Consider the following 119,652-nt stretch of genomic DNA (forward strand, 5'->3'; position numbering starts at 1 on the left):
TATATATATATATATATATATATATATATATATATATATATATATATATATATATATATATATATATATATATATATATATATATATAGGGTCGCGTTCAGGTGCAAACCACAATTCTATGCGAACCGTGAGAACCAAAAAATGTGTTACCTTTTTTAAGAAAAGGTGCTACTTTTACACAAAAACTGTTACTTTTGTTTTTAAAAAAATCTGGTACTTTTTACCAAAAAACAGTAACTGCCAGAAAAAAAATATAAATCCAAAGTAACACGTTTTTTAGAAAAAGTAACACTTTTTTATATAAAAAGTAACACCTTTTTATGGTTCTCACAGTTCTTATTTAAGGATGGTTTTCACTTGAACTTCTCCCTATATATATATATATATATATATATATATATATATATATATATATTTAGGAGGGATCCAATGAGAAGGGGTTGAAAATGAGAAGGGTAAGAAGGACTCTACACCCTTGATTTCACTAAAATAAAAAAAATCTATGGTCAAGATTGAGTTAAAAACACATAATTGTAAAAGTATGTTACATAAAAAAGTAACTGAACTAATTTTTTTAATTTTCCTAATTTATAACATAGAATCCTTTTTGGTTTATATAATAACAAAACAAAATCAAACAAAATCTTTCTCATCCTTCTCATTTTAAAATCCTTCTTATTTAATCATATATATATATATATATATATATATATATATATATATATATATATATATATATATATATATATATAGGATCATAAACCAAGCTTTAACCATTATCTTAAATTTTTGGTCTAATATGAAGTACCATTATAATATATACTCCATTCATCCCAAAGTTTTACTATATTCCTCATTTTGGTTCGTCTTATGAGATTTGCTACATTTTTATTTTTACCTATAATTCACATTTTTTCTTTAATTGTCATCTAGTACCATGTATCATGTAGCTAGCTAGATATCTCCTACTTTAATGTCTCACAAAACATTATTTTTTTTCCATTGTTTCTTGGCTATCTCATATTTTGTACTTATGGATGTTATGGAAAAAAGGAGTATAAAAAACAAGTCATACTTCTATATCAAATGTTGTAAATTCATCACATAACAAACAATAATTTTTATTGTTAATCGATGGTATATTATTCAATTTATTTAGTGAAACCTAACACTCATGGCTCATTTGCTTTTTTTTTGTTACATAAGGGGTAGAAATGAGTTTTAGCATAATTGAAATGAAATGTATAGTATGATAAGAAAATTACTTTACAATTTGTCAATACTATGTAATATCACCGGAAATAAAAATGAATTTTGTGAAGAAAATAATATAATTTAAACTTATATTTTATTATTTTATATTTTCTTTAGTATTTTAACCATTTAACAGAAGGAATATGAATTTGTTAGCTACAAATTTCTAAGTTAAATTTGTTTTGATTTATGGATATTAGATTAGGTGTTTTATATTGTTTTGTTGCTAATATGAGTATGAAATTATTTTGAATAGGTAGGACCAATAGAGTGTATAATTTTGTTGACATAAGTTATTTTTATGGATGATAAATATACACGTGGATTGCCAATTTAAATCAAACAAGATTAGACCGATTATGATGTCCATTGTCCAACCAGCATGAAGTCTTGCATCGAACTTTTTTCTATAAATTTCTCCTTATGACTTTTTTCAGTTTTATTTTTTTTAACTACAATCATCAACTTATAATCAAACTCAATAATATTTACGGCCATTTTGTTGAATTATAGTGAGATGACTTGTTAATAATTGTTGAATTAACTAATGACCTTTGATTTAACAAATTTTTATTAATTTAATCTAAAAACAAAGTGGCAAAGTTAAAGGCAAAGTGGATCTAATCGAATTGCTAAGTCGGTGCCTGTAATTTTCAAAAAAAATAAAATTTAAGGCAACTTTATTAAAACGAGAAAACTTAAAGGCTAACGTTCATAGTTTTTTCCATAGAAAATGAAAATAGTGAATCGAATTCTACATCATAGATTTTTACCATGTAATTAGTTGTTATACTTGAGTAGTAACTATTATAATTCTTTGTGTATAACAAAAAAAAAGCATACTCAAGTAGAATTTCTTTTTAGTTCATCATGCTGTATATTTTATTAATATTAATTTTTATATTTTTAATTACATGCCTCGAAATTATTAAGGAATAGAATAAAATATTAAATAATATAAAAAAGTTATCAAACTAATTTGACTAGAGAAAGTGTATCTCATCTCCTCAATAATTTAGCAAAGATCAACAAAGAAAGAAGAATCCTAGGTGAACATGAAATAACAACCAATCATCAAATATAATAATTTAATAATTTACCAAGAAATAGTGATATGCTCCTAGCTTCATTAATTCCTTACTAAACTTGGTTATAAACAGTTTGCAATTATTACCTAATTAGAAAAAAATCTAGTTAATATTAATTAAATTTACATGTTGATTTGATGATTAATTTTTAAAAAATTATAAGTTAGCAAGTTAACTCGAATTCCTCTTTCAATGAAATATACAACTTTTTGACTAACCACTAATTATAAATGAAAAGTGAAAGCAATAATAAGTAAAAAGGTCAAAGTGAAGCATTTTTGCAGAAATGGAGAAAAATGCTTACTAGTTATTACCGACTTACATAGTATTTTATTTATGGACATTTTTGTTCCGACAAACACAATTGCACTATTCAGAAACTTTTATTTCACTTGTTTTTATTATTTTATTATAAAATAACATTAAATCGATCAAAGAATGAAAAATTATCTTATCTCATACAACAAAAAAAAAAACTCCCATAAAATCATTTAGATAAATCAATTCAATTAAAAGCTCAAGCTAATAGTTAGAGTTTTAATTATTAATCGATAAATCAATTTTCCATCCTTAAGATTAAAAAACTACAAAAAGTATTAATATTAGTATTAGTTTTCCTATTACTCTTTAATTAACATTTGATAAATGTTATCTTATAGAAGTGTATGATATAATTTTAATATTTTGTGGCCAAGGTTAATCATAAATTTCACTATTGAATAATAGGAGTACTATATCAAGAAACACTAAACACGCAATCACAAAAGTATATAAATTCCCCTAATCACTCATTGTTTTAGCATTATTAGCTAGGTTAGATTTCAAATCAATTGAAATGCTATCAATCATTAAAATACTAGCTCATATTTCTTTTAATCAATTTAATCAATGTATTACTAATATGTTAAATTTTTATAATGAGTCTTATTTCAACCCTATTTTTATGTATTTATTTTTTTGAATTAAATTTACAATCAACCAAAATTTGAAAAAAAAAATACTAGTTGAAGATACAAATTAAATATTGTCACTTTTTTTATAAAACAAAAATATAAAATAAATCGTCAATTATCACAATGAGCTAACCCTAATTTGGAACTAACCTAATTCATCATCCATATCCCTAACTCATAAGTCGTAAACTCTGAACAAAAACCAAGACTGTTTATAATAAGGGAAAATCTCTTAAATAGTAATGCATGATAATGGAATCTTATCTCAATGATACTATTCTGAAAAAGTTTCAAATTTGATTTTCAGCTAATTAATTAAAACTAAATAGTGATACATAATTAATTAACCATCAAATAAAAGAAGAGTACAAAATTAAATTAAACACAGTTAAATATTATACTAATTAATAAGTTTACCACATGAATTATCATCATCATCATTTTCTAGAACCTTCTTAGATAGTAGCAGGATCATTACCAGTATTGGTATCAACCAGTTGTGCAACAACGGGCCTCTTACGCTTCTTCTTCTCATAGCTAATTCCTCTAGCCCTAGACTGAGAATCTCTAACTTCCCTAAGATAAAGCCTTACAGCCCGAGCCCCAAACGGGTTCATCTCGGGTTTACCCCCATTTTCTTCATAAGCAGCTCTTAGCCGTCCGATCAACGCATCAAGAGATCCCCACGCTTGTCGAAGCGGGCATGGGCATGGCGCGGGCGGGTTTGGGTGCCCGTAAAAGGGACAAAGATGGGTATGGACCTTAGTTTTTCCGAACTGATCTAAGTACCGGAGAAACTCCAGGACATGGGCCCCACTACAACGGTTAAGAGAAAGTGGAGGACGGTGGTTTTTAAGGTATTGTCCGAAGGTATTCCAGTCGCGGCGTTTCTGATTTTCGTACCGAGAAAAGGTTGATGATGGAGATGAAGATGATGATGGAAGTTGGTGTTGGTTATGGTGGTTGAGAGTTGTGATATTTGATGAACAGTCCATTTTTTAGAGGGGATGATGAAAATATTAAAGATTAGCGGTGTTTGGTGACTTTTGTTTGTGAGGTTTTGTGTTTTGTTGAGAGGGTTTTGTGGGGTTGGTTTTGTATTTATATTTGTAGTTAAAAAGATGTGGATTTGAAGGTTTTAATTTAGGAGGTACTCTTAGATTATCTTATTTATTTTGGATTATAATAAATTTATGTAATATTTCTATATTTGATGGTGATTATTGATTCTAGTGGTGTTTTTTAATATATTAAGTAGTTTTAGGTTTAATACGACAATAACACCACTTTCATAAATTATCATTGCTCGATAAAATTAGTAGTTTAAGTAACTTTTAAGATTTAATTTATATTTTCTAAACAAAAATTAATCATATAGTTAAATAATTGTCACTTTTACTAAATATTACTCCCGTCGTTCTCTAATGTAAGAGAAATTTAATTATAGTATTTGAGACATATATATAAGATAAAATCCGTGTGAGTTTTCATTAGTTTCGTTTTAATGTATATTTTTTTGTTATGGATTTTTTACAATTTTTTTATTATGCTCCCTCCTATTCACCACAAGTGTCACATTTGCTTTTTGAACACTATTCATTTCTTACTCTTAATTTGTATTTTATTATTAATCTATAAGTTAAAACATAGTCAAGTGAGATCTTGTTTGATTCGTCTCAATGCAAAGATTATTCATATTAATTTTTCATAATTTTTAATTATGTACAATTAAAGATATTGAGAATTGAATAAGCAAATGAGACACTTGTGGTGAATAAGAAGAAACACATATTTAAAAATATTAAGACTTGGTTTAAAATTGTGCAAAAAGTAAACGAGAACAATAAAAAAAACGGATGAGTAATAAATTAACTAATGAGATATCTACATATTTCACAAATAATTGTACGGATATATACAAGTACAAGTCTACAACTACTTAAATAATTCACAATAATTACAGCTAATTCACAAGTAACAATTATTTGTATAACTACCTTCCATCAAATAGACCTTTAATCTTATCCAAAAATTCATTCTCTAGTTAATCTTTTGCAAAAATTAGGTTTAGAATAAACTTAAAATTGATTTAATGAATTTATTCTCTAGCTAACCTTTAATCTGAATATCTGATAGATTTAGGATTTTAAATGGATTTTAATATAAATATTCATACTTTAACTTTTTTACATCCTTAAGGTTTCACTAATATTAAAATAGGTTTATGGGTTATATATATATATATATATATATATATATATATATATATATATATATATATATATATATATATATATATAATTAATATGAGTCCAAATAAAAATAATAATAAGTCTAGACGTAATTAAATTTAATTTATATAGCGGATTTGGATCTTAAATAGGTACACAAAGGAGGTTTAGGTTTAGTCTGAGTCCGAAGACCCCAAACCTAGACCCAAACACATTTATTTTTTAGACTCAAAAACAAACTAATTCTATTGGCTCTCAAAAAATTAAACCAAAATCCTAAAAATAAAGACTAGTCTATAACGGGTTCAGTAAGATCTTTGACAAACCAAACCTCTTATCTTATCCACAAGTTTATTCTCATTCTAACCCTTTCCAAAAATTAAGTAATTCAATAAAGCTTTTACCTCATAAAAGAATGTCATTGTAGAATAGAAATCTAGGTAAATAGTATATACTTGGTAAAGATGTGCCAAAAACTTTTTTTCTAAAATATCCGTTGTTTCATTTTTAATTCTCTAAGAAAACTAGGTAGAATAGTTGGAAATAAAGATCTCACAATTACAAATGAAAAAACATGTAGATTTTCGTTAAATTTGTTGGTAACAATATGTTAGCAAATCCCTAAACATTGTGATGTAATAGAGGACATATTTATGGATTCAAAAACTTATAGTAACCAAAGCAAATTACAAATGAAAAAAATATGTAGATTTTTGTTAAATTTGTTAGTTCTAAAAATCCATTGTTTGAAAAAATGTTTTTTAAAGTGCACTCGTTTGAGTAGTCTTGAGCAGGGTTTTTGTTCGCAATACAACGCTCTGATCTAGTTCATAGGTTCGTGTAATTTCATATATATTTAACAGTTATTTTGCACAATTAATGGGTGCGTAAGCAAGAGTCAACTGATTAATTTTTAATTTCATTTATTTGTATATCTCTTTGTAAGTTGCGCATTTTCCCTAATATACCATGCACAAGCTAGTCCATGTTTTGAGTATAGGTGTTTATATGGTATATGATTGATTTCAGTTAAAGTATTTTAGGTCGAGTTATAACTCAAATTTTATGTTTATATTAATTTTTATATTTTTTTCGTTTCAAATTACTTGCAATATTTGTGTTTTTCATGTAATTTTATGTGCTAATTCAATCTTTAATATCTCTAATTATGCATTATAAAAAATTAATATAATAATCTTTAGATTAAGACGAATCAAATAAAATTTTACTTAACTATGTTTTTACTTATTAATTAAAAATTAATAACAAATTAAAAGTGATGGATAAATAGTGTATAATTTTCAATGTTGCAAGTAATTTTAAACAAAGAAAATATAATTATAAATTTATTGTAAAATCAAATTAATAAAATCAAATTTGATGATACAAGATTAGATAAAAATGGAATGGGGTCTTTAAAAAAACAAGGATGAGGGAATTGAATGAGGAGCACGCAACGCATAGGAGCAGAAAATGTAGAAGTCTCATAAATGCAAGATGAGTGCTCTATCCCAATAATAAAACCAGTGAGTGGACTGTGGAGGGCACTGGATCTTACCTCCCGGATTTGACATGACATGTCTTGCTGACCATTTTCGTACCCTTTGACGATTTTACTTTTTCCCTTTCATTATTCTTACTGTATTTGATTTTTTTTTTTGACATTTATTATTTTTATTATATTTAATATTTTACGTAATTTAATATTTTATTTTAATTATTTATATATTAGACTATACATATTTAAAAATTATAAAATTAATATTATAAAAGTAACGATAATATATGATTCTACTTAATTATATTCTTTTTAAATATTAGCCGTAATATATAAAATAAACACAAACAATAAATAGTGTCAGTAATTATAATAGAATGGTATTTCAAGAGGGATGAAATATCATTTTACACCTTCCCTCGCACCTTTTTCTATTCTTCACTTATATGCCGTTTCATTTTCTTTCATTCTATATTATTGCGTCATTTATTTCTTTTTACTCCATCTAAATCGGTCTTCATTCAATACCATGGTTTCAATTAAACATGTTGATTAATTCAGTGATCTAATTTATTTTGTTATTGTTATTTTTTAATTAGTTGATACATAATATATTTGTAGTCAATTTTTTTAGTTTGAGTTAATATTTTCTTGTCAAAGCCTTGAAATTGAAATTTTCTTTAGTTTTTAAATGAAAAATTGTTTAAAATAAAAAAATATTTTTGAAAAAAAAGTCTAATGATATGATCTTATATGATTGAACTTGTTTTAATTTCATTGAAATGAATATATTTTTATTGAATTAAACTTATTTCTTTTACATGTAGACTTATTGTTGTTGATTTATAATTATATGGAGTATTATCTTTATTGATTTATTGATTATTATTGCATTATTGCTTTATGAGAATTATGTTGCCTAAATTGCACACAATACATAATTTTCAATATTGTATGTAATTCTAATTAATTTCCTTTTAATTGCAACAAGATGTCTTTATGTGAAGTAGATTTCAAAAATCGAACGAAAAAACTGACAAATGTAAGTATGAGTTATCACATAGAACAATTGGACACTTTAAGAAGTGCTTTTCATTTTCCATGCATTATAATTTTTAATGTCTACATATATAAAAAATTCAAATGGACTTTAGTTTATAAAGATTATACTTTCTCCATTTAAAACTTATTATTTTTAATTTTTACGATTCTATGCATGATTTAGATTATTTATATATTGCATAATGTATCACTAAAAATTATAAAAGTTAATATTATTAATTTTATGTGATGGTATACCACTTGACTATATTTTTTTCTTATACAATAACCTAAATATATGAAATTATGAAATCCTGTTTACTCTCTGTTTTCATTTTTTCACATTCACTTTTTGTGCAAATTCTTATGCAAACTCAAAAGTCAAATAATATTAGTTATGAGTTTTTAACATTTTAAAAAAATTGATATTTTGAAAATATATATTAAAACGAATCTATCAAGATCTCACATTAAATGTTTTTTCATATAAATCAAAAAGAAATCATAGTCAAAATTTGATACTAAGATCATAAATTTTATTTGAGAAGAGTGAGTATCAAGTATTTCAAACACAGATGAATTATTAGAAAATTTTCAACAAATGAAGTAAAACCCTACGCTTAAAACTTTACAATTAGAAACATTAACATAAAGTCGACAGTAGCACTCCAATGTGAGAGTATAACAGTATAATTTTCTAGGTCTTGGGAGAATTTTTTTTAATTGGGTAGATAATTTATGGTAATTAGTAATTACTCCGGATAATTGTGCTTTCCGTACCAAAAAAGTCCAAGTGGACTACCTAAACAGGACAAACTGACTGTCAAAAGCAAGAGTTTGACATATTTGACTGCTTATTATATTGCCCAATCCTTAAATATGTCATCGCCACCCCAATGAAATTACGAATTTGTCTCTGGACTTTAAAAAATTACGAATTTGCCACTGAACATAAAATTTCTTATATATACACTCTAACCTCACTAAATAACTCCTTTATCATACTTAAAAAACAAAATTACAATATAAAATTTTTGGAGCAAAAACTAAGAAATTCATTCCGCAAACAAATAATCGAGATAATTTTTATTCGAATCGTATTATTTTAAATAAAAAAAAAATATATATATAAGATAGTCCCAATGTGCGACTGAGCCGCGATCGAGTCGCGTGTTTCGTGCGACAGAACCGCGGTGGGCTCGAGGTTTTCCTGCGAGTGCCTCATTTTTTTAATTTTTTTTCCTTTTTTTTAAACAATTATTATTAATTTTATTTATATTATTATAGTTATTATTATTATTATTATTATTATTATTATTATTATAATAATAATTATTATTATTATTGTGATTGTTATTATTATTATTATTAAATATTTATTTTTGTTTTAATTATTATATTTAATTTATTTTTAAATATTATTATTATTATTATTATTATTATTATTAACTTTTATATATTCTTTTAAATATTATTTTTATTATTTTTGTTGGTGATGTTGATGTTGTTGTTGTTGTTATTGTTATTGTTAGTAAATTTTTCTTTAATTTTATATATAAATATTGTTTTTGTTATTAGTGTTATGATTATTATTATTGTTTGTGTTATTATTGTTATTATTATTATTAATGTTATTATTTTTGTTAATATTATTATTATTATTATTATTATTGTTAATTTAGAAAATTAATTACAATAATAATAATAATAATAATAATAATAATAATAATAATAATAATAATAATAATAAATATGTTCTTACATTATATTTGTTGATAATGATTAGTTAAATATTGTTGTTGCTAATTAATTATTGTCTTTTGTTCATGTGGTCAATTTAACGTAACATTTGATTATGTTTATTTATTAATAATAGTTAATTAAATTATCAAAAATTGTAGTAAATAGCTGGTACTCACAGAAAAAGAAAGGGTCTTTTTTAGAAACTTGCTGAGGGGAATAGTTCTAAGCCTACCCTGCTCAGAGGGGACCCTCATGAGAGGGGGGTGACGGATTCTATTAGGAGGACTAGGCAGGAAGAGGTTGTCAGACACAGTGAAGCCCAACGGTCGAGTACGTTGAACCAAGTGCGTACTCATTTTGATGACCAGGCTAGCAGCCTCCAGAGTAGTTGGGGGGTTTCTAGTGGTGATGGTAATGATGCTGATGAATGAGGCTGTTAGATTATTTTTATATGTTAACTTGGCTTGTATGCAGGTGGAATGGACTCCGTACATGACTTCTCCAAGGGCATTGTTGAATGAGCACCCACGCACCACCTTCATCGGGGGTATCACTTGCTTTGATATCGTCGAGGTGTATCTGCCGGAGAGGACAGTGCGACAGGTCGGCTTTGTGCAGGCTATTCCCCCCCTCCTCTGAGAACAGCCCAAGCTGTACGACCGGCACACGGTACCTACTCCGTGACCTTTGCTTCTCCGCCTGTGTACTTGGAGGCATGGAGTAGGTTCCCCTATAGTGCCCGCCTTGGTTATCAGGCACTTCGTCGGGCATCTGTTCGATCATAGGCTGATCCTAGTTATGTTGACTAGTTCAGAGTGTGCTCCCACCCATACGTCGTCCCCGGCGAAGGACCGAGTGCCGAGTTTGGTCCAGCTTAAAGCAGATTGGAATACGTTAGTTTTTTGAATTTATTTGTTTTCTTTTATGTCGTTGTGTTATTTAGATGCTGTTTAATATCTTATTCACACCCTTTTTCCTTTTTTTTTTGAGTTTCTGAATGAATGGCCGAGTTGAGTCGCTCCGTTGGCGAGACTGCCTCCTGTTGCGGAAATGACCCCCTGGGAAAGACATGCTTTAGATGTATACCTTAATGATGTTAAAGATTTATTTGCCGAATGACAAGCTTTTAAGGGGCTTGGCCCTTCATAGTTTGTATTTAAACTAATTTACATTAATGCGTTTATTTATTTACATCAACGCTTTTTACATTATATTTAATTCATGTTTACATCAATGCATTTATTAGTTTACAACATTACTATACACTTGAATTTCATCTACAATTTATATCGTAATGACGTACACAATAGTATAATTATGGACTATCTACAAATTGAATCCCATCTACAATTTTTATAGTAAAACTGAATAATGATTTACACATCACGTTACACTATGGACTATCTAAATTTACAGCATCTTCAGCGGTGTTATTACGTTATGGTGGTCGTGGCCCACATAGTTTATTCCAAAGCATAATCCTACTAGTAAAATGTGTTTGTATATGTTTGGAAAAATTGTCAACTGCTTCTCTCCAACGTTGATGGACTGGCGGCAGTGGAGATGAATCGTCGTTCATTAATAGTTGAACAAAATGATTTCCATTCACCCAACATATATGTATAACTTTATTTACACTATGCACGCCCGATGCTTTCCTTAACGGAAGAACCAAACAGTTGTACAGCGGATTGCCCTCAGCAGAACCATAATAAGCAATGCCAATGTTAAGAAACGTTGCTGCAGAGTACAATGCCATCAGTGCATCCAACCAGTGAATATAAGGAGCAGGTCCATTGCCGTGTGAACCAATTCTGAATATAGCATCATCTAACAACTTCTGCGATAGATACAAACTTAGGTATTGGTCTTTGTTCATTTGCATTTCCATACACATAGCACGTCTTAAAAGAGGTGATGCCTCCTCGCCTCCTAAATCTATGGCGGCAATAGCTCTAAATCCACAGTTACTATCACCTAAGACATTAATCCAATCAAACAAGTAAGGAGGAAGAATGTGCGGGATGTGATTACCCCATGAAAACAGTGAAAAATCAAGATCTCCTGGATCATCTGCAGTTATTGAAAATAAGGTTAGTGAGATTAAGCTGTAACAAACTAATTTAAATAACGGAAAGGAAAGTTATGTACCGGTTAAGTTGAAACTAAACTTAATTCCAACTAAACATTGCGTTTCTCGACCACTAGATCTCCCGCGGGATGAAGATCTAGACCCTAGACCACGAAAAGATGATCTGCTATATTCAAATGCGCTTTTATTTCTTCTAAGGGTTTTGCTTGTGGTTGGTCTTCCCTTTCTAGGTGGACTTGCGTAAGGCTCGGGTATATCGGCTCCATCAGGGTGTACCTGAGACAAGCGTCATACAACTGCGGGATCAGATTTTAGGACTTCATCGACCAAAGAATGAAAGTACTCTTTGTCATCAGCGTTCGCGTATCGTACTCCTTCGTTGGTGTCATCTCCTACCTCTGTGTACGTCAAAGTACTCCAGAATGGATGAATGTCATCCAAATACAAATCACCTTGTGAACCGATGGACATATATAAATAACAAGCACAAGACAATCCATGGGTGCGATGAAGTACACAACCGCATTTGTTAAGTACATAATCACCCAAATCTAACATATGGTTATGCTCAAGCCGCAGCTGCTCCAAGGCATAGATAGATACATGGCGATATAAAGGTCTAAAGAAATATTGTCGCAACGACCTTGCTACAGAATTCATGGATTTCTGTAGTGCTTGTCGGATCCTGGCTTGCTGGTTTGTAATCTGTGCGTGTGCCCCTTTTGAACAGGGTATCAAATGAGCTATTACTGCTACCAAGATAATACTTGAAAGATGAGTGTTGGCTTTCAACTCTGCTGGTAGTCTGGTTACCCATGTGTAAACATTCATTCGTCCACACACGTACAAATTTCTCTCTAAGTAGAATCCATGTTCTAGCCAAATACCGAACGAACTTTTTGTTCCTAACCGACCTGGTAGTGACGATGGATTGCAATCTCTGTTCAAATTCGTCGATTGTAGAACTTTCAACCAAGGGGTTTCATCTACTTTTCATGAATACCTGCCCTTGTTGATTTCTTTTCCCGCCACACAACATGTCCACCATGTTCTCAACGTCGTTTGCAATATGCCAAATGCATAACAAATGCCGCACATCTACATTAAACACAACATTAAACGTAACATATTCAATAAATAAAACGACAATAATTAATCAACAAAACCTTTTTACCTGGGAAGACGTCACGAATAGCTGCAGATAAACCTTTGTCTCGATCAGTTACAATTACGCTAGGAGTATGAGCTGTGCCAAAAATATCTCTCAATCCCTGCAACACCCACGAATATGACACAGCCGCCTCATCTCGCATCAAACAGAACGCAACCAAGAAGTTGTGATTGGTTGGCGTTATTCCTATTACTTCATACAGTGGCCACTTTTGTTTGTCTTTTTTTGTACGTTGTATCTATCAACACAACATACGGCCACGTACGTATCATTTGGATAGAGGTAGGATTTGCAACTGATAATATGCTCAATCCCCCTTCATTATCCAAGTCTGTTCAGACCATGTAATTAAGTTCTGTGGCCATATAAAGACAGTGTTGAAGGGGAGTCCTACCCTTTATCTCTTCCCTCCTTATTGATTGCCTAGCATTATAAATCTGATTCATACTAGTAAAGAAACCAGGAAAATTTTTTCTAATAGAAGTCATGATAAAGGCCGGTTGCATGCCGGTTGTACTAACCTGTCGTATGTGATCTCGAATATCTACATTGATCCTATTTGCTCTTACATGACCATCTCTGTACACTAAGAACGGGTGGTTATGTCTTCCTTTTTCACCATGATACACCCTTACCGTCCAAGGTCTTTCTCCTAGTTTACGACTACTTGCTACAATCAAAAATTTACACCTAAACTTCTACTTTTAGAACCAGGTCGGGCAGCATTATCTAGATTATGTAAATCACTCCTAATATTAGCATAGCGGTGACATCTTAAATACACACTAACTCTAGAACGTCCTTATTTTTGTTTATAAGAAGCACGTGTAAATTGAAAACCTATTGTTATTGCTATCGCATCGGCCCAACTATGTAATTCGTCTAGGGAATCAAATTCCCTATCTGTAACGAATCTACCGGAGTAATCTACGTTGTCTCTTAAGTTTTTAAAGTCCTGCAAATTTGAAATATGAAACAAACCATACATTAGGTCACTAAAAAATTATACATACAAACATTAATAATATAAACATTCAATAATAAATAAAAATTATAAGTTACTTTAATAATTAATATTAAAATATTAGTAATACAAATTAATATTAATTAAAATTTATAATTACTTGAATAATTAATATTAGAATAAAAAAAATAAAAAAAATATGATAAAATAATTGTAATAATAATAAAACAAATTAATATTAAATAATAAGAAAATAATAATAATAATACAAATTATAAATTGTTTAAATAAATAATAACAAAATAATAGTAATGTTAATAATATAAATTACGTAAATTAATAATAATAATAATAATAATAATAATAATAATAATAATAATAATAATAATAATAATAATTAATAATAATAATAATAATAATAATAATAATAATAATAATTATTATTATTATTATTATTATTATAATACTACAAATAATAATAATAATAATAATAATAATAATAATAATAATAATAATAACAATAATAAAAGAATACAAATAATATTATTAATAATAATAATATTATAATAATATTAATAATAATAATTTACTAAGACTTATAATAATTTAATAATTTAAATAATAAAAAAAACAAAAAAAAAGTCGCACAAAAACCGCGAGCAGACCACGGTGGAGTCGCACAAATCGTGCGAGTGAACTGTGGTTTAGTCGCACAAAACGTGCGACTGAACCGTAGTCTACTCGTACGTTTTGTGCGATTCAAGCACGGTTCAATCGCCCAGTTTTTGCGACTTCCTTTTTTTAAAAAAAATACATCGATTCAAATCGATTAAAGTACGTACCGGATTCGATTTATAGTCGCTTTCGTTAGCCTTAGTAGATCGATTACAATTAACAGCTTGTTTGAAGTCGAAGAACGTTTTTAGAGAGTTTTTAGAGAGATAGTACCGTGTTTGAATTCGTATATCATACAAGGGCGCGTCTGAAAATTCAATATATATAGGGTCGCGATAAAAATGTTTGAGATTACGTTTAACTTTAAATTTAATGTTTTTAAACTGATAATAGTGTTATTAAGTGTGATTTACATTTGTTAAACAAGTTTTAAGTCCAGGGTCAAATTCGTAATTACATTAAAGGGTGGCGATAAAATGAAAAGGGTGGCGATATATAACAATGCCCTATAGTTGAGACTACAAAATTCCACATTATACAAAACCATCATAGGAGTAGCTGATTTTACCACACAAATCTTGCTTTCATCTCCTCCGTTGAATTTACTTACAACATTGGCTTTTTTACATAATTCAATACACTAATCAAATTCTTAATATCTTTAATTATATAATAAAAAATTATAAAATTTAATATTAATAATCATTGCAATAAGACAAATCAAACAAGATCTCTCTCGACTATGTTTTAACTTATAGCTTAAACACTAATCACAAATTAAGGGTGATGAATGAATAATATCAAGCTTTGTAATATTGCAACTAATATGGAATGGAGGAAGTATTATTTTGGAAAAATTATCTAGAATAATCCAACATATTCATAATTTTCCTATAATCCCACCAATTGATTAACTATGAATAATCCTAACTTTGAGGGATATTTTCCTAGAGTAAATCCGGTAACCTGATGACTTGCTATAGCAAGTTTTATTTTTTAAAAAAGATAAATTAAAATAAAATATCAAAAAAATGTTAAAAAAAGATTCAAAAAAATTTATGATTTTTTTAAAATATTTAGAATTTTTTATGTACATTTTCATAATTTTTCTTTAATTTAAAAATAATTTTCAGTTTACTTTTTTGGTGAATTAGCTACTATAACAAGTCATCAAGTTACCAAATTTTAATCTAGGCAAATACCCCCTAAAGTTAGGATTATTCATGGTTAATTAATAAGTGAGATTATTATAGGAAAATCATAAAAAAAAATGGATTATTTTAGGTAATTTTTCTTATTAATTTTTTTAAAAATTTATAAGTATTGATGTTAGCTTTGTTCTTATCATGTAAATAAGTATATAAATGTAGCAACTAAAACAGATAAGAGAATTTATATAATTCTTCTACTATGAACTACCTGTTACCTTACGATTATTGGCATTATTCATTGTTTAAACTTAATTATTGTTACTAATGTATAAGAAAAAAATATAATCAAAAACGATTTTTTTGAATCGTCAAATCAAATATTTTCATGATATTAATTTTTTTTATAATTTTTGTCTTATATGCATTATTTAATGTATAAATAATTAAAATATATCATTAGCTTGCGTAAAAAGTTAAAAATAATCGATATAAATCATCAGCTTGCGTATAAATATAATAAGTATAATTGACCCGAAAATGTATTATGAATAAATTAGTAGAGTAAATTAGAAGTTCATAGCTACTCCTACTCTTACTTTTTCCACAACGATATTTCATGTTCCCATAAATGTGACAAAATCAATTAAAAGTTGTTAAAATTCAACGATTAGACAAATTAATCTTCTTATTTGTTTTCTTCGTCATCGTATGTATTTTGAATAAAAAAAATTATTTAATAATCTAAAATTTAATTATACTCCCTCCAATTACTAAAATGAAATATTTACTTAAAAAAAAGTATTCACTTATTACTCTTAATTTATATTTCATTATTAATCTATAAATTAAAACATAATCAAGTGAGATCTTGTTAATTTATCTCAATACAAAGATTATTAATATTCACTTTTTATAATATTTCTATTTCGTTATGTATAATAAGAAATATTAAACAATAAATACAGTGCATTGGATAACGTGAAAAAGTAAATATCCCATTTTCACTGAATTGAAGGGAGTACTTCTTTCGTTTAACTATACTTGTTACATTTGACTTTTTACGCAATTTGATGTGTTATTTTGATAATTTATATATTAAACTATACACAAATCTAAAAATTATAAAAATTTAATATTATGAATGTATGAGATTAGATGCTTCAAACAAGATCTCACATGATTATATTTTTTCTTACCCATTAGCCACAATAAATAAAAAAAGCTTAAACGATGAATAGTATCAATAACTGTTATGTGGCGAGTATTTCAGAACAGAGGAAGTATAATAATAATATAAAAACAAAATAAAATAAAAGAAAACGCATGTTATGGCCATTGGCCAGGACACCTGTAATCCATCAATCTCATTACACCAATTGCTCATCAAGTCATCATCCTATACTATGCGGTTAACCATCTTATTAATTCATCAATATTAATTTGTTATCATCTTCAATTGTTTCGGCGTCGTTTATGTTATTTTATAGGTTTTAAGTAAAATAATAAATATAGGTGCTTTTTGTAGAAGATTGATAATGATCATTGATAAGTACTTAAAAAATAATGGAGATGAATCACTTTATATTATAATTATCATTATAAATATAGACGTGTCAAATGTTGATTCAAGCTTATAATATATGGTCACCCTAGAACAACTACTCGTCTCATTCTCTTCTTATTCTTACTTTTAATGATGTTTTACTTTGTGAGTATCTGCATATTTCTTGGTTTAACAAATATTGTTTTGCGTAAAGTGTATATAGCATATGTCACCTTTAAATAATATTTTTACTCTACCCAACAAAATAAATAAAATTTAAAAGGTTTATTTGAAAACTTTTATAGTTAAACTTATAGTTAACCTTTATTTCATTTATAACCTTATTTTTTAAGCCTAATCATCAATAACTTATACTTTTGTCAATTTACACTTATAGTTATTTTTTAAAATAAATTGTTTCCTTTAAAATTCATCTTTTTCCTCATCTCTCAAACATGGCTTTTTTCTAAAGATGTCTGGTGTAGACTCATAGATCTATTAAATTGGAATTAGGCATGCTATGTTTCTTGTGCCATGGGCGGCGACGTTCTTTGTCTATCCCCAAGAACGACTCTGACTATGTATACGAAAAATATATAAATGTTAAGAAAACTTATTCCATTCCATTTCTTACAAAAAAACAGAAACATTTGCTTGATAAATTAAAATTTTGATAATGCGGTATAATTGAAAATATTTTCTCTGTCCTTCTCATTTGATATAATTGTCATTTTGGAGTGTTCCTCTCATTTTGCATGATTTTTAGTTTTGAATGATAACACCTATTTTTTTAATCTCATCTGAATATTCTATCACTCTTTTCATTTCATTAACATAATATTCTTTATCTTTATTTATTACAAATATTTACTTTTATTTTAAAAGTCCTGCTTTACTTCGCTACTCTTCTAGAGGAGCAAAAGAGTATTATTCTGTTCTTTTGAGTTAGCATTATAAGAAGAAAAAACTAGTTATAAGAAAAATATGAATATTTGGTAATAAATGAAGAAAGTAAATAAATTGTGTGGATGAAAATAAAAAATTTAAAATATATAAATGAGATCAAACAAAATAGGTCACTATTATCAAAAAAATAGAAATGATATAGGAAAAAGGTGTGATGGAATAGAATAGAAAATGATGCTAAACTAGTGGAGGGAAAAATATATTTATATTTTTATTCTCATTAATTATTTTGGATTCTTTCATTTGCTATTCTCTTAAAGAATATTTCTCTTTATATTACAAATTATGGACATAATTAATCTTGTTCATCTTCACTTTTAATATTTTAGTAATTCTTATAGTCATAATATATTTTTTTTGGAATAAGAAAAAAATTTCGTTAAACCTAAACAAAACAGTACATAGTACTCTAATCATGAGAACAATCTCCCTTTTTTTGAATCAGCATGAAAGAGGGGCACCCCTTCTAGGAAGGGTTTTCCAACTTCCACTGTTCATGTACATAAGGGGACTAGAGCTCCAAGAAAACAAAAGCAGGCAGAGTAGTTAGCTCTACAGTATATTCTATTTACTTATAGTCCAAAAGATTCATAATCCAAGAGCGTTGTATATTAACGCTTTTGATTGGAATATGCAAAACTCTGCTCTTTACTGCAAGTTTCACCTGCCTAGTAACCCTACTTACATCATTTTTACTAACATCATTTTTAACATTTTCATAGGAGTATTACTTACGGATTTATGGTTCTCATATATTTTCCACTAACTTTATTCAAACAATTTTTTAATAATTGTGTTCTCATATTTGTTTCCAATAGATTTAGTTTAATATTTTATAATGTTTAGGGTTCTGATTTTCATCTATTAAATTTAACTTTTAATAAAATAATATATTCACCATTTAAAAGATTTTTTTTAATGATCGAGAACATTTCTAATAGAAATGGAGCTAGTATTTAATAAATACTCTCTCTGTCCCTCTCATTTTATATCAATTGCAATTTTAAATCGTCCCATTCATTTTGCATAATCTAGACAATTCATCTATTTTCTACATTTATTACGAATTTCTTAAAATCGTACTTCCTTTGTCTCATTGAATTTTAAAAAGTTTCCATTTTGATCCGTCCCGCTGAATTTGCATTATTTTTATTTTTGAACAAAGATTCACCACTTTTTTTTAATTTCATCCGCGCAATTTATTCTATTTTCTTTATTTAATATCAATTTCTTAAAAGTCCTCCTCTTTTTGTTTGATTTAATTCTATATAATTTTTCATCTATTTTCTCTATTCTGTTTTTGTTGTTACATTTGAAAGGGCACAAGAAATAAAAAAAGGTAGACACAACATATAAAAGAAAATTATACTCTTTATTTTTAATTCTAAATTGAACATGAAAAAAAGAGAAAAATAACTTTTGTAAAAATAGTGATAAAAATAGTAAGATAAAAAAAAAGAAAAATTATAATCTTAATAGAGTAAGATAAAAATAGTGATAAAAAAATATTAATATTATTATTTTATTACTAATAAAAATGTATATTACCAAAAAAAAATGTAACAAGTTTTACGAAACAGTTGAAGTAGTATTCGGGGATCAATAGCCGACATGTATGACAGTAATGCACGTGGGTATAGGGAGGGCTCCGCACGGATGGAGGGACCCACAAGGTCAGGGGCACAGAGGTCAAATCAAACCCAAGTCCAATCCAATTGACCGTAGATTGCGGGATTCTCTTGCCAAACACTTCCACTTGCTCCATCTTGGACCCCATTATGGCCCGATTATTAGCCCGATTTAATCTAGAGAGGTTATTTTTACCCCTATCCCCCTTTATTCCCATCACAGATTAATCTAAATTTGGTATTTTGGTTTACAAACAAAAATATTAAAAAAAAGTTGTACCATGGGGTCATTTGGATTTGATCGATTGAGATTGCTCCTTTTGATTGTTTGCTTTCCCTTTTATATATATATATATATATATATATATATATATATATATATATATATATATATATATATATATGTATATGTATATATATATATATACATATATATATATATATATATATATATATATATATATATATATATATATATATATATATTCATATATATATATATATATATATATCTATATATATTCATATATATATATATATATATATATATATATATATATATATATATATATATATATATATATATATATATATATATAACTTATCTCGTAGCTATTAATAAAGTAGTATATTATTTCTCATAACTTATCTCTCTTAGATCTTTAATTGTGTCCTTTTATATTTTATTTATTGTTTTTAATTCCTTGCAAGTATATTATTATTATAATCTTTTATCATGCATAGTTTCTGTAACACCTCTGAATTTCCTCCCGTCCTTCACGATTTTGGTTTTGTTTACGGGGTTCGAAAAATCGGGTGTTACAGTCTTATCCTAGGATTTTCATTTATTGTTTTCACCATGAGTATTGAGTGGATCTCTTTGCTAGGGTTAGGGTTTGAACCTTTCTATAATCAAATTGTTTTTTTATCTTATTTTTCAATTAAATTTCTCTTTCTACTAAATTTCACCAAAAAATTTTAGGTACATTATCATAAGAATGGAAAGGATATTTGTCTGCAGTCATCACACATAGATCAAAACTGAAATCTCCGTAGAAAAAAAAATTCTTTTCAATTAGCATGTTACCGAATGGTCTTAACTAGACCCGTCGATGGCTCAACTCCCTAATTGCTCATGCCATTTCTATTTGGTCATGTGAGGCAATTAGAGAACAATTAAAAGGATATGAGATTAATGAAATGGTTGTATGATTAACCAATTTTAGTAATAATTCGTTCCCTACATAGAAAAGCTATGCCTTATGGTATGATTTGATTAGACTTTTACATAGTCATTGTGTATTTATATGAGATATGGGATATGGGCTTGTTCACTCATTCACTCACTCTCCTGTCATTCAATAAGCATAGCATTGATTGAACAAAGCTAAGATACTCCTACTAATAAGAAATCTGAGTATATAAATTAAAGCTGCTGATTGAAGAGACAACTCCGTCAAAGAATCTCTTCACCATCATCATCATTTACATGAAAAACCATCCAACAATCATATGACTCTTTTACTATTTTTTTTTTTTTTTTTAATGTTAACCACCCTTTCTTCAATTATTATTGATTTACTCTTACCTCTTTCTTTGCCATTTTTGCTATTTTTTCTTCCTTTCAAACTTGCACCTATATATTCCTATTGAATCAATAATATACTCACACCTATGTGTTTGGCTAGATATTTTTTTGCCCCTTTGAGATTGTTTTTTTGAGAATGACACAAAGAAAAAAAAAATGTAAGAGTGGGTATTTTGATGGATCATTACAGGTTAGATCATGTCTTTTTGTGGGGTAATTAATTATAGGTTGATATTTAAAGAGAAAAAAAATATGTAAATGAGAATAAAAGAAAAATGTGGAGACATTTTCATAAAAGAAAATGTAATAAACTAAAATAAACGAATTAAAATGAAATAAAATATAGGTAAAAAATAAAATTATGTAAATAATATCAAAATATATCTATAAATTTAAAAGGACAAAATGCAAAGCGAATAAATCAAATGGTTTGATCACGTACGTCAAGTTGACAAGTGACTATAATATTCCCGCCTATTTAATGAAGATGGGACATTTATTTTTTTACGCTATTCTGTAGACAGTGTTAGAGATGGGAACGACAACAAGAGGGGGGTTAATTGTTGTTTTAATAAGTTCAAGTATTTTAACCTTGTTTTTGCGGAATTAAATTGAAGAATTAAAACTTAAACTTAATAAGAAATAGTAAAAGAGACAACAAAATTCTACGTGGAAACCTTCTAGGCCTAAATAGAAGGAAAAACCACGACCCCTCGGGATTTCAAAAATCTCAAATATGTTTTAGGCAATTCGTTACAATTACATAAAACAATTTGCTTCACTCAAAGCTTCTCTTACTGGGCCAACTTCTCTTTCTCTTTCTCTTTCTCTTTCTCTTGCTTCACTCGAAGCTTCTCTCTTAGCTTTACTTTAAAGCTATTCTCTTCTCTAGCTTCACTAGAAGCTTTCTGATTCTCCCCTATACTTACTCAAGTCTAGTTGCAACAATTCTCTCAAAAACCCTTGACAAGGATAAATTCTCTAAAGATAAAATTAAAGAGTTGTATAAGAAAATATTATAAATTAATTGGCAATTTTTGAACAAAATATTTCTTGTTAATTTTTCTCAATCTCTCTCGTATGATTTCTTTGGCTCATACGAATGCAATTTTTGAGGAACAGACAAATCCTCTATTTATAGAGTTTATTTAGCTAATAAAAAGAAAGTATCTACCCATTATTCCCTTATTCATAAAATTAAGGAGAATAATATGGATCTTGAATTACAAGGTCAAAACCCACTGTTAACACTTGTACCTTTTCTCATAAATAAGGGAGAAATAAGTGGAAGCTTGGTGCTTAAGCAAAAGCTACGGTTTCCCTTTTTCTAATAGTAGGTAGATTAGTTACTTACTAAAATTAGATGCAAAATGAAAGCCTTTTTAAAAGGAGAAAAATAAGGTGAGAAATATTCCATACTTAGAAAATCACACGGTTATATTTTAGGTGGTTATAAAATATTTTGCCAATTAACTTAATTATTAAATAATGCAACAAATTAATTTTAACTAATACATCAACTAAAAATCAGAAAATAACTTAATCAGAATTTTTCCAGCAGACGTAACTTCTCCAGACTCTAGTCTGGGAACAATGCACTGTTTTCATTTTCCAGTAACTTTAGATCATCAAACTTGGGAACAATAGACCTCCTGTCTACATTTGACATCCTAAGCGATATACCTTATCTAACTTCATTGGATTCCTTTGACAAGTACATATTCATAGACTAAGTTATAGGCACTATCAACGATCTTAATTACGACCGGATATCGACCTGCATACAATCTCCAAAAATACATTTGTCAATATAAAGTGTAGTCATCATCAAAACCTAAGAGTGCCAACATATTCAATTCACTTATTCAATGCTTAATATCACTTATTATACATAAGTCATTGTCATCATCATTCTACCCAGTGTGTCCCACTCATAGAAGAACTATGGACAGGGTCTGGGGAGGGAAGGACGGCGACAACTCATACCCATAAGGGAGAGCACGGCTAAAGGAGTCCCCCGGCTCGAGAAAGATAAGGAGAAAACAAAAACTATAATAAAAGAAACGAGAGAAGCAAGATGGCAAGAACATCAAAAGGTAATCTAAGAGGACATCAGTAATCTAAAACATGGATATGGCGCCTTCAACTACCCGTATCCCTAGTCAGGTCTTCAAAGAGGTTTAACTCATGTAAGTCAACTTTTATTTGCTCATTTCAAGTTCTCTTGGGTCTTCCTCCACTCCTCTTACCCTCTACTATAATGCTTTCTACCCTTCTCACAGGTGCGGCGAAAGTCTTACACCTCAATCTATTTTCGCGCATTTTTCTAGAAATAGGGGCTAACCGTAGTATGTCTCTAGCTAACATCTTGGTTTCTAATTCGATCCATCAATGTGTGTCCACACATCAACCTTAGCATGCGCATTTCTGTAACTTCCATCTTATGTTCAAAAATTTTCTTTACAGGCCAACATTCGCTCCCATAAAGCAGAGCAGATCTGATTGTCGTTTGGTAGAATTTTCCTTTTAACTTGCTTGGGAATTTCCTATCACATAGCACTGCGGTGGCTGCTCGCCACTTAAGTCAACCCGCTTATATACCATGATTTACATCTCCGTCAATCTCCCCATCCCTTTGAATGATCGATACCAAATACTTGTACTTGGTCGTACTTTTAACAACTGCATCATCAATGGACACCTCTGGTTCTCCTATCGGTGATGTCACATTAAAGTCACAGCGCAAATACTCGGTCTTCGTACGACTAATGCGCAACACTTTACCTTCTAAAACTTCCCTCCACTCATCCAATTTATTACTAACCTCCTCTTTAGTTTCTGCTACCAGCACTATATCGTCAGCGAATAGCATGCACCATGGTACCGTCTCCCAAATAGATTTAGAAATCTCTTCCATAATGACAGTAAAAATGAAATGGCTTAGAGCCGATCCCTGTTGTAGTCCAACTTTAACCGAAAAAGCCTATGTTATCATCCCCACCGATGTTTGAATGTTAGTTGAAACTCTGTCATACATATCCCATATAGCCTCAATGTACACTGAAGAAATACCTCTCGCCTTAAGGCTTTCCTAGATGACACGTCGTGCTATGCTATTATATGCTTTCTCCAAGGCAATGAACACCATATGCAGATCCTTCTTTCGCTCCCTACATTTCTCCATCAGTCTGCTCAAAACATGAATTGTCTCAGTGGTTGACCTTCCTGGCATAAAACCGAATTGGTTCTCTTTAATCACTGTTTCTTGTCTAATTCTCCTCTTTATCACTTTTTACCACAATTTCATTGTGTGGCTTAGAAGTTTGATACCTCTATAATTCCCGCATACTTGCACATTGCTTTTGGTTTTAAACAGAGGTATTAGTGTGTTATTCCTCCCTTCTTCTGGCATCTTATGTGTTCTCAAAATAATATTAAAGAGGTTTGTCAGCCAACGAATGCCCTCTTCTCCTCATCTTTTTGAGAGCTTCTCTTACTTCTTCTATGTTGATATCACTCGTTGACCTGTATTCCAGTGGTCTTTGGACGTCAGAAATTTGATTATCTGCCTCATTTGGCCCCCTAGATTCATTGAGTAGCTGTGTAACAGGCTCAAATTTCTTAATCTTAATCTTCCGATTAATTATTCCGAAATTTGTTTTCGAATTCCTAATCCTTTGGTTATCTAATTCAAATCACCTTTAATTCCTAAACCTTATTCCGATTTTTGTAATTTCTTCCAAATATTAAAATTAAAAATATATATATATTCTTAAATTTCTTTATAAGCACTAAATATTATTTTATTATTTTATACTACGAAAAGTAAAATTTTAATGTTATATTTACGGTTTTATTAAAACGTTACGTTTCAATTTCGTTTTCTTAAACTAACTTTACTACTTATCATTTTAACTTTACAACTTTGATTTAATTATTTTATACCTAAAAATTAACTATATTTTTCTTATTAACTTTAAGTATAGTTTTAACTAAAATTTTCTAAGTAAACTATCATATTTTCATAATAAAACCTTAATCATACTTTCCCATTAATCTAAAACATTTCACTAGCATAAACTAGAACAAAAATTTGATGAATCAAAATCCTTTCTACATCAATCCATAATGTTCATCACTTACACAAGCTATCACAATTTCCTTACACAAGTTAACCTTCTTCTACACTCCAAACTCTTACACATCCACTTACACACTCCAACTCTTACACATTCACTTACACACTCTAAATCACTTACACAAGTTAACCTTCTTTTTCATACAATCTTATGAACTAAAAAGTTGCCCAAAACCCATTATAAATACCCCTCCTTAGCCATGAGATCACTTGCACCCCCATCATCAAATCTTTCTACCATTCTTTCTTATATCTTCACTTCATTAACATCTTAATAACTTTATACCCTTTTTATTTGTTGAAGAATCAAATGAAGATGGAGCTTGATCTTATCACTTCTTAAGCCAATAATCATCAACTTTTGAATAGTCAAGTATTATCTTTTGGAGTTTGGATATCATTTTCTTTTGGGTAATTGAAGATCTACTTCTTTGAAGCTTGGAGCCTTGAAGACTTTCTCTGTTGGAGCTTATTTCTTTAAGTTCTTATTTTCCTATTATTATTCTCTTACTTGGTTTAGCACCACCTTCGGAGGAAAATGGTACACATTTTCTTAACTCTCTCGTTATGTGATATTTATTTATGGTTACTCGATAATATAAAAGCATGATCAACATGATTTTATTTTAGTCATTTAAACTTTATATAGTAATATTAAAGTCATATCCAGTTTAGTGATATTTTCGTCAAAACAATAATACTTTTAGGACACTTGAAAAAAAAGTCATATATATGGAAATTTTTGATTAATATGATAATATAAATATATATGAATTTTACTAGTTAAATAAACTTATGTGTTTAAAATGATTCCATATCATCTTCGTGTTTTGATAAATTTTAATCGGTTTATTGGTAAAATAGTCAAACAAATTTGTTAAAATGCTTAGCATTGTTTTTATTGAAAACTCATTTCATATAGATTTTGGACCCTTAATAAATTTTCGGATTATGTTATTTTTATAGTGATGATAGATCCGTTTTACTATTTTACTGGTTATTTGATAAAATATGTTATTAAGTACTTAGAAATATTACCCTTGACTGTTATGATTATTTATGACACGATAATGACTTAGTTTAGCCTCATGAATCTTAGTATAGCTACGAAAATTTGTTATTTAATTAATATTAATTTATTAGATACTAGTAATTTGTTTCTATTAAAAGGGTAGAATTGTCAAAAATTTGACTAGTGGAAGTTTGACTTATAAGAATGTAAACTATTTCGGTTTAGAGTCTTGTTTGATATTGCATGATATTGATTGTATGACTCTGATAGTAAGGTAACGTCGAACCATGGACCGGCATGTAAAATCCCGGCGTCCGTGTTAGCCGGCACGTAAAATGCGGTGTCAGACAGGGGGTCCGAGAAAAACCCATCCTGTGAAGTCTCGAGCATAACAGTATTGAGAGGAGTGACGACTCCCACCACAGTTAGGGTTTAGGACTACGGTCCTCACTTAACCAGACCCTTACATATATCAGTTGTCATTATTGTTGTGATCTTGTGATGTGCTATGATGGTAAAGTTATGAGGCTTAATTGAACTTGATTAAATAAGCATTAAGGTTACCAAGTATTTAGTAGCAGTAATGAACTTTTGCAAGTATTGAGAATGTAACTTAATGGCTTAGTAAAGGTCAATAATGAGTAATAACCTTCTATATTGTGCTTGATGATTATTTTGTAAGCATGATTTAACTATCGCATCATAAGCTTGTTGAGAAAATTGTACTCGGCTTTATCGCTGACCGATTTAATCGGCTGTCATCCATATTATGGATGACAGTATTTTGCAGGAAAATTTAGCTCATTTCGATCCAGGCCGCAACTTTAATTATTCTATCGAGGACTTAGCTTCAATGATTTTACTTGATGACTATATTGTACTTATTTTTTTTTATCGTATTTAAGTAAACCTTATTTTATATTTTCTCAGTTGTAAGATATATTTTTTTTACTTATGTTTTGAACAATTTTAGTTTAAATGGTTTTTAGCAGTTCGGCGTTTTACACTTCCGCATTATTTATCTTAAGTATAATTATTAATGTTAATTATGTATCGAGAGTGCCGCTCCTGCTACAAGCTGAGACAAATCCCAGAGTCATTTGGTTTTGATGTCCTCTTGTCTCAGGAGAACTTGTCCTCCCTCATCCTTGATGTATTTCACTGCCTCTAAGTCTTGCCGTTGCCTGCACCTAGTCCTTGTCAACTTGAAAATCTGCTTCTCCTCCTCTTTGGTGTCAAGCTTCCGATGTAAGTCCTCATAACCAAGGTTTTTTTCCTCCGTTATCGCTTTCTTTGCCGCCCTTGCTTCTTTATAGATCACTCTCTTTTCTATCCTATCCTCCTCTTCTGTGCACGCCATAAGTTCCTTAAATCTCTTGTTTTTATCCTTTATCTTCTTTTCCACCTCATCGTTCCACCATCACGACTCTTTGAACACTTTTGGTTTACCCGACGACACCCCCAAGGTCTCTTTTGCCACTTTACTAATAGTTGTTACCATGTTCTCCCACATTTCATTCGCATCCTCTAACTGACTTGGGAAGCCAATAAACTTATCTTACTTGACAGGATTGTGACCATATCGCCTTTGAGTCTCCTCCACATGATCTTTCCCCTGGACTCGACATTCTTCTCTACGATTTTCTTCCTCATCCTAAAAATCAGGACTAAAAGCCTATGTTGGGTAGACATCTGTATACCCAAAATCACCTTACAATCCAAGCTTGAGGCCCGATCTCCCTTGCGCACTAACAAATAGTCAACTTGGGTTGCATGCCCGCCGCTTATATGTGATCAAATGCTCATCTTTCTTTCTAAAGATTGAGTTTGCTATAACCAATTCTTTTGCAAGCACAAACTCCAGCAAATTCTCCCCATTCTCATTCCTTGCCCCTAAACCAAACCCTCCATGTACCAAGTTATGGTTGCCTGCATCTTTGCCTATATGTCCGTTAAAGTCTCCTCCTATGAAAACTTTCTCATCTTCCGGGATAGTTCTCATGAGGTCTCCTTGGTTATCCCAGAACTTGCACTTCACCTGCTCATCGAGCCCAGCTTGGGGCCCGTACGCACTGACAATGGATATGATCTCTTCCCTCACTACTATCCTAACTAGCATAATTTTTTCATTACACCTCCTTACTTCAACCAATTGCTTTAGGATATCATTAGACACTAGGATGCCAACCCCGTTACGTCTGCCTTCCAAACCTGCATACCATAACTTATATCCCTTTAAACCTTTTGCTTTTTGCCCCTTCCACCTAGTCTCTTGAACACATGCTACATGAATCCTGTATTTAGAAAGTTCATTGGCCAACTCCAACGACTTGGCTTTTAGGGTACCTATGTTTCAAGTCTTAACTCTTAGTTCTAGATTCTGCTTACGTTGCCCCCCCTGACCCCCTCTCCTTGGACCTGACCTTAAGTGACCATAAATGTTTCCTAACTCTATATTCAGCTACTACGAACTAAGATAAAAGGTTACAATCAGATCGCTAACAGAGATCAACACAAAATAAACAAATAGATAAAATAAAAAAAGTAAATAAATAATAAATTAAATGAAAGAAAGATAGAACACTACTAAGTATGAAAACAATTCTTTCAAAAGGTTTGAGAACACTCCAAGATATGGTAACAACAAGTGCATATATAAAATACAACCAAAAAAAGATCTTCCAAACCCAAAACACTAAACAATATTAAAAAGTAAGCATCTAAATAAAACAAACACTAAATAGAAAAAGTTAAGCAAAAGATGCACAAAAATTACTTAGAGAACTAGTATACGAATAAGAAGATGAAGGTTAGCCAATCACACAAGGGATTAAGGGTAGTAACTGAGAAAAAACTAATAAACACTTACAAGGACAATCGGTAAAACAAAAAGTACAGAAGCAAGAAACGCGTGGTTGAAACCACCTGCTATGGTTGTCGTCCGGTATCTTGTTGCTGGTCGTGCATTGATAGTCGACTACCCTCACCGTAAACAAAAATTCTTTTGAACGAGACTCCACTGCCAAGATAGTTCAAAACTAGAAGGAAAAGGAAAAAGGTAGAGAAAGAAAATGAGGGAGGTAGTCGACTTTACCTGTTGCTTACCTGGTTCTCAACCCCATAGTTGGTATATGTCCCCGTTGTCGATGGTGCTGTTGCTTGTGACAGTGGCTGAAGGAAAGAGCCGTTACAAATAAACATGAAAGAGCCGTTACAAATTACATGTTGCTTACCTTTTGCGTAAAATTAATATTGTGAATTAACTTCAAATTCAGGGTTCAAAGAAGCCTTGCTATCTCCACAAAGAATAAAATTATACGTAAGTGGATATTTATAATCTTTGCATTGATATGAAACATTTAATAATCTTTCCATTGAGATGAATCAAACACGATCTCAATTGAAAATGTTTTAATTTATAAATTAAGAATAAATTACAAATTAAGAGTAATAAACAAATAGTGTTATAAAGTAAAAGTTCAATCTTGAGGGAGGTAGTATTAATCATATTGATAGTATTAGGGTTCAATTAAAAATTATGGGCTTGCAAGTGCATGGAGGGCATTAATGTCAATTCAACATCATCAATTAAAATATGAAATGCAATGTACAAACTACAATGAAGGGACTATACCATCTAACAATAGAAGTAGAGAAGTATGATTGTGAACTTAATATTATGGTAGCACGTAAAAGAATTAAAGGAAGGTGAAATGTTTGCCAAAATCATTACGATGTTAAGAACTTAGATGACGATACAAACAACAATGAACAAAACAATGTTTGATAATGTAAACTAAGCAAAGAGAGACAAAGATTTAAAGAGGTTCACCCAATGATGGCTACGTCCTCCATCGTGTGTAGTTTCTGTTTATGTTATATCAATGAAGTATAAAATACTCTTACAAATGAAGTATTACAATTGTGTAAGAGATAAAAACAAAAGGCTATGTGTTTAGCTCAGGGGTTGTGTTTGATGTGTTTTTGAGTGAGTATGAGAGCTTTATATATAGTACTAGGTATATTAATGTCAATTGCTCAATGAATACAAGATTAATATTGAATAATGAATGATATGAAACAGTTCCAAAAACTTGAAAGGTCGAAAAACAGCATCCTAGGCACATCAGTGGATCCGCTCGACCGGAACAGAGAGCTCGCTCGATCGAGTGACCATCAGGCTTCCTCTGTTAGAATTCTGTTCGAGCAAGCATCTACCAAAGCCTTTTGTACTTCTTCATTAATCATCATTAACGCCAATAATTCCCATGAATATTTTTCCACAATAAATCACACGTAAACACTACAATCATTAAGTTAACTACTTAATCTTCCACATTATCACACCCATTGGATTCCAAACCCAAGAGTCATACATGAATGCACTCATCAAATGTGCACTCAAGTCACATAATTTATAGCAGAAGGAAACATTACCGTAAATATCAACTTAGAGGGTTATTTTCCTAAAATAATATCAACTTTAGTTTATTAATTAACATACTAATTTTTTTTTGTCTTATAACACCTATAGTTTGATTTTTAACATGTTATGGATTTTCTAGAATAACAGCCTTTTAAGTTGGTATTATTTATGGTTAATCAATAGTTGGTATTATTGTAAGAAAATTAACAAAAGGTTGTATTATTCATGGTAATTTTTCCAAGGCAAAATAGGTAGTTGAATATAATTAAAGATAATGAGAAAATATTTATATCATTTCAAAAAAAAAAAAGTTGAAAATATATATAAATATCCAAAACAAGGTCAATTTTTATGAGAGATTTACGGGAAACAAAACATGGCATAAGAAAGATTTACGAAAAGTTAAAGTAATAGTGTTTCTATTAAGAGTTATAAAGTATAATAGAAGTAGTATTATAGGGTAGAGTACTAAAACTATTTGATATTTTGTGAGATTGATTATCTTGTACTCCTATAATATATTTTAAAAACTTAAGGACTAAAAAATTAATAATTAAAGAAGATTAAATTAATATAAAAGTAATAGAATTACAGATAAATCTATAAAATTTTTATTTGTGAGCCATTGTACGATTAGACAATTGTTACTACATATATATTTAGTTTTGTTACTTAAATTAAATCTATTATTATCATTAATTATTTAAGAGTAAAAATTATAAAAATGAGTCAAAGTAATAAAATCTTATTTTTGTTTTTCTTGTACATGATTAGCCATTTGAAATTAGTTTTTTTATGAATAACAAAAAGAAATATATAGTGCAAAATTTATTAGAGAGACAATATTTGATGAAATGGCAACATACGATATTTCAATGGAAAGTTATGGTTCTTATAATAAGAGGGACAGTGCTAAAAAGAATCTCCTCCAATAGTCCATAAATCTCAAATTAAAATTATGAAAAGTGCTTCTAGTTGGACACTCCATGTTGCTTATATATATACTCTTATATCCCTTCTTGTACGTATACTTACATGAACATTTACTTTTTTCTCTATTCAAAATAAATTTGAAGTTGTTTGTACATCATTTCTTAGTTTGTACATTTGAGATTTGTAAATGGGAACTTTTTATTTTAAAAATTGTTTATACTATATAATTATAAGTCTTTAAACGTTTGGTTTAATTTGTTGTTTTCTCTACACAATATCAGAAGTCAACGTGATAGAAAAATCAAGATTTGATCATATAATATATGTTCATAAACTTGCAGCCGAAAAGGCTATTATGTCAGGTGGCGTGATAGCGTATTTGAGTAATTTAAATTTTTGATTGGATTGGTTCTTAAGAGATTTATTATCTTTTCCAAGATAATTGTTCATACTTGTGATTTTATTTTAAAGTTTATGATTAATCAAGTTAATAACATATAATATAATTGTAAATCATTTACCCAAAACTGGGAATAATATAAATCTTAAATTTGATGATTAATTAAATATGAGTTGTTAATATCCCAAGATTACCATTGAAGTAATTTTTTAAGGAATAGGATTACTTTTAAAATCATCTATAAAGTGATGATTGTCTTGGAATCTTTAAAAGGAAGAGAAAAAAAGTTCTTGATTAAGCATTTTCTTCAGCTCCACCAATGCCAGTTAAAGACCATTCCCGTTATTATTATACCTTTTAAAGCATATAATTATTAGTTGGTAAATAAATAATTAACCTAACAGTAATTACAAAATCCAATGAAGATTAGTGGACATAATTATCCAATCATAAAGAAATTGTCGGCTAGATTATCATACAAATAATTATTACTCCCTTTATTTCATATTGTTACTTACCTATGGAATATTTTATACATAAAGGAAGAAATTTTAAATGTAATTTTTCATGGATATAAATAAAATAGTTAAATATATATATTTGGATCTTGTTAGACTCATATTGATATAAAATTTTAATATATATATATATATATATATATATATATATATATATATATATATTTGTTTTTATAAAGTATATTTATTGATATTAAAACTCAATTTATACTAGAAAAATATATAAAAATAGTCAAATGTAATCAATAGAGTAAAATAAACCGACTAATTAAGTTAAATTATTAAATGTTAAACAACTGATCATCACTTTTAATGACAGGTCTGTAAACCACGATTTTGGGGGTGGAAATTTATGTAGCCCATGCTTGGTTATAAGTAGATACTTGTACGTAAGGTAACTTAAAATCTCAAGTATTAATACAATTTACAGACACAGATCTCACAGAGTCACCAAAGTTTATCTACAAATCTACTAGCAATAGGAGTATATGTTACTCCAGATTTACTCTGCCTACAGTCTACGCATTCATTTATTATGTTAAAAATAATGTTGCTACTTTTTGATTAACAATTTATTTATATTGTTACACTTATTTTATATTTGCGGCTAATATGGTAAGTAAAAATATAGTTAAATAAGATTTTGTTTGAATCGTTTAACTGTATACTTTCATAATATTAACTTTTTATAATGTTTATATGTGTATAATTCAACATATAAATTAATAACCAAAATAATACATTAAATTGCGTAAAAAAATCAAATATAGTAAGTATCATGAAATGGAAAAACTAATACTTCCTCCGTTCTGAAATACTTGCTACATTTCGGATTTGAGCATTATTCATCGTTCAAGCTTATTTTATATATTGTGGCTAATATGTAAGTAAAAATATAGTCAAGTGGGATCTTGTTTGAATCGTCTAATTGTACACTTTCATAATATTAACTTTTTATATTTTTATATGTGTATAATTCGACATATAAATGAACAAAATAACACATTAAATTGCATACAAAGTCCAATATAATAAGTATAATGGAATCGAACAAATAAGAAAAACAAGTTTGGTCTTTGAAAATAAGGATCATACAATTAGTTTACGAGCACCCAGTGGACAAATACCAGAATGTGAGTGGACATACTATTACTATATACACTGAAAAATATTATGCATTCCTGACATTATTACTATTCAATATTCATACCACATACACCAACTTAACTCATTTTTAGTTACTCCATTACTTTTATCAATACTCTTTTTACCGGACTTTGCTTTTTTTTTTTTTTTTTTTTTTTTGCAGCTGATCATCGAGTGGACTACTCCTACAGTAGTTTAAAAGTATTTATTTGATCAAACCTTGTATGTTAATAATTTGAAAGAAAACCTCAAGCAAAATGTAAATCATTGATCTCTTTTATCTTCCTACATTTTGTCGGTATGAAAAAGCATTATACGATTCTAATATATAAGAGTCTTTGAATTACATGGTATATAAACTCTAACTTATGAAATGTATGAAACTCATCTTAAAATGTAAGTGTTAAAATAACATATTGAATTAAATGTAAAAAATAGAAGTCTAAATGTTAAAAATTAAATAAAGGGTTTATTTGGCTATTGGGTATTTATTACATAGTGTTTAGCACTCAACAATTATGATTAAAGAGAACCAGTTTGGATTCATGCCGGGAAGATCAACCACCAAGGCGATTCATCTTTTGAGGAGACTGATGGAAAAGTATAGGGACCGAAAGAAGAATTTGCATCTAGTATTCATTGACCTGGAGAAAGCGTATGATAGTAAACCACGAAGTATTGTTGGGATAGCCTCAAGAATAGAGATATTTTACTAAGGTACATTGAGGTAATACAGGACATATATGACAGAGTTTCGACTAACATTCAAACACCGGTGAATATTATAGAGACTTTCACAATTAGAGTGGGCCTACATCAGGGACCAGCATTTATTCCTTTCATTTTTACGGTCATTATAGATCAAATCTATAAATCCATCAGGGACACAGTACCATGGTGCATGTTTTTCGCTGACGACATTGTTTTGGCCGCAGAAACTGAGGAGGAGGCTAACAGTAAATTGGAAGAGTGGAGAGAAGCCTTGGAGGGTAAGAGGTTGCACATAAGCCGTATGAAGATAGAATACTTGCAATGCGACTTCAGTGGGACAGAATCGATAGGGAAGCCAGAGGTGACCATAAGGAGAGAAGTTGTTGCATGTACGTCAAAGTTCAAATATTTGGAATCAGTGATTCAGAGTAATGGGGAGATTAATGGAGACGTTTCTAATCGTATACAGGCGGGATTGCTTAAGTGACGAGCAGCGACCGGGATGCTTTGTGATAAAAAATTCCCTGGTAAACTAAAGGGTAAATTTTATTGCGTTGCAACTAGGCCGGCTCTATTGTACTAAACAGAATGTTGGCCCGTAAAGAAGGTTTTCGAACAGAGGATCAAAGTAACAGAAATGCGTATGTTGAGGTAGATGTGTGGTAAAACTATGATGTATAGGATAAGAAACCACGAGTTCAGGGAGAAGTTAGGGTTGCACCTCTCTCTGCAAAGATGCAGAAGAACAGGTTGAGATGGTTTGGCCATGTGGAGAGAAAGACCCATGGCATCCCCGTAAGAAGGATCGAATACACCATAGTGGAGGGCAAGAGAAGCCGGGAAAGACTTAGGAGAACGTGGGAGGAGCAGATTAAAAGTAACCTGCACGAACTTCACCTCTCTAAGGACCTGACTATGGATAGGGCCAGTTGGCGGCGCCTTATTTATGTCTTAGATTACTTGACATGTCCCTCTTAACCATCGTTTGTTACTGTTCTTTACCTCTACTTATCGCCCTTTACCACCTCTCTTACCATTATCGTTTTTTAGTTATTTGTACGTATTCTATTTATTTTATATATCTAGTTAGTTGATTACTATTCATGGCTAACGTGGGTGTAAGTTGCAGGCTTTCGGATAGTTGCAGGTTCCTCTCTCTTTGAAGACCCTTATTGAGCCGAGGGACTCTTTGAACGCATTCTTCTATATGGGTATGAGATGCCATCTATCTTCCCTCCCCAGATTCTGACCATAATTATTTATAAGCAGGATACACTGGGTATGATGACGACGACGACTCAACAAATATGATCGCTTATTTGACTAGGACAATTAAGTATAGTTTTACACGCACTTAAAAATAAGTAAATTAATAGTTTTTTTTATAGGAAGTCCTTAATAGGACTAATCATGCATGTCTTTTTCACTCACATTCATCTAATAAAATTGCACAATGTTTTTACTATTTATTTCATAGTACATGTACAAAATATGGTTGATGGTTGAATATATACTTATAAGTTATAATGTAGATAAGGAATAGGGTTTTGTTGTTTTGATACTGTTTTAAAATAAATATAAACATATTATTTTTGACAAGGTGGTAAAAGATAAGCCATCTATTATACAGCATATAGAAGTGTCCTAATAATCTTGCTGAAGATTTTTTTTTCTCAAAATGAGAGCTTTAGAGAGTGTATATGTTATTATACTATGTTTGAGAATGATAATTTTACTTAAAAAAAATTGACATTAATAATCCATCATTTTGCTTGTCTGCCCTAAATAATCCCATCTTTAAATTATTTTCTAATAATTTATTAACGTTTGTCTTAGTTCGTTATGAATAATCTAACTGTTGTTTTAATTTGCTGACATTATATGCTATTCGTATCTATCAGTAGTAATTGGGTATGTTGGGGGCTAATGTATGAAAAAGGTTAGATTATAAGAAAATAATACAAAGGTGAGATTATTCATAGCAGATGAGTAAAAGGTTGGATTATTAATGTCAATTTTTCCATTTAAAAATCAATAAAATTGGTTTAAATTTAGTGTTAGTTTAGCAAATAAAAATATTTAAATTTGAACTTCAGCCAATTTCTGCCTTGTTTTAAAAATATTTAAAGTTGTAAATTTGATAATGACTTTATAAACTTTTTTATTATAAAATTTTAGTTTATTTATAATTTCATAATTAAAATTTATAATTTAAAAATAAATTGCTTTTCTCCAAACACAAACTCAGTGAATTTTAGTTTATACATGAAACATAATTATAATCAAATATAAAGCTTTAATTTTAAAATTATATAAAACATCTTATTTGATTTTTCAAAAATGTGAAAACTCTCTAAATTATTTTTTTGATAGGTAAGCTCTCTAAAATTTTGGAAATGCTTAAAAGAACAAAATGTCACTTTCGCAATTCCTCATTAGTTGACCTAAGCTAGGTAGATTAAGCTTAAATTAAATTTACCAATTAATAATACCTCTTCACAATATTGAAATAATAAGCTTATAATACCTCATAGAAAAACTATCCAAATTAAAAAAAAAAAAAAAAAACCCTAATAATAATAGTAGTATATGTGAAAGTAATAAGCTTGCAGTGTTGGAGTCATCATCCTGTCTTTCATATTATTATTTTCTCCCTTTATCAAAGAATTCAAAGCTTAGATTTTGAACTTTATTTTTGAAATTACAGTCAAAAGACAATTATATATTTGATTTAAAAGATTTTCTCAAGTTTATCATTCTTTGTACTAACTAATAATACTACAATTACTTAATAGTGTTTTTAGTACTTTAGATTCTCTAGATTAATTCCTACTTTAAAAAGTTAATTAATATATTTAATCACAAAAATAGTTGAAAATACATTCAAAAAAAAAATTAATCTTAAAGATTCTTATTAAAGACAATCACCTAATCAACATTATTTTTCATCTATATAGAATTATACTTCCATTAGCAACAAAGAATATATCAAACTCAAATTAATTAATTTTTTTAATATTCCACCATTTTTTACATTTATTTCTTCTACATAATCAAAGTTCATCAAAATCATCATCATACTCAATATATCCTGCTCATAGATTTATGAGCGATTGCATATAGACCATACATACCCTTATACCATATAAAATGAAAGTTGCGAACAATAAGACCCTCGGCCACAAGCTCATGAAATGTTAAAAAATTTCATTTCATTTTTTTTAACATTTTAAAAAGTGACAATAGCATAAATAGCACCATAACATAAATAATACTTCTACTGCTAATAAACTTAACCCTAGAAAATAAACCTAGGAAAACCATCACATGATCATCATAATAAAAGAAACATGATCTATTCACACACATAGCTTAAATATCTTACTGATCATCATCATCATCATCAACTAGCACCTGATGGTGGTAGCATCGAGATCGACCCGATCTGATTATTCGTACCCGGATTTGAACCCGGATTATTATTATTTGGTGGGATCCGTTTACGTTTCTTCTTCTCATAGCTAATCCCTCTAGCTTTAGACTGAGAATCTCTAACTTCTCTAAGGTAAAGCCTTACAGCACGGGCTCCAAAGGGGTTCATTTCGGGTTTACCACCATTTTCCTCGAAAGCAGCTCTTAACCGTCCGATTAAAGCATCAAGAGATCCCCACGCTTGACGAAGCGGGCATGGGCATGGAGCAGGCGGGTTCGGGTGCCCGTAAAAGGGACAAAGATGGGTATGGACCTTAGTTTTTCCAAACTGGTCTAAATAACGGAGGAATTCAAGGACATGGGCCCCACTACAACGGTTAAGAGCAAGTGGTGGGCGGTGATTTTTTAGATATTGTCCGAAGGTGTTCCAGTCCCTTCTTTTTTGATTCTCGTACCTACTAGATGTTGTAGGAGTAGTTGGACCCGACCCAGAACCCGAACCCGAAGGGGAAGAAGGTGAAGGAGAAGAAGAAGATGATGAAGTTGTTATATTAGTATTAGTATTATTACTAGTAGTTGATGAAGAAAAGAGGATCATTGATGAAGGAATTTGATGATGATGATGATGATTATCCATGTTTTTATATAATTTTTTTTGGGGTTTGTTTAATATTAAAATTAGGGTTGTGTTTGGAAGGAAGAGATCACTATCTAGAGAGGGAGAGAAAAGTTAAGGATAGTGTGTTATGGGAGGTGGTAGAGAATTTTTGGGTTGGAAAGTGGGGGAGTTTAAATAATTGAAGAGGGAAGGAGATTAGATATGTGTTGTGTGGTTGATTTAAGGATGAAATGCTAATTGCTTATTACAAGTACACAAGAAGTATGATAAAAAGAAGAGGATGGATTAGTGAATGGAAATGGTGTAGTCATTAGTGTGAGTTTTATTTGTCATTTTGTAGTATTTGTGTGTTTGTCAAGAGTTCTATACTTCTAAATAGCCTACATTGAAAGACATTGAAATTTTCCCCCTTGTCAAGGATTTCCTTATAAACTTCGTTTTATTACTCTATTATACTCTATCATACTCTCTCATATTTACTGTACGTTATTGTCCTATTCGGTATTTTATACTTCTTCCAATTTGTTGTTATTGTTCAATTTGATTTTTTGATGCTATTTATCGATCACTTTTAATTTGTCTTTTATTCTTAAGCTATGAGCTAAAACAGAGTCAAGTGAATTTTATTTGATTTTTTGCAATGTAAATTTCATTAAAATCAACATTTATAATTTTTAATTAAACACACTTTAAGATATTTACGATTGAATATGTGCATTGGCAAATATACAAAATCAAATGGACTTATAGTAAAATAGGAGGGGGTACTATTTATCGATTAGTTGTATATTAACTTGTATTTTATCCTCAATCTATATGTTAAAACATAGTCAAATTATATCTTGTTTTATCTGTCTTAATACAAATTTTATTAACATTAATATTTTATAAATTTTTATTAAATAAAATTTGAAATATATACATATATATATATATATATATATATATATATATATATATATATATATATATATATATATATATATATATATATATATATATATATATATATATATATATATATATATATATATATACATATATATATATATATATACATATATATATATATACATATATATATATACATATATATATATATATATATATATACACATATATATATATACACATATATATATATACATATATATATATATATATATATATATATATATATATATATACATATATATATATATATATATATATATATATATATATATATATATATATATATATATATATATATATATACACATATATATATATATACATACATATATATATATATATATATATATATATATATATATATATATATATATATATATATATACATATATATATATATATATACATATATATATATATACATATATATATATATATACATATATATATATATATATACATATATATATATATATATACATATATATATATATATATATATATATATATATATATATATATATTTATTTATTTATTTATTTATTTATTGACAAAACGTGTAAACACCAAATGAGAAGTCCCCAGTGAACAAGAGGGAGTATTAGATATTTGTGACATTCATGTATTAAGTGTAGAACACTTTAAAATTATCTATATCATTTATGCATATATTGGATGTGTAAAATAACATTGACTAGATAATTTCATCGATTTGTAACACTTGTTATTTTCATATGTGTATTTTTTTGTAGTATTTATAAATTACGATATAAGTATGAATGAAGAGTTAATATTTCCATAATTTCAAATGTATTATAAAACAGTGTCATCTTTGAGAATATTGGGGCCCAGAGCGAAAATAAAAAAAGGGTCTCTGAACAATAGTAATATATATTGTGAATAACCCATTGACAAAATTTTTCATGGTTTTTTTTAAGCCAAATGTCAAAAATGATTCGAATACTTATATAAAGTCACCAAAATTACATAACAAACACTTGAAAAATTTAGTCCTTCGAGCATTCCTTGAAGCAAATTCATTGATCAAATTCTCATAAGAAATTTTATCCAACAAATCATTCTCAATCAACACCATAGCAAGCCTATTAAGCCGATCTTGAGACATAGAATTACGTAAGTAAGTTTTGATCAATTTCAACTTTAAAAAACTTCTTTCGGCACTTGATACTGTCACAAGGATGGTCAATAATATCTTGTAAACAATCATGCATTAGGAAAACAATCAACATGTTTCATGAGTTTTAAGATTTCAAGTGGTCCTAACTTAACTTTTCGTTAGGCAAAAAATGTTGAAATATATAAATATATACTAACGTTTTGTTTTTTGAAGGTAGGTTTTACAAGGTCAATGAATGGAATTAATTAAAAGTATGCAAAAATTTTGTAATTTACAAAATTTTTGCATACTTATAATTAATTCCATTCATTGACCTTGTAAAACCTACCTTAAAAAAAACTTAGTATATATTTATATATTAAGATAAAATTCAAAGTGCTTCACAAACTGAAGTAATTGGATAATAAAATTTTTGCATTCAAAAATAATTAAAAATATTGTTTAAAACTGAATGAAGATTATTAATGGCAGATCATAATAGTATATTAATTATTTATATTAGGCGGAAATCTTACATTAAATTTATGGTGCAATCTGTTTTAGTAAGATTAGGATAAAATTTTAGTAATACATCAAGTTTATCCACCTATAATCAATCATCATGAATCTAGTATTCTATCTTGAACAAGACCTGGATAAGAGAAGCTAACGGACAATATAAAGACTTAACAAATTAGAAAAAATTATCGTGAACTAAAATGAGAAGATGACTTTATTCAAAAAAAAAATGACTAATATAAGCGATTACTAACTTAGAAGCAAGATTAGGGAGCTAGAAAGCAACAAAAAACATATCAACTTGTATCGGCTTTTTTTTTTTTTTTATGAATTGCTTATTTTAATTAATTCTAAGCATTTTTTAGTCTTCCTTTAACTAAAAATAAGTTTCGAGTGAAAGTAAATTGGAATTTAAACTTTTAGAAAAATTATTGTTACAGATTGGCCGATTTGAACCCGAATGGGCTGGAGACGTGGGTTTCTAAATCAATAGGTCAAAGTTATTCTGTTGTTCACAATAAGGAGTTTGACCCTTTGACCCCAAAAACCCACCCTCCCAACCCATTCGAATTTATTTTTTACAATAATATTTTTCAAATTATTTTCACTGTATTTAAAAATAAAAATGCTAAAAAAGTTTTTGTCAAGTCTTTCCTATATACATGTTGACAACATATCTATGCTCTTATACAAATATATTCAAGTACTCCATTATCTTTCTACTGGATAGTGGATTCACATTGATATTGTAAACTTTTATAAAATGAAAGAAGTTAAAATTAGTACCGAAATACTACAAAATCTTAAATATTTTTAGTTTTATAAATATATAAATTTTTATTGAATATCAGACCACCTACTAAAATGGTTGTTACGTGTGCTTTCAAGTGTATAATCACGTTAGACTAGGGTGGTATGTGTGTACAACTACCTCAAAAAAGCAGATCAAGTGTACAAACATATCGATCAGCAAGTGGCCTGATGTTTAGATCACTAACAGATAAAAACTGATTGAATGAAAACTAAGCTGAAAGTTTTTCAATTTACTACAATACTTAAATTCTACCTGAAAAACTACTTTTGTCTAAAATACAATCTGTTATGTACAATTTTTCCAATTTATATCAAAAAAGTAAGGATAAAATTTCCTAAAAGTCCAAGAGACAAATAATAATAGCATGCGAGTTGATTGCATGACAAGATCACATGCCTAACCCCCTTAAAACAATGAGAAATGAGAGGGCCATTAAATTGTTGAATTGAAATAACAGCCTTAAAGTAGCGAATTTTTATGTATTGCCCTTCTCAATCACCACAAATAAATAACATTTCCTCTTTATTAAACTTAGTCTTAATCGATTAGGACATGAGAGATCTACCAAATACCATGCACTTTCTAATTCTTTTTTTTTTTCCATTCTTTTATTCAATATGACAGATAATACTTCATCTTGAAAAAAAAAAACATCAGATTATCTTTGTTCAAAAGCCCGGATAAGAACTAAGCCATTGTAACAGTTTTTAAAATTTGCGATTTATCAAAATTGACGAAGCAGTTGAGATTTGTGAATTATATAACAATGGACCATGAAATGAAGATGCGGGCAGTAGAGGTGTTCAACAAGGCGGGTTGATCTAACGGGTCAATGATAGAGTCACATTTTAACGGGTCATTAGTGGGCCGGATCACTGACAGGTTGGCCATTAACGGGCCTTGGTATAAAGGGTCAGGCCGGTCAAATTATTATAGGAATTGGTTGCAAAAAAAAAAAAATCACTTTTTTTTTTAAATATTTTAATATGATATTATTATATATACATAGATTGGTTGACACAACGGGCCAAAAAGTAGAATAAAAAACTATTATATAAACCTTAAAAAAGGGTCATAGTGGGTCAAATTTAAATGGGCTTTGACCTGCTGCAGCCCATTCAAATTTGACATGAGCTGTCCCACCCTGGCCCATTTAAATTTTAACACGAACAGGCCTGTTGCAAGTAGGTTCAGCCGAATACAAACAACAAATCAAAAAAAATCTTCTAGACAAAAGGCTTATACATTACATGATATTCCACAACATGTATTGGTTGATCTTTGGCTATTCATTGCAAACAAAAATTCTACAGAAAAAAATCGTCACAAATAACTAATTCTAAGTTTCAACACCAATTGGTGTAAAGAATTGATTGATCTTCGATATTTATTGCAAATTAAAACTCTCCAAGGTACCACACTAAACTACTAAGGGTATAAACTCATCTAGTCCTGTGGCCGTAAGGCGGGTAACATTAAGCTATCTTACAGAATGAGTACTCCATTATGCTTCTATCGAGATTACTGCTGCTATGATTTCCTTAAACAACTTGTAAAGGTAAATTCTTCTGAGCTATGAGATACTAAAGGCTTATATGGCTATCGAAATAAAAAGGTAAGTATAAAACAAACTACCTTAATCTACAGTTATTAGTGTGTGAAGCAGAAATCTTGAACGACCAACGATGAACATGAATTAGATCACTAACATGGATGTAGCTCCAACAGGAAGATATCGTGAAGCTACGAGATCTTCACAGTTGTAGGATCAGCATGGACTCTATTGTAGAGTTTGTAAATTATAGAAGACTTTGCCATTTGAGGTTCTCTTTCCAGGACAGTAATGACATCCTTCACAGTTATACAAGGAGCTACTCTGGGTACTTGAATTCTTCCACTTTGTCTTGCTCCTCCAGAAACTATGGATAGAGATGACAACCGTGAGCAAAACAACGAAGAGAGAAGAATTCCAGGTGCAAGATTGGAGAATTTTTATAACACTCATGTAGTGTCGGCAACTTGAAATTCATTTTTTATATTCAAATTCTTGAATTGTAAATAACACATGTTTACTTACAAATTTCAAAATTTAAAGTTGGCTCATTTTACGTTGTCATTGGAATCCTATGAAATTGACCCAATTTCCCATTTTTCCAAATTCTGAATTTGGGTCAATTGAGCATTTGGAAATGAATGCTACGTTTGGGAACACTAATTTCATTTGAAATTGTAGAATTGACTCAAAATTAGTGATTGACAAATCAAAAAATTATTAAATTTGGATTTAAGTAAATTTCAACATTGTTTTAAAATTAGCTAAAGTTGAGAAATTGAGAATAAATTCTCAAATTCTTCATTTATAAATCTATAATCTGAAATGAAATATTTATTCCCAAACACAACCCAAAAAAAATTTACTTCTAGAAATCCCCTTTAGGTGATCAACTTTCAACATTCGCATCTTTCTTATATCCTATAAAGATCCAACCTCTACATTATATTTTCTTTTAAAAGACTTTGGCATCAATTTGTCGTTAAAAAACCTGACCTTTACAAGTCACAAAGTCATTTAAAGGAAAAAATGATGCAAATGTTTCTAGGATAAATGAAAAGGTGTGATTATTAAAGGCCAGCCATCTAAAAGTGGGATTTTTAGAATTAAATTTTCGTACTAATGTTGTAAGCTTTTTAAGAAATAAGCAACAATGGAGTTACCATATGCAGGACGACCTGCTGACGGATTTTTTCCAGTTCCTTGTGTTCCCTTTGCACTCCCAGCAGAGTTTGCAACTTGTCTATTACTTGCATCTTTACTGGCCTGAGAACTAGATGCGATTTCAGGTCCCTCTTCACGCTTTTGACGAGCTTGTGCCATAAGCTGCCATTTCGATAGCATGTCATCCCCTCCAAAAGCAGCTCGTGCAGCTAAATTTGTTGCTGTAAAGCGCATTTTCTCATCCTCCTCTTTGTTCACCTGCATCTAATCAGAAGAGAATTATGCATGACTCAAAAAAACTCTTCAGCGGTAAGCATATATTTATAATCAGTTTTACCTTCTGCGACTTTGCACGCCGTTCATCTTTCTCCTTGTCGACATCAACTACAGCACTGCTTTCAGGCTGCTATAACCACATCAAAACAGAAAACACAAAGTAAAATAAATAAACAATATACTTCATGGGGTAAAAGTAAATCTTTACTCAGCAAAGAAGATGCACACTTCATTTTGTTTCTGAACTTTCTCAGCTTCAGTTTGTTTCTTTTCCAGTTCTCTGAATTTTTGGTTAATAGCCAAAATTTGTTCTCGAACATCAGAAGTAACAACGATATTGTGTCTGGACTTTTCAGAATCAACGCGCTGTAGTAACCCGGAGTTTATAAATCAGCAAGGAAACACACAGTAAATACTCCCAACGAAAAGGAGATGAGATGAGAGAAACAATACCTGTTTGGAAACTTCGATCAAACTGCTTATCAAGCCACGCATTCTTTCCTCTACACACTAAAGAAAAAATGTTTTAAGGAAACTAAAAGCAATCAAAAAGAGAGATAAAACTGACAACTTAAAATCTTACTAATGAGAGGCACCGCTCGACATCATTGCTCAAGTTCTTCAACCCATAGTTTGCCACTGCAGCACAAAGTTAAAAAGATGAAAAACAGAACAAAATTTAATCTATAATTTTAACAAAGTTACAGAAGACTTGTAAGGATATTTGATATTAACTTATTTTCACCAACTTTTTCTGAAGAGGAACCTTCTGCAGAATCAATCTGTCTTCTTCTTCTTTAACAGCTTTACGTGATGCTTCTGATACCCTATTTTCATCCTTAGGACCAGAAAATAGCTGCTCCTCCTCTTCCTATTACAAACGGCCAATGGATTTATTTATTTATTTAAAGACTAGAAAGTTCCCGGTTCAACTACGGTAGCTGGAATAAGAAATAGCACAGGAAATAAGCAGCAAACCCTTAGATCAACCCCGCTAACAGCAGTAACATCATTAAGATGTTCAATGCTTTGATCAGAAAAGATACCGGAAACCTTCTGCTTCTTACTGCAAGGTCACGAGGTCAACATAAATTTTAAATTAATAGACATGCCATAACTGAAAAACTGCTCTTGGGACAAAAGGTCACCTGGGAAGAGGTGGTGAAGATGCAATTGCATCAAGAGGCTTCTTCTGACCAGTAGATGTCTTTTTAGAAGATGCCTTGGAGTTGTTCCCGATCCCACCAAAAGCAGTTGTAGAAATACTCTGAGAGACAAAATTACAGAAAGCAAGAGCTTTACTTAATTAATCACCAAGAGGATGAGCATCTGACATATTAAAGGCAAGCATAAGCCAAAAGAGAGAGAGAATATTAAGTCAGGAAGGCAATACTGTTCCACAGGAGAACAGAGTCAATATAATAAGATTAGAAATCAGATGCAGATGTAGTGAAATCAGACATATACGCAAAAATAAGCTCATTGAGTCAATTAACGGCTCTGTTTTGTAGCTAGTTCATTGCTATCATTAAAAGAAAGCTCAAAATAAAAGAGGGTTCTGAGCAAGGAAAAAAACCCACTGGAGTAAGGAAGATTACTAGCAATTAGGCGAGAAAACCACTAGGAGTTTGTTCCGATAAGTTTTTCCCTTTACCTAATTTGGAAGGCTGCCACATCAATTCCCTCTTTATCTCTCTCTTCCACTCGCTTTTACACCAACCACAAGCTTTTGTCCGTAAAATTCAACTCCAACCTTGAGAGAGCCACGTCATGGGTGCAGATGCATACTCATTTTTTCATGTTAACCACTCTCAATTCTTGACCTCTATACAACAACATTAAATTAACCCAACACCATTAAGTAGATCCCACCTAGGGGCTAGGGTGGGGTTTGGAGGGAGTACGCAACCTTACCCTTGTTAATGATAAACTAACAAAGATTGTTTTTGATTGATTCTTGATAGCAAACGTCATGTGCAACTTCACATAAAAAGTACACATGATTTAATGAGCCACTTTACTTAAGTCCATTATAATCCGAAACCAAGGAACTATAAATCTTTGGCTCCATCAAAATAATGGACATAATTGTTAACCTCTACGTAGATCCAAAAAAATGTCTACCTCTGTGCATTACAAGAGGTATATGCATAAACTTTTTATAAACAGAAGCATATGACACTAATTTAGGCCTGATACTAACAAATCTATTTTGAAACACAGATGACAAAAAGATACCTGAATATCGGTATCCATATGAGATGAAACAGAAGTGGAGGTTGCCACAGTTGCAGTTCTCTTAGATGGAAGGGAATTTCCAAAGTTATGTGTCTCTAAAACTTCATCGTTGGAGGAAGGTATTGGAAGTGATTCTACAGCAACAGGAAAAGAAGGCCCCTGAGCTGAAGAGATTTGAGGCTTTGATTTCTTGTCAAGAGCCTGCTCAAAAGGCTCTTGCTTCACATAACTCATGTTCGATGAAGCACCATTTTCCTGCTCTTTACTTACTTGCCAAGGCACGGAACCGTGCTGAATTGGAGTGGGCATGTTGGCAATGGCTACGCCAGGAATTCTTTTGGTATCATTAAAGACATTCTGCTTCTCAACTTTGGGAGTATTCATCACATTCATAGCCTCGCTTGTACTATCTCCATGAGCAGAACCAAATCCTTGATGACCTTGCCTAGCTTGGGTGTCATACCTATGCATTTTTGAAGCAGGAGGTCGTGTCATGGTAGAAGTACTAAGATTCTTCTGATGAAGCTGTCCAAATGAATAAGGATCAGAGACTTGGGGTGCAGTGCCAGTAGGAGGTCTTAGGCGTCGTTGCTGATTAAAGTTATGCGACTGCACCAGAAATTAATTAGGTCCTCAAACACAATAAAGAAGCTTATCTATAAAAAAAGTCAAAAGTCTAAAATCTAAATACCTTTGCTTGCAACTTGAGCACAGCCCAATTCAGCAGTTGTCCCCCTACAATGCCTTTCATAAGCCTGACGAATCCATCTCTGGGTATCTCATTTTTCTAGTAATCAAGCAAACAATCCTAAAATCAGGAAACTAATAAATCTTCACCGCATTGACTAGCACAGGAAATCAACAAACTTTTATAGGCAGAACATAGAAGCAAACCTTTAGTTTTTCATACAGCTTTCGAAGTTGCATAGCTTTATCATTGTCTAATTGGCATTCAATAATTTTAAGCAAAGTGGCAAAAGATACATGGTTCCCCTGATTAGCAGGTGCAACACTTTGCTCTGGCACTGAAACAGGTCGATTACCAGATCTCTGCATGTTTGAGAGCTGAGATTCATTGCTTGGGTTATGTACTCTGTTTCGTTCATGAACCTGCACATGATTTAATCCAGAAATCTGTGGTTGCATCAGCATTGAAGGTTGGGGAAATTCCCCAGAGTAAGGTTCTGCTGGTTGTCCTTGACCATCGATTTGCACAGACCTTTGTAATTGCGGAAGAGAACCACGAGGTGCCTGAGAGACATTTACTTTTTGTGGATTCTCCTTGCTGGATTCGTGTTCCTTCATCTCCCCTTCAGAGGATTGCTGCTGCTCTTGACTACTTAAACATTGCTGATGCGGCTGGTTGCCATTGTTTTGCTCTTCGCTAGAAGGCTGCCACTGTGAATACGTCTGACTAGATGTTTGATTGTTGTCTTGAGAGGATGCTGCAATCATCACAACAGTATACATAAAAATGTGATAATTGATACAGTCACAGATAAACAGAAGAGACATTGAATCAGGAATATTTCTGATGTCACTCATACACAGATGCTTGGTTTAGGATTATTATGGACTACAATAAGATGGCTTATCAAATCATATGCGATTCTTATTTATGATAAGTAGCAATTTGTGTTTGGCTGTTGGAATCAAGGGACAACACTAAACAACCTCTTTGTTATAAGGGTAAGGATGCATACATTAGATTCTCCCTCATCTTGCCTACATGAGAGCCACTTTAGTGATATTGAGGTGATGTAATGTTGGTGTATTCAACCGCAAATAATTTTAAGAAAATATGAAGATATGTCACAAGAGCAAACAGGTGACAAAACAAGGATCTGTAATTTACCACAAGAAGGCAAAGTAAAACCTATTGTTCAGTCTGGAAATCATGATTAAGATGTAGCATTTAATGAAACAACAAATATCAAACTTAACTAGGTATATTGCATCCACAAACAGTACTATTCATCTTTTTTTAACTCAAATTCCCCATCTGAATCCTAATTCATGAGCAAGAATGCCGTTATTGGTTACTTTGATCAAACTAGAAAGTTTCCATAGGCAAGTCAAAAACTAGAATTAGTATCAATGACAGGATTAAACAACAACGCAATGCCAAAGCCATAGTCTAACAAAAACATATCATTTTCCGACAATATTCCCACATATCATAGTTCAAATTGATAGCAAAAAATATAGGGTAAAAAACTTGGTAAAACCTGAATGAGCAGGCTGAGAAGTGGCGACACCACCTTTTATATCCCTGTTTAAAACAGCAGTAAGTGCCTCGACATCTGCTCCAGAATGCATGGTTTCATCCTAAAATTCATTCATCCCACAATAGATGAGATTCGAAATTATCAACATTTTACCCAAGAAAGTGAAAAACTTTGGCACATTTAGCGCCAAAAGTGAGAAATAATACCTCATCCTCTTCAAGAAGCTTTATTATAGAAGAATCCATTTCAAAACCGATATTCAATCCAAAATTTCTATCAAAATAGAAAAATGTAAATGCAATGCACCATTTAAGTACATTAAAAAAAGCTATTAATTCTCATCGGGTTAAACCTAAATTACGAAGACATCACAAATTTCTATTTACAAATTAATTTCCAGACATGTACACGGTAAATTGCTAACAGAAAACTCAAACCTGAAAATTGCAACTTAATCGGAGGGCCAAAAGCAGGAAAAATAACTTTTTATAGAAAGAACGTAAATTCATACCTCTCAAAGAATTGATTCTTTGAGTAGTTTGAATTGAAATTCGCCCAAAAAATAATCATGAAAATAAATCAAAGAGCGAAAAGGGATGTGATGCAATGAGCGCGAATAATTAACCTGATGTTTTGATGTTTTCTATCTAAATTGTTCATAAATAGACAAAAGCAAAAGGAGAGAAAAGGAAAACAAACCTACTACCAATACACCATGGGAAGAATATAGCTGAATAAAATACAAGAGATAATGGAGCTCAACCTTAATGGCGATTTGGAGTTTTCAACCTTCTCTGCAGTTTGATCTTTTGTTTACGGGACTCTCGATTTTGTATTTGTGAGAGAAGGCACTGTATATATACTTAATTAAAAATTTAAAAATTTTCAATTTTACCCTGACGTTTTTGAATTTTAATTTTTCTTTATTTTTTTATTACCGGTAAATTGGAAGAGGAGTTAGTGAAATTTTATATAAAAGACGGTACTTACTTCAATTGTAATATACTCAATTCTCAAATTTTATTATAAAATTAGTTAATTCATAATTCATTATATTCTACATTTTTCAATTTAGGTTCACCCTTAAAATTGTGAAAATTGTTACTCTTATTGTTTTCATTTGATGAATCAATAAAGGATTATTCTATTTAAGGGAAAAGAAATATTTACTTATTTTTCAGAAGTTTCTATAAGTTAAAAAAAAATTCATATGATATTTTATTTGATTTATCTCTGACATATAGAATTCTATTGTAATATTTTTTATAACTTTTTATGAAATGCATTAACAAATATTAAGCTTCATACTGTCGTATCTATACTTTGAAAATCATGCAAAAATCAACTTGGATCATCAAACAACTTCGAAGTGAGTATTTTGCTTTTAAAATGTGCCACTTTCTTATTTTAGATAGTGGTCTTTACCCGAGTCTCTACTACTTCCCAATTCGATATACTATTGTCTTTTTTTTTAAACCATCCAATCAACTCACATAGTTTATCAAGTTTTTCCTTAATCTATAAATTAAAATTTTGTCAAGTAAAAATCTTGTTTAATACGTCTCAATATAAATTTATTAATATCAACTTTCATAAAAAAACAATTATCAGACGGTAGGCTGGGAAAAGGTGTTAGGTAAAGTAAGACAAGACTCGATTCACAATTTTTTGTAACTTTTAATTTAATGTGCACAATTAGATACTCCTATATCATGAAGTATAGTGCACATGTATAATAGATATCCAAAAAGAGAACATTTAATCCTTCAGTTGTTCTAACAATCTCTCCGAATAGAGTGTACAAGGGAGCAAAGGATGGGCAACTTGAAATTCAACATAAAAACATACTGATCTACAGATTGAAGCATTTTGACAGGAAGATCGGAACACAGCGTAAAAGCACCTAGCCTAAAGAACAAAAACAGCTCGATTCATCTACATAAACCTCAAAGTTCAATGCCGAAAAGGAGATATCTCGGTTGCTCTCTAGTACAGGTAGTAATTTGAACAGGGATTATATGGGATCATCACTGAGCAGCCCAACAAGCTCCGATTTCTTCAATTTCGAGAACCCTTTCATGCCTCTAGCTTTTGCAAGCGCTCTCAACTCCGATAGCTTCATAGTATTCAAGTCCTTGAGTTCAGCATGTACCTTTGCTTCTTTCTCATCAGAATCGTCTTCTTCAGCATCCAAAAACTTGGTCTCGGACAGCTTACCAATTGTGGGTTCGTCTATGTAATCAGCTTCCATAACCAACTCTGGCTCAGCCTCTTCGTCTTTCTCTTCTTCTTGTTCAAACTCTAGTCCTGACACCAGATCCATATCCGGCTCCAGATCAGATTCTGATTCAGGATCATGGTCGGTTTCAGAAAGGGTCTCATCAGTCTTGATATTTAGATGCGAAGTAGACACAATTGGCTCAAATCTAACCCTTGGAACAGGAGACCTGCGCCTGAAAGCGGATGGTGGACGGCTAAATGAAGGCTTATTGGTTTCCTGCGGATCTTCCCTAATATTATCGGAATTGAAGCTTTTGCTCCTATCTTCATTGGATTGCCCACTCTGTCTCGGATAATCTAAACTGAATTCGTTGGCACTGCCACCATTAACTTTCCCTTTAACCTGCTCAACTGAATGCTTTCTCAAAAGCTTAAGTAGAGAATCAACTGTTTCACTCTCTTTATTCTTTCCTTTGACGAATTCAAACTTCTTCTCTTCCTTGACCGCTGTTCTTTGGCGAAGTTGAGCCTGAACCTTCCTAAAAAGTTCGACAATTTCCCTTTCCCTATGTCCAGGAGCAGCAGTCGCATGGGACTTTGTGCTATTGGAAAGAGAAAGTAATGGCCCGTTTTTGGTTGATAAGAACTCGGAATCGTCAGGATTCTCAGAATTGTCCCGCTCTTCATTTGATCGATTCCTATTTCGAAAGTAACCAGACCTGTTCTGCCTAGAGAAGTCAGGATTTCTTCTATGACCACTGCTACTTGCCTTGCAGATAAAAGACATGTGCTTCAACGAACGCTTTGGCAATGTAATTTTCACCTGAGTACTTTTACATTCGCTTCGAGGACAAGTTGGTACACTGACTGCCCTTCCAGAAACTCCCAAACACGGAAGAAAGGTGCTTTCAGATGCTCCATAGCCTACAACATGAATAAAGAAATCATGAAACATGTACACAAGTCATTTGCACTAGAATTTAACAAATCCCAAGTCTAGAATCGGAAAGTAAGATCCCAAGTCTCATCTCCATCACTTATTCACCACCATAGTGTACATGATATACTTTACATGTTGGTTCCCGTAAAATTTCTAGCCCTAGGGTAATTCAATACAAACTGAGTAAGCCTCAGTCTTCTTTCAAGCCTCAAAAGGGTTTACAATCCTTGCTATCATTTCCTCAGTTCCTGACTAACACTACCCCAAACAGCTTCCAACACCCATTAACTTACTCTCCACTATCACAAACCCCCCAACATAACACAAAGTATTAGAAAGTAAAGTCAGTACCCTCAGAGAAATTGGTTCTCTTGCAAAAATGTTCACTGTCACATAGGATAGGATAAATGAATACAACAAACTAAAAATCTAATCTCTACTGATCTACATCGACCACCAAATCGCCCAATCTCTCCCTTAACCAATTCACAATCTTGAGCCTGCATATCGTTAGCACCACTGCAAGGGTAATCATAGAGAAAAGGAAAGAAAGTGATACAGTGGGGTCTGGGGTGGTAACTCAGTGATGTTTCCAAGAGGTGCTACGCTAAAAAAATCATGGAGATAACATGTGTGGCTCAATAAAAACACTAGATGCATATTTTCGAACCACTAGATCAAAATTTAAATATAAGTAGTGATTTTTCCAAGGTGAAATTTTTGATCTTGCAAAGGCAATTATACTTGATATGAAAGGAAAAAATTCCACATCTAGCACAAATACCTTTGAAGCATTAAAAACTGCCTTGGCATTATCATTAACCTTAAATATATGTTCCATTAACTTTCAAAGTCATACATGATAAACACCCCATATCATTACGATTAATGCTTTGACATCGTTGTATTGTTGCTAGACAAAACCCATTGTTTAATAGTCGCTACTATCACAAAACAAACATTAGTGCAATTCATGTCTGGTTTTCATCAACATGATTACATAGGAGAGCATAGAAAACATCCTAAATGAAGTTTTATTTTAGCATGTCATAGCCATCCCTGTGAATTTGTTAAAAGACAATGACACTTTGGAAAACATCATCAATTTGCCAAATTAACAGGAACTGAACTAATTATGGGCATGCTGCCTTGAAAGTACCTAACATTTGAGTAATTCTCTAGAACATAACACAATACCAAAAAATATTATGTCATGATAAATCATTGTCATTTAAACAAACACTTGGTGGGCATTACCTTTATTAGCTCCCAGCACAACAAATTCCATTAAAGATAAACACTTAAATACCACAAACAAGATAATCAGATAAATGAAAACCCAGTTTTCAATTTGCATAACTGAATATTAAAGGGAAAGACCCAAAAACAAAAACCCAAAAGGAAAATAATTAAAAGCAATAAAGAACTACAATCATGGAAATTTATTTGTTGATAAAGTATCTGACATTTCTACTGGTATAAATGCAAGTGAAATTAAGAATTTGAGAGCAATAAGAGAGGGCATTATAGGCGAGATTAAGAATTTTTACTGGTATAATTTGCAAGTGAAATTAAGAATTTATTTATAAATTAATTTGAAAAGGGGTAAATTGAAGAAGGTTAAGAAATTACCTTGACCGTTATTGGGGAGAATATTTAGGGTTCGAGACATGACCTTGAAATGAATATCATCAATGGCCGTACTTGAGTATATTGTGAGGAATGAGGAGGTTTGCTTCAGTGAAAGCAATTGACTGCGGAACAATTTATCTGTGGTTTTCTTGTAGACTCATCTCATATTTCTTTTCTACTCCTGGCATTTTAGGAAAAAAAAAATTATGAATGGCACCTCTAACTTTATGCACCTTATCCACTGTAGTTTTAAGTTTTAATATTCTTGTGTTATTGAGCGTTTTATAATTATAATTTAGTTTGTCTAAAATTATTAATTTTTTTTATTTTCTTTTATTTTTCAGTTTAAAGCATTAAAAATAAAAGAATAAGAAAAATAATTAATGGTTTTTGACGATTTTGAACGGAAAAAATTAGAAAAGATTATGGTTGTAACACTCTTAATAACACAAGGTTACAATTGATAATCAAAAAAACATAGTTGTACCATTGATAAAGTGCAAACATTTAGAGATAACATTAAAAATTTCCAAAAAAAAAAAAAATTGTTCCATTTCCTATCTAAATAGCATTGTTTGAATTTTATTAATAAACACAAAAAATATACTCTCACTTTTCTTTTCTCATTTACTGTTTACACTGTTTTTAAAATAATTTTTAGCACAATATCTTTAAGTATATATATTAAAACATTATAGTAATAATTATACATTGAAAACTATACATTAAAACTAATTTAATGAAATCTAACAATATATTGTATCTTGTATATATTTCTTAAAAACTTTATTAATATTTCTCTTTATTTTAGGTGAAATATTATAAATAGTAAAATTAATAGAGAACGGAGACAATAATTGGTATTAGAGAATATATATGACTAAATATCTGATGAAAAGCTTTTATTTGAAGTTATTAGACCTATCAAAATGGCAAGGTAATTTTTCTTTCATGTCATATTCGATCTGATTAATTTCAAATTAGGTTAATTTTGTATTGGATTGCTTCAGGTTTAGGTTGGGTTCGAATAATTTAAACTTATGAGGTAAATATTTTTTTGATTTTATAGAAAATATTTTCTTATTAAGATGGACCAAAATACCAATTTAAGTCTAAAATAAAGTACCTCATGAAAGAGTCTAAAAGAAAAAAATGTGGATTCAAAATATAAAAAATGACTGAATTGAGTCGCAACTAAAATGATGAAGAAACGTATAAATTAACATAATCAAAAAACCCAATCTTTAAGTTCGCCACCCTTTCCATTTTATCGCCACCTCTTTTTTAATGAAATTACTAAAATGACCTTAATTCTATTTTTAATAATAAAATCAACCATCATTATTACTAAACTAAATTTATTAATAATAATTAAATTAAATTTAAAAATATTAATTCTATTAAAGAAAATAATTTTTTTAAATCAGAAAATAAACATAATCACACGTTTTGTGTTGAAATTTGATACATGATCACTCTTTTAGCCAAAACTTTTGATGGGAAAATCACATTACAACAATGTTTACAGCATTACAACCTAGACTTCAAGATCTTTCCAATGATATATCATATGCCCGATTCCGATAACCGAGCGAGAAATGACAATCGTTTAAAGTTTGTTTGTGCTGAAATTTGACACATGTTCAATATTTTGGTCATAACTTTTTATATAAAAATTGTATTAATGCAATGTTTGTGGAATTAGAAACTAGACTTCAATAGCTTTATTTCCAACGACATATTGTATGCCCAATTCTGAAAATCGAGCGAAAAATGACGACCTTTTAGAATTTGCGGTGATTTCTAACATCCAGTCGCGCGCGACCGAACCGCGGTATAGTTGTAATGCCGCAAACATTGCAACTATATGATTTTTCTATTAAAAGATATAACTAAAAGAGTGAATATGTATCAAATTTCAACACAAACATTTTGTTTTTTGTAAATTAACAGTTTTTAGTTTTAGCTTGTTTAAGTTCAATGAGTGTTTGGAGAGAGTTTTTAAAGAGATATTAGAGATTGAAGGCTTAAAAAAAGTAACCAGGGGCAATATTGAAAATTTATTATATAAGGAGTGGCGATAAAATGAAAAGGGCTGCGAAGTTCAATACTTTATGGTAGAGTTTGACCCAACTTTCAATATTCTGAATCAGATCAAGTTAGAGTCAATCTAATCTACTTATCCAATATTAATTAAAAGTTTAATTTTTTTTATTATCAGATAAGTTCAAAGAATTTCTACAAGAAATGAGAAATTAATCTATCTAAATTAGGTAATAAGAATCGAATCATTGTTATAAGGCGAGGAAAAATGTCAATTATTACAATAACCCATCATTCTTCACTACAAAAAAATGTTGAAATACGAACTTATAGTTAGATAGTCGGAAATTCTAACTAATTTATCGACTAACCACTATTAGTCAGAAATACTCACTAAATTCCTACCAGACAAAAAATACTAAGAAATGCCGAATAATTCCTACCATTGTGGATAGTCGGAATTCCGACCAACTACAAACCAGATCTAACCTTGAATTAGTCGGAATTCTGATTAAAATGCTGACTAATATTTTTTACCCACCAAGTCTATTCCGATTGACCGAAATAGTTGGAGATTATCCGATAAAGAGAAATACTGACTAGTAAATAATAATAATCATAATAATAGCAAAGGTCGATATAGTGGTCATTTTTAGCCTTTTTAATCCATTTTTGTGAATAAAAGGCTTATTTAAAGTCCAACTCATTTAAAATCCGATTAGTTTTAAATTCCGCATATTTAAAGGTCAAATTTGAGCTCTCATTGAACCCATTCCATTGCACAACTCTATTCTAAACTCACATCATAATTCCAATAAGTTTCTATCAGAAGTAAAGTATGAAAAGAGAAGATTAAGACAGATCAATACCTCATCACAAGGAGGTCGCGATAAAAAATCCTCCAACTCTGTTCCAAACTCAATAGAAGTCTAAATTGAACTTGAAAGGTATTTAATTGGAGCCCCCACATAACATGGGGCTTTTCACCTCTATCTAAAATAAGAAAGTGGCCAACTAAAGATTGAGTTATAAACTTGTACTAATACTTCTACAACATAGAAGTAAGATTCCATCTCTAATATAAAAAGCCAAAATGAAAAAGAAACTGAAAGTTTTTTAAACAATTTTCAGAAATCTGAATAATAAATATATAAATCAAATAACAAATAGTAAGCTGTACTCCTATGCGTAAATCATAAAGTATATAAAACATCAACAATGACAAAATCAAAGGTTGTCTCATTCTCTGATTTCCATCAGAGATCCTCAAATGATCCTGCTAGCTTTAGACTCATCAAACTACAAACTCTTCACAATAATACATCAAATGTACCATGCTCTTCTTAGTAAGATACCATTACACTAAGATGCTATTATTTTCTAATTATTAATAATATATTTTTAGATTTAAAGTAGATTAGAGAATATTTTTATATTTAAAGGATGAAAAGGAATAATAATCTCTATGCTTCATAGAATTGACTACTCTATAGGGATTAATTTTAAATATAAAAGATAGATAATATTATGCATAATTTCATGATAAATTAATAATCAAATATTTATAATAATAACTATAATCAATGCGTATACATATAACTTATATGACAAATAAATTAATTATTAAAGATTGTCCAGACGTTTTTTCTTAAGGTATGTACAAGCTCCTGTAGGTTAGGGAGAGCCAAGAAATTTATTTTCTTGTAGGTTCTTATTAGTCATTTTTTATGCATAGCACTTATATTTTACCTGTGGTTCAAAATACTGGCTACACTTAAAAGTGTTTTTTTATTCTTATATATATATATATATATATATATATATATATATATATATATATATATATATATATATATATATATATGAAAAAATATGGTTATATCTTATATGAGATCTTATTTAATTCGTCTCAATTTATAATTGGGAAATTTCACATGGTAGCATTGAATTTTCATGAAACGCCAGTGGTGGTACTTTTGTAAGATTTTTCCACATGGTAGCATCTAGTTTATGCCTGATATAACTGTCGTAGCATTTTCTATTAAATTCCTGTCAATTTCTAATTTATTCACCATTTTGACTTTTCACCATTTTATTAAGTTTTGGTTGTTGTGCCCTAAACCATTTTTATGCCATCAACTATTTAATTCATCATTTTGACGTTATAATATTTAAGTGTTTTTTTTTTCATTCAAATTGGTGAATTAAACGGTAAGCTACACATTTGAGAGCATAAAAATGGTTTAAGATAAATTATAAAGACAACAATCAACACTTAATAAGGGTAAAAATGTTAAAATGGTAAATTAAACGGAAATTGACAAGTCTTTAACGGAAAATGCTACGAAAGTTAGATAAGGTATAAACTGGATGCTACCATGTGGAAAAATCTAACAAAAGTGCTACCACTAGCGTTTTACAAAAGCTCGATGTTACCATGTGGAATTTCTCTTTATAATTTATAATTATACACAACTAATACTCCTTCCTATTCAAGCTAATAGTCCCATTTATTTATGGGCACAATTCACTTATTACTCTTAATTTGTATTTTATTCTTAATCTATAAATATGTGAGATCTTGTTTAATTTGTCTCAAACAATTATAGATATTAAAAGTTCGATAAGTGTAAAAAACTAAATAAAACTACTAAATTGAATATAAGGGAGTATATAAAAAATCAAAATAGTACATCAAATGACTTGAAATAGGAAATAAAAGAAAATAAGAAAAACCGCATTTTATATCATTATTCTTTAAAATAATATATATAAAATAAATAATGTACAAAACTTGCATTATTATTCTACTCTCATATAAACCTTCCTCCCACAACCAAAACGTCTACTCTCCACGTCTTTCATAACATATCAACCATTTTATTTTTATTCCTCCTTCCGAGTTGAAACAGATTTTAGAATCGGAGAAAATGGGCGAGTTGGCAGCGAGTTACCGGTTTGAGAATCGAAGGGATATCACCATGGTGACGAGCGGACGAGTTCACTCAGCACGAGATGGGTTTTCGACTTCACCTGAGTTTTTGCCATACCCAGTAGAGGTGATTCGGGCGAGTCACGAGTCGAAGAAGGGAAAGAAATGGGGTCGACTCAGTGATCCAGAGATGAAACGGAAGAAACGAGTTATAAAGTATAAAGTTTATGCAATGGAAGGTAAAGTTAAAGCTTCATTTAGAAAAGGGTTGCATTGGATCAAAAATAAAGTTTCTGCATTTGTTCATGGTTATTGAAATTATTATCACAATATTAAAAAAATAGAGAAATTATTGTATGATCGATCAATACTCAATGATGGTCAAAGGAGAGAGAAATTATGAATGTAGATGAAAAAATGAGATGGAAAAAGCTTACTTATTGATGTTAAAATGTAATTTGTTTTCTGATTTTAATTTCTGTAATCTAATTAATTTATAATTTTTGGGTTTATTTTGAATATTATAGAGTTTTTTTTTTCTCATTTTTTATCCTCTTGCAAAAAGCTAATGCCTAATAACATATTTAAAGAAGTAAATTTTGAAATAAAAAAATTGGAAATAATATATATTTTGAAGCCTGATTTGATGATGATTGCTTAATTTTATGCTATATTAATTAATATTTTCTCATTAATAAATTTCGAGGCGTTTATTAGTAAGATTCGATTTATAATTGTTTTATTTTGTATTAATGTTCTTGACGACATTGTTTTGTCTATTGAAAAAAGTAGTTTGTATGAATGTAAGTGGTATTCATCCCATTTTATTTTGTTTATTACTTCTTTTAAATCAAATGTCAACAATATATATGTAGTTTTTATTTTTTATCAAGATCAAAATAGGGTTATTGTGGTTGAGACCACCACCATTGACGGATCAAAGCTTAATGAGAAATCGCTAGTGGAAAAAAGCTTATTTGTTGCGGTTTTATCCTCGTTATATGCTGTGATTTTGACCCGCAGCATTTGTGATAGCAGCATATGACACAATATTATATGCTGCGGTTCAAAACCTAGCATATAGTTCATATATTAGTTTTTGTTTTTTTCATTTTATATTAATTCGCCACTAAAAATTAATAACTATATACATAATAATTATTACACTAATAATCATTCAATATTTCCCCAATCATCATCCAAATTAAATATCATTTATATATATATATATATATATATATATATATATATATATATATATATATATATATATATATATATATATATATATATATATATATATATATATATATATATATATACACTTAAAATTCAAAGTTAAACACAACATTCAAAGTTATAAACTTATATGTTAAAATTCATACTTAAATTACACAAAAATAAACTTTTACACAATATTTTAAGTTATACCCAACATTCAAGTTTAAACTTATACTTTAAAATTCATACTTATACACCAAAAAAAAACTCATACATAACTCTGTTCAAAAGTTAAAGCTTGATTAAACCTTAAAATACCATGAAGCTTGAAAAACTAAAAGGTTGAAGAAATTATACCTTAAATTGTTTGAACAGTCCTCACATATTGTATGCTTCTAAGAATAGCTTCACATACCAATCTCCAAACACCAATTTGTCAAAACCTAAGTAAAATTCACATAACCTGCAACAAAAAACGAAGACAACAATATGTACCTTAAAAAACAAAGACAATAATAAATATCATTACCATAAAAAAACCTAAGTGAGATTCACATAACTAGCATACAAACACTAAGCCCTAAAACACCATGAAGTTTAAAAAACTAAGAAGAACAACAACAATTTTCGTGGGTTTTGAAGAAGTTAAAGGTTGAAGAAGAAAAGAGGAAGAAAAACAAATTTTTCATGGATTGAAGAAGGTTGAAGAAGATGAAGAGAAATGAGCAAATTACATCGAAGTAAGGCGGGTTTTGAAAACAAATAATACATTTTCTTGGGTTTGAATCTGTTGTATGAATGAAGGCGGGATTTTTTTTAAAAAAAACAGGGTATATGTTGTGGTTCAATGAGAACCGCAGCATATACTGTATTTTTTTTTTGCTTAATTTTTCTACTACTTTTATGCTGCGTTTTTTTAAACCGCAGCATATGTTGCGCAGCATATGAGGTTCTTTTCCACTAGTGAATATGAAAAACGTTTAATTTTTTATTGATCAAGAATAAAAATACAAATTTTTATTGATTTCGAAATAATATACTCCGTAGGTGATGGGAATCGAACTTTTCACAAAAGTGAAAAGGAAAATCGTCAATCATGATATCATCCACATATAAGAAAAGACAAGCAATGTGACGGCCACGTTTATAAATGAACAAAGAGTTATCACAAGTGTTATTTATGAAACCAATAGTAAACATGTAAGAAGCAAACGATTATACCATACATGGGATGCTTGTTAGAGATCATACAAAAACTTATTTAATTTGCATACACAAGAAGGATGAAGGAGATCACGAAAACCCATATGTTGATGCATGTAGACAGTCCATTAAGATGCCCATCAAAAAGACATTTTTAACATCAAGTTGAAGTATAAGTCAAGCTTTAGAAATAGCTAAGCTTAGAATGGTACCGAATGATAGTGGCTTGACCACTAGACTAAAAGACAGTTTTTGTGGTGTTAATAGTGTCACCTTGGTTATTACATCTCATGAGATCCATCTCCGTCTAAATATCCTTCACAGAAAAACTAAAATGACCAAAAGAATGAAGACATTGTTATCGGTGGTAAATTTTCTAACAGAGATTAAATTTTTGATAAGTTGAGGGGCATGTAGGATATTTTTGAGGATGAAAAGGGGGGTTGGGAGAAGATAATGTATCAGTACCAAAATCATAAATAGAAATAGAATAGCCATTACCAACGATTATACAATTTTCTTATTAAAATTAAAAATAAGACGAGCGATTACCTTGAGAGGAAGTCATATGAGATGTGGCTCCCATGTCCATATATCAAGATGCTTCCAGTTAATTGAGAGTAAGAGTATGAAGAGCTTCATTGATATCGGTGGGACTAGAACTGTAAAATGCTTGTTGACGATATAGACCAAGAGTACCATTGTTATTGCAAGAATTGGCATGAGAACTATTGATACCCCATGTTTATTGGAAAATTTGAATAAAATAAGATTATTTAACAACTTAATTCTAAAAATAAGCTCCGTGAAAACTTATTTCCCAAAATAAGCGTCCGTACATCCAAGCCTAGCCTCGGTTTAAATCGCTGTTACTAACAGCGAAAGTAAAAAAAAATAAAAAATTAAAGGCCAAAGTCACTGTTACTAACAGCGACTTTGAGGTTAACTGGTAACTCCTTCACCTCGTCAGCTGGAATAAGGAAGTAACTGAGAACTGAAAACTTAAAACGACTTTGGGCTTTGGGCTTTTTATTTATTTTTTTAAGTCGCTGTTAGTAACAGCGGCTTTGGGCTTTTAATTTTTTTTTCTCTTTCGCTGTTACTAACAGCGACTCTTGCCAAACCTAAGCTTGGATGTACGGACGCTTATTTTGGGAAATAAGTTTTCACGGAGCTTATTTTTGGAATTAAGTTGTTAAATAATCTTATTTATTTCAAATTTTCTGTTTATTGTTGATTGGGCTTGGCCCAGGTTTGGTTGGATTGACAATGAAAGGGGCTAGGAGGATAAGCCCAAGGAAGAAAGTTGTCCCAAGGGAGCTAAACATTGAAAATTTGAAATGATTAAGACAAATTATAAATAAAATGAACCAAATAAAATAAGTTTCAACTTATTTTTAAAAGTAAGCGTGAAATTCTCAAACCTGTGGTTTGGGGCTGTTCGCAGTTAGTATCTGCGAACAGGTCAAAAAAAAACACAATAGTTGTTTGCAGTTACTAACTGCGAACAACTTTGACTTTTTTTTTGATCTGTTCGCAGTTTGATCTGTTCACGGTGGAAGTTGCTGTGCGTATTTGTGAAGCTAGCTGTTCGCAGTTACTAACTTATGTTATTTCACGTTTAGAAATTTCACGCTTACTTTTGGAAATAAGTTGAAACGTATCTTATTTGATTCATTTTGTTGATAATTTGTCTTAATCTTTCCAAATTTTCCTAAACATTGCCATATGACTGTCTACCATCACGGTTTTTGCAATCACCACAATCGCTATGGTCGCCACCCTGCTAGTAGCCACCACCACGTCTACCACCACTGTAGCTGATGGCCACCTTGTCCATCATGTGCCCATTGTTGTTTTGTGGAGAATTGGAGAAATTGGAAGAATTTTTATTTTGAGAAAAGCAGAGAGTGTTGATGTTATTTTTTCGATTTTAACGGTGTTTGAGGGTGGTTTGTTCAAGAGAAAGTTTTGAACGGACTGTGCCAAACTGAGACTATAGTTAAAGAGTTGATATTATGAGGGTATATCAGTATACATAACGACAAACTAAGCAATCACGAAGCAACCTTCTAATCGTTGGGGGTTCCATTCTAACAATAATATTCATCACTACCTATGAGTTTGCTACTAAATTAGTGAATAAAAATATTATTTTCCTCAGCAAACTGAAGAGACAGAAAGAGTAATAAATTAGTGAAATTGGATAGTGTTTGCTATTAAATCAATATTTCTTTATTCTAGCCATTTTTCTTCATTTACATTTGACACAAAAAATAAAGAGTTGGATATAATAAGTTAAAGTGGTGGATTATTTAAATATATGAAAACAAAATAAAAAAAATAATTGAGTCATATTCAATAATAAAAATAAGATAAATTTATTAGAACACACTAAAATAAAAAATAAAAAAAAAACAAATTAAATGGAACTAAATAATATACTTCTACAACTCTAGATGCAAAAAAGTCAAAAATTATTATGTATACTATGTGTGTTGGGGTGCATTACAATTTCTAATCAAATATCTTAGGCATTAAGTCAAAATTTTGGTTTACCAAACTCAAAACAAGTACATAACGTGTTATGTTTCTTATACTTTGAGCTTGAATGAACATGTGTGCTCAAATAATTGAATCAAAGAACACAATTCATGTGATTACTCAAATGCACAAGTTAAAGACTTCTCCTTAAGGGCTCGTAAAGTTTGAATCGAGCTTATGGGAGTGAATATTGTTTAATTAATTTTGGAAAAAGAGAATTAATTCTTTATATGGATAATGAGAATTAAACTTCGTCATAAAGATAAAAGAGAAAACTTTTAACTATTAGACTAACATGAGATTTGCTAGTGAACAATGTTGATTGTGACCTGTTGCACACTTGGCTAACTTAAACTGAAACAATTTGCTCCTAATAAAAGGATAATTAAAGTCGATAGAAGATCAATATGTAGATGAATACAAATGCAAATTTAATTTGAGATCGAATTCGACCTTACACATAGTGATTAGTGACCCATAATCTGATTTGATACGACTTGTAGTAGACTTAGCCTATAAAATATGATATAATTCACCCAATATCAATTCTGTCGTTGGCCCATCTTATTTCAATTTATTGATGTTATTATTACTTTAATTATTTTGTTAACTTAGCTTATTTTTTAAAAAAATATTATTTTCTAAATTATACTTATTTTTTATTAATTAGATAAAGGTAGAGGCCTTTATTGTTGAAAAAGACAAAAAATGTTTGATTATGAAGAAACACAATGGGAAACACCTCAAGCAGCTGTCAAACAAAAACACAGCCAAGATGTGGATTTCAGTTTCAGGTGACTCCTTTTTTTTTTTTTTTTTTTTGAGGTCCTATTATGAAATATCCAACTCATTTTCTGTGTATTTTCCCTTTTCTATTTGGCTTCACTAGGATTTTGCATCTGGTTTCTCATTGTTTAAATATCCAACACAAACGGGAAATATCCAAATTATTTACAACTTAAATAAATAAATAAAAAATTGCACAAAACATAACAAAGTCATTTTATTATATTCTATCAAAATTTAAAGCGAAAAAACGACTCCATTAAAAATGACCACTATTTAACTTGATGGATAATATTTAAATTTAATCTCCCTTCTCAACATAGCGATTTCACGGTCACAATTTGCTGATAATTGATAAATCTACAATTTGCCCCACATAATCCGTGACTTCCAACATAATCCAAACATTCCAATTTGCATCATCATGGGTGATGATGGGACATGGTACATAGTGGGTGGATTTAATGGGTAGTTCAGATAGATAAGTAATAACACTTAAAAGATGCTAAAAATTTAATAGTAATGCAATAAAAAATAAAAAAAAATTTTGATTGAGTTTTTTGTATCGTCTTCCACCCATGATGCATTCCACTTGTAATTTTTTCGGTAATTAGTGACTATTTGTGACATCGCTTTTTTTCTTCGGCCAGTTTTCTGAGAGATTGTTTTTTTTAGAGACGTCTCTCTAACCCAGTCCATTAAATCTTAATGTCCACTTACTATATACCTAATGCCTACTTACAATATACTTAATGCTCACCGAAAAAGTACTTGACATTGCCTACTAACAATTTCTTAATAGATACCGAGAAACTTAGCACACTTACCATATTCTTAATGTCTACTTAATATCTTTATGCCTAATTACAATATACTAAATGCCTACTTATAATATTTTTAATGCCTACTGAGAAATTTACTCTATATTTTTCTTTTTCGGACATCCCAATTAGAGATTATCTTGCAAAAACTTTGTGTGTTTTTCTCGGATATGCTCTAGCCTCTAGTACATAGACATACAAACTTACGCAAAACATTATGAGTGAAACGCTGGAAATTGATTCATGCTTGGTTTTCACTTTTCAGGGGACCTTTCCAAGCAAGTTAGTGTTTTACCCACCTCATTTATTTTAATAAAAATTTAATGCTGTATGGCCCCACTTTACAGCCGTGTCCTGGAGTCTTTTTCCCAATCTAGACCTTTTCTCCCTCCAATCAATACCGCGTAACAGTCTTATTAGTACTATATATACAATAAACGGTTTATTCTTTTTCATCATCAAAACCTTCCATAGTTGTTCTTTGCATAATAGAGTACATACTTTTTGAACACCAAAAGAAAAAAAAAACATGGGTAGGAAGATATCTTCATGTGAAGCGGCTGCTCGTCGAGCATGGCGACTCCTCCGATTAACCTTAATATGGGCTCAAAAAGGCGGTTTGTTAAAATGTAGGCTCATGGACGAGTTACGCCTTATGCCTAAATACCTTGTAGGTCATCACAAGAAGTCTTTGGATATGATCCGATATGGTGAACGTGAGCTCTCGTTTGACGAGACTCCTGTCCTACACCTTAGGATGAGCCGACCTGCATCGTTAAGGTTCAAGATTCCGTGCATTAAGCCAGAAGTGGCTGATTTCGATTACGATTTTGGTAATGATGGTAATGATTATGATGATGTAAGGTACGGGAATTATGGTGCAAGGAGAAGCTTTCTACGGAACAATGTAGATGATTATGAAGATCGGAATGAAATTTGTGAAGAAGAAATGGTGTATGAAGATGACGCAGGGATCGACGTCAAGGCGGAGGAGTTCATTGCCAACTTCTATCAACAAATGAAGATGCAAAGACAAATTTCATTTCAACAAAGGCAAAATGGGATGCAGACAGCTTAAAATTCATGCTTTTATATTATACTATGTATAAATTTTTGGATTTTTGTACGCTTTCCGGCATTTTGTAAATACCCGAGGCTTCATATTATGAGATTTTACCGTAATACAATTATTAGCATATGGGTTTTGAGGTCATCTCACCGAGAAAGTTTCTCCTCAGCAAAATCCGTTTTTTCCGCACCTCCTCCCAATCTCCTTACCGACTCGAAAATAGCATGAAACACAACAGATATTCATAAATGGGTTATGCAAAGATTAGGAAGAAACACTTTATTAAGCAATGGGATTAAATGGAAATAATATGTCAGAAAACAGCATTTCTTCAAAACATTTGATAGTAGAACAATGTGGAAACCTTCTGGAATCCAAATAGAATGGTTATTCCAGAACTACCATTAAAAACACCCAACATTTGCTAACAAAAATTTCCTACTGAGCACGAAAAGAAATCAGCGAGATTTGAGCCGAGAATCACAAGCGTTGGCGATGAATTCTTGAATTGGATCAGCACAAAAATCACGCAGCAACCGCTATGTCTATTCGTTCTGTAAAGCAAATGAAATACCGAAAAGTGCCCTTAAGAAAAGAGCATCCTTTTAGGTAGTTTTGAGAAAAAGATGCTTACCACTATTGGAATTAGATGTATAAGAGATACCAACTTAGCTTTGCATGCTATTGCTAACTACCATTTTGATATGTCTTTAGATAACCCTCCAATTTCTTGGTTGCTGCTAATATAAGACCTATAATTGCAAAAAATCAAGGTTAAAACCTAAATCATTCCATAGAAAAGAAGTTAACTACTATTAGAAACAATTAGAAATAATTTGGGAGTGTTTGGTAAACTAGCTTATTGGGCAATTTCAACTTATTTTGACACAATTAGAAATTGGATGGTCAAACCATCTAGTTTTGGTGTTTGGTATATTAGCTGGTTGAAACATCTAATTGTTATGAATAAGTTGCTCCTAACAGAGGGTTCAAAATCAATTGGTTAGTTGCTGGTCAAATCAGCCACTCCAATCAGCTATATGTTAAACACTCTCATAGTCTTTTAGCCCAATTGATGGAGGAATGAAGGAGGGTGGAATATCCTAAATGCCCAACAAAAGCATTAGGGAAGCATTAGGAATATGGGTTGGTCAAGTGATCGAAGGTTTTCCCTTTCACTCTTGTCACATACAGGAATGACTAGTTCTTCCCACTTGTATGAACGGATTCTCTAGCCTTAATCCCGATCGAAAAAAAGATAGGGCAGCATTGACACTTGACAAATCAATGAAAAAAAAAACTCGAACATATCTACACGTTAATGCTGAAAGGTTTCTCCACCATCATGGTTGTAGTCTATCTCTTCTACTTCCCAAGGCATGAAAGTTGTTTATGCTAACACAAAATATGTTTCCAACACAAAAGGGTACCATGGTAGGTTTCTCTTTCTCTTCTCTTGATCTTTTTTAGTGGAATACAACAATTTTATCATGCAAAGAGGAGAATTTACCAAGGAATGGAGCAGAAGGTCTCCCGGGTCTTGACTTGAATTCGGGATGAAATTGGACCCCAACGTAATACGGGTGATCAGGCAGTTCTAAGATCTGCACAAAAGAAGATTTTACATATGCTTTGTTATGCTACGGGTATACATCATTTTAATAATTATATACCGGGACAAAATTTACCTCCATTCTTTCTCCACATTCATCCCTCCCCACAAATTTTAAGCCACCTTCCTCTAATTTGGCAACTAAATTTGGATTCACCTGCAATATAAATTTCAAAAGTTGCAGGACTATAAATTTTATACACCAAAAAAATGGGGCAAACAAGTATCAAGCATCAAACCTCGTATCTGTGGCGATGGCGTTCATCCACAAACCTTGAATTATGATACCTAAAAAGTAGAACACGTAAAAAAAATAGAACAAATAAAACTATTTCCATTGCTTGTAGCTAGAAATGCAAACTTTATTTTTATTTAAGTTCAGATGAGTTAGCGGAAGAATAAGACAAAAAATGTGTGAATCAGATGAGGAGAGAGATTGAGTTTGTGGATGAAAATTAGAGTGTGAAACCATTTTCCAAAAGCAAATGTAACAAATTCAACGAGACAAATGAAAATCAAAAATGTAACAAATTCAAATGGACAGAGCCACAGAGGGATTAGATTTTGGAGTTTGAAAGAAAAAATAAGTCAACTTACAACTTAGAGGTCACACAATGCGGGGTTTGAAACATTGTTCTTCGAGATCCTAATCTCATTGTATTTCCCATATGAGTTCTAGATCCCTGAGAACACAAGAAATACGTAACTAGTAAAATCAAACCCGTCTTCACTAAGACATAAAACTTAGATCCTAAAAACAGCTTTACCTCGGGCATAAATATAATTACTGGATTTGGATCCTCCTTATTAAACTCTTCGCTATTAGCATTTTCCCAACCCAGAATCTACAATACGCAGTCAAAAAATCAATATATAGAACTTAAAAGAAGTAGAAAAACAAGTTTTTTGGTTGATAAAGATGATATTACTTACAGATCTAGCAAATTCTATGACAGAAATCTGCATGCCCAAGCAGATTCCTAAATACGGAACATTATTTTCCCGGGCATACTTTGCAGCTAATATCATTCCACCAACTCCACGATCACCAAATCCACCCGGGACTAGCACACATGAAGCATTCTGTAGAGAAAAATCAATTATATTACTGATTCTAATTCTGTGTTGTCATTTGATGAAAAATGGATAAATACGAGCAAATGTGCAGTTATAATTACATAACTACACAGGACTACTGGAATTACATTCGCCAATATCATTAATCATTAGCAGTGTAACATAATTCGCTAGTTGATTCACTTTTTGAATTCGTGATTCGCTCAAATTTGCCCAAGAATAGCCCAAAACAGACCATGATTCACTTTGTGGATTCGCGATTTTGCGAGGAGATTAGCGAATCATGTGACAATGGTCATTACTCTTTCTGTTTAGTTTTTCCAACATCTCTAGTACAACAGGCATTGGAAGTGCCCAATACTAATACCGCCACATGCAGAGTACTCACCAAACTTCAACTCTTAAAAACAACCAAATCGAACAATACTTTGGATTGAAGTTAAAGCAATGCTTTTAATGAGAAAACAGCATTTATTCAACATTTCAAGTTATAACATGTCACAGGGAAGAATACAAGCAAAACAAACCTTTAGAGTGTTCCACGCTTCTGCATGAGCTTCGGGTGTCTGCACAAGAAAACGGATACTGTCAAACACTTCATTAGAAATGAGGTCAAAATCGCATCAACTTTCCCGGAAATTCTGTACAACGAGAAGGAAACAAAAGAGACCAAGGTATAGAGGGTAGATACCGATTTGGCACTTTCATCTTCAAGGTCTGAAGCCGCAATCCAGTCAATTGCTGGCTTCATGGAACAAGCAATGCAGGCATGAAGAAGAGCCTACAAAAGAGATCCCCGCCATATCAATAAAACTGTAATAAAGCCTTTTTACAGGTAAATACACATTGGCTCTACTCATATATGCATTCGTTATGACATACCCATGAGTGACAAATCATTGAGAAATCTATCAGGTTAATCAAATGTCGCTCTAAGCTAACATTTGTTCTACTAGCTTGCCAAAACTCAATACATTCCACATTCTCATTAACGCGTGAAGGTGGGGCTTCACGATATCATCCAATATGATGACATTATTTTAATCTCAAATGGGTGTATCATCCTTGGTTTTGGATCAATTTGGTTTTGAGTTGTGTTGGAAAATTGGTGACAAGTCATTTGCTAGCGTTTTGAATTGGGTTGATATTTAGGTTGTCAGCCCCTTGTATGAGACTGTCTCATCGTGAGACGAGTTCATACAAAAGGTCCATTATGCTAAAAGTTTTTACTATTGAGCTATTCAAACAATGTATGGGGCACGTCTCACGGTGAGACCGTTTCGTATAAAAATTTGTGTTAGGTTGTCCAGTACTATGTACCAATTGGTTCGGGTCACTCGATCAGAATACAAGAAACCTTTCAAATGAGAAAATAGTTGTCGTCACATATGACATAATATTTCAGTCATTTTCCTATAGAATGGTATTGCACATTGTGAGACCCATCAATGAGAAAGTTACATCGACGAAGCATAAATGTGATCACAGAAAGGCTAAAGCCATGTAAATTAACTCACCTTTATTACAGACAGATAAGAATCGGTTAAACCAACATATTTTCCAACCATAGCAATCCTAACCTGCCACCCAAAAACTTCGGTAAGTACACGTATAGGGAAAGCCACAAATAAGAGGTTGGTGTACTTGAGTCCTTACAGAGTCGGTAAGATTATCAAAAGTCTCTGCCCGATTTGTCCACTCTTCCAAGTTGGGAGGTGCAGCAACACTGTTACAAATTCAACAAGGTTAGCATTACTATTTTGGAAAGGTGACATCTTTTTCATAATGTCCAATAATGGAGTAGTATTATGTGACTTTTAATATTAGAAATAGAAAGAACCCTGAAATATAAGAGTTAAATTCCTATATTTATAGCAGGATTATAAGATAATCTTACTCGAGTAATTTTAGCTGTCTCATTATAGCATAGTGAGCCTTTTGATTCTGTAATACAGAACAAACATCAAAAACTCAATAAGACAGCGTTGTCCACAAAAAGACAAGGATATCTTCGGTGAGCCATAAAAGAGGAATTTATGAAATCTACTGAGTTTGAGACATCGCTGATGCGAATAATAAACCTACCCGCAACAAAAGCGGAACGTGCCAAATATTTGGAACATCGTGGATATTAAGAATATTTTCGGCCTGCAGAAAAGTCACAGAAGAAATCACCAAAGTTATCAGAATAAAACCTTCCAGAGTCCTGACGACAGTCAACATTCAAATTTCAAGCAGCCACTTACGGGTACATGGCAAAATTGAGAAAGCTTCTCCTTTGTATTATCAAGCAAAGGCTGCAAAAAGTCGAGAACAAATAAAAAAATTTAAAATCAGCAGCTGCACATGAGTTTAATACTTTAGTTATTAAATATATCTATTCAGTGAAGCCCGTGTAAAAAGCACAGGGCCGAAGAGCTTATCTATTGATAAAAAGCTACAATATAAGCAATACAATTAGAGGAAAAGTTCAAGAGATTGTTCTGACATGGATTGGCGGGTCTATTAAGAAAAGACTAACCTGTGCGGACCGACATGCAAGAAGATGAGGAGTCAAGCCTAATGCTCTCAGTTCTCGCACACTATGTTGAGTAGGCTTTGTTTTCTGCATAAAACCACAGAAGAGGTCACAACGGACAGAGAACTATATTTTTTTATTCGAGGGTAGGCTAGAGAATCCCTGGCAAGGGAGAGGGAATCAATCCTTCCTATAAGTGGTGAGAATCGAACCCAATCACAAGAGTGAAAGAAAAAGTCGTCAACCACGAGGCTAACCCGTGATTCTCACATCTGATCGTTCAAAAACAAGTCCAAAAATCATTTTAGTAGTTAGAAATACCTGCTCACCCACAACACCAAGAACAGGAATTAGGCTCACATGAATGAGGCAGAAATTTTCTTTTCCTGTACAGAGATTTCATAAGAATAATGAATCATAAAACGGAAGATGGAGCATCAAAGATTACTAAATCAAATTATGAAGATTAGAAAGTTCATAAATTTACTGATCAAGGGTAAAATAATTCATAAACTTTTACAAGTTAAGTAAAAATAGGTTTTTATTACTTAATATTTCATGGGAAATTTGAGAAAAAAATAATGGTTAACATAGTTCACTAACTTCTAGTAGTACTTCTATAAGTTCATAGGAAACTACAGATGTAAAATATATACTCTATCTATAAAAAGAATCACAATATTCATTTTGTATTTGCAAATTAATTCGAAAATTCAGTCATACCAACTGTGAAATACAATTGACGTAGCGCCTCAATAAATGGCATTGACTCGATGTCACCTACAAAAGTAATAGACAGAGCCATCATACATCCTATTTTTAGAATCTAATAAGTAATATCAGACAGAAACCCAAAAATGAATGAACCTTACCGACAGTCCCTCCTAACTCAATGACACAAACATCAGCAGGATCAGTTTTTCCATCAACGGGGATGTTTGCAACTCTCTGAATCCATTCTTTGATTGCATCAGTAATGTGTGGAACAACCTGTTGGAGAAATACCGGTGTTTATACGCAAAACACCTTGCTATTAAATGGGATCGACTTGTAAACAAATTGATGTTACCTGTACGGTTTTTCCAAGATAATCGCCTTTCCGCTCCCTTTTGAGAACAGACTGTAAATAAGTAGAACAATTGATGATTAGAGCAAGTTCTTGAACTAAGTATTGACCGAAATATAATGCTCCTTAAAATGTTGATGTTCACCTGATATATCTTCCCGGTTGTGATGTTGTTGTCTCTGGTTAGCGTCACATCAAGGAAGCGCTCATAGTTACCCAGGTCTAAATCAACCTTTAATAAATAGAACACACAAAGAATGAATTAAAACTTTAGACCCAAAGGTTAAATCAGAATGCATGTATATTCAAGATTAAGCTAAATAACAAATTGAGAGCTTAAGTTAATTAAATTTGTATTAAAATATTTAATCCGTGTATCTAGCTGTAGTTAATGCATTTGGGTATGAATTATGGAAAGCCTTCCAAGTAAGAAAAGAAACTGGCGCACTAAGATGTCAGTAAAAGATGAAAATGTGACTTCCTGAAGCGTTGAATCGACATAATTTGACTCCCGGTAATTTCACACAAGCAGACAATTTGCACCTTGCAGGGCAGTGTTTTTTTCTTTAGCAAAACATTTTAAATCATAAATTAAGCAAACTTTATGTTAATATTTCAGTTAAAAGTTTAAGCAAGGATGTAGATTGCAAGATAAAAAAATTAAGCCAAAAAGATGCAGGTATTAAGCACAAGTGGAACGAATAAGCAAAAATTAGCATGCCAAACATGCAGGTGAAGATAGAAACAGAAGCAAACCTCTCCCCCATCATCAAGTACAAATACTTCTCCGTGTTCAAAAGGTGACATAGTACCAGCATCAGTATTCAAGTAAGGATCTGTAATATTCAAAAAAAAAAAAAAAAAAAAAGATTTTGTAAACAGTCTTAATATACATTAAAATTGGAAAATGATACGGATAATAGATCGGCCAAGACAGTTCAAGAACTAGCATCCACAACATTAAGTACACTTCAATATAACAAGCAGTCAAGCAACACTAAACAAAAATGAGTTCAAATCAAAAACTTAGAATTGTTGATTTAAAAGACAAAAAATTAGTATGATGATCCAGTTCTATAGCTAATCTGAATTATTCAAGATGGAAAATAATATGAGATGGTAAAATCCATAAATATTGTTAAAAGAGAGTTTTTATGTCTTATATAGTTTGTAGTATAACCCGTATGCAGAATGAAATTTGGGAATGATAATTTCATTTAAAAATCTAGAATTGACTCAAAATTAGTGTTTGGCAAATTAAAAAAGTTCAAATTCAGATTTGAGCCAATTACACCAGTGTTTTAAAGGTAGTTAAAGTTGAGAACTTGAGAATGACTTCCCAAACTTGTCATTCTCAAATTCTTCATAATTGATTTAATGATTGAAATCTACAATTGAAATGAAATATATGTTCCCAAACACAACCTTAGGGCAATTTGATGATTAGCAAAACCTATTATAGATAGTGGTTGCATCACCTCATAGTCGTTCGTCTTTACGAGTAATGTCCAGAACTATAAACGGTCACTTTTTCAAAAGCATGCATCTTCAATAAGAAGAAAATAAAGCTTGCTACAGGTCTTTAATAGGAATATTCTTAATGATCACGACGCAGAAACAGCCATACATATTGGAATTACCAATAAAACATTTTTAAAGCATAGGATGAATCAAATTTTATTTTGAAGCTATATACAACTTATGGCTGCATAAAATAAAAAGAGTTCCCAAGCAAAACAAGCCAGCGGAACTACTTGTCAGAGAAAGAGAGTTTTTAAGTACCCTTTAAGTGTCACATGATTCGCTAAATCGCCTTGCGAATCGCGAATCGAAAAGGTTGAATTATGGTTGATTTTAGGCTATTTTTGAACCATTTTGAGCGCATCACGAATCCAAAACGCGAACTAACTAGCGAATTATGTTTTACTGCCCTATATAGAAAACAATAAAAACAACATTCCAATACCCCAATGCATCTTAGACTCTTAACAAACTGAGGAAATACTCATATACTTCAAGCAAAATATGATGTATGCGGGTATACTAGCTGGGAACAGTTCTAAAATCTAAATCTACCAACAGTCCCTCTTGCAAGATAGCATTTAGGAAGCACTCAGACATTGTACTATATTATGAGAGTTCAGTATGTTCTGTCCTGTAGTCAGTTTAGTGGCAGTTGATTCTAACTGTCAACCCAATCACATAAAGTGCTTCCCTCCTAACAGTTCCTAGAAACTAGAATGATGATAGTCCTTGGAGTGAGGAACAAAGACTCCATAAACATAAAGTTCATATTACAAAGAATCAAAAAGATAAATGTCAATACAGGATAAAATGTAATAGGGTTGAAAGATTTTGTAAATTCCTCACAGGCTGATCATCACAGAGGAGCAATGAGGGGGGAAACCTAAACCTACAATATAAAAATTCAAATGGCTTCTCATTACAACAAGTCAACAACCAAACATGCAAAATGATCAAAGCATGCTTGATAAAAAGAAACATCACAAAAGATTATTCATCCTCAAATTTACAAAAAAAAATAGAAGTTGGACTGAATCCAATTGCAATAGAATCTAAAATAAAAAATATAAAATTACAACAATATCCAATCAGTAATGAGAACAAAATTGATCAGTAATTAACAAGCAATATGTTTCAACAAAACCCATAAAACCAAAAAATGTTAATCAAAAATGAAATTTACCAATCAACAATAAACACAAATTTAAAGAGAAAGATAACATCTTTAGCCATACCCATAACTTATTTAATGGAATGCAATCAACCCATCAAAGATTGAAGAAAAAAGGTAGCATCTTCAAATATACCCACAATTTATCTAACAAGAAAATTATACATTATGAAGATCATAAAATCTTCAGCAACACCAAAAAAAATTAATCAAAAAGCAATTAACCCATTACAAATTAAACAAAAAAGATGGCAACTTATTCAACTTTCCCAACAAATTGGAGTATGAAACACAAACAAAGGCAAAAGAATTGACATCTTTAGCAATTCCCAAAGATAATTAATCAAAAAATGCAATAAACCCAAGACAAATTAAACAAAAAAAAAAAAAAAAAAAGATGACAACTTGAATTAATTTCCCCACAAATAATGAAACACAAACAAAATAAACATTGACATCTTTAACAATACCCATAGAAAATTAATCAATGAATGCAATAAACCCAATACAAAATTAACAAAAAATCGCAACTTTGTCAATTATTCCAACAACTTGGATGATAATTAATCAAAAATGCAATTAACCCATTACAAATTAAACAAAAAAAATCAATTCAAAAAAAAAAAGACAACTTTATCAAAATCATCTACAAATTAATTCAACACAACTAATAAAAAAATAGAAATCATACCAATCTTAATAGAAGTGACGCGAAGACCACAAGATTTAAGAACAACACCAATACTACTAGCAGTAACACCTTTACCTAAACCACTAACAACACCACCGGTAACCAAAACATACTTCATTTTTCTTTCTTTTTTTGGGTTTTTATTTGATTCCAAATTTATCCCTCTAATTGAAGTTTTGCACAAAGGGAAGGAAAAGCGGCTGACAATGTAGGGCAATTGTTTGAGGAAATAGGTAGAGCGGGAAATAGTTGTTCGATATGAGGATATAGAGAGAGAAGTTGTTTTTATAAGAGAAAAGGAGTAAAACATTTATAGGACAATTAATTATAAATAAAAAAGGGTCAATATTCTGTTCATTAATTTAAGGAAGGGGAAGTTTCTGCTATATACCGAGTAAAATTTTTAAGGGTTTTATAATTGGGTTTTTGCAGCAGAATCTATAAAAGGAGGGTCGTGAAGACGAAGAGGATATAAAAAATTGATTAATAAAAAAAATAATTTCCGTTGCCGGGAATCGAACCCGGGTCTCCTGGGTGAAAGCCAGACATCCTAGCCGCTGGACGACAACGGAATTATGATGATAAGTTTTTACTAGACGTTTATATTTTAATCTGTTTTACTTTTAATAGGATTCTTACTTCTTGATAATTGAATAGTGTATTTTTTGTGACACTCTTAATTCCGTTTTAATTCTAATTGCAACAAAGAAACATTGCATAGAGAGAACATTTTCAAAAAAAAAACATTGTAGCAAAAAAATGGAGACACTAAAAAGAAAAAATTGTGGCAAAGTCATATTAATATAGAGTATATTAAAAAAATAGGCCCTTAAAATTTTAGGCAGTGAACAGGTTGATTTGTATGTCAGTTGTCTAATTTGAGTGTACAAAGTTTTATGTATATAAAATAAAGATTGATGTCATAATCATTAACACTAAATTCTTAAGTCTTCTGTCAACAACGAAACAATTTTAATGAAAAATTTCGACATCCAAATAAAAAATAAATTTTTCAAAAATAGCTAATGAAATGAATTGAAAATAGAAGCTAAGTATTTAATTTTCAATTTTTAAGATTTTTTTTCTACTTCAATAAGATAGGTTAGCAATCCTAGCCTATAATTGAGCCAAACCAAGGATAAGTAGTTGTTATTTATTGTTGATATGATAAAAGTGGACAACTTGGTAGTTCATAAGTGTGTCCCACTTAATAAAAACCTGGCTACAACTACAAGTGGTTAAATTGATTTGTTGGTCATGTTGCTTCATTTAGAAAGTAGTCATCAAAGATTATCCTTAAACTTTACCTTACAATTATTTCTGTCTTTGTCTACTTTTATTTGAGATAATTGTTTTTGTGTACCTTTACCAATCAATAAAAACTAATTACTCATATGTATTACATTTGTGATGTTTACTAGGAGTATGAGCGTAAGAATTTATTTGCTATAATTTTACACAACTAAAAATTATCAAATTTTTGTATTATGAAAATATGTCGAGAAACGAATAAAATAAGATCTCAAATGACTATAGGTAGATGTAACCCAATAAATAAATTGAAACACTCTAAAATATAAAGAATAAATTTTATTTGTAACTAAAAACGAAAAAAAAATAAAAATATTGAGGGCTTACCATCAACCATAAGGTTAATAGTAACCACAAAGTTAACAATAGAGGCTAGATTTTTATATGATAAAGAACAAGGAGAGATAGAAGAGAGCGAGTTTAAAGACACGACTAATTTGTTATTGTATGATTGAATGTTGATTAGAAATAAACTTTTATTCCCTCCGTTCTTTTTTATATTTCCATTTAGAATTTGAGAAGAAACCAAAATAAATAATGGAGTAATTAAATATTGAATATTATTGGAGATGATTTAAATAATATAAAAAAATAAAGGTCCATAAATTAATGTTTAAGTGTAATAATTTATTATGTTTCATTTGATGCATATAAAGTTCATTACATAAAACAAAAAAGTAAAATACAATAAAAATTAAAATGTAAGTTCATTTTTATTAGATTAGAGTATGTGGAATAATATTGTTGAATTTTATTGGTTATTTAAATAGAATGATTTAAAATAAGAAACATATTGTGTATTTTCAAATGAAAAATATGATAATAAATATTGTTCCCGTAATTGAAAGGGATCCAATTAATAAATGACTAAATCAAAATTAGTTTAAAGTAGTGTTTTTAAGCAAGGGTTATTGCTGGGATTATCAGGATTTATTTCTACTATTCAATCAATCTTGCAATAAGACCACTCTTCATAATGCCATAAAAATTGCACAATCAACAAGAGTTAAGAGGGCTTGATATATTTGTAAAATACTAAGACTGAGGAAGCCTACTTTAAAACGTGTGATAAAGATAAGATCCTTTGATGAATGTGCAGTTTAGAAATATTGCAACCACTAATTTAAGAAATGGCATAAAGTTTAACTTTGTCATATTCGATTCGTGGATGAATAATAAATTTAACCCTTTGACCTTTTGTTACTAATCAATGTACTATTTTCTTTTTTTTTATTAATTTTGTGCTCTTTGATAAGAAGATGCCAAAAGTATCTTTTTTATGTACTTCATGTTTTTTTAAATTTAGACAGGTGCATATTTAAGGTTAGTGTGTGAATGAATAATAAATCCATCAACAGTATTCAAAATTAGATTTCAAAAATAAATAATTAATATTCTCTCTTAAAAAATTTATCATCATTTGTCACTTTTTATTTATATAATAACATTTGGATAAAGGTCACCTTATTCATTCTTATTTTAATATTTTAATAGTACTTATGGTCTTCACATATTTTCCATTAACTTTATTTTAATAATTTTATATTTTTTATAGTCCCCACATATTTTTCACAATTTTCATAAAATTATTTTTTTTATTAGTTTTTTAAAGTTTATAATCCCCACTTTTCCTCCATCAAATCTATTATTAAATAAAATAATATATTTACTATTTAAAAAATTTTATTTTTCTTAATTTCCGTAAATATTCCTTGTGGGAATTTCATTGAGAAACTAAGAGAGTATTTCTTTGAAGAATTCATATTAGATATCTAGTTTTAAAATCAGATGTCAATCCCGATCGAGATTTTAGGCTTTTAAACATTCAACCATATTGCAAAAATTATTTATTTTTCAAACAATGAAAAATAATTTTGATTAAAGGAAGAAAGAGAGTTAGACTTAAATGCTTGTGTGTATAAAAGTACAAAATTGTAAAAAGTAATTTTATAAAAATATAAGACAATATTGGGATATCCAATTTAATCCGAATCAAAATCGAATTATGATTTTTACTATTTAAATTTCCAATTTCAATCATAATTTCTATAAACAAAATACACTAGGTATTATGATGATGACTTGTTGAGAATGGTCAACTGGAGAGGTTAGTAAATTTACTACTCCTTTAAGGAAGTTACATTGGTTATGGAAGTACGTTACTAGTTTAATGACAAACTTTCACTCTGAGGTGGTTCAAAAGTAAAGTTTGAGACTTTTATATTGAGTTGAACTTAAGGACCAAGTTTATTCCAAGTTAGATAATGACTAATACTTCAAAAGTAATATTTATATTGGGTTTTAGATAGAGTCATTAAATTAAAAATTGTGTATAGTTTGGTAAAAACTTAATGTGTGGGTCAGATTTTGAGAGAACTAAATCATTGGACTTAATTTACCCTCATTTTAAGAATTGTTCTATATTATTATATCAATTAGTATAATTTAATAGCGCTTTGTCCTAATAACGTAGAAATTCAGGTGTCACATGTGCTGGCCGCTGGGTCGGGCCTGTGCCATGCACAGAACAAGCCGTATTGCGCTATACCCAGGAAGAGCCGACCCTTTGCCTGTGCCCATATCTACAACTAGCAGAGCACATTCAAAAAAATAATTTCACTGCTGAAAGTAAAACCAAAACAAGGAACTTATACTACATTGAGCTATATTAGCCACATCAGAGTGCAAATCACACTTCCATTTGCTTCGATGAGTTGAACGATGTTAGTTACAGCCTTACAAGGTATTATCAAAGTACACACACATCGTTTAATGGATAAATTCATAATAGACATAACCTGAAAATTATAGTGTGATTTACCAATATAACAAATTCATTGGTGAAGTTATCAGTTGCAACAAAGTGCTAGACATCTTGGTGCAAGCAGATCAATCCCCGCTGGCACAACCTCCACATCCACAATGAACACATTCCACAACTTTCTCCTCCCGAAGATGCTTTGGCACTCGGCAAACGCATGTCGTGCCAAAGTTATGGTCTCGTGGTTGTATGCAGCGCAAGCAACACAAACGCTCATATCCTGGCTGCAATTCAGAGGCACAACAAAAATCTCAGCAACACATTTTGACAATTTCTTCCAGAAATTGAACACCATACTACATAACCTTACATTATAATTGTTCCTCCATAAAATGTGAGATCAGATTGAACGACAATGATTCAGGTTACAGATGAAAACTATTAAACCAGTTATAGATAAATATACTTCCTATAGTCAAATAGATGAATTGGCACCATTTTTTCTTGTATTACACCCGGTTATTAGTTTTACTAACATGCTACTACTCACACAATGGGAAGAGTATTGATTGGGTTCAGCTACTATAATAGGCATCACTTGTTCACGTGCATTTCTTATTTATGTGAAACTGCGATGATGTTTGTTACTAAGGGTCAATCGGAAAAACCATCTTTGTCAACGAGGGTAAGGTTGCATACATTCGTCTCCTCCAAACCCCGCCTAGGTGGGAGCTATTTAATGACATTAGGGTTGTGCTTGCTGATGTAAAATCATATACTAACCATAATTAAGAAAGTTTGAGGCCAGGATTTCATGGCAATAGGGAACAATTTATTTTTAGCATATAATGGTGATAAGTTCTACATATCTCAGCAAGTTACTGGTCAAGACAAATACTAATTACTTATAGATCTTCATGCAGACAGGGGACAAGAACGGGAATGAGGAACACAAGTACACAACCCATATTTACTCGGGAACGATAGAGTACGAGATACATCATGTATAACAAAAAATTAAAACAAAAGAAAATGAAATTGTTTTTTTGTGCTTTTAAAATCGCTTTTATGTGTTTTTTAAGTTTTCTGTAAATAGAGGTCAAAAGGGAATGCTACATCAGGAAGAAACGGTTTGGAACGAATGTATCGAGGTTGCAGAACATGGCTACGTCCAACGTTCCATGTTTCAATGCCTTCACAACATAGCATTCACATAAACCCCAATTGAAAAGTGCAATCTAGTACATGTAAGATTTCAAATGATGATGACAAAAGCCAGATTGAGAATAAGATAAACTGCATACCTTCTTCCACTTAGCAATTAAATTTCTGTCCGCATACCCTTGGTCCAAGCAGAACTCATACAAATCCTTGGAAATCTCATTTCTTCTATAGTAAAGGTCATATATATATCGACTCTTCTGGTGGGCAATTTTGAAAATAGGCCACAAAGTTTCACACTTTCTCTTCCCATCATGAGAATCCAATTGAGCTGCCAAATTAAAAAGAAACAAGTGTTAATTGATCATAACAATTGCAAGAGCCTTAATACCCGAAAGACAGTGGTCGGCTACAAACGTTAATCAATCATGCCACCATGCACCAAGAAATGTTTTATAACTTAAACCAACATAAAGAGGTTGAATTCAACCAAACCTTCTCTCATCTTAGATTCTAGCTCTTGGAGAGTGGGTTCAATCAACTCCCATCCTTCAGGATATTTCACTCGATTTGTTTTCACTTTTGGCATCTTTCCGCTCTGCAAACTCAACCACACAACAAATAATGTCACAAAAACTGGTATAGTGACGAAAATGTCGGAAACAAAGTGTATAGTTCTTCAATTAGTGATGCAAGTCACAAACATTTTCAAATTTCTTCATCTTCTAGGTTTCTAGCATTCAAACCTCAGTAAATAACACTTAAAAATTTACCGATTATAATTCTGATTGTTTAGAAAATTAATTCATTAAGGCTGATCCAGAAAAAAAAAAATCAAGAGCTGGCGGCATTTAAAATAAAAATAAAATTACATTTAACTGTGATTGTCCAATCTGAGTTTTCATGTTTTGAAAACCACGCAAATTTTAAAACAAATCAAATTTAAAGTATTGATTCCAACACAAACACATATTCAATTAAAAATTGATTCCAATTAGGCAATTACTATTATAATGAAATTAGCCAATTAAACAATTTCCCAATACAAATACTGATGCACTCAATGGAAGGGCAATCCGCTTAGCTTATGCCTATTTCTTCCTTACCATACTCAGAAGTCAGATGACTATTTAGAAGTACTTTTCTCCATGTCGTCAATTAATTCTTAACTCAATTGTAAAATTCATTCAATGGAAGGGCACAACCAATACCTAAAGGAATAAACCAAATACCTACTGCAATCCTAGCAACATAGAAGAAACATAAAAAATTGCTAACGGCTCAAACCATAGTTCAAGAAAATGCCTGAAGTGTTTTATTATCCCTTTCTCCATTTCAATCTCCTGTAGCAATAATCGTGGGGGCTAACAGATTTTTTTAGTTTTAGAATTTAGGATTCAGACATTACTAGATAGGGTTTAGATCTGGATGGGGTTTTTATACTTGAAATGTCGAATGAGAAGGGTACAAATGTCGAATGAGTTAGGGTTTATGCTACATATGACAGATGCCCTACATATGAAGTAAATCGGCCAAAAGCAAATTGCTTGTTGTCAAAAAAAACTATAATGGGGAAAGAAAAGACCTACATGAACATGCTGTTCTCAAATATACTCGAAGAAGTTTAGAAATGATAAGGTATCAACTTTCTATTTTCACAGAAACAATGAAGATAACTAGTTAACAACTAATCTTTCATATCTTCTAGAACTAGATTACTAACCAATTGAAACTCTAAGATATTCCAAGAAATTAAATATGAAACCCTAAATTTATAAATTTACCACCAAAAACCAAAAACCCTAAATTGATTGACAAATATAGTTTGGGGTATTGTATAATCATCAAATTATAAATGTACAACACTGTTAAACAATTAGCATTCAAATAAATGAAAAATCAATAACAACTGCACAAATTTAAAAATTTTATGGAAAGAAAGAAAAAGAAAAAAAGTTTATACTTTGGTGGTTAGATGCGGCTGTGCGGCAGGTTCTGTGGGGGCTGGGCCGTGGGCTTCCGGACGTCGGTAACGGAGCTCAGTGGCTGAAGGTCAGAAAAATAGACACAGATCGTCATCCAAAATTAAACATCAGAACCTTTAAAACCATCTAAAATTGGTGTTGAGAAGAAGAATAGAAGCAGATTAAGAAAGTAGATCCCTAACAAAAGATGATGAAGAAAACTTACCGTTGTCAATGGTAGTTCGAGTTAAGAGATTCGCGTAGGGTTTTTACAAATTCGCCTCTCTTTATTTTTTTTTAACTGCTAATAATGGGATTTTGTTTGGCAAGTATAGCAACCAGCTATATCATTTTTTTTAATTTTTATTTTTTTGGTTTTCGGCTTTTTATTGGTCAAATATCGAATAAAGTACTTTCTTTGTTTCATGTTACTCACATCAAATTAACTTTTACACTATTTATTATTTTATGGTAATTTACATATTTCGGCTATTATACGAGAAAAAAATAGTCATGTGAAATCTTGTTTTATTCGTATTGTCGTATATTTTCATAGTGTCAAAATTTTATAATTTTAAGTTATGTATAACTCTAGATATAAACGATCCAACAAACACATTAGATTGTGCAAAAATGTTTTTGGTGCAAATATTTTGAAACGGAGGAAGTATATTTCATAGACGACTATTAACTGTTTCTAAGCAAAATCAAAAATCTATTTAGAGTAGTTTTTTTCAGTGATTTTTTTGCTTTTACACACTTTTTCTAGAATGAAATGCTAAAAATTGAATATTAAGTTTATCTCAGTTAGGGCAGATACTGTTTTTTTTCAACAAAGTCCTGAGATTGAATCTTATCTAATCTGCTCTTTCTCTCGGTCTACCATTTGATGTGATAAAAAGTATTTCCAACTGGTCGAAATTCAAACTAGCCAACATCTCCAATAAAGTACAATTTTCTAAAGTCTGTTTGGAACATGTATTGTTTTTTTCAACAATGTCTTGAGATCAAATCTTATCTATTCTTCCCTTTCCATCAACTTACTATGTGATAAAAAAATAGTTTCAACTGGTCAAAACTCAAACCAGCCAATATCTCAAACGAAGAACGACTTGCCAAAAGACCCTAAGTCTTATTTTACCAAAAACGATTTTTGAATTGTTTTTAAAAAGAACTTGATAATCATTTATATAACTAAGTTATTATGCAACTTTAAAATCAAAATACTTCATATGATAAATTTTTTTCATTTGTTAAGATACAAAGTACTATTAGATTCTAAAAATGTATTACTGGTTTACTACCATACCATATATGATTCTTTTTTTCTTTTATATTTGTAAACTATAAAATCCTCACACTAAATGCATTTGAGCAAACATTAGTCGACGTCAAGAGTACATGCATGATGCGTCGTGTTACCAAAGAAAGACTGAACTTATCAATTCAACCAATGAGGACCACCTGTTTGGAATCCTGAAGAAATAACAAATAACATCTCATTTTCAACTGCCATTTCTGAAAATTGACAGGAATTTGTGTGAATCATACAGTCTTCTTAATCAAGTATATCTAATAATCTTACATACAATTTCAAAACATTCATCGAACCCAAAATTCAACCTAGAATATAATAACCAAAGGTCCAGCCACTAGTTTCTCCGTTTTCGCCTTAGACTGAATCCAGATATATGAGTTCTTGACAGGAGCAACTCTGTTTGAAGAATTCAGACTTCCGATCAACTCAGGTTATCAACAAATCTCGAAATTTGCTGTATTGTAATGGAAGTAAAGATTATAGCATGTCTAGAAAGTCCTTGAAAACTTCCTGATCTCGTGAATAATTAACTGAATCGAAACAAGATCCTTGTTCAGTGTGGACCCTCCCTGCACTTTCTTTACACACTCAGACAGACGTGTGTAGTAGAGCAGCAATTGGGTTAATGAAGTTCTCAAGATCTCCATGCCACACAAGAAGTTGCTGAAGGACGTAATGACGTCTTTGTGCATCAGCTCGATCGCATCTTTCCATCTGCTAGCAAAGTCCTTCACGAGCGGTTCAACATCACGGATAGATATAGCCTTCTCGGAATTCGAAGTTGGATCCTCGGCTAAATAGAAAATTAGCAAACAGCATTTGAACTGTCAGTATTGTTAAATTATAGCAGAATACGCACAAAAAGGTCGTTCAAACAAAATCAGTGTTTTTATTTTGCCAACCTCCTAATTTAGCCTTTCAGATAACTGAAGGTATTCGATAAGCTGAAAACCATATACATAATGCAAATATATGGAAGTTACCTAAATTTTATTATCATTACAGGGAAAGGAGGGGGAAAATCACTCTTTTTAATGGAAGTTATCTCCCAAAACATGTCTTTTCAAAATAAGTATGTTAAATTCTAGTTAACATTAGATTGACCTTGAGCACAAGATGACAATACAGCATTTCCTAAACCTACAATTGCAGAGAGGGTGGTGAGAATGCTCAAGTGAAACACCATAACTTGTAGTTAGAAGCTATGTTACTTGGACAATTCATTTTGCTTCACGTATCCATGTCCGATTCCTTGATGTTCGGACATTGGTATGACACTTAGACACTTCATTTTAGGCGTGAAATTGAATGTTTAGACGTTCAACACTTGAACACGTACCAATATCCGACATCAGTACCCGAGTGCAAGTAACATAGGTTAGAAGTTAGAACTATTCAATTGAAGAAAGACACGCATATGCATCTCAAAGTACTCACATGCACTGGTTTTCACAAATTTGATCAGATCACTAAAGTGCTCCAACAGTAGCTCTTCCTGTATAAACAAAATAAAATACAACTAAGTAGTTATATTAATATAATCATATTCGGCAATGAAAGAGCAAATATGACAGTTCTTAAGTTCAGGGAAAATTTTGTACGCATTTATGCTGGTCACTCACCACATATATAGTTGTTTGGCTCTTCAAGACCTCCTCAAAGTGCATCTGAATTTTTCCACCATCAGGACCAGCTTCCTGAAAATAGATAAGAAACATCAATTACAATGGAAATACCAGTCGAGGCACAGTGAGAAAGAAGACTAATACATTCACTCACCTTCAAGACAGCAATTGTCATATCATAATTGTTTATAAGAAACACACTCTGCAGCTTTGATTTAAGAAACATTGTGGAAAGCTTCATGATTAAATCATCTACTGCCATTCTAAGTCTTTCCAAGTTCATTTCCAGCTGAAAAGAAACAAAAATCAATGAGGTAAGTTTTACCAGGAATGATAGCTGATAGGTATATATATAGGGTTAAAATCTAGTGAGAACCAAATTTATATGAAAACCGTGAAAACCAATCTACCTGAAAAAAAAAATGTTACTTTTTTTTTTACTAAAAGTTGTTACTTTTAGGCGAAAAAGTGTTGCTTTTTTTTCAAAAAAAAAATAGGTGTTTGGCAAATGGTTTTTAGTTTTTATGTAAAAAGTAACACCTTTTTGTCGGTTTTATATTGTATTTTTTTTTGAAAAATATAGATTTTTTTTCCGAAAATAACACTTTACCGAAAGGTACCACTTTTTTTTTAAAAAAAAGCAACACTTTTTACCTAAGAGTAACATCTTTTTATTAAAAAGTAACACTTTTGTCAGGCAGATTGGTTCTCACGGTTCTCATATTAGGATGGTTCTCACTTGAACTTCTTCCTATATTTATATATATATATTAGACTTTCGGAAGGTTTTTTAAGAGTATTCTGGGTACATTATGGAAATACAAAAGGGTATTTTGAGATAACATTGGCTATCAATATCCTATGTACACTTGAATTTCTACTGAGTTATAATGCAGAAGTTAAAGAGATGAACAGTGCTGCAGTACAAAAATCAGTAGCCAACCTGACCATCTCCATATTCGACATTGAGATGAATGAGAGAAGCAGTAAACTCAGCATAACGTCTCATAACATAGTGAGGACGGACATCATCTTCCCACAACATTTTCACATTTGCATTACGTAAACTGCTGATGTGCATGTCAAAGACCATTTTAAAACGGGGCCATAGTGCAATGTTAACCTGCGCACATAAAATGTAAAGATAAACCCTAAAGTACATTTTTCAATACTCTAGATAATCTAGACCTGAAACAGAACAGTTTCAAAGAATCAAGTTGCACAAACCTCAAGTAATTTTGCAACAGGGCTGACTTCAACAGATATATTGAGGCGAAAGAATTTAGAGAAGAGACATCAATTATCAAACTAAAGGTGGTAATTGTCACGACATTTAATTATTCCAAGCATAAATCACTGTTACATGTATCAAAAGAATAGAAGTTACAAAGAGTTTAGAATTAAGATGCACACCTTGTCCAAGTATGAATCCAAGCAGGGAATCCGCCTTCTTGACATGATAAGCTGAAATTAAACATTGTCAATTGATATGACAGTGATCACAGATAGTAAGGTGTTGGCAGATAGGTGCAAGTACCTGGTGCTGATGGGTAATGCGAATCATGAGCATTAGGCCAACCGCATCATAAGAATTTGACAAGATCGTGTTGAAGTGCTCATCAATAACTCCAAATGGGCCTACCAAATAGGACAGTTAAATTCTATAATGTTGAGCATAAAACTTGACCCAATCTGATACTCTGATAAAGTGATAGTGATCTTTAAAAAAAACGAAGAATAATAAATAAAACCATCATGGAAAATTGTTAAATTGGTAAAGTGGCTCTAATTTAGATTATTTCCTCACCTTAGAGCATAAAATTAAACATTAAAGCATATCTTAGTAAGTTCTCAAAGTTTAGGTTAACAAATCGACTTTAAACTCCATCTCATTTTCAAATCTCGCTCATCATTTAAGAGAAATTCCAATCAGAGAAGAAAGTTTAGAATGTACCCCTCCCAGTAACAGGCAATGATTGAAGGATGATTATTTATATTAATGAAAAATCTAAAATGCCTTGGTGCAATTAGTAAGGATAGATGTAGTGCAATTTGCCCTTCGCTTTCTGTGCATCAAACCACCCTGTTTCCTATTCTTATTATAGATTGCCAAGCCCTCAACGACGATAATCTCTTACGTATTTGCTTGTTGGTTCTTACAAACTAGACTCTTATTATAGAGGTCGTTTCTAGTTGACCCATGCGGTGAAATATCATTTGTAACTTCACAAATATAAGCACCACAAATGGTTAGTGAGCCAGTTTACCATAGTCCGAAATCAACGAACTAAAAATCATTGGATTAATCTTGAATGGACAAAAATTTTCTTAGATATCCTAAAACCTTTAGCAATTCTAAACAACTCTGTTTTCAATGCCATTATGTGAAACTTTGCCTAGTCTTTCACTACTTCACACTCCAATCAAAAATTAGAAACGGTAGCATGCATTGACATGTGGTAATTAGATTCAAATCGTTTTAAATACTCATTCAATTAGCAAACTAGATAACTCGAATTTAAATCTTGGAAAAGATATACACAAGCTAAATAATTACCTGCAAATATGTCATAATACAACGACTCTTCCCCAAAAAATTCATCGCAGAAAATATACCTGGAAGTAACAGATTGAATTAAGATAAGCATATTTCATGTACAACTAGCTATAAAACCTAATAATCAATTAATTCAAAGATACAAAATGGTATCTTGAGCATACTCAGAACTGGCAGTATCCATCAGCAGTTTGTGCAAGCTCCGAAAAAGAACTTCATAAGGATACTTCTGAGAGCTTGCTTCTGCTATATGAGGAATCAATGCAGGTTGATCAATTTCCTGAAAGCAACAGACCAAAAAGAAATTAATCAAGGTCCATGGTAAGAAAATAATGTGTGATAGATCAGATTTTTAGAAGGGAAAAACAAAGAAAACAAGGAAAAGAGTAATACAGGTTTTGAGCAACTGTAGGCTCCCAGGGGTATTTTCTATTTCAATTCATTCATAATCCTCCTCATCATTTACATGTATTAGTAGAGCAAACCTAACAACCTGCGGACACTATATTCCATAATATTTTCCTTCTAGATATATATCAAGATATTTTCTGTAATCACTAACAGAAATATAACAAACTATATTCTTCCCCCCTTTGCCCTCGTTCTTCATGCTGCTGCCTCAACATTTTGTTACACCTTTTTGAGATGACGCCCTCTTGGTCACATGCAGGCATTACATAACGTTTCCAATCAAAGGAGAAAGAAAAATGACAAGTGCAACAAAAAGTAAAGAGAGGAAGATGGGTATACATGAAATGTCATTTGTTCTCTAAACGATGTACGAGAAGCTAATCTATTAACCAGCTCTCTTCTGGAGAGATGCATTGTATGATGTTGACACTATTAAGTAATCCAAGAATTCATTGAAAGAAATTCAGAAAAACAAGAGCAATAATGATGATAACAATTCGTACATAAATCGAAATCATATTATATGAAACATGCTAAGAAAAAAATTTATGATGTTCCATTCTGACACCAAAGAAGTGCAATAGCCGACAGGTAAACAGTTTCGCTGCATATTGCATTATATTTAGAAAAATGTGGAAGTTAACTTTTAACTAGACAATTGCAATCTTTTCCCCAAAAGATCTCTCAGTAAGGTTTAATATGTAACACCCACCACATTTAACAGATCTTATAAATAAAAATTCTTAGCAAAATAAAGGGAACTTAACCGGTCCGGAATCATCTTCATTATGGAAAAACATTATACTTTTCTAGAAGGTGAACAGCAGAGGAGTAGTTGGCGTCATCCCTCAAGCGCACGTGTCCAAAATATCAAAACATCAGCTTTTGCCATGAGGTGTTCATATGGATAAATTGTCCAGGCATCTCAATTTAACCCTAGATCAGGCGAGGCTTTATGAAAATCACGATGAGTATTCTGATTTGTAAGTAGTTATTGGTTGCAAATGAGAGTTATCCCACCAACTAATGTTGACCTATATGTCAAGAGACCTGCATAATCCATACTAAAGTGGGCCATAAACATCAAATAAAGTCCATTTTCTACCCTTTTCATAATCATAACCAATAATGGAACTTGTGAGATTCCATTTAGCATTTAGTTCATTGTCGCCAGAAACCACCAAATGCTAGAGCATACACGATCAACATTGTGCTACACCACAGATTTCATGTAACCAAATTCTTGTAAAAACAGTAGAAATGAAGAAAATAGGAAGAGTTTAGGGGAAAGCTTTTGCTTCTCTTGGTAATTCGGGAAATCAGGTTTCTCCAGTCTCCACCACAAAAGAAAAACATAACAAATTGAATCCTCACATGCCTCTCCGCATACTGCCACCGCTCTTTATATTAATTCTTTATAAATGGATCCCTGTGATTTTTTTTCAACTACAATTTCCACATTTCTACACTAATCCCTAACTGACTACCTAAGTCAGCGTGCGATTTATCACCCTTGGCTTTCCTTCTAGAGTATGTGAAATGAATTGTTGGATACTCTACTTCAGGTGTAGCACACTACATTACAGCAAACTTACAGGGTTTCCACAAATGAAAAATAATGGTAAAAGAGACCATGTCAAACTCTTTCCAAGGCATGGGTATCATAAAAACTGTAGCTAGAGTCATAGTCCCCGTCAAATCTTCAAAAGAGCTTCTGATTCCGGCAGGATTTAGAATGGAAATTGGTGAAAGGAAAGCTTCACCAGCTTAAGTAAAAAGCAATAGTATCCTTCTCTAATTTGATGTATCTTACTTTGAAACATCTAATAGTTATTACTCAACTATAAAAATTCAAGCACACAATACTTTGACAGCTCAAGTAATAGAGACCAAAACTCACATCACAGGTGATGCAAAGTTAAATGAAGTTGAAATAAACATGCATCAGACAGCAAAAGCAAGGGAGACAAAAAACAAACATTAACAAATGATCATAAAAAAATAGACCAAGAAAAAATACCTTTAAGATGTTTATTCGGTCCCCAAGAGCAAACACCGATGAACGATTCTTCAAAGGTTCTCTTCTGGTTAAGAAAAGACTAGTTCCTCGAGCTTCGATACCAATCAAATCGCTGGATGTTGCTATGTCAAGTTGCAATTTCTCCAAGGCTTGTATATAAGCACGAAAATGTGCACTCAGAACCTTTAACATCGGCAGAAAGCATTACTTGAAATGAGCTAACAAACAGTACCATAATACAGCAGACCATTGCTTTGCATCAGAACTAGCCACTTAGCCACAAAAGATATCAAAAAATAACAGTCTACCCAGCAATGACTCTAAGGATAGAAACGAGAATCAAGACGACGCCAGAAAGGTGTAAAATTAATTGCTTTCCCTGCTCCTGTGCACCCCTATCCTCCCATCACCCAAAAACATCTTATCTTTGTTTTCCAAACACATATTGGCAATTCATCAGAGGATAGCTAACTCAAAACATTTGCCTAGTATAATTCATAAACAAGCCTCAAAAAATTTTTTGAAGTTAAACTTCCTGTCTGAAGAAGAAGCAACTACAATGCTAGATTCTTTATTTACTTATAAAAAAACCTCCGATATTTTAATACCTTTAAAAGTAAAACAAATCCATTTTCGTGGACTAAATTAGTTAAATAATTTGTCACTATTCACCTTGTTCATTGTGTCAAGGTAAGCTGCTCGGGCTTCTGCATACACCTCCTTGCCATGCTCCTTTAGAAATGAAATAACGTACCTGCATATTGACATACAAATATCATTTATTTTACATGCACTTTATATAAAAAAAAATTGAGCTGTCAATTGAAAGCCTAACAATCAATGAAACTGTTGACATTATATTACATGTCCATAAGTCTAGCATATTCATTAAAAAGTCAAAAAAACAAAATAATTAACCACATTAAAATCACAATTCCCAACTTGTGACTTCTGTCACAAGTGTACCAAAATCATAAGTTGAGTCAACCCCACCTCTTGGGAATAAATCTTTGGAATTGTAGTATATCTCAAATATACCAAAATGCAAAGCATAAAGAGATGTTATATGGTTTAAACAAAAAATGCTATAAAAAACTTTAATAAATACAACACTAAAGTATGAACTTTGGATTATTAGGTGGAATTTAAACAGGGACAACTCACTTGTATTTCAAAAGAACACTTTGCTGAAGAATCTGTATGTTTGTTTTAGGTTTTCTCAAGGCATAAAGCTTTTGAACAATGAAATCAAAAACCTACATAGCCACAAATGCATCCAATTAGTTAAAGATCAAATGACAAGCTTCAGGAAACATAATATTCAGATAGTTCTATGGCTATATAGGAGGAATAAGAACAATAATGCTTAACAATTTCTTTGTTAACGAGATGTTAAGCCCATAAAATATTTTGAAATACAGCAGAAAATATCTAGCCGAATAAAGCATAATCTTAGTGACAATTTCCATCGCTTATTTGTTGGTTCAAGTAGCCAACCCTATTATTGCAATCAACTAGTGTGTACAGTAGAAATGATCACCACTACGAATTCAACAGAGAATTGGCAGAGTGATGTGTCGACCAATAGGTCAGCACACTTTCTAAATACTAAACATCGACACATGGACTCCCAAGACATGAAAAAAAATTATTCACTGCAAGCTTATGTTAAATAAGAGACATGCATATTTTCTTAAATTAAGTGATCAAATAGGCAACCTTGGACACTGCCTTCTGCCGAAGTCTTTCTAACTCAGGCTGTACATCTTTTAAAGCCATTGAAGTCTTCACCGTCAAATCCACAACCACAAACTTTAACTTCTTACTGAGTATCTCTAATGTTCTCATGTATTCCTCATTGACCTGGATAAAAATAAAATATAAGTACAGCAAGAATGGACGCACCAGAAGTTGCAAAACAAATATTTATTTCATAGAGAAGGAGCACTATGAGTTACGAAACCATTCATTTGTCAAACAATTAGTAAAAAGCATTTAAGTTTGAAACTATCAAAATAAGAAAATTATAGGAGGTCAGTGACATCAAGGCACAATAGTTTATCCGATAAGTAATGAGCAGGAACATTGAGGTGGTGCATAAATATGATAGGTATAAAACAGAAGCCATACAAAAGAAGGCAAAAAATTTTCTATACTTATTATGTCATACATACGATTAGTAAAATGGCAAGAATATGCTGATTCACCACCAAATCCCCAATTGAGATATACAACTACCTAAAATGTTTTTATGGTCGTATAATCTTCCATAACATTCTTTTTTGCTGGATACCTCTGGTTCACTGAAAGATTCTTCGAATTCCTTCCATATGATCGTATATATCATTAACTTCAGTATCTAATTCTAAATCTGTTAGCCTCTATCCTTGTGATTTATGTGAACCATTAAATACTAGAAGTAGCAATAATTACCTCACCATCCACAATAATGTCAACCATCCTCGGAGGGACGATAATATCTTCAACAAATTTGGCCAACTTTGATTCTGCCAGCTGTTGAAGAGAAAACATACATATAACATCAGCAGCTTTCTGTTTAGTTATATAAGACAGACAAGGAAACAAATAGATTTTTTTCAAATATAACATCAGCAGCTTTCTGTTTAGTTATCATGAAAAAATTGTGACCTGACCTGAGTAACTAATTTGAGTGAATAACAAATTTAATATAAGATTTCCTGAAAGTGGCTCCACAAATTAACAAAAGAAAAAGATTTTTTCAAATCAAAAAGAGAAAAGGTAAGAAATCTATCCTTTTCGAATAAAATTTTACACGATACAGAAATGAATAGTAAATTAATTTAGGCTAGGGTCCCTTATGGCAATATTTGCATGATGTAAATGATGCAAAAATCATTTACTACAATATGCAAGCAGTTGTAATAGGGTCCCAAACTCCAAATTCAATAAATAATGAGAACTTATTTTGGTCCATGTTTGACCAAAAGCTCTAACAAAAACGGCCGAACATGGTTAAAAAGAAATAAAAAAAAAAGAGGTAGTATACACCAATTTTGAGATATTTCAGAAATAACCTGTTTAATTCATTCATCAACTAGAAAGGTGAGCTCAATAATAATACCCATCATACCTTGCGGTTCTTCAGCTTCAGGCCCATGTCCATTGATTTCTCTTGAAGAACTTTTATGTCTGAACTTATGGAACCAATCTCAGCCTACTCAGATCAGCAACAATTTGTTCAAAAAAGATTTAAACTAAACGGATACAAAGAGGAGGTATATTGATACACGACTCCACCAGTAGCAGTTGCATAGATTATCAACTCAATATGATAGAAGAAAATAAGGTGTCTAGAAATAGAAAGATGCTCCATTCACTAAGAAACTCATAATAAAACAAAAACACACAAACACACATGGGTTGAATGACACAAAGTACACAAAGGCAAAAATGAATGACACATGGACACATCAAAGCAGGGAACAAAAAAAATGTCCGTCAAACTCGACCGTATCTGTTGGGTAACCGCTGATCAAGATCAGCAGTCACATGACTTATAGGCTAGAAAGTCTAAGTTAGTAGCAGGTAGGGGCTAAAATATTACCTTACTGGCCTGGCTCATCCCCTATCCCATAGTCAGCTTAAACAGAAAACCCCAACAATTAGGTTGTCATATGCTGGGTCGTTGACTGCACTGGCCTATGCAGACACTTCCACCAAGTAGGTTCACACTCAAAGACTATTAACAGTTTCTTACTAATACATTAATACAAAGAATTGTAATTTCTAAATATAATTACAAACATATATTTGTAATGTTTCAGATTGATTTTGATCAGAGAAAACAAGCAATCAGAGTGCATAATAAGAGTTACTTAAAAATGACACAGCTTAATGTGGAAAAAACTAAGCACATATGTCATAACTATCAAAAATTTTATACAGCCTGTCTTAAGCCTTCATTCTCTTTATGATGATTATATAGCGGTCACAAAAAATGGCCTAACATTTCATGTCCCTTCATAGTAATTACAGAGCGATACCAAATATTCCACCAAAATTACAATTAACATACAAGAGATATAAGCAGCTATAATGAACAAATGACACTGGTTATCCCAATCCCATCGAAAACAAAACAAAACGAATCGAAAATCAGATAAACAAATTAATAAAAGAATTAAAGCTTCATGTTTCCGCTAAAAAGCCCTAATCATGACTGGCTCTTCATCAGTTCAAAATGCAAGGTTTGGATGATCAAAGAGATTATTAGATTCAAACCTCAGATAAACCAAAAACTTGTCCTCAAAAAACAAGGCAATGGTAAGAAATGATATTGCACAGAGGACTTCTATTATACCTGAAATCCACTAAGAAGGGATTCCATCTGTGACAAGATCATATCACAATCACGAATTTGATCATGAAGCGATACTAAATTATCACTTTCTTTTATATAATCCTGCATGTTAAGAAAGGAAAACTTCGTTAGATCATAAGCAAGCAAATCGACTCTAAGACTAAAAGAAAGCACAAGCTTCTTGGGATTTACATATTTTCTTTAAATAAGCAGACCAAGAAAGATCTAGGTGTAAATCAGGCTTTCCTTCTCTGTGCAAAAACCCAATTACACCAGAAAGACAGGAACCAGATTGTATACTTTGGCTATGAAAAGTGAAAGCACTCAGTCAGCTTGGGAAATTGAAACACGTGATGAAAAACCAACACCCTGGAGATACTTTTGAGAAGCAACTCAAGTCTTAGATTAGACTTTAAGACACACATGGCCTTTGGATCCTCATCTTTCTTTATATGGTTCATTATCACACAAACAGAGCCCACACGACACACATTTCTGAAATGCCAGTTTATTGCAATTTGCAACACATAGGAGATGATTGAAACAAATACATTCCTGAATGTGACTAAAATTGCACAAACCTGAATAGAATTTAATTCACCTTCACGTAAGTTTTTCTCAACGGTCTTCGTATAGTCACGTAACGTAATGCCATTTGACAGGATGTTAGCTACCACCTGTGCACATTATTCATCACTGATGTTAACAGAAAAAACAGGAAGATACCAGGTAGACAATCGGTGATAATTCTGAAAAAGGAAATGACAGCATACTGACTCAAGACTTCTACGCTTTGACGATGCAAAGACAAAGTAAATAAGAAACAAACTGTTTGTTTAGTCTCCCAAATTGATGAAATGATTTTCAGGCAGAAACAATGGTGTCTGTGTTCAAGGTTTTCTTCAGAAAAAGAGGGGTAAAAACAAAATATTATATGAAACAGTTCTCTAAAAGAACTTTATATCATAGAGAAACATATGCACAGTACAGTGAAGAGGCAAATTCTATATTTTAGCAAGACAAGAGGTTCATAATCATTGCACATTCTTAAGCATTCTGAGAAGAGGCAAATAGCGCAGATGAGAGTCAACAAACAACTTAATCAAGGGAAAAAGACATAGAAACTCCACCCATTTCTGGAATCTTCTTTCTAAAGAAACTTTTCACCAGAGACTTTTTCTACATGAACAAAGACCGCCAATCCCATTCAGAATTATGACCAGATTAAAGTCCATCAGTCCTGCCATTTAGGGTTTCCACATAGATTCAATTTGGAAAATCAGCTCCAAACGTAGCAAGTGTTACCAAGAATACAATGATACGATTATGAGATGATAGGATTATCGCATCGCTAAATAATGGCCAAAACCATGTGCTATCCCTTGAACCTGCCTACAAAGCGGATTTTTTTTACCCCTTTTAATGTGGTTAAGTAGATTTAAAAGCATTTATGACTTGGTCAATACGATACAATACAATGCAGCCTTCTTTTAGCACTATGTTTACAGCAAAGCTCAAGTTTCCATCTCTTTGATGTGTGCAAGCCATTCAACCACCCTAAAATGTCAATGTTTTCGGCTCCTTAGGTCACTACAATTAAATCATAATAGACATTAGCTTGTTTATGGTTTCTAACTTCTTTTTGATTGTATAGTTAGTCCTCATCTCAAAGCTTAAAATTTACAAAAGTCTTGGTGAGATCACAACAGTATCCTGAGAAGACGTGCAGATGTGAAGCCTTGCACTTAGTAATAACAAATAATAGAAACTCTCTTCACCTACGCAAAAAGAGTGAAGTTCAAACAAACCAAGAATAAAATTACTACAGTATTATTTATCATTCCTTAACACTAGAGTAGATATACTGATAAAAAATGCACTCAAATATTTTCAATCAACTTGTCCCTATTTATTTTCTACTAATCTAAGGGAGAAAAAGAACACCCAAAAGATACTGCCTCACATAGAGAAAAATAATGGATGTTGTTGCGATGGTGGTAACAATCGAAGACGCGGCACCTCCTAGTTATGACTCGTTTTGCAAATATCGCAATGTGAATTGTTAACTTAAAAATATCAATTTTATCACAGTAATTGAAGTTTTCTAGTTTATGCATTTAGATTAAATCTTACGATAGACCTTTTTGTGCACGATTGTAGCTGATTCTTATAAAACTATACTCATAATACGCATAGCAAGGATGAATAATATATCCCAATGTCCCAACTACATGAACACATCATCATGAGCACTCTGCCCTAGGGTAATATCCACAAGCAATGCATAAAATTTGAAAATAAAAATTCCGTCTAGTACATTGTCAGCAACATTTATGCAATCTAGTTCAAAACAAGTCTCATGATTCAAGATAGAATGACTTTTAACTAGATTAAGTGAGTTCCCAGAAAACTTATATGCTAAGCTCTATTAAAAATAAATTTGACTCACAAAAAAATAAATGACAAACAGGTTGTGCCATAAACCACAAAATAGAAAGGAGAAATGCAACTAACAATAGATTAGATGGATCAAGACACTGCATGATACAAACAGATTATCCAACTATATCAAATAAAAAGGTTTAACACAAATCTAGTTGTTTCTCAAACCAACATCCAAATATCAACCTTCAAGAATTAATCAAATAGAAGGATGTTTACAAAGAAAAAACAGAACTCAGAATCAAATAAAAACACTTACGTCATCATGTATACATTCTTCTAGTTCTTGTTGTAGTCCTTCAAGAGAGACATCATCACTGCAAAAACGACAACACAAGAGACGTTACTCGACAAAAGTGAATAGTTGGGCATAGTATCACTCTTCAAAAAAGAGGAAATTTTCCGTTTTTCTATCGGAAAAAAAAAAGCAAATTAATTAAACAATTCACCCTAATGAAGTTTAAACCCGTCAATATTGTTCTTAGCGGCAAGTCCCTAACTAGTAAGTATTTACCATTGTGTCAATAGCTAATGTGTTGTGCCAAGTCCCAAATCTCCCGGTGTAAAAGATGACTTTGAATCTTTGATCAACTAATAGTCCATGCCTTGTCTTGCACTTTGGAGAAGGATGATGAGTGTGCAAGGAAGCATGGAAGGTTGAGGTTCGGATCACTCCATGAGGTGATCAAGGATGTGCAAATGAAGTGCCTTGAAGAAAGCAAGACATGCCTTAAACAAGGTAACAAGGTGCACAAGAGTCAAGGAAGGTCTTGGTAAATGCCTTGAACGAGGCAAAAGGAAGGATGGGAGGTGCTTTGAACGAGGCACGACATACGAACAAGAGAATAATCTGAACATAGTGCTCGTTCGAGAACACATGGTGCTCGTCCAATGCAGAACAAAACATGTGTTTTCTGTTTTGGACTTTTCTTGGGGAGCAAGGAGTCTACTAGTTCTAGGGTAATTTTACTGTGTTTTAGGCTAAATAAGGAGGCTTAAAACAACAGTACAAATATAGAAGTAAGGCTAATACATAGGAGAGAAATAGGGTAGATAGCCATTAGATTTTTTCACTGTATTATAGAGAGCTTCTACTAAAGGTAGAAACCTTCTGCTTGAGAGATTGTTCTCAAGATGTGAGGGGGTTAATTATTAATATAAAGTTGATTGATTAATGATAAATAACTTACATTCCTAATCGCTTCCATTTCATAATGCTACATATTAGAGAAATGATTTTCATAATGCTTCTACAACAACAAATATGTAGAGATTTCATGCAGCCAGCCCAATCTTTTGGCATAAAAGGATTTGGCATTATTGTTCTACAACAAAAATGCCGCATCTTTGATCCTGAAAAGAGGGTCAACTACATAATTCAAAATTTTAACATTATTCAGAATAACCCTTTTGATTATTTATTCTATCACCTTTTAGGTGCATTAAGAACAAAATGTAGATATGTAGACGGGATTGAAAACCTGCTAATCCTACAACCTCACATGAATTAATCAGCTAAACTTAATTCAGCATTACATGTCTGGGTTCGTTGATCATCAAACAAAACCTAAGATCCAAGATCGATCGAATTCGATAGTATTTAACAATAGAAACACAAATTGGATGTATAATTTCATCATTTTTTGAGAGCAATTAGATCATGACAATATTGCGATCGCATAATCAGAGTACAACAAAATAGTAGACATGGATTAACAATGAACAGTTTGAAAAAATTGAAGTAATATGAAGTTGAAAAACAGTACCTGGATCCATCGTCTTCCATGGATAAATCTCCAACAAAGGCCCCAAAATCCAGGACATCCATTTTTGCCGAGTTCAAACTCGAAGTAACACTGTAGCACGCTGCAATGGCCGTACAATTAAACGCACATGAAGAACAGAAATTTCCGCCTGAGCTAATAAGCAGAGTCGCTCAATAGAAATCTGTTTTTCTTTTTCTTGCGGTTTTTTTCTAGAAGTGATGAAAAAAAAAACGGAATGCATTCAATTGAAACTTAACAGACCTAACAATACATTAACAAGCACTAATAAATTTTTTCGTAATGTTTAATTGATCTTTGGTAAATGGTAAGAATTGATCTTGCTGGTCGACCCAAACGGGTTATGGGTCGGGTCGCATTTTAATGAATTATTAGCGGGTCGGGTTAATAACGGGGGCGGGTTATTAACGGGCTTTGATGTAAATGTAAAGGGTCGGGCAGGGCAATCATAGGATTTGATTGCAAAACAAATTTTATCACCTTATTTTAATATTTTTATATGATATTATTATATACATGGGTGGGTCAATCCAACGAACCATAAAGTAGAATAAAAAAACAATTTTATGAACTTTTAAAAAGCGGGTTAAAATCGGTCGGATTTTTAAACGGGCTTAACCCCACCCGCCCTATTTAACATTTAACATGACCCGCCCCAAAACTCATTTAAATTTTAATCCGATTCGTTGAACACCTCTAGTCTATATATAATTCTCAAATACTTTCAATTTCTTGAAACCCTTACCTGGAGGTGGAGTATGAAGCAACGAACAACCAAAGTTGGAGAATTATGGATGAAAATGTGAAAACTAGGACCAGTGAGGATACAATTCTTAAGAAGAATAACATAGGTTAAGAAGTTGGGACTCTGGTTAAATAAAGTATTATATTTATTTATAATGAATGAGCATGAGATTTTAAAGTCTTAACTTTTAAGTCTCATTTTGTAACGTATTACGGGTTGTTTGTCATATGGGATTTGAGAAAGGGAATGGAACTTTGTCATCAAAAAAGTTCAAGTCTTTATTTGTTTAAGGGATTGAGAATAAAGAATGAGAATTAAAAATAAAAAAGTCTCTAAGTTTAAAGTCTTGAGGAAGGGTGGTAATTGCGGCGAGACTTCATTTTCATCTCTTTCTTTCAAGTCTCTAACATGTCAAACAAGGGATAAGACTTCTTTTATCTTTAAAGTCTCATCTAAAAAGTCATATATTAAAGTCGCACAAATTCTATTCTCTTGTGCCAAACACTCCCAAGGATAGGAGAATATTGTGGTGAGACTTAAATTTATAAAAAAATAACTTGTTTGCCATTAATGAAATAAATGGAACAAATATATAATAGTAAGGGTAAATTAATAACGTTGTAGATAGTTTGAATTATTTTATTTTCCATTCTAAAATTTTACCAAATAAGTGCATAAGATATTTTTTCTTAAAATCCCATCCAAGTTTCATTTTTAAGTCTCACCTATAAATCTTACAATTTCCATTTCCATTTCCATTTCCATCTATCAAACTACTGTTGGAATTTAGAAGAGTGAAAATGAAATACGTAGTTCATTTCCGCCGTTATACTTTTCCGTATGCAAGTAAGGATTCAATATTTTTCTAAGGTAATACCGACACTTAAGTGTGGTTAATTAAGAGTATAGCCACGTTCAAAAGCGTGGGTAATTTATAGTGCGTATATAAATATTTTGTTTTGTTAATGTTTTTCCCGCACCTATAACTTATATGAAAAACGACGATGTATTAGAGTTCGAACAATGTGTTTTCAAACTCCAATATTACCAAGATCGAGTGTATGAGGTTTTGTGACAAACAAATTACGCTATCAATAATATCGATGTTTGTAGGAGAAAATAAAGCAATAAAATGACACAAAGATTTGACGAGGTTCACCCAACTAAGGCTACGTCCTCCGGTGTGTAGTATCTCTTATATAATCAAAAGGAGTTCAAAGAACTCTTAAATATGGAGAATTACAATAGAGAAGAGATATAGGCTAGTGTTTGGCTTGGGGTGTATTTTTGTGGATGTGGATTATGTGTGTGAGTATGAGAGCTCTTATATATAGTACTAGGTATATGAAGATGAAAAGCTCACTTGAATACATAGTTAATATTGAGTAATGAATACTATGAAATAACTCTAAGGATTTGAAAAGGCATTATCTCAAGAGTCACACACATGAATACTCTTCCCCTTAATCTTCATTAACACCAATAATTCCCATGAATACTCTTCACCTTATTACACCCTTTTGGATTCCACAACTCAAGAGTCACACACATGAATTCAACCCTTTAATGTGCACTCAAGTCACACACTACCATTCATAACATTATAAGTAAGGTTATAAATTTCTAAATTAAATATTATGGTCACAATTATAGATGTAACTTTTTTTGTAGTGTAAATATTAGTTAGATAAGTAACACAAATAAAATAAATAAATTAATTAAATAGCTAACTACTAAGGATTATGAGGTAAATGAAAAGAATTAATACAATTATAAAAATATGAGCTCTTTATTTTAAATATGTCTGAAAGAGTGATAAACACTCACCAGAGTAATTAAAGATTTACCATCTTTCATTTTGTCAAAAAAAAAAAAAGATTTATTGATTACTATATACTACTTCCTACTATTCAGCTTATGTGTCCTATTTTCTTCTATGGTCAAGTCATCTTAATTGTCCTATTTCTATTTTTGGTATGGGTTTTTGACTTTTATGCCCTTAATAGCTTTATCCTATTTTCAATTGTACCCTCCATTACCCATACTAATTTTCCTCTCTTACATTAAAAAACCAATAATACCACTCTCTTTATTTCCTATCCTTAGGGTCCCACTTTTGACTCTCCTTAAAATCCGTAAAAAGTCAAATGAGACTCTTAAGGTGAATAGGAGGGAGTACTACTAAAGAGTATTAGTCCAATTGACATAATTAGTATTTACTCCATTTTAAACTAAAATATCATGATACTTTCAAAAAAAAGAAACTAAAATATCATGAGATTGTGAGCATAAAAATAACTTCTTTGTCCAATCTGTTTTACGCCTAAATAAAACATGTACTAATTTTGTGCTGTATCTCGGTGTTAACTCGATGCGTATTTACAGTTAAAACTTATGTTGATATGTTTATGATTAAATATATCAAAGTATCTCGATATTAAAATTCTAACTCATATATCATCCGGTTTGTGTTGTATCATATATATTTACTGTTTTTTAGTGAGACGAACTTAAAATACGAAATTTATATGTTAAAAATTTATAATATTAAACTATTTGACCCATATATAAAATATGCATAAAATTAAATGGGAATTTGATAAAAATAAGGAGGGAGTGAAACATAATGATGGTTTTACTACTAACTAAACATATATCGTGGAGATTATTGATTAATCTATATGCTAAAATTTGTAGTGTTAGACTATTAAATCCATATACTTCTTTTGTTTCTTTTTGTTTGTCTATATTAATTTTGTCGACTTTAAGAGAAAGAAATTTAAATTAGATTTTTGAAATATATAGTGAAGACAAAATATATTCATGTGAGATCTTGTTTAATTTGTCTTGATGTAAAGTTTTTTAATATATGATTTTTATAATTTTGTATGATGCATACTTAAAAATATTTAGACTTAAAATTTACAAAAAAATGCGTACAAAAAGTAAAGGACAAAGAAAAAACGAGGGGAGTATGTTACTCCCTTCTTAATTATTTTTACCAAATTACCATTTAATTTTACGTATAAACATGATTGGACTTCAACATTTAAATATACTATGTTAGAATACTTTGTAGTACTAGTACCTATTAAATTAAGTACATCGGAATATTCATATTAAATGACAAATGCAAGATAATCAAATCAAAGTTAATCTATTAATTGCTCCAATAGTTATAATTTTGTCCCAATCTTGAATTCGTGGCACAATATAGTTCTTGAATATTTAGAACCACCACAATTAATGCCCTTTAAACTAGTATTTTTACGGTATGTATTATTATTATAAATAATCATAAATTATAAATAACAATAATATAGAAAGCCAATCTAAATTTTGTTAAGAAATCACAATTGAAGAGTATGCTCATTTTCATGTAATTTTAAATTTTTTTTTTTAATTAATTTATTCTTATTCATTATCACTTGAAAAATAGTATACAGTAAATGGTGCTAATAACTAGTATAAAAATTAGTGTAATACATAAATATTTTTAATATGAAATTAAATTCAAGTGTAATGAAAATATAAGCCTTATTTATTGTTAAAATTAGGTCAAACTAGCCCATAATTGGGCCGGAAAATGTAAGGTAGATTTAAACTACATACATATAATAGGAGAAATACAAGTATACAACTGATGTATTAGATTACATTTTTTTTCATGTGTTAAGGGAAAAAAAAATCAATTTTGATATTTACTTAAGATTAAAATGTTTTTTTTTTAACTCAAAATAAAAATGAATGTAATCAAATATTTTCAGATTTTTATTAGTACCTTAAAGTATAACTAAAGAAACTAGAGTTATTATTTTCAAAATTTTAAAACTACATACATATAATAGAAGAAATTTAACTGATAAAATCATTCAAAATGCAAATTACTAAATTTAGAAGATCAACTACAATTTATGTTTTTAGTCATTTTCAAGTACAGTACCTTTTTTGAATGTAATTATCTTATTAATATATTATTGCAGGAAAATATAATATATGTAAATTGTTTTTTTTTTAGTTTTGCAGGTTATATGCTGGAAGTACCTAGAATTTAGATAATCAATAATATTATTGTTGCATTTGACACAATTTCAAATTGTATTATATGCTGAAAGTAAAAGTGTCATATAAAATTTGGAGAACCAATAATATTATTGCATTTGAAAAAGCTCTATAGTGTTGACATTTATCATTTAGCAACGAAATTATTAAATTGTATTGTATGATTTGGAAAGGAAAAAAAAATAATATATATATATATATATATATATATATATATATATATATATATATATATATATATATATATATATATATTAGGATGAATGAAATTTGTTTTTAAAGAAAATTCACATCGAATGGTTTTACTATATTACCACGGTTTATAATTTGTTATCAAACAATTACAGATTATTAGGACTTAAATAAATAAATAAATGATGATTAGTACATGTAATTTATTTATATATATTAGATTAGATTTAAAAATTAGTTGCAAACCCCATCCCAAAATTAATCATTATAATGCAATTATTTATTGATTGTGCGTTTTTGTTTCATTTGTATTTATGACAGTGTTAAATCAACGTCAAGCTCCACTAATGAAATTAAAAAACAGTATTCTGAAATGCTGTCATGTTAATTTGATAATAATGTTTTTTAATTACTATTTTTAATTAGGTATTTGTTTAGGTAATGAAACGAAGAAGTGCAAAAGACACTTAAAATACCTGGAGATAGATGTAATCGGATAAAACTGTCAAAATGCTGAAAGTGCTTATGATCCTTCCGCTGATGAGACCTCAAATCTTGCAATACAACGTTAGCCTTGCCGGGTGTGGTTTCCCGGAAAACTCTTTTGATGCTTAAGTCAGATCGGAAAATAGAAAGTAATGAATATATGATAATTAATGAATGCAAGAATAACGGATTATAGGATGAGTTTAGATCAATTGAAAGATATTTGATTAAAGTATAGATTGTATGTAGGAGGGCGGTGCATTTTTATGGAGTAACGGTAAAGATAAAAATTTAGTTCGGTGCAAATGATGTATCAATATGTATTAATAATGGTAGAATGAAGGTTAAATGGTGAATTAATGTGGGAATCATGGGCATGATGGGTGAGTGCAAGGTGGGTGGTTCAGGGTTTGACTAACTAAATTATGAGTTTATTTATTTGACCCCATAACCACGCATGAAGAGTGATAGAAGAGAGAATTTAATGTAGCAAGGGCATCAGTCTTTATGCGGAAAACAAACATACCTATGATGCGAACCAATTAAATGTTCGGAAGAAACCATACAATTAGGTCCGAATAAAATAATCTTTAAACTCTTGTCTCAACAAGCCCACGCTTGGTGGAACCCCTATGAATTATAAATATGTTTGGCCTTTGGGCCACTTTTGATGATTCGGCCTTATAGCCTGATATGATGATTCGGCCATTAAGCCTGATATGATAATTTTGATATTTGAGCCTAATATGATGATATGGCCCAACAGTCAATCACCTGGACTCAGATAAGAAATCATACTGGATGAATCCTTCGAAAGCATTGATGAATATTCAGATCGGACATAGGTCCGCATTTAATGAATATTTGGATCTGACGTGGGTTCGCATTGCCCACCCGTCAATCACTTGAGACTTAAATAAGGAATCATACTAAGTGAATCCTTCAAAAGAATTGATGAATATTATGATCGGACATAAGTCCACTTTATCCACCCGTCAATCACCCGGGACTTAGATAAGGAATCATACTAGGTGAATCCTTCGAGAACATTGATGAATTTACAAATCGGACATAGCTCCGCTTAATAAGTGATCGAGTTATCAAGCTAGGTGATACTCGCTATAAATACTTTGACAAATAACGCCCAAAATCAATCGTTTTGGGGCTTAATAAGAGTCCGAGTTATTAAGCTAGATGACACTCGCAAGGATTTCACTTTCAAACTAGGTGAAAGTTTGATAATTCAAAGGGTCTTATAACTGTCACTAAATCCACTATATATTCCATTAAAAATTCAAAGTAGGGACATTTAAATTAAATGTTACTAAATATATTATAACCGCTATAAGTAAATTAATTTGTTGTGACACTTGAAATCTATTTTTCCATCCTTTAATTTTTTTTTTTTTGAAAATTCCTTATTTAACTGAATGTATTTTTTTAATTTAGCTTAATGCAACTCAATATTATTATAAATTGACATACTTTGTATTCATTTCAATTTCATTCAATATTACTTTAACTTTAGTAATCCATTTTCATAATTTTTATCAAATAAAACTTAATTCTGGTACTTTCAATTTAAAATGTTTAGTTTTTTAGAGTACAGAGTAGGCTGATAATGAGAAAAGAAAAGATCGAGACAACGAGAATTATACCTATGATCTTATATGTCTTATATGGAAAAAATGGATGCTCCAACTAAAAATCATGATGAGTCCAATTAAACACTAATGTACTAATTAATAATGTTTAATTCAATACTAATGGTTTCAGTTAAATTAAAAAGGAAATCTTTTAAATTCACTACTCTTCTAGAAGGTTTGAGGATATTAAATTTCATAGAATTTGAGTTTTCATACATTTTACAAAGGACAAATATATATTAGGAGAACATTATAGTACTCTTTTGTCTCAAAAGAAATAGCTAAAAGTACAAATTGTTACTAAAAATAAAATAAATAAATAAATGTGTAGATGATAATTAAAGAAAAAATATACATTATATTTATAAATAAAAATGAGATAAGTTTAACAAGATAAATTAAAAAGAAAAATGAGATTAATTCTTTGCAACAATTAGATTTGACAATTAATGATGATGTAACAATTGCATGTCCAATATGTGATATGATGAAGTATAAGCCATACAAACTATTGGATCAATGACTTCCACGCTAAATGGGGTACTATTACACCTCAAGCTTCCTAAAACTTTGGTTAGCATTTGTGGCATTTCTATTAACCATCATTCTTCTATATTAATTTGTGCTCCATATTTTAGGAAGTACATAATCACTCATCAAAATAAATCTGAATATAATATAAATGATAGTTTTTATGAGCAGAATACATTGAATACGATAATGAAGATAAATATTAATAGAGCATTTTATTATTTGCTAATATTAGTATTAGATGACTAATTTATCTTCTTGATAACGAATAACTTTCTAAATACAGAAGAGTCGATAGTATGATAAGTCTTCGAACTAACAAGACACGAGGTGCATGAACCATATATACGTTCAAATCCATCCATTCTATTCGTTACACTACTCCAATAGTCTATCAACAGTCTATCAGATGTACACAATTTTACACTTGTAAGTTGTAAGTTATAACAAAGAGGTAGTTCTAGAATTCTGATAGACTCATGCATAGTATACATCGTGTACAACTTTAAACAAATAAGATGTGTACATAATTTAATGTGACATTTTAATATACTCCATTATAATTCAATATTAAAGAATTATAAATTTTTTATCTATCCAAATTATTAGGATAAAATAATCGGGTTAGAAAAATATGTAGAAGATAATAAAATAAAAATGAAAAATATTTGTGTAAGTGAAATATGAAAGATATATAGAAAAAAACAAAAAATGATCCCGTATAGGAAGAAAATGTGAGAGAAAATAGGAACTATTTGGAAATTAGGAGTAGTGACTATTGATTAGGATTCAGGACTTATTTGGTTGACATGTAATAAAAATTTTATTTCACGAAAGCCAAAAATAATGTTTGACTTGTATATTCCGTTGAGATATGTTTTAATTAATTGTGAAAATTGACTAAACAATTCTAATATAAATTGATTAAAGATTGCATTTAAAAAGAAACGGACAAGAGTTAATGATATTCACAAAATATAAGAAGTTGGAATGACTTTAGGGCAAGGTGGATCAGAAACTTTCTACCCCTTATTTGGGCAATTAAATTCTCCATGAACATCCGTAGATAAGTTTTTAATAGAAATAAATATTATATATTTTTAGATAAGAATATAAATTTAGTTTTCAATTAGTTTTTCATTCCATTTATTTCCCTCATTGTACTCTATAATCTAAAAAGAATCAATATATATATATATATATATATATATATATATATATATATATATATATATATATATATATATATATATATATATATATTTCAAATGCAATTAATTTTCCAATATTCATCAGAATTTTAGTTCAATCAAATTAACTTCATATTGTTCTATTCCAAGTTTGAACAAAGGAAGAAGATGAAGTGTGAGTTGTAGATTTTTAACAACCAACTCAATAAAATATAATCATATTTTATAATCAATTGAATAGGAACCAAAACTAATATGACCACTAAAGTCTGGAGAGCGGAGATAATTTATTCATTTGTACAATCAACTTTAATCTTTTGACATTCAGACTTTCATATTATTGTTGTGTGTATATGAACAAATTGAAAAAAAGCTTTTTTTTTACAACTAATATATATATATATATATATATATATATATATATATATATATATATATATATATATATATATATATTCTCCACAATTTGTGAACAAAGGGAACAAAAGAAATAAATAGCTTAATAAAGTCTTAGCAATGACTAACCTTGAACAAAAATTTGTGGTCGTAAAAGGCAACAGCTAGCAATAGACACTACTACACATCTTATACTTGCTCTTTAGGAATACCTTTTGTATTTAATATATGCCTTTTTAGCTCTTTTTGGTAAAACATTCGTTATTTATACATTTATAATTTTCACCATATAATAGAATTAGTCTCATTTTATTTTTTAATTTGTCACAAAATTTATTTTATTTTTTATTTTTTATTATGATTTACTTTTATTATTTTCTATTCATATGTTTAATACCTTTATCCCACATTTCTATAAAAATACCATTTTTACCGGTTATTTTTATTTATTTTTCTTGATTTTCACGAGGCTAATTCCAAGGGACAAATAGCATGCTTTCTTAATTTCTTTCATATTTTTTTTTATTTGTCTCGTTTCAACTTTTTTTATTATTCTTAAACAAAATTTAATCTTTGTCTATTAACAATGCATTAAAAATTAAAGCCAAATGAGATCTTGTCATTGTTTTGTTTCATAAAACCCATTTCTCGATCATCATATCTATTTTTAGAAAAATTTACGTCATAAAATAATTAAAATTCAAGAGTTTAAAATTTTCAATAAGTGTAAGTTTTTACACTTTAAAATCAAGAGAATTAAGCTAATGTCAATGGTACAATTGTAGAATGAGAGTTAAGAAAAAAAAAAAAATCAAACACCTAAAACAAGCCTCAACAAAAACAAAATACTCTTAAATCACTTTTCCAAATCCTTATTAGCTTGGTAAACATGGAGGCTTATATATATATAAGAGATTAACTTGACAAATGAGTTTCTAAACATTTTAGAGTCTTAATTAATTTTAATTTTAGCAAACTTTCTAATAACATGAATAATAGATCAAATTAAGGATTATCCTTATTTAAAGCACTTTTTATAGAATTTTATTTGGTCAAATCTACTAATTAATATATTCGAATATATATATAACATATCTTAAGACCTCAATCATAAACTGAAGTTTTAACTGAGTTGATTTCTTAATAGTTGACATATATATAATCATCATCATATATATCTACTAATCTTAAAAAATATTAATTATTATCTTACGGTATTAATTTACGTAGAATGACTTACATTCAAATTTCTCACATTACATGGATAATTTTAATGTAGCCATACACTAACATATCATAAGTAATTGTAAATTTTGTTATTTAAATAAACTAGTCTGATAATTATAAATTATCAATTTAGGTACCATAAATATAAATTTCCTATCTTAAAATGGCGTAGTGCTCAACATAAATTTAAAAACTACATCCAATATCCATTCCTTTCAATGTAAATCCACCCATTCACACTCAAGCTTAATACTTAATGGCGCAAATAATGATTAATGAAGCCATACATCCACTTTATACAATATGACAAAGAATGTTTGTAATTGACTAATCGCCTTTGATTCATCACTTTTGTCTAGCTCAAATTTTTGACTTTTCCCATATTTTTATCATTATTAAATAAAATCAAATTTTTGTTTATAAATGGGCGGAGCAAAAAATATACTATGAAATTTAAATTTCTGTTTGTTTTACATATTTTTTGAAATTTTGAGACCTAAAAACAAGTTAAACTAAAGCAAAAGCAATGTAAAATAATTTCAACTAATATCTGAGACTCTTAAATTTAAGGGCTCTATGCTATTGAACATGTTATACTTGCTCAAATTACCCCTGATTGATAGTATAACTCCAATTGAACATGATTGAAGTCGTGAATCGTAGAAGCTAAAATTTGTAAAACTAACTTTTTAGAGCAAAAAACCAAAAAAAGGAAATAGTATATTTAGATTTCACAATGGGGAATAAGACAAAATCAGTCTATTGTTTTTAATAATTTACTAGAAGTAATGCATTTATTTGCTTGGAATAGTTTTGTGTATTTATTTTATCCTACTTTATTCATTATATTTAAATTGCTATTTTTTTTTGAAAAAAATTCTTAAGAAAATTATAGTGATTTATAAATATACATTTATTGTTGTTGATGAAATGATATTAGATCCATTCTATATATCATAATTCATAGTAACATGGAATATTCTCAACTTTCCTTATAGAGAAGAAAACTAGAAGGCCAAGAACTATGTGGAAATAAAGGAATTATAGTTGGAAATTAAATAGAAGAGTGGACCTTAAAATAGCAAAGGCTAAGAGGTGTTGCTAGTAAGGTTGGTGGCTTGTTACTTTTAGTAAATTCTACAAACGACCAAATTTATTTTTCATCCATATTTCTTCTTTTTGTCCCTATTTAAAGCCCTTTTGTTTATATCATTAATTAATAATATTATCAAATTAAATAATGATAATTCACTTTTTCAAACACTTCATAAATTACTTAGCTTGTGATGTTATTAAGAACAAACATGACCAATGGGGACTACTAAAAAGTTTAATTTTCCTAGACCACATTGGGGAGGAACCCCATTAGAAATTAAAATATTTTAATAAGTTAAACGACACACTTCTAATTTTCATAGAAATTGCTGCAATTTCCATACAAAATATCGGATCCGATTAAATTGTTTTATTTTTCTTTAAATATCATTTATTTAATGCAAACTTTTTTTTCTAATACATTCAATACATCAGCTAAAATAATAATTTTATATACTACATAAAATGTATTTTCTTCATTTTAATGTGTTAGTTACACTTTAACAAAATATTTCACATGGAGAGTGTACCATTTTTTATGATAGAGAGTACTTCTTCCGTTTTTTTTTTGTTTGTCCATTTTAAGTTTTTTCATTTTATGAGAGAGAAATTTAAATTTAATTTTTAAATTATATATTCAACATGTAGAATTTTATTAGATTCGTCTTGATACGACGAATTTTAATATATAACTTTTACAATTCTTTATTATGCACACTATAAGATATCGAGACTCAAAATTTACTTTAAAATACATAAAAAAATAAAGTGGATAAACAAAAGAAACCGAAGGAATGCTATATTATTTAAGATTTGTCGACAAGGGTAAGTGATGCATCATGCATGGAAGCAAGGTTCCTAGCCCTACTAGTAGTAATGTAGAAGTATTTGTTGTGGTTATACCACTTACAAATGGTTTTCTCTTGTGTGGTCGGATTCATTTGACTCGTGTTTATATACTCGACAAAACAAGAGAATAATGGCTTGTTTTTATAACTTTAATTATGTTCTTATCCGGTTTCTATAAAATTATATATCTTTTACTGAAAACAAAAAGATAAATGGATTCATTTCTTTTAATTCGACAATTTTAAGTAATCACATTAAACTAAAACTTATTATATATAGCAAAAAATTGTAACGTCATGGTATGTTATATTATTCTATCATACTTAATATTTCACTTGTAATGAGAGAGTGAATGTCATTTGAACATGTAATCTTTTATTATATTGGCTTCTAATATCATGCTTAAAACGAACTCAATCAAATACTTAAGTTAATAGTTGTATAGTATCATTTATGCTAGTGTCTTAACTAAAATAACATGATCAAACTCAAATAAAAAACTCATTAATTCATTATTATTATTATTATTATTATTATTTTGGACAAAGAAGAAATTTCATTAAACCAACCAAAAACAATACAAAACAAGCCAAAGTGAAGCCGACTCTAGACAAATGCATCAGTATGAAAATGGAACCCACTTTCTAGTCTGCTCATAATTGAGCTCCTAATTGCATCATTCCTGACTTTCCAAATTCTATATACAAGACTGCAAATACTCATGAGGATCAGTTTCTTCTGGAATTTAGGTATCCTCTATCTTTTTCTAGCGATGGCATTGATGCTGCATGGAAAGTGAACACCCAACCATCGTTGCAAGAAATGAGCACAAACCATACTAAAGTGACACTGAAAAAAAAATATGCTCCACTGATTCTGGACACAAGTTACACATGGGACAACGATCATCATCAATAATCCCCATCTGAGCCAATTTATCTCTAGTTTTAAGTCTACCAAGTAAAGTTAGCCATAAGATAAAACGTGCTTTAGGGACAGAGGGTCTATGTCGCACAAATCTATCCCAACTAACCTTAGGAGTAGAGTCGAAAATAGAGCTATAAATCACCTGTACGGAGTACTGATGCTTATTCATCCAAACCGCTAGTTTGTGCTTGATATTACATATCTTCTTGAAGGACCAGCTAGCAGTACTAGGGGGATTGAAAAGCATCCAATTGGTCCCTTTGGTATATACACCATGAACCCATCTAACCCAGAGGGATTCATAAAGAGTACTAATGTGCCAAGAGAGCTTAACAACTGTAATAGAATTCCAGATCTCAAGATTCCAGACACCCAATCCACCATTCTTCTTGGGCATACGCACTTTAAGCCAGCTGACATTGCCTTGAGAGGTATTATTCGCATCACTTTGCCATAGGTAAGATCTTCATATGCTATTAATCTTTCTGATCACACATTTAAGGAGCACAAAAATTTGACACCAGTATGAAGTGATGCCCATGAGAACCGAAGTTACTAGCTGAAGCCTACCTGCATAAGAAAGATTTTTGTAGTACCACAATCTCAAATGAGCTGTCATCTTATCAATAATCACATCAAAGTCAGCAGCTGATTGACGCTTAAAATTTAGAGGAACTCCTAAATATTTGACAGGAAAAGAGCCCAGGGGAAGGCTTATACTCTCAGCAATCCTTTCCTTAGTTAATCGTGACAAACCAGCTAAGAATAGAGCCGACTTAGACTTATTTGCAGAAAGTCCAGAGGTTTTAGAAAAACTATCCAGACATTGGTATAGAGGAGAAATCAAATATGGATCGCCTTTAGAAAATAGCATAAGATCATCTGCAAAACATAGATGGTTCAGCTTCATCTTTCTACATCTAGGATGGAATTTAAACAAATCCCGTGTGCCAACTACACCCAACATCTGGAAAGGCCACAAGCATATCATGAATAAAATCTCATTCCAATGTATCATAGTCTTTCCTAAGATCCACTTTTATCATACAACTAGGGGAGCAGTTCTTCCTAATGTAATGTTTCACAAGGTCTTAGCATAAAAGTATATTATGAGCAATGCTTCTACCACACACAAAAGCACCTTGGGAATGATTGATAATACCTCCAAGCACCTGCTTAAGTTTAGAACAAACGAGCTTGGAGATACATTTATAAATGACATTACAACAAGATATGTGCCTAAAGTCCCCTGGAGATGTAGGACAAGCAACCTTAGGCACAAGAGTAATAGCAGTTGTACTCCAAGCTTTTAAAAGCTTACCAATCCTGAAGAAACAACATATAACTTCCACAATATCATTTCCAATTACTGGCCAACTAGCTTTAAAAAAATTACTGTTATAGCCATCAATACCAGGGGCTTTGGTATCACTGATACTGTAACATCTCGGAATAACTCGGGTCGTACGAAAAGAGAAAATGACCTTTTAAAAACGAGATAAGTATTATCCGAGTCAAACCGGGATGTTAGAAGGCAGTTTAAACGGGTTTGAAGTTAAGGAAAGCTTGCGGACCGAGTTCTATTAGTGTTATTATAAACTACTAGATATAAGAAATTCTTAGCAGCGGATAAGAACGAAAGTTAAATCAACTTATTACAACTTGAGAACGAAAATCGCCTCATAAAACCAAATGTTCTTTAAACTTAATTTAGAAGTTCTTATCAAGACTTCTATATCCTAACAATTTATTTCTTCAAGGGTCAATCCTCACTCCCCAGACCTGCAACTTAACTTACTGCTAGTCATTGCCCAGATAGGAAACAACATCATCGCAGGGTCGTTAAGACCAAAAGTACACGTCAGCATACGTCGCATACCAAATAAATAATAACACAAGAGAAAGTTTTAATTTATTAGCTGACAATTCACAGAACCGTACGCTTCGAACATGCTTACTAAGAATATTTATTTTCATGTAAAAGTTAGTCAGCCATACTGCTGTACTATCCAGCCATACTGCCGGTACACTTCAAACTCCATAAGTGAGACAATACATTAGGGGGAGCTAACCCCTAAGCAAGCCTCTACCATAGACACTCGCCATACTTCAGTGCCTATGGTTAAGTATGCATATCCCCGCGGTGGCTCATAATGCCCCCATATACCGCGAGTAATTCATCTCCACCGATTGACGTCATACTACGTCCACTTTAAGGTTAGTGAGGTCATACTACCTCTGCTTATCAAAACAACGTATAAAAATTATTGATTCGAAAGATAACATTATCAGTACTATATATCCATGCTTTACTTTTGTATACCCTTATTATATGATACATCGGACTAATGCGAACCACGCTGCGTGTACATACCTTAAGCAAGATAACCAACTCACAAGCGTCTTAATCAATTCCCGGTCACGAATCGACTTCCTACAAGGTTCAATCGTATTCGGGAAATAAGCACACATACACATTTTCCTCAAATCATCCATAACACACATATACAATCACATCCATACCTAGAACACTACACACAACATGAACATCCATCACATACTATAACATGGTATATACACAAAACCGGACAGCCTATACAATCTGTCCAGAAACTCAACTTAAAGCTGTCAAACTGAAAATCCGACTTCACCGTTGCGTCCGGAAGGCGTCAAAACCCCCGGGTACCAATTTTCATAATTTATAACATAGTATAAGTATTTTTAACTTAATTTCAAAGCCAAAAATGCTCCAAAAACACATTTTTTTTCACCATTTTCAAAACCTACGGGATTTTGTCATTCCATCATTTTTTTTTTATCACAAAAATATAAATATCAATGCTTTATGTCCTATTAAATCTAAACAACAAAATTTACATAAAAATAAATTTAATGAATTATTATTATATATATATTTTTTTTTCAATATAATTCTTTTTACACAATTGTATACACACATACACATCACAAATTTACATGTATATTTTTTTTTTCTCTACCAACATTATAAATCCCTTCTAGTAATCAATAAAAATAAATAAATAAATTCCTAACACCACATACATTTTTTTTTATATGAGCAACCATTCTTTTTTTTTTTTTATGTATATACATATATATATATATATATATATATATATATATATATATATATATATATATATATATATATATATTTTTTCAATCATTCATCAATCAATTCTTCACACACATGTAAACATATCTAAACCCTAAAAACCATACATTAATTTAGATAGAAAAACATCATACTTTCACACATGAATTTTAAATCATGAACAATCATAAACTATAAAATAACACACACATAAAAATCATAGAAATTTAAATTAAAACTTAAAAATAAAACTAGGTTAAGAATTACTCACAATTGCTCAAGAACAACACCAAAATTGATGAACCAAATTGGAGGATTTAGGCGTGAGAATTAGGGAGTTTTTGGGAGTGTTTTCTTTACTTGCAAGGTTTTAAAATGAAGGATGTAAAGCAAGGAATTAATTAAGGGATTATGGGATTTTATTGATGATAATTGCCTTAACCATTCATTTGCCAAAATGGAAGTTACAATCTTCCCCAAATCTTCCCTATGGCCGGCCACCCTATCAAATTCCCTCTTTTTAATTTTTTTTTTTGAAATTAAAGATAGATTAGGAAAAAGATTTGGACTTAAAATGGTTTTTATTGCCTTAAAAGTTGAAATCTCATGATTTAACCTACTAACAAAATAAATAATTTAATATAATTTAATAAATAATATATTCTTCAAAAAAAATAATAATAATAATATTACTAGTAAATCATGTAATATATCGAAAAAATATCGGGGTGTTACAGATACTCCACATAGTCTCCTTAATTTGCTCATTACTGAAAGATAAGTCAAGTAAACTTCGCATCTCCTCAATGAGCTCAGGGCATGTTCTAATCACATTCATACTAATTATGTTCCTATTCTTCATGTTATTACACAACAAATCAGTATAAAAGGAAATAAAAGTCTGTTGGATTTTAAAAGGATCACTAACTAGTTTGTTATCAATGACAAGAGTATTGATTCTGTTATTAGATACTCTATGCTTGATACTGTTGTGGAAAAAAGAGGTGTTCTCATCCCCATAGCGTAGCCATTCCAACTTTACTTTTTGTTGAAGGAAAGAGCCATAGTCCTTTTTAGCAGACTTTAGCTAATGGGCACAGGCAAGCTCTTGAGCAACAAGATTATCATTGTTCGGGTCCTTGTGCAAAATTTCCTGTGCATTAAGGAGGTTCCACTCAGCTTGACATAAAGCAATTTGGATTGGAGTGTGTTGGAAAGCCTCTTTTAGCCTACACTTCAAGGAACACTGTTTATGTTGAATTTGATAGCTCATGTGACCCACAATAGACATCCGCCAAGTCTCTTTCACTATATCAATAAAAGACTCATTTGCAGCCTAAAAGTTAAAGAACTTGAAAGGGGTTCTACCCCGAGCTAGGGAAAAGAATTGGACCAAAGCAGGGGGATGGTCAAAATCACCCTCTAGGAGAAATGTCACCTCAGCAGAAGGGTAATCATCGCTCCAACGGGTGTTGCACAAGACCCTATCAATTTTACTAAATACTCTTTTCATGCCCGTCTGTTTGTTGTTCCATGTGAAAAATCTACCTTTGCTTCTCATATTAAAAACCTGACACTGGGTCATGTAATACCACAGAGGCTGGATTTTATGCAAGCGAACTGGTTGTCCTATCCTCTCATCAAGGTTTGCTAGACAATTAAAGTCACCTAGCATAATCTATGGGCCAACATAGGAACTAGCAATACTACTTAGCTGATTGAAAAAAAAAACATCGTTCCTCCTTTAATTTGAGCCATATACAAAAAAGCACGCAAAAGGTTTCTCATTAATCGGAATAACCTGCAAATGAATGATTTGACTACTACAAAATGTGACATCAACCTGCATATGGGCTGGATTCCAACCTATAATAATTCTACCATTTTTATGATGAGCAAGATTATTTGTGATGCACCATCCAGACAAAAACTTACTATAAGCTTGGCCAAGATTAGATCGTTTAATCTTAGTCTCAAGAAGACCAAACATGCTGACATTATATTTAGAGATGAATTGCATCACCTCACATTGGTCTGCACCATGTTTAGTCCTCTAACATTCCAAGCTAAAATATTACGCATTGGGAGGTTGGGATGTATCTCCCAGTGCTATTAATTGTAGGTGCTCGAAAACAGAATGTGTCTGGGGATTGATCTCAGCTAGAACCTCAAAACCATTATAGGTGTCCAACAAAAACAGCAGCAGCAAGTGGTTCAACAGTAGTAGCCTTCCGTGTTGGCACTGGTTGGAACTCATTCTCTGTCTCTGTGGTAGCCATTGTTTTTAGAACCCATTTGGTTGTTACTCCTGTTCTACAAGTATCCTCAAAGTGTCCAAGTTACTGGCATTTACTACAGAACTGTGGCTTCCAATGATAGAGTACTTTAATGGAGAGGAGCTCATCATCCTCATTTGTGAAGGAAATAGAGTCATGAAAATTTTCATTAGTGTCTAGTTCAACAAGAACCCAAGAAAAATGCATACGATCCTTCTTTAGAGAGGCATTATCAACTCGAATAATCTTGCCTAGCATACCTGCAATCAGAGTAAGACATCATTCCTCCCAATAGTGTATAGGCAGCCTAGGAAAACGAACCCAAAGGGGGACATTAAAGATATATTCCTTCTCATAAGAAATGTT

The 119,652-nt window shown here is 31.0% G+C and overlaps 12 protein-coding genes and 1 non-coding gene across 26 annotated transcripts; 3 read left to right on the forward strand and 10 right to left on the reverse strand.

Moving 5' to 3' along the window:
• Positions 1-3,422: 3,422 nt before the first annotated feature.
• On the reverse strand, positions 3,423-4,392 carry LOC130798625 (protein LIGHT-DEPENDENT SHORT HYPOCOTYLS 3-like). The gene has a single exon (XM_057661688.1). The coding sequence runs from the start codon at positions 4,288-4,290 to the stop codon at positions 3,751-3,753; it is 540 nt and encodes a 179-aa protein (XP_057517671.1). The 5' UTR covers positions 4,291-4,392; the 3' UTR covers positions 3,423-3,750.
• A 23,871-nt stretch (positions 4,393-28,263) lies between these two features.
• On the reverse strand, positions 28,264-30,111 carry LOC130798724 (uncharacterized). The gene is made up of 5 exons (XM_057661826.1): positions 30,001-30,111; positions 29,842-29,907; positions 29,125-29,207; positions 28,514-29,030; positions 28,264-28,428 (listed from the first exon to the last, which is right to left on the reverse strand). The coding sequence occupies exons 1-5, from the start codon at positions 30,109-30,111 to the stop codon at positions 28,264-28,266; spliced, it is 942 nt and encodes a 313-aa protein (XP_057517809.1).
• Positions 30,112-34,677: 4,566 nt separating this feature from the next.
• LOC130798725 (uncharacterized) lies at positions 34,678-35,848 on the forward strand. Its single transcript, XM_057661828.1, has 3 exons — positions 34,678-34,791; positions 34,896-35,339; positions 35,552-35,848. The coding sequence occupies exons 1-3, from the start codon at positions 34,678-34,680 to the stop codon at positions 35,846-35,848; spliced, it is 855 nt and encodes a 284-aa protein (XP_057517811.1).
• Positions 35,849-37,864: 2,016 nt separating this feature from the next.
• Positions 37,865-39,195, reverse strand: LOC130798626 (protein LIGHT-DEPENDENT SHORT HYPOCOTYLS 4-like). The gene has a single exon (XM_057661689.1). It carries the CDS (start codon positions 38,937-38,939, stop codon positions 38,274-38,276), a length of 666 nt encoding a protein of 221 aa, XP_057517672.1. The 5' UTR covers positions 38,940-39,195; the 3' UTR covers positions 37,865-38,273.
• A 3,785-nt stretch (positions 39,196-42,980) lies between these two features.
• LOC130798218 (transcription initiation factor TFIID subunit 4b-like) lies at positions 42,981-50,609 on the reverse strand. Of its 11 annotated transcripts, none has more exons than XM_057661113.1 (15): positions 50,483-50,597; positions 49,990-50,056; positions 49,784-49,883; positions 48,450-49,000; positions 48,247-48,342; positions 47,556-48,164; positions 46,466-46,584; positions 46,278-46,383; positions 46,053-46,188; positions 45,901-45,956; positions 45,771-45,827; positions 45,546-45,683; positions 45,379-45,444; positions 45,041-45,299; positions 42,981-44,244 (listed from the first exon to the last, which is right to left on the reverse strand). In XM_057661113.1, exons 2-15 carry the CDS (start codon positions 50,026-50,028, stop codon positions 44,069-44,071), a joined length of 2,508 nt encoding a protein of 835 aa, XP_057517096.1. In that variant the 5' UTR covers positions 50,029-50,056; positions 50,483-50,597; the 3' UTR covers positions 42,981-44,068. The 11 variants fall into 11 exon arrangements, with proteins under 11 accessions (XP_057517096.1, XP_057517095.1, XP_057517101.1 ...); XM_057661112.1 differs by having other exon boundaries at positions 45,379-45,447; XM_057661118.1 differs by having other exon boundaries at positions 42,982-44,244; positions 45,379-45,447; positions 46,296-46,383; positions 50,483-50,609.
• A 927-nt stretch (positions 50,610-51,536) lies between these two features.
• On the reverse strand, positions 51,537-54,788 carry LOC130798327 (rho-N domain-containing protein 1, chloroplastic-like). The gene is made up of 2 exons (XM_057661263.1): positions 54,576-54,788; positions 51,537-52,927 (listed from the first exon to the last, which is right to left on the reverse strand). The coding sequence occupies exons 1-2, from the start codon at positions 54,613-54,615 to the stop codon at positions 51,798-51,800; spliced, it is 1,170 nt and encodes a 389-aa protein (XP_057517246.1). The 5' UTR covers positions 54,616-54,788; the 3' UTR covers positions 51,537-51,797.
• A 4,651-nt stretch (positions 54,789-59,439) lies between these two features.
• LOC130798194 (uncharacterized) lies at positions 59,440-60,050 on the forward strand. Its single transcript, XM_057661082.1, has one exon. It carries the CDS (start codon positions 59,549-59,551, stop codon positions 59,864-59,866), a length of 318 nt encoding a protein of 105 aa, XP_057517065.1. The 5' UTR covers positions 59,440-59,548; the 3' UTR covers positions 59,867-60,050.
• A 6,517-nt stretch (positions 60,051-66,567) lies between these two features.
• LOC130797882 (uncharacterized) lies at positions 66,568-67,383 on the forward strand. Its single transcript, XM_057660667.1, has one exon. It carries the CDS (start codon positions 66,655-66,657, stop codon positions 67,201-67,203), a length of 549 nt encoding a protein of 182 aa, XP_057516650.1. The 5' UTR covers positions 66,568-66,654; the 3' UTR covers positions 67,204-67,383.
• A 73-nt stretch (positions 67,384-67,456) lies between these two features.
• Positions 67,457-77,350, reverse strand: LOC130797881 (uncharacterized). 2 transcript variants are annotated; one of them, XR_009038976.1, is made up of 23 exons: positions 76,854-77,350; positions 74,224-74,303; positions 73,613-73,699; positions 73,471-73,521; positions 73,274-73,391; positions 73,125-73,181; positions 72,723-72,787; positions 72,405-72,488; positions 72,130-72,180; positions 71,969-72,031; positions 71,781-71,827; positions 71,540-71,609; positions 71,401-71,463; positions 70,575-70,664; positions 70,411-70,449; positions 69,740-69,889; positions 69,574-69,651; positions 69,404-69,489; positions 69,046-69,094; positions 68,883-68,963; positions 68,705-68,798; positions 67,829-67,946; positions 67,457-67,748 (listed from the first exon to the last, which is right to left on the reverse strand). XR_009038976.1 is itself a non-coding variant. In XM_057660666.1 (22 exons), exons 1-22 carry the CDS (start codon positions 77,161-77,163, stop codon positions 67,882-67,884), a joined length of 1,878 nt encoding a protein of 625 aa, XP_057516649.1. In that variant the 5' UTR covers positions 77,164-77,350; the 3' UTR covers positions 67,457-67,881. The 2 variants fall into 2 exon arrangements, 1 of the variants encoding a protein (XP_057516649.1); XM_057660666.1 differs by having other exon boundaries at positions 67,457-67,946.
• A 3-nt stretch (positions 77,351-77,353) lies between these two features.
• TRNAE-UUC (transfer RNA glutamic acid (anticodon UUC)) lies at positions 77,354-77,425 on the reverse strand. Its single transcript has one exon. It is a non-coding gene; the product is annotated as a tRNA-Glu (tRNA).
• Positions 77,426-80,841: 3,416 nt separating this feature from the next.
• LOC130798348 (protein BUD31 homolog 2) lies at positions 80,842-84,406 on the reverse strand. 2 transcript variants are annotated; one of them, XM_057661287.1, is made up of 5 exons: positions 84,277-84,406; positions 84,050-84,132; positions 82,582-82,684; positions 82,230-82,417; positions 80,842-81,209 (listed from the first exon to the last, which is right to left on the reverse strand). In XM_057661287.1, exons 3-5 carry the CDS (start codon positions 82,673-82,675, stop codon positions 81,054-81,056), a joined length of 438 nt encoding a protein of 145 aa, XP_057517270.1. In that variant the 5' UTR covers positions 82,676-82,684; positions 84,050-84,132; positions 84,277-84,406; the 3' UTR covers positions 80,842-81,053. The 2 variants fall into 2 exon arrangements, with proteins under 2 accessions (XP_057517270.1, XP_057517271.1); XM_057661288.1 differs by having other exon boundaries at positions 82,582-82,691.
• A 990-nt stretch (positions 84,407-85,396) lies between these two features.
• Positions 85,397-100,793, reverse strand: LOC130797836 (vacuolar protein sorting-associated protein 52 A). Of its 2 annotated transcripts, none has more exons than XM_057660611.1 (19): positions 100,532-100,613; positions 99,025-99,082; positions 96,925-97,000; positions 96,324-96,425; positions 95,094-95,177; positions 94,415-94,495; positions 93,701-93,844; positions 93,146-93,237; positions 92,654-92,735; positions 91,982-92,164; positions 89,715-89,830; positions 89,551-89,609; positions 88,531-88,631; positions 88,407-88,457; positions 87,937-88,116; positions 87,148-87,282; positions 86,991-87,065; positions 86,806-86,863; positions 85,397-86,161 (listed from the first exon to the last, which is right to left on the reverse strand). In XM_057660611.1, the coding sequence occupies exons 3-19, from the start codon at positions 96,976-96,978 to the stop codon at positions 85,857-85,859; spliced, it is 1,902 nt and encodes a 633-aa protein (XP_057516594.1). In that variant the 5' UTR covers positions 96,979-97,000; positions 99,025-99,082; positions 100,532-100,613; the 3' UTR covers positions 85,397-85,856. The 2 variants fall into 2 exon arrangements, with proteins under 2 accessions (XP_057516594.1, XP_057516593.1); XM_057660610.1 differs by having other exon boundaries at positions 85,400-86,161; positions 96,905-97,000; positions 100,532-100,793.
• Positions 100,794-113,806: 13,013 nt separating this feature from the next.
• LOC130798726 (uncharacterized) lies at positions 113,807-117,848 on the reverse strand. Its single transcript, XM_057661829.1, has 4 exons — positions 117,746-117,848; positions 115,068-115,276; positions 114,466-114,862; positions 113,807-114,318 (listed from the first exon to the last, which is right to left on the reverse strand). Exons 1-4 carry the CDS (start codon positions 117,846-117,848, stop codon positions 113,807-113,809), a joined length of 1,221 nt encoding a protein of 406 aa, XP_057517812.1.
• Between the last annotated feature and the right edge of the window lie 1,804 nt (positions 117,849-119,652).

This window comes from Amaranthus tricolor, chromosome 13 (genome assembly GCF_026212465.1).
Source record: "Amaranthus tricolor cultivar Red isolate AtriRed21 chromosome 13, ASM2621246v1, whole genome shotgun sequence".
In the NCBI taxonomy this organism is placed as follows: domain Eukaryota; kingdom Viridiplantae; phylum Streptophyta; class Magnoliopsida; order Caryophyllales; family Amaranthaceae; genus Amaranthus; species Amaranthus tricolor.

Bases quoted from the DNA above. Each gene is read 5' to 3' on its own strand.
- LOC130798218 (XM_057661108.1), bottom strand. From the start codon at position 50,028: ATGGATTCTTCTATAATAAAGCTTCTTGAAGAGGATGAG. The intron at 46,189-46,277 runs GTGCTATTTCTT...CGTTTGTAATAG, and splicing joins GGGTTTGCTGCTTATTTCCT to GAAGAGGAGGAGCAGCTATT. The intron at 45,957-46,052 runs GTTAATATCAAA...TTTGTGCTGCAG, and splicing joins GAAAAAGTTGGTGAAAATAA to TGGCAAACTATGGGTTGAAG.
- LOC130798194 (XM_057661082.1), top strand. From the start codon at position 59,549: ATGGGCGAGTTGGCAGCGAGTTACCGGTTTGAGAATCGAAGGGATATC.
- LOC130797836 (XM_057660610.1), bottom strand. From the start codon at position 100,593: ATGGATGTCCTGGATTTTGGGGCCTTTGTTGGAGATTTATCCATGGAA. The intron at 96,426-96,904 runs GTTTGTGCAATT...CTTAACATGCAG, and splicing joins GTGAATTAAATTCTATTCAG to GATTATATAAAAGAAAGTGA. The intron at 86,162-86,805 runs GTGAGTACTTTG...TTTTCTATTTAG, and splicing joins ATTTGTGAAAACCAGTGCAT to CCGAGGATCCAACTTCGAAT.
- LOC130798625 (XM_057661688.1), bottom strand. From the start codon at position 4,290: ATGGACTGTTCATCAAATATCACAACTCTCAACCACCATAACCAACAC.
- LOC130797882 (XM_057660667.1), top strand. From the start codon at position 66,655: ATGGGTAGGAAGATATCTTCATGTGAAGCGGCTGCTCGTCGAGCATGG.
- LOC130798726 (XM_057661829.1), bottom strand. From the start codon at position 117,848: ATGAATGTGATTAGAACATGCCCTGAGCTCATTGAGGAGATGCGAAGT. The intron at 115,277-117,745 runs GTAACACCCCGA...ATTTTTTTAAAG, and splicing joins GGAGACTATGTGGAGTATCT to CTAGTTGGCCAGTAATTGGA. The intron at 114,319-114,465 runs GTAGGCTTCAGC...ATACCTCTCAAG, and splicing joins CAAAAATCTTTCTTATGCAG to GCAATGTCAGCTGGCTTAAA.
- LOC130798626 (XM_057661689.1), bottom strand. From the start codon at position 38,939: ATGGATAATCATCATCATCATCATCAAATTCCTTCATCAATGATCCTC.
- LOC130798348 (XM_057661287.1), bottom strand. From the start codon at position 82,675: ATGCCAAAAGTGAAAACAAATCGAGTGAAATATCCTGAAGGATGGGAG. The intron at 82,418-82,581 runs GTTTGGTTGAAT...TTAATTTGGCAG, and splicing joins AGAATCTAAGATGAGAGAAG to CTCAATTGGATTCTCATGAT. The intron at 81,210-82,229 runs GTATGCAGTTTA...TCTGAATTGCAG, and splicing joins TAATTGCTAAGTGGAAGAAG to CCAGGATATGAGCGTTTGTG.
- LOC130797881 (XM_057660666.1), bottom strand. From the start codon at position 77,163: ATGTTTTACTCCTTTTCTCTTATAAAAACAACTTCTCTCTCTATATCC. The intron at 69,490-69,573 runs GTAAAGCTGTTT...TTGTGTTCTCAG, and splicing joins TAATTATATTTATGCCCGAG to GGATCTAGAACTCATATGGG. The intron at 68,799-68,882 runs GTAAATTTTGTC...TCTTTTGTGCAG, and splicing joins AATGTGGAGAAAGAATGGAG to ATCTTAGAACTGCCTGATCA.
- LOC130798327 (XM_057661263.1), bottom strand. From the start codon at position 54,615: ATGTCTCGAACCCTAAATATTCTCCCCAATAACGGTCAAG. The intron at 52,928-54,575 runs GTAATTTCTTAA...TTCATGTTGTAG, and splicing joins TCTCCCCAATAACGGTCAAG to GCTATGGAGCATCTGAAAGC.
- LOC130798725 (XM_057661828.1), top strand. From the start codon at position 34,678: ATGATTAAAGAGAACCAGTTTGGATTCATGCCGGGAAGATCAACCACC. The intron at 34,792-34,895 runs GTATTCATTGAC...GAGGTAATACAG, and splicing joins GAAAGAAGAATTTGCATCTA to GACATATATGACAGAGTTTC. The intron at 35,340-35,551 runs GCGGGATTGCTT...TATGATGTATAG, and splicing joins ACGTTTCTAATCGTATACAG to GATAAGAAACCACGAGTTCA.
- LOC130798724 (XM_057661826.1), bottom strand. From the start codon at position 30,111: ATGGAAAGATTATTAAATGTTTCATATCAATGCAAAGATTATAAATAT. The intron at 29,908-30,000 runs GTTAATTCACAA...TCTTTCCTTCAG, and splicing joins CTTTGAACCCTGAATTTGAA to CCACTGTCACAAGCAACAGC. The intron at 29,031-29,124 runs GTAAGCAGAATC...TTCTAAATACAG, and splicing joins AGGGGGTCAGGGGGGGCAAC to GATTCATGTAGCATGTGTTC.